Source organism: Oryzias latipes, chromosome 21 (assembly GCF_002234675.1).
Source record: "Oryzias latipes chromosome 21, ASM223467v1".
NCBI classification, from domain to species: Eukaryota; Metazoa; Chordata; class Actinopteri; order Beloniformes; family Adrianichthyidae; genus Oryzias; species Oryzias latipes.
Genome location: NC_019879.2, coordinates 5,714,160 through 5,847,418, shown reverse-complemented (window position 1 = coordinate 5,847,418; position 133,259 = coordinate 5,714,160). Strand labels below are relative to the sequence as shown.

Sequence of the window (133,259 nt, the reverse complement as noted above, 5' to 3'; positions counted from 1 at the left end):
TTTGTTTCCTTGGTTGTTTGTTTCATTTACACTTGATCATTTTGCAAGAAATACAAGGAATCTGGAAAACTTCACCTCCACCGAGTCATAATGGTTGAATTTTTGGTTAAAGATGTCCTGGATCAATATTAGATAATTGAATTGGGTCATTCAAAATAAACCAAAATTTAAAGTATTTTCTAGTAGTCGTTGTGACCTTCAACGTGTTTTCATGTGGAGTGAATTGTTGATTTGATGTGGACTTCAGGGCCAATGTAGAATGCCCCTGGTGTCAGTTTGGCTAAAAAAACTTTGGCTAAAAAAAGAAGAATTACCTACAGAGTTGGCCATATTTGTCACACCTTTAGCCCTTTTTGGGAAAGCTCAAATTCAATATTTTCAAGGTTTTCAATCCCTTGGTATTGTGTGTTTTTTTTTTCCCAATAGTCTGGCCCTGAAATGTATCATAAAACACAGAAATTTACAAGAAAATAATGAAGAGTTGTTACGTCCTTATTCCTTTTAACAAATTTAAATTCTAACATGCTTTGCACAGACAGAAGATTGTGGGACTCCACCGGAAACTCTCACTAAGTATGAGCTATGATTTACAAATAAAAGTAGGTGTTGCATGAAAAGCGAGATTAAGCAGAAGCCAAAACTGCATAAGAAGCCGACTGATTTTGAAATCTCATTCAACTGGAGTCAAAAAAAGCATAAAAGAATTTATCAATTGGCAATGAAATGTCAAATTTCAAAGCTAAATCTTCAGACACAAAGTAGAAATTGATAAAAGAACTGATTACATTTTTAAGTAAGGAATTCTTTTTTTAAATAGTTATTTCTCTTTCAAATTGAGCTGCAGATATTATTTTACCTTTAAAAAGAAGCAATTTTTTGCATGTTATTGTAGCCTGTATGTTTTCTGAAAGGTAAAAAAAAAGTACTTAATCTCAATTTAAAGTAAGTTTCAAACAAACTGTAAGGATTTTGTGGTTTTGTTCTTGGTCATGTTTTTGGTTTTCTTTTTGTCAGTCACTCCCGTTTCAGGTTCATGATCCACAGCTGTCTTCAGTTCAGTTAATTCCCCTCACCCTATTTAAGTGTCTTGGTTTCTGTTCATCCTTGTCAGGTCATCTGCTATGTTGTGTCACAGTTTTGATTCTCCCCATAGTTCTGTCATGTTTCAGTTTGTTAATTAAATGTTTTATTTCCTGTCACCAATCCCGGTCTCCTGCATTTTGGGTCCTCCACCAGTTCATGACACAAACAAAGTTGCTTCTTTTTCACAGCTGCACTGCAGAAGAGTTTCACATGAAACATCATTCCAGGATCCAGGAGTATATTTAATTTGAACACAGTCTTCGTCTCTATATGCCACCCTTCCTACAACATTATCAGGCTGATCTTCTCCGGTCAGATCACAAAATAAAATGATCTGATTATGAAAGTATACTGACATGCATCCAAGTATTTGTATTTCTCAAGTAAAAAAACCTGCAAAAAACAACATAAGCTCCTCACCAATTTATTAACATATATTCAAAGGAGATGTTTGTAAAAGTCAAAACTTAACTAAAAGCAGTAATTCAAACACATAAGAATATAAATTCATTTAAATTTATTTTGATGATGAAACATATGATAAAATGATGTCAACACACACATAATTTCCAGACAAGCTGTCAGAAGTCAAAGCTCTGTCTCCTCCTCTGGTCACCAGCAGAAGCAGTCTCCAGAGTACTGAAGGCAATTAATCTCCATCACTTCCTGGATGCTGCTCACCTGACTCTCATTCACTCAATCAACCACAGCATCCTTAAGCACTGCACTGATCTGAACTCAGAGCGAGAACCAATTGGATACAGCAGAGCATTTCCTGGGAATATAAAGTTCTTTCCCGATTAACAGCCGCTTTAGTTGAGGATGTCCTGCTTTGGATTGAGTCCGGGTCTGAGCTCGATTCGTCCGCAGGGAGCTGTTTCCAAACAAACACAGAACTGTTGTTTGGGGGCACATGACATGCTGCCTTTCTTGTTGATGGAAGGGAGACATGGCCAAATCGAGATTGGATGCAAAAGCAGCTGCGGGTAGGCATAGCTATGTTGTGACTGCGAAGGCGTGGGGAGACGATGGAGGATGAGAAAGTGAGGATAGCATGGAGATGAGCTTTGGGATTGAAACAGGAAAGGAAAAGAGGGGGCAATAGTTTTGATGGAGCTGATGCTAGAAAACAAAGACGGGTAATGTCTACTGACAGTGACAAAGGGGGAGGGGATGGGTATAAAGTCATTCTGGGATTTTTTGAAGGTCAAGGGTTGGGTTCTTTGATTAAAAAGGAGAAAAGGGAGTACTGGAGGGGGTTTTTGTGATACAATTGGTCGAACAACTCCGGTTAGTACGGTTTGGGAAATGATTAGGATAATGAAGGGTATAAGAAGGGGGTTACAATATCCAGTATTAAAAAGGGGTGATGACCTGGCAATAATGGACATGGATAAAGCTAAAATATTGGCTAAAATCTTTGTGAGAAGTCAAAGAAATATTTCTCGAGCTTTAGGAAAAGGAGGACAGATGAAATTACAAGGAGTTTACATACTTTGAGTTGGATTTAGCACTACATACAGCCTTGAGTTTAACACATGTGAGTTAGGGGGTGGAAGGTGTGAAAAGAGTGGGGGGCTGCGTAGGTGCGGGGAGGGGGCTATTTTTCATTTTTGTGCTTGTTTATTTTAATTTTAATGCTTGTTTTTATATTATTTATTTTGTTTTGTTTTAATGTAAAGCAACTAAATAAAGTTTTGATTTGATTTTATTTGATTTATGTTGTTTTATCTGTAAGTTCACTCTTACCTGGTGGATTTGATACGGGAACCTGGTTGACAGGATCTTTGGATTCATTATTTTCATAAAGGGCTTCCATTAGAAGGATAGAAAGTCTAAGAACATGTGAAGCGTTTAATAGACTGATGTGTTGACTGAATAACTTTTCCTGCCAAAGTTTATCATTTATGTGGTGGAAAGTCAATGTCATGTGACAGTGATATATAGCATTTTGACAGGAAACTTGGGTGGGGTGAATCTAAGTGTGGTGACTAAAACAGAACAGAAGTTCCGCTTTTCATTTTTTTTTAACTTGACCTGTTCAACTGCTGAGCAAACAAATGGAAGCTTAATGCTTCTTGTGTTTCAATAGGGGGTTGTGAATATACAGACAAAAAGTGTATATTTTAATAAAATCCATTTATATTTTAGGCTAAACTTTATATTATTACTATTACTTATGTTTGCATACTGTTCATCTCTTATTGCGGACTGGACATAAAAATAAGAGAAAAGAAGGAGAGAGTGGGATGTTAGAGATGGGGAATAACGGTACAAGAGAAAGGGGAGAAAAAGGGGTTAAAATGTTTGAATATGATTAAGAAGTAGGAGGAGTTAGAATCACAGAGCAACAAGTTGCTGGAGATTTATCATTATTAATGTAATTGTTAGAATAATGTATATAAGTTATCTCATATTTGCTGTTTTATGCATCACCTACCTATATATAGGTGATATAATCATGTTTGCAGAAGTGTGTGTGTCCGAATCTGTTTCACAGGAAGGTGGAGGTGACACCCTTGGGAGAAAACGATTTTTTTGCGCCTTTTCAGCATTCTCCTGAGAACCTGTGTTAGCTGTGTCTAGAATGTATTGAAGGACGCTCTGTGTTAGTTTATCCGTGAGAAAAGGCTTTGCAGGTCCGGAGATGATTTAACAAAACAAAATCAGTCCTCAACAACACATCCCCGAAATTATTGGTTTCTTTGCTGTTAGAAAGTCTCAAATAGAAGGCAGAAAAAAATGAAGAATTATTCAAGACCATATTAAGGCCGGACTTTAGGGAATATATACTTAAAATTCTTCACATTTTGAAGCATTTATGATAACCTAAATTTACTGACTTCTGCTTCTTTGACCTTGTTGCAGGACTGTTCAGATTGACTCAGAAGATTTAATCACAGAGTGGGGAGGGCATTTGGGGGGGGGGGGGGGTCTTGGAGGAGGAGTCAGATAATATGGCAGGTGAGGAGGGTTGTAGAAGGTAAGGTTATGGGGGGGGGGGCTGTGGGTGCCCACAGATCTCTGGGTTGCTGGGGTTGGGTGCCGGGGCTGGCTTGCGGAGACGGGAGACGGGGCGCCGGTTGGGTGGTGGGCGGCTCATGGGTTCTCGGGGCCCTGGCTTCGTCCTTGGCCCTTGTCTTGGTGTCTGGCGCCAGGTGGCCCCCATGGCTGCCGCCTGGTACGGCTAAGTGCTCCTGTCCTGCGCCTTGCTGGGTGGGTGGGCGGTCCCCTTCTCCCCCCCTACCGGGCTGCTTGGGTCCCGATGCTGTGGGCACTCCTGGCCAGGGGGTCTCTCCTCCCCTCTCCTACCCTGGCTAGTCGGGCTGGGTAGAATCTGGTTCCCCTTATGAACACACGGTTCACTTTGGCAGCATGCATGTATCTCCACCCCCACGTGCACACTGCCAAACTGCTCCCTGTCAGCTTCATCCCTCCTCCTAGCCCACAGTGTATTGATGGAGAGATGTGTTCCGCTCATTTTCGTGTCAGAATTTCACCTTTGATGTAATATTTGTCTTTCCAACAGATCTGGTATAATTGTTACAGCTTAAAATAATAACTTATTCAAATCAGTGCTTTTATCCCCCCCCTCTCACATTCTTCCCCTCTCCCTCCCCACACACACTAAATGTAACAAATAAATAAAAAAACTATTCAACAAAAAGGGGTTTATAGAAATCTACACTCTGGTTTTCAAGTTACATAACCTCTTTTTGTGAGAGTAAAACCTGTCCAACACAAAAGGCCTTCAGCTCTAGTCTGTTTGCTCAGCTGTTGGACAGAATACATTTAAACAAAGAAAAAAAGAAAAAGAAACAACGGATGGGAGCGGACGGACGGGGCTCAGAGCACCGCCAACACCAGCTTTCCAGTGGAGGCCAGGAGTCCACGGGAACTCCATGAAGACCAGGCCGATGCTGGGCCCAGGGTTCCAGCACTCTGCACTACACCCAAGCAGTCATGGGCTGAGGTGACCCGTCGCGGCCGGAGGATCGGTGGATCCAAACCTGACACTGCCAGCACCAACCGCGGTTTGCCCCGCTGGCTGAAAACCTCACTGCGGCGTCACCGACCCGAGTGGGCTCGGACATCGGGCAGAACTCCTACCGGCTCTGCTGCTGGTGCCTGGTCTCAGCCAGGAGACGATTTACGCTACCACCTCTACAGGTCCAACGGCGTCTGCTGCTTCTGGGCCCGCTTTGCTGGAGCCTGACCGGCTTGCCCTTCTTCCTGGAGCCGCGACACTGGCTCAGCCCGGACCCTCTGCTGTTCCACTGGCGCCCGCTTATTGAATATGTCTGGAAATTTGATTTTTTTTAATTGAAATCTCCTCTTTCAATAAGTTTTTGTAGTAATGGGATTCAATTTCAATAAAACATTTTTCCAGACTCATTTGACAACAATCTTATTAGTTCTAGCTGGTTGTTTACATGTTTTAACAACATGGAGGTAGTTCACTAAACTATGTGACAATATCTCTGTTTGAGATTAACATTAAAAAAACAGAGAGAAAATCATCTGGTTGGGTCCAAACATGTGAGATGTTCAGTGAATGGCATGATGCTCCGGTTTGCATGTTCATGAGCGCTGGAAGCATGTGTCTCATTCACACTTAATGCTCGCCGCAATGCCACTCCTCCCAGACCAAATCCAATTACTGGGGACAAAGGGCCCAGCCCGGGATCAGGACTCCATCAGCTTCACTGTGCTGCGCTGCCGCCGCCGAGCTGCTGCCGCCGCCACCGCTGTTGCCGCTACCACTGCCGCCGCCGCCGCAGTCTCTAAGAACCTTGCTGGACTCGTAATCATGTCAAGGGTCTATTGGATTTATTGGATTCCAGGTGTTCAAACATGAAATTCCCAGTAAAGAAAAAGTCTGCCTGAAAAAAAACACCTTTGGGTTCACATGAAATGTTACGCCATCAAATGCTCACGCTAAATGTAAATCATGTGAACAGGAAAATAATAAAAATGGTTATTTTAATTCAGAAGTACAAAGCAATGTGGTTTAGATCACTGAAACAAACAAATCCTTTCCTCTAGTTGGCCCTTAAAAATATGAAGGTCAAGTATGATAGGAGCCTGGTGGAAAATTAAATGTGAGCCGCATGTGGCCCATGTGCTGGACTTTGGACATGCCTTTTGTAGTTTATAAAAAATACAATTTAATGAACCTATTTGTTTTTAAAAATGCTCTTTACGACAAAGAAAGAAATTCACCAAAAATTCACTGGTTCTTTTGCCATGTTCTTTTTTTTTTTCTTCTTCTGCCATGTTCAAACCATTTATGAAAATGTTAAACCTGAAGATCCTGTCTGCCAGGTCTCCATATCAAATCCACCAGGTAAGAGTGAATTCACTGATAAAACAAAATCAATTAACTTTATATTGTCTATTGTGGTTTCAGTTTTAAGTCTCCCCCTTTAGCTTCCATCAAGTCTAACAGGAGATGCAATCTGGGTGTTATTACTTTCATGGTGATGATGAGTGTTCTTCTTCTGGCTGGACTCGTCATTCTCAGCCTCCTCTGTGAGTATTTAACTTACAATAGACCAAATGTGACTGCAATAAGTTGATTTTTCTTTTCAGTTGAAGTCAGAAATGTAATTTCTTCAACCTTTTTAAATTATGGCATGTAAGACTGCATGATAATGTAGGTCTGAGCTCCAAGTGGTGACTAAAACATTCACAACATGGTTTTCCATATTTCCAATGAAATATTCATGTGAGTTGCAGGATCTCGCTCAACAACTGTGCGAGGCTACATAAAATTATTAAATTATTATTTCAAATTATAGTGATCTAACATGAATGCAAGTGAGTTTTTCTTTCTTGCCTTTTTTTTTCACATATTTACCTACTATGACTTTAATTCAGTTCATTGTTTTTAATATAGCCCAAACTTAAAACAATAGTTATTCCAATAAGCTTTATACTAGTAACTGTATAAGAACATGAAATCATAAAGAACATGAAGTAGAAGAATTTATTAGGTAATTACTAAACTAAACAGACTGAGCTAAACTGGGCATCCCTGCCTTTAGACCCTCATCATTCTCCGTAAGGAAAATTCCTAAAAATGAAACAGACTCCAGGAAAAAATAAGAAACTTCAGGGGTGTCCACATGAAGGAGGGATCCTCCCCCAGGACAGACAGGATATGTACCAGAAATGTCAGAGAATAATGATCTTATCTAACTCTGCAACTACATGTTTAACCCTTGTGCTATCCTAGGCACTTTAACATTGGGAGTTGGGTCATCTAGACCCACTAGACAGTGCGCTGAACCTTTTTTTTCAATGATTTGTGATCTTCACTGGAGTCCATGGATAACATGAAATCTTTCCACCTCTATCCACCTTTGTCATGGTAGGGAGAACACGTCAATGCAAGGGTGGGGTCATCTAAGATAGCACAAGGATTAAATGTATGCCACCAATCCTGCTCTCCTGCATTTTGGATCCTCCACCATCAGTTCCTGACATTTTAAAGCACAAATGTGTTGTTTGAAAGGAACATAGCCTCCAAGTATGTGGCTACATTGAACTTTCTGTGTTTAGTAAAGCACATTGAGGTGAATTATTGATCCTAAACTCACAGAGCTTCTGAGATTAAAAGAAGCAAAAGAAACCTTTGCATTTTTTTCTAGTGTCGTTTACACACACAAAAAAATAAAAGAATCCACAAAACGTTATTGTTTCCATTAAAAATGTATTCGGGATTTCAGAAAACTAAAACACAAGAAGCAAGTCATTGTCTAAAACAGGGATCTGCAACCTGAGGCTCCGGAGCCACATGTGGTCCTTTACTCCCCCACTGTAGCTCTATGGTTAAAGAAAAACAGCAAGCTATTAATAATAATAAAAAAGACTGTAAAGTAAAAAGTAAGCAAGTAATAAAGAAAAAAGAAAAGTCAAGTAGACTAACTCAAACATTAAATCAACCACAAACAGTTGAAGGATGGTACGTATCACTCTGCCTGGCTCCTGACTACAGTTGCTGTAACGCTCCATCAGGCGGTGCAGCTTCATAGTTTAAGTCCAACAATTTGACACATTTTTGAGCACTGCTCCTTATTACAGAAAATTAATTGGAGGTCACTATACAGCCAGAATTTGTACCAGATTATGAAGTCGATTATCTATTTTTGAACAAATTCAAGCATTTTTAACTGCACCTCATGGTTTGAAAAATACAGTAAGGGTCACTTAACTTGCTCTGATTTATTCTTGGTTAGTTAAATGTTCACATTTCTGAGCCGCTTACATTTTTTCATTGCCTTGGAAAAGTTCAAAGCTGATTTTTTTTTTTGTACGGCCAGATAAAAAAAAAATAGTATTATTTAAGTTTGTACCCTGCATCTAATATGAAGGGTTAAAACATCTTGGTTATATCTTAATAATAAATGTATAAAGATTTTTCAAACAAATAGCATTTATTCTTTTTCACAGATTAACTGCTTTGAAAACTGACATGGAACATCATTCCAGAGTCCCGGAAACTCAAAATTGGTATGTGCACAGTCTTCCACTCCACCAATATTATCAGGCTGATCAGATGCCCAGAACCTGTCAGGTCAGAGAACAAGAGAATTTAATTCAGACAATTTTGTCAGATAAGTATTTGTAGTTGTCAAAGATAGAAGGATACACATACTCACACTGACACTCACACTGTTATGAAATGGTTTTCTTTTCCTCTGCTGTGACCTCTCCTGGAGGCCCTCCCTTTCCTGAGGCCTGCTGTGAGACTCACAGGTGTATGTCATTATGATTAGGTTCCTATTTAAGGTTTGAGTTTCTGTTGTACTGTGTCGAAGCGTCTTTTTGGTCTTGCTCTTTCAATATTGCTGTTTTTGCTCTCGGCATTAAAAGCCCCTTTTTTTTGGATTTTAAATCTGAGTTTTTGTCTTTCCTGCTCTTGGGTTTTTATCCCTGGGGATCCCCGTAACATTACGCTTCGACCATGTCAAACGCAGCAGGAAGAACACATGTGAGGGACCTACCTGGTTCTTCCACCAAAGGAGAGGCAACCGCCGGTGAGGACATGTCCGACCTGGCCCGGGAGATGCGTGGATATATGACCGGCATTGCAACAGCTCCACGAGCGTCTCACAAGGCTGGAACACGTCCCTTCGTCTTCGCCCCGTCAGACCCGACAAGGTCAACCCAAGCCATTTGATGGTACTCCTGAGGACTGTCGGGCGTTTCTCACCTCCTGCCGCTTACACTTCGATTTCAATCCCAGTGAGTTTCCCTCCGAGCAGAGCAAGGTGGTGTTTGCTCTGAGTTTCCTGACCGGAAGGGCCAAGCGATGGGGGTTGGCTGAGTGGGAGTGTGGAGCCGAGATCTGCCGGTCCTTCCGAGCTTTTTCCGCCCTACTCCTCGTTGTATTCGACCATTCCACGCCTCATCGAGCTGCTGCATCCAAAATCCTACGTCTCAAGCAAGAGACTCACAGCGCCTGGGATTTCGCCGTAGAGTTCCGTACGTTGGCTGCCAGCACCCGGTGGGCGGACGAAGCCTTGGTGGATGTATTTCTTCAGGGCCCCCGACGTTGTCAAGGAAGAGCTGGCGGCGAGGGAGATTCCGGAGGATTTGGAAGAGCTGATTGATCTTGCCGTTAGTATCGACCGGAGGATGAGGGAGCGCAGCCGTGTACAGCGCAGCAACACCTGGGCTTCCGCCCACTGCCTCCGGAGGGAGTTCCCTCGCTCCCTCCCAGCACCCCACGACGGGCTTCTCGTCCTCCTCCTCCTCCTCCCCCAGAACAAATGCAGCTGGGAGGTGGTCGTCTCACCCCCGCAGAGCGACGCCGCCGCATGGGAGACGGACTTTGCTTATATTGTGGTCAATCAGGACACTTTGTACGTAACTGCCCAGGAAACACCAGGGTTCACCTGCAAAGAGGGAACTGGTGAGCTGTCAAACCTCCTTTTTTTCACCCTCACGTCCTTCTACCAAAGTCTTAGTGGCCTGTGCAGGAGCACAAGAGGAATTTGAAACTTTAATTGACTCTGGCTCTGATGGTGATTTGATTTCTCAGGAGGTGGTGAATAAACTCAGAATCCCAGTTGAACCACTGTCTCCCATCTTAGTTATTGGTGCCATCAATGGGTCTGTCATTCACAAAGTTTCATCTAGGACAGTTAACATTAGGGTCTCGGTTTCTGGAAACCACACTGAGTTTATGAGCTTTTACGTTGTGGAATCTCTCAAGCCGCAGGTTATTTTGGGGTTCCCTTGGTTGTGCAAACATACCCCCCACTTAGACTGGTCTTCTGGAAGGGTGCTGTCATGGAGCTCTTTCTGTTTGTTAAACTGTTCCTTCTCTGCCGCTGTGCGTACTCCTACGAATGTTCTCCAGCCACCAGAGCCTCCTAACTTGAGTAATGTTCCTCCTGTGTACCATGATCTCAGTGACGTGTTTTGTAAATTCCGAGCTAGGTTTCTGCCTCCCCACCGCCCGTATGACTGTGCTATAGACCTCTTGCCTGGAACCCAACCACCCAAGGGCCATATCTACCCCCTGTCTCCACCTAAACAGGTGGTTATGAACGACTACCTGCAGGAGAGTCTACAGGCAGGCATCATTAGACCATCTTCCTCTCCTGTAGGGGCTGGTTACTTCTTTGTGGGGAAGCGGGATGGGGGTCTGCAGCCCTGCATTGTTTACAGGAGTTTGAACAATATCACTATCCGAAACACTTATCCTCTCCCCCTGTTACAGACCGCTTTTGACCAGTTAAGTGGGGCCCAAGTCTTCACTAAACTGGACCTCAGAAGCCCTTACCATCTGATCCGCATAAGGGAGGGAGATGAGTGGAAGACCGCCTTTAACACTACGATCGGGCACTTCAAGTATCTGGTCATGCCTTTTGGACTCACTAACGCTCCAGCTATATTCCATTGTTTAATTATTGATGTTCTAAAGGATATGATCAACAAATTTGTCTTTATATATCTTGATGATATTCTTATCTTTTCACCAGATCTCGATTCCCATGTGCAGCACGTCCAAGCCGTCCTCAGCGCCTTCTCGAGAATCAGTTATACTGCAAGGCAGAGAAATGCGAATTCCACACCACACAAACCTGGTTCCTTGGCCATGTTGTTTCCCCAGGTAGTGTTCAGATGGACAACGGCAAGGTCAAAGCTGTTCTGAAGTGGCCCATACCCTCGGGACGTGAACAGCTCCAGCGCTTCTTGGGATTTTCCAACTTTTACAGGCGCTTTATCAGAGGCTTCAGTGGCGTTGCTGCACCCCTCCATAGGCTTACTTTGGCTAAGGTACATTTTATCTGGAATGAGGATGCCGATAAGGCATTTACTGAGCTTAAGAGACCTTTCTCTACGACCCCCATTCTGACTCAGCCTGACCCCTCCAAACAACTTATTGTGGAGGTTGATGCGCCTGAGTCTGGGGTGGGGGCTGTTTTGTCTAAGAGGGCGTCCGATAATAAAGTCCATCCCTGCAAGCTCACTCCTGCAGAGAGAAATTATGATGTAGGGAACAGAGAACTGTTGGCTGTGAAACTGGCTTTGGAGGAGTGGGGCCATTGGTTGGAGGGAGCTCCAACCAATGGCCCCACTCCTCCAAAGCCTGGTCTGGACAGACCATAAAAACTTGGAATATATCCGGACCGCCAAGCGTCTTAGTTATCGTCAAGCTAGGTGGTCTCTCTTCTTTGATCGGTTCAATTTCACACTATCCTACTGACCTGGCAGCAAGAATGTCAAGCCTGACGACCTCTCACGCCAGTTCCAACGGGAGGAGGAGTCTGAAGGGTCTGCTGTTGCCATTACTATTGTTCCCCCTCACCTTGTGTTAGGAACTACTCGCTGGACTCTGGAACACAAAGTAAAGGCATCTGTACCTGATCCTGCCTCCATACCTGCCGGCTGTCCAGCTGAGTGCCTGTTTGTGCCCCCATCATTACGCATGCTAGTTTTAAAGTGGGGACATTCTTCCCGCCTGGCTTGCCATCCTGCAGTAACCAGAACCAGTTTTCCTGTGGCTCAACGTTTTTGGTGGCCTTCTATGTCCTCCGATATTAAGACTTTTGTGGCTGCTTGCCCTGTATGTGCTAGTGTCAAGATCCCTAGGACCCCACCTGCTGGACTGCTTCACCCCCTACCTGTGCCGTCGAGACCTTGGTCTCACGTCGCCATGGACTTTATCACTGGACATCCCTACTCGAGAGGTAAGATGGTTATACTCACCATCATTGACTGTTTTTTTTCAAACTAGTGCACGCCATACCCCTACAGAAACTTCTGTCTGCCAAGGAACTTGCCATTCTTGTGTCTCGTCATCTGTTCCGATTACATGGCCTTCCTCTGAACATCACCTCTGATCATGGTCCACAATTCATTGCTGCCTTCGGGAAGGAGTTCTGCAGCCTTCTTGGGATTAAGGTTAGTCTCAGTTCAGGCTTCCATCCTCAGACCAACGGCCAGGTAAAGTGGTACAACCAGGACCTGGAGACAACTTTACGAGCCATGTGTAGCAAGAACCCCAGGACTTGGTCATCTCAGCTTCCTTGGGTATTCCCACAACACCCTCATCAATTCATCTGGTTTCTCCCCCTTTCAAGCAGCTTACGGCTATCAACCCCCTCTATTTCCCCACCAGGAACTGTTGGCCTCCTCTCTTGGTCCTGCAGCTTTCGTGAGACGCTGTCAGCGAACCTGGAGGAGATGTAGGCACGAACTCCTGCAGAACCAGGAGAGGTTCACGAGAGTGGCTAATCGTCGGCGGTCTGCGGCTCCAAAGTACAAGGTTGGGGACAAGGTTTGGCTTTCTTCTGCTGATGTCCCCTTAAAAGGAAGGTCCAAGAAGCTGCTGCCCCGCTACATTGGACCTTACTCCATCACTCAAGTAATCAACCCTGTGGCTGTGAAACTGGACCTGCCACGCTCGCTAAAGATCCACCCCGTGTTTCATGTCACTAAGATCAAGCCAGCCAGAGACTCTCCTCTTAAACCCGCTCCAGCGTCTCCTCCAGCCCCTTGTTTCGTGGATGGCGGGCGGCCCGGTTTACACCATCAAGACACTCCTCGTCTCCAGAAGAGTGGGCAGAGGAATACAGTACCTTGTGGACTGGGAGGGATACGGTCCCGCGGATCGCCAATGGGTCCCTGACCGTTTCATCGTTGACCGAGACCTGGTCATACGCTTCCATCGTGACCATCCCGGTCAACCTCGTCGTCCGTCTGGTAGCCAGACATGGGAGGGGGGGTTATGTTATGAAATGGTTTTCTTTTGCTCTGCTGTGACCTCTCCTGGAGGCCCTCCCTTTCCTGAGGCCTGCTATGAGATTCACAGGTGTATGTCATTACATTATTATTAGGTTCCTATTTAAGGTTTGAGTTTCTGTTGTACTGTGTCGAAGCGTCTTTTTGGTCTTGCTCTTTCGAGTTTGCTATTTTTGCTCTCTGCATTAAAAGCCCCTTTTTTTGGATTTTGAATCTGAGTTTTTGTCTTTCCTGCTCTTGGGTTTTTGTCCCTGGGGATCCCCGTGACACACACACTTATTGAGGAGCTTTCGTGTCGTAACATTTGTGGTTTGTTTGGGGGCAGAACCCACTGCTCCACAGTTAAATTCAGTTGTTATATTTCTTCAGATTTGTTGCTTAGTCAACCATCTATACTTGTACACAAATTTATTTTACTTTACACATTAAATAACAAAATAGACTTAATGACTTGTGCACACATTTGGTTAATTTTGTTCCAATTGTCTTGAGTATTTCTTTTCTTTTAAGTTCTCTCCGGGTCCTGTAGAGGAGACAAAGGGAGGAGCAGTACAAGTTCCTGAACATTTGGAGGTGATGGAGGAGGAAAACAAAGTTATTTTTCAGTTGGACTATTGTTTGTATTATTGAAATATGTTCAGTTTTGTTTTTTAAAGCTTTAAATGACTAGTTATTTACTTATTTAGTTCATATCTAGGTTTTGAATGTTTTTTTTTCGTAGGTCCCTCCCTATTGTGTCATTGGTATGATGAGCCAGAATAAAATCTCCCTAATGTTTGCTGTTGGGGGGTCAGTTTTGGTTCAGTTGGTTTGAGCTTTTGTTCCTGATTCTCTCAGATACATTTTTGTTAAGTTGACCTTTTTAAATTTATGCCTATGCCATTTTTGTTTAGGGTGACATAAAATCTCTTACTTGAATTTATTTTTTGTTCTGTGGCTCAGTCTGCAGAGCGGCCCCTGACAACCCTTTTAACTGGAGGAAAATGGAGCTTCCAGAGGGGGAGGACAGCTCTGAGGGCACAGGCAACGAGCCAAGTGTTGGAAACCTGGTCTCTTTCGTTTTCTCACATGAGTCAGCAGGAAGTCAGAGATGCCAGGCAAAGGGAAGAAAGTGCTCTGCAGAAAAAACGATTCAGAGCACTCCAGCACCAATTTCAACTCCTACGATTGGAAGTTCAGGCACGTACCACCTCAACACCTGAACTGGATTTACCAGAGCCTGAACTGTCTAACTGGGGACCTTTGGAGACTGCTGACACTTCTCATGTAAACCCCAGTAATGTGGCTGACAATTCAACACACCAACCATCAGGTCAGTCCCATCTGGATGAGCAAAAACTAGTGTACAAGAACTATTTGTTGTGGATGTCTGATTAATAAATGGCGTATGGTTATGTAGCACCGACCTTCCTTTAGGGTCCAAAGTCCTTTCCAGTCACAGTCACCCATGCACACACACATTCACACACTGATCCAGAGTGAACACTCACTGCAGAGTCAGAGAACTTCCATCAACCCATTTCCAGGTCCCCTCCAAGTCTCTGTCAGACAATCCAAGCCAAACATCTTGCTTTTTCAATTTAGAAATAAATTCCTGCAAAAAAAACAACATAAGTTGTTCACCACGTTGTCAACATGTTTTCAAATTAGATGTTTGAAAAAAGTTAAAACTTTACTGAAGGCAATAATTCAAACACATTAAAATTTAAATCCATTCAGGAAGAAAACATTAAAAATAAAAGATAATCAAATATACTACCATTACACTGAATTACATTACAGGTTGAAGCACTATTTATTTAATCTGAAATGTGCTTGTGTTCTGCATTTTAGATAAATGTATTTTGATCCTGAAACAACTGCCTATGATAAAATGATATCAACACACACATAATTTACAGACAAGGTTATTTCCTTTAACTTTGTTCTAAAGGTTAAAAGTGTTCTTGTTCTAGGATTCCAGGCTTACATGAGGCAGTTCTGTGATCAGCCTTCTAAGAATGATCAATTTGTATGAGTGACAGTGAGTTTAGAATTAAACCTGATTACAGAATATGACCACATTTTCTCTGTCTTCTATTTTTAATAAATGGTAAGATGACCAAACTTCTCACTGAAACTAAACCAAAACAAAAACCCTAAGTCGAATAACCACATTTAATCTAAAAGTAAAAGCTTTCAGAAATATTTAATATCAATAGCTGTTAATTAGAGAAATTTGTGGCTTTTTAAGCGGGGATTAAGTCTGGTCTGAAACCAGGTTGTTCTTTTTTAAATAGATTTATTCTGTGCTTTGATCATTTCCTGTGACATAACCTATACCCAGCTGTTTATTGGACCATTCACTTAACACACATGTTTAGAATACTCTGGTAAACAAAAAGGAGCTCCTGGTTGACTTCATAAATACATTTACATTGTAAGGCCTAATTCACAACAGGCTTTATTTCCTTGAATAATCCACTTTCTTTGGCAGAAGTTAAAACCTCACCTGATTTCTGATGTGGATAAGACAATCAAAATACTGATTCCCATTTTTTCAAATGTATGCAGTTCTAGGGAGTTGCTTCAGTCTTTTATTAGGAGTTAAATTAAATTAAGAATCTATCCAAATCCAATCACATGGATGCTTAAATGTTATTGTTGATCTTTGATGTAATCCAAAACAGACCAAAAATACAATTTCGTACATTTTCCTCTTTGCTGTTTATCACCACCAGATCAGCTTCTTTGGCTCTGCAGAACTCTCTTGCTTCATCCCAGGTCTTAGACTCTTCACGCAAGAAGTAACAAGAGGAACCAAATCTGCTCCATTTTTCAGGACATCCTGTTTTCCCTGGAACACATTGGAAATTCCAAACAAGACAAAATATTAAGACATTATTTAAAACACGCAGATTATGTTTCTTTTTATCCATCGGCGTCTGAATCTCAATGGGTTTAAAGGGTCTGTAGCGATTCATAGAAATTCACTTTCTGTTCCTCCTGATTGGTGTCAAAAATGATTTCAGCATATGTCATATATATTTTTATGCAGCAGCAACAATATGAGAATCTGGCTTGTTCTGTACTCTAACTCCAACAATAAGGAAGTGTTTGTCTTTAATTTCATTTTGGACAAATGAATACTTCTAGTTTAATTAGAAGATGTAATTAATATGCATCCATTTCTGAGACTTAAGTGTTTTAGACAAAGCATCATTATTAAACTGAAATTAAGTGTAATCAAAAAAGGTATAAATGATTTAAGGAAGAAATCAGTGAAGTCATCATATCTTTTGTTTTGTTTACTAGTTTTTTCTTTTAGAGAATCCATTGGAATGCTACATGGTATAGCTGCATCTTCACAAAGGATGCTGTTCATCGACTTAAGTTCAGCATTCAACACCATCATCCCCCAGCAGCTCACTCACAAACTGGCTCAGCTGGGGCTCAACACGCCTCTGTGTAACTGGCTGCTAGACTTCCTGACGGGGAGACCACAAGCGGTGCGAGTCGGCAGCAACACATCCAGCACCATCACGATGAACACGGGGGCTCCCCAAGGATGTGTGCTGAGCCCCCTCCTCTTTACCCTGCTGACCCACGACTGTGCACAGACACACAGCTCCAACGTTTACGTCAAGTTTGCAGATGACTCCACAGTGTCTATAATGCCAATATATGTATCATTAGCATCTTAAAAACATCCTAATAGTAATGCTTGTAAATATGTTAACTAAGTAATTTAATAAACCTTATTAGACTTATTGTACTAATAAATGTCTTACTAACACTCTAAAAATTCTATTATAATGCTTGTTAATGCATGAACAAAGCTTATTAAGGAATCTTAATATAAAGTGTTACCAATGTTTCTTCAATAATTAGAGACTGATTTGTTACATTTTTTTTCTTAATCATAGAATCAGTTATTCAATTCAGAAAACAATATTCATAGTTGCTTATAAAAATTCCTTAAGGTCCTGCTTCAATAAACGCTAACAGGTCAAATAAAACACAGATGTTCTGACTTGTGGACGTAGCTTGTTCGACCAGCTGAATTCTTTTTAGAGAAGTTTCAAAAATGACAGATTATGAAAAAAAAAGTGTGATCTATGCTGTGCTGCCTGATAATGTTACCTAATAGAGACATGTAAAGATAAAAGCACATTAGACCAAGCACAGAGCCCTGTGTTACACCATGCCTAACTGCTGCATGAGGAAGACTTATTTACATGATCAGATAAAAATGTGTTAGAACAGCTTTCAGCAGTTCCTGTTAAAGGCATTTTCTAGTATCTGCAGGAACATATTTTGACTCCTGAACACAGAAACTGTCATACTGGAACTCTTTTGTATCTTATTTAGCTATGTCTATTTATTCCCATTTCTACCTCATATTACTTTTCTTTTTACTTTTTTATTATTTATCCTTTACCTTGCTACTTTGCACGAGAGCACAAGACATCAAATCAAATTCCACTGTTCTTGGCAATAAAGCTGATTCTGAACCTTTCGTGCCCTCATCATTGATCTTAGCTCCTGTTCAGTGAGACATAATGATGGAGTTGTCTAAAATCAATGCCATAGAGGCTTCACCGTTGTCTGGATAGGGTGTACGTTTCCCTGTCTCATCGACAACGGGTTCTCCAATGTGCATGATTTACCTACAGCTGGACACCCAGGTATGGCCAGCACACAAACACTGACGTCACCTCCTTTTGGTGGCCCATGATAAAGGCTGACGTAGCTCAGTATGTAACCCAACCTGGCAAATGGCTATGTCAGAAGTAGGAGCTCGGTCTCTTCCCCTGGTCTCCGACAGGAGTTCTAGCAACTCTGCAGTTCCCAGCAACCCCACCGCACCCTTCCTGGATGTCTCACACCTGACTCCCAGTCATTCAATCAACAACAGCATACTTAAGCACTGCACTGAGTGAAGCTCAGTGCAAAGTATTGTTTGTGCCATTCTGCCTTCCTTAGCATTATATTTGGACCTCATCAGTCTCCTGACCCTCTTTCTGTCTCCATTTGCCTGCAGCCTGCCCCAAACCTCGCCCTAACTCTGATTACCCTGTCTCTCCACTGACGCTTTCATGCCTGTTTCATTCCTCTTGACTCCTGCCTGCCTGATCCTGATTTAGCTTTGTGGACTTTTAGCTGACCTAATAAATCTGTTGCTTTTAGATCCAACCGTCTGCGTGATTTTTGAGACAATCACACTGATGTAAAAGTATAAAGCAACAAAATTAGGTTTCTCTTACACCAAACTTTTTAATCCCGTCATCTGCGGTTTTATCTCTCACGTGCATGCCTTCCTGCATCTACCACATTTGGAGATCTTCACTGTAGTTTTCTATATTTAAAAACCCCTTCAATCTAATCCCCTACCAACCTTTGCATGTCTAAACAGATCTGATCTGTCACATTACAAGATATTTAAATACATTTTTTTATTCTGATTTTAAAAAGTAAACATTGAGCCTTTTAGCTGGAATAAATCATAAATTACCGTACACTTAAAGAATGTATACATGTGAGAGGAATGACTAAATCTGATTTGTTTCAAAAGCAGCTTATTTTATTTAACTGAGATATGACCCTTAGAGTCCTCGTCAACACATCCCTAAACATTATTGGCTTCTTTGCTGTGAGACTGAAGATAGTCTCAAATAGATGGCAAGAAAAATGAAGAACTATTTAAGACCATAACAAGCCTGACTTTAGGGAAAAATATATTTGTAATGCCTCAGATTTTGAAGTAATTATGACCACCGGAAATTACTGAATTCTTTGAAATTCTTTGACACCAGGGGCGGCTGTGATGCAGCAGTGTGTGAATGTGAATAGAAAAGCACTAAATAAGTACAGTGATCCCTCGCTATAACACGGTTTACTTTTCATGGTTTCGCTACTTCACGGATTTGCATCGTGCATTGTGTTCTGCATTCTGATTGGCTAAAAAGTCACTCCGCTTCTTCTCTACCTGTGCGTCAATAACGTTGCAGTTTAATATGTACACGTACGTAAATCAGCTTGCCAAATTAACATTACGTACGTGCAAATTCTCTTGCAATTTCGAGTTTCTCTAAAACCCATAGAAAAAAGAGCGCACTATATTCTATAGCGCACTATATACTTTCACTATATTCTTCTCCAGATCAAACACAGCTGCACCGCGGGCTTCAAAATAAGAAAACACTGCAGAGCGGAGTCAGGATGCAGCGGCTCAGTCTGAAGAGCAGTGAAATACACCTGAGTCACTATTTGTCCAACTGTACATTGTATTTTTTTCATAATCATTTTAAATTTTCTCCCGTTTAATCCAATTACTCGGGTCGCGGTGGGCGGGGCTAATCTCCGCAATTTGAAGTCTTCTGTTCACATCGATGATTAAAATTATTATTTGACAGTACAGAAGTTATTTGTAGAATAAAACGTTTTCCACATGGAAACTAATAAAACGTCTCATAGACAGACCCATACAAAACTGCAGGATGATTGTTTCAGGTTTTCTACATTATAACTTCCATTCATCTGTTTTCCGTTCCTGCTTGTAAGGGTTGCTGGTGCGTATCGCTGCTACTTTAGAAGGACCAAAAGTCACACCCATTTATAGTCCATTACAGACTCACCCATATTCACACCTAATAGGAATTTAGAGTCACCAATTCAGCTATGAAGCATGTTTTAGGGCCGTTGGAGGAAGCTGGAGAACCAGGAGAAAACACACACACACGCATGGAGATCATGCAAACTCCACACAGAAAGGACCAGCTGGAGCTTAACCATTTAAAATGAAAGTGCAAACCACTACATTATCATGCAGTCTTACATGCCACGATTTAAGAAAGGTTAAACAAATTACATTTCTGACTTGAATGTTAAAGAAAAGATAAACTCATTGTCACAGTTGGTTTATTGTAAGTTAAATACTTACAGAGGAGGCCAAGAATGACGAGTCCAGCCAGAAGAAGCACACTCAGCATCACCATGAATGTAATAACACGGAGATAGCATCTCCTGTTGGATCTGATGGAAGCTATAGGGGGAAAATTATAACTGAAACCTCAATAGAAAACCATAAAGTGAATTCATTTTGTTTAATCATTGAGTTAATTCTTACCTGGTGGATTTGATGCATAAACCTGGCAGACAGGATCTTTCAATTCAATATTTTCATTAATGGCTTCCATTTGTAAAATCTAAGAACGTGTGAAGTGTGTTACAGACTGACTTGTGTACTGAACAGCTTTTTATGTCTAAGGTTAATATTGAAATGATGGGAAGTCAATGTCACGTGACAGAAGTTGCATCGTGACAGGAAGCTTGGGTGAGTAAGACAAAAATTTCTATTAAGTTTAGCTTTTACTTTTTTTTCCGTCTAACTTCTAAGTGTCCAGCAGCTGAGCAAACAAATAAGAGCTGACAACCAGATTTTACTGTTACAATAGATGGTTATGAATGTATAGACACACAAACACCAACACATTCTCACCCCAACATGGTAGGGAGACCCCTCTTTGGGTGAGCCCAACTTGTTATTTTTGGACGTGCTGCTCGCCCCGATGAAATTACTTCAGTAAAGTTTCACAGATTCTGACTTCTGCCTTAATTATAATAAGAATTGTAATAATTATAATAATAATAAAAAAGAAGAAAAATAGTATTTTTCTTTCTCCTCATATTGTCAGAAAGCAGCGCTCAATGCATTGATTTCACTTAAAATGACCCATTATGTTTTTGGTATATAAAACAGAAATCAAAGTTAAATAATTGTTTTGGTTGAAGACTTAAATTAATCCACAGCGTTTTGGGATTCCATCTTCAGCACATCGAAAAACAACGAGTTGGGCTTTCCGTGATCATTGAATGGGAATATATGCGTCCATATATGTCAAAAAAAGATATGTGCAAAAAAAATATTTGTAATGTGTAAAATAATATGTGCAAAATATAAGCATGTTTACTGTGTCCATGACCCATTTTACAGCAGGGAGGTAGGTACATATTGGATTTAGAAAAGATGAAATCCTGTTGAGTCCAGTGAAATGAATGTCATGATCAAGAAACAAATCTGAAATGATTCTGGCTTTGACATGCTGTGTTATTCTGATGGAAGTAGTCATCGGATGATGGTACACAGTGGTCATAAAGGGATGGACATGGTCAGCAACAAAACTGAAGTAGGCTGTGGTGTTGGAACCATGCTGAATTGGTACGAAGAGGACTAAATTGTGTCAAGAAAATATTACACAACCACCACCAGCCTGAACTGTGGATATTGCGGTTCTCCAGCATCTCTTCAACCTGAGCCTCAGACTGGAGAGGGTGCCGCTCCTCTGGAAGACCTCCCACCTGGTCCCTGTACCGAAGAAGACATCTTCATCTCGTCCCAGAGATTTCCTTCCAGTTGCCCTCACTTCGCAGGTGATTATGGCCGGCCCTCCCTGTACGCGAAATACGCAGCCGCGTGGGGCCCCCGTCACCACCAGGGCCCCGAAGTGGCGAAAAATATAAAATTAAAAAAGACCCAGATCTGGCAACCCATTTCCGTACCAACGTGCACTCTAAATGTTGTTCAAGAGAATGTTGCCTGCACTTTGATGATCCCACCCTTCAACACACCTGAACCAATCTGGCAACCCAAATAATGACGTTACGCCACTCTTAGCAACAATTGGTCAACATCATTGCATCTGAGCTTGGCACAATGTGCATTAACGAGCGCATTTTGTTTCAATAAAGTTGGGAAAAAGAAAAAAAAACGAGCACATTTGTCACATTGATCAAAGCGACAACAAGAGAACTTCATGCTACAGAGTCTTTATCCATCAGGCGCTGAAAAAAGATGAAGAACTTAAACATCAATCACAAGGTAAGTTTGGAGGATGTTAGGGCCATATTTTTTACATTATCCAACCTTTCTGTGCAGCTGCGCGATTTACGTAAAATACTAATCGATTCGAAGCAAAGTTTGCACATAATCATGAATGACCCAGTTTGTCGTAATTTCCAGGGAAACTCGAAAATAATTCTGATACCCAAGTTTCCAAGATCATGAGGTCGGACATGACTTTCCAAAACGGCGGTGAGGTGAGACAAGTAAATAATGATGGTATGATGGTTGATAAATTTTTTAACTTACGTTATCGTATTGTTTAATTGTTTTGCTACACATATTTGGTGCGTTCTGCATTTTCTAGTTTATGTCAGTATAAAAACTGTTGTTTATCTGTTATAGCAGGCCAGGTAGTCTGACTTTCCAACAATCAGTGTGTCTTAAAATCTTGCATTGGCATGAATTATGGAGAATGAAAACTGCCAAATACAAATAGGAAATAAATGTTCTCATTTATAAATGACAAAGAAAATAAATGTACTAATTTTAAAATAATGAGCATACAAAATAATAGATAAAGAAGTGTATACATGCTTATATTTCCATTTATACTCAAATTATTGTTCTCATTCATTATTTATAAATTGGTACATTTATTTCTTATTTGTATTTTGCAGTTTTGGTTTTACATAATGATGATGTTTTGAACAGTTTCTTCTGCTCTCAAAAAGTATCAAAAAGTATTGGAGGTGGTGCAGCATCCACATCCCAAGATGTTCCTGACATCACTGAAGGTGTAATCTAAGGTTATATTAATGGCTTGTAAAGTAATTTAAAAAACAGTGTCTGTATAGCCCCTTTTTTTTATAAACAGCAGCTGAGGAATATGGAGTCCCAAGTTGTTCATAATTAAATAAATAAATATAATCTTGTGCAAATACGCAATCAACCAACAAATCTCTCAAATATATAAAAAGATCATAAAAAAAAATCTGAATCCCTGTTCCCTTCTCTACTTCTGTGCCGGTCCCAAGCCCGGTTGCTTTGAGAGGGTTGCGTCAGGAAGGGCATCCGGCCTGACGCATTCTGAAAAACCTGCACACAGATTTTAAATGAGCCATTATATTATTAGTAGTATTCTGCTATAGTGATTTTATTAGCTTTATCATTGATTATTGTATAATAATAATTCTTGTTTTTTAGCTGCAGAAGAAACTCCTGTCACCACATCTTCTGTTGAAAGGGAAAATGTTGATGCTGCTGCTGGTAAGTTCAAATCTTGCCAATATGGAACCTATGTCAAACTAACTGTTTCATTATTACTTGAAAAATAGTCACACATTTGCACACATACACACACACAAAAGTGGAGGCACTTCTTTCCAACATTCTGCTCCCACCGTCACAGCAACTGTTATGTAGATTTGATGAGACTGTTTGACTTTTCACTGTTTGCTTTTGTTGAAGTTCTGTATCTTATGTTCCAGAGGCTCCAAGAGAGACATGTATGGAAGATGAGCCTACTGTATCCAAAATTCCACCTACCTCAAATCCAATTGGTCCAGCTGAATGGCCAACCACACTCTCTGATCCAGTAAGAATGGATTTGTGGCAAAGAGGACTTTTCAGAATGAAAAAGACTGTGACTTTCCAAAACCACCCTCATTGAGCTGTTGTGTTCTTTATTTTGGATTGTTTTATTGATATTTGATTTTCTATTAAGTTGCTGTTTTTACTAAGTTGGAGTTTTGTGAATGTCATTTGTTGAGTGCCAACTGTTACATTAAAATTATATATATCTATATCCATTTGTCATTCATATTTTTTTCTTTTCACTTGTAAAATTAGTTTGGCACCACTTAATGTGCATCCAACATGCAGGAAATATACTGTATTCAAGTATTCAGCAGCAACAATAAAACATTCACAAACTGTATTAATAGAGATCTCATTTATATTACAACAGTTGCATTTTGTTGGTGCTTCTCATCAGTTAGAAAGCCCACAAATTAAATTTCGCTTAGGGCCCCTGGAAGACCAGGGCGGGCCCTGCATGTGATGAAGGTGCTGGAGTGGCTGGTGTTGGCTCAAATGAGACAATTGGTGAGCTCTTCTCTGGACCCTCTGCAGTTTGTATCGCAGCCAGAAATTCTGCGTTTATTTACTTTAATTTAGGCAATCTAGCCACAGGGGTTGCAAGCCAGTTACTTCTGTGCCGGTCCCAAGCCCAGATAAATAGAGAGGGTTGTGTCAGGAAGGGCATCCAGCGTAAAAATTGCCAAAATAACCATGCAAATCATCCACAACACCAGGTTAAACAACGACTGCCACCGATGCTGTTAACCTACAGGGTGTCGGTGGAAATGTGACTGCTGTTGGTCGAAGAAAGAGGGGAGGCAAGGGTCCGTGGCCAGAGAGAGAAGGGAAAAGGCAGTTACATAGGTTTGAGAAGAGGGACTCTTAAGGTTGGCACAATGACAGTGAAAGGCAGAGAGCTGGCAGACATGATGGAGAGAAGGAAGATAGATGTACTGTGTGTGCAGGAGACAAGGTGGAAGGGCAGCAAGGCACGTAGTATTGGAGGAGGATACAAACTGTTCTATCATAGAGTTGATAGGAAGAGAAATAGGGTAGGAGTGATTCTGAAGGGGGAGTTAGTATTTATTTATTCGTTTATTTAACAGGGACAGTGCACATTAAAAGCATCACTGCAATGCACCAGAATTAGCCCAAAGGCTATTTTTCATCTGTAGTCCCCGGACAGGTGTTAAAAATTGTCAACCTAAAAACCTAAAAACATCAATTAAGTACATTAATTAAAAATATACATTTACAATTAAAGTATCCTATAAAATACATATACTAATAAAAACATGCACATAGTGAAAACATAAAAAACAAGTATAAAAGACACAAAGGTGATAGAGGGGAGGAAGAAGGGCAGGTGTTAATCCAGTTCAATGTGAACATGTTTGCTGTGATATGAGCCAGTTTTTTAGGTTCTTTTTAAACAGAGTCTATGTGGTGATGTGTCTTATGATGTGAGGGACAGAGTTCCATTCCTGTGCTGCTGTTACGGAGAAGGCGCTCTGGCTGAAGGCACTTCTCCTCAGAGGAACGATACAGTCTTGTTGACCCGACCCTCGAGTCACTCTTTGGGAGGATCTTATTTTAACAAACTGACTGAGTGGAGGGGATGACAGACCGTAAATGATTTTATAGAATAGGCATAGTGTTGCATACTTGATGAAATTCTCCCAGCTTAACAGTTTGCGTTTTTGTAAAATGTCACAGTGATGATGTCTTATTGGTTTTCTATCCAGTACTTTAATTCTCTGTTTGTAAAGTGACTCCAGAGGTTTTAATGCTGATTTGTTTGCCTGTGACCATGTAGTGAGACAGTATGTCATGTGTGATAAAATCATTGCATGCATGAACATTGTGGCAGCTTGCAGTGACAAATTTGCCCTAATAAATCTAAAATTGGACAGGTTAGACCTCACACGGTTACAAACTTTTTGAATTTGTGATTTAAAATTGAAAGTTGTATCAATTAAAATCCCAAGTATTCAAACTTTTCAACAATGTCTATTTTCTTTCCTGCCACAAAAACATCAGCCAGTATATTTTTACGTTTTTTTTTGGGAAAAGAACATTGCAACTGTTTTGTTTACATTGAGACATAGACTTGACTGCTCCAACCATTTTGCCACATGTCCCATCATTTCAGTGAGCTTCTCTGCCACCTCAGATGTGTTATTGCCATGTGAATAAATGACAGTATCATCAGCATACATCTTAGTGAAGACATTTGAACAAACAGAGGGCAGATCAGTAAACAGTGTTCTAGAGGTGAAAAGAGTCTCAGACAGGATGATGAGCCTAAAGTTAGAAAGTGAAGGGGTGATGGTGAATGTAGTCAGTGGGTATGCGCCACAGGTTGGCTGTGAGTTAGAAGTGAAGGAGAGATTCTGGAGTAAGTTGGATGAGGTCATAGAGAGTTTTCCCAGAGGAGAGAGAGTTGTTATTGGAGCAGACTTTAATGGACATGTTGCTGAGGGCAACAGGGGTGATGAGGAGGTGATGGGCAGGTTTAGTGTGAAGGAAAGGAATCTGGAGGGACAGATGGTTTTGGACTTTGTGAAGAGGATGGAAATGGCTGTAGTCAACACTTACTTCCAGAAGAGAGAGGAACATAGAGTGACATACAGAAGTGGAGGTAGGACTACTCAGTCGGACTACATCCTATGTAGACGAGGTCATTTGAGAGAGGTTAATGACTGCAAAGTGATGGTAGGAGAGAGTGTAGCCAGACAGCACCACATGGTGGTGTGTAAGATGACTATGGAGGTCAGGAAGAAAAAGAGAGGGAAAACAGAAAAGAAGACCAAGTGGTGGAAGCTACAGTATGAAGAAACATGTGAGGAATTTAGGCAGAAGTTGAGACAGGTCCTGGGTGGTCAGGATGAGCTTCCAGATGACTGGGAAACTACAGCAGAGATTATCAGGGAAACAGGTTGGAAGGTGCTAGGTGTGTCATCTGGAAGGAGGAAAGATGGTAAAGACACTTGGTGGTGGAATGAGGAAGTACAGGAATGCGTCCAGAGGAAGAGGTTGGCTAAAAGGAAGTGGGATGTAGAAAGGACTGAGGAAGGTAGACAGGAGTCCAAGGAAGCGCAGCGTAGAGTGAAGAAAGAGGTGGCAAAGGCCAAACAGAAAGCTTACGATGAGCTATATGACAGTGTGACGGAGTGGCTCCGTCTCTCGGGCTGAGCAAACACCGTGAGCACACATACACACACACCCACACAGTTTGGTGCGCGCGTCCACGTCATTATCAAACCTTTTCGCTGTGAAACCATAGTTTCTTACAATTCAGCCTTCATTTTTACAGTTTAGACCTCGGGTGCACACTTGGCCATCAGTAGTTTTAAGCATACACATACATAGAAATGCTTACTCGCAGCAGCTCAGCAGCAGCGGCGTCTTAGCCACGTCCCCTCTGTGATGAAGGACATTATTTAATTATTGAAGGAAATATGAAATGTTTTGAGAATAACTTTCTTTACAATTTTCTATGTAGAGTGCCTAATTAGGTGGGAGTGGCAAGAGGTACATAAGAAGGCGCCTCACTCTCACAATGGCAGAGGGACTGAGAGATTGAAAGAGAGAAATGGGCAGAAGGAGTGCCATTCAAATTCAAACACAATTGAAGCTGATATGATATGAAATCAGATGAATTTATGTTGTTTTGCTTTCATCCCTGCTTTATTTTTTGTGTGTGTCTCCCAAAGACTCTATTAAAAAGGGTAAAAACCCTACGAAATCTCTCTTGGCTTGCCTACCGGTTTTTGTTTTTGTAATTTTTCTGAATTTCTTGGAAGAACCCCGCTACAGACAAGTTAGACATTCTTACAGCTTTGGAAAACGTTAAGAATGTTTGTCTTGTTTTTCCTCCTACAGAAACCATATTAAAACAAAAAATATATTTCTCTCCCCCATCTTTTTACATTTTCAAACATTTTTGAAAATGCTCCAGGGAGCCACTAGGGGAGTGCTAAAGAGCCGCATGCGGCTCCTGAGCCGTGGGTTGCCGACCCCCGGGCTATACTAATATTTGTTCAAAATAAAATATAGTCCTGTAAAATGACTCTGTTGAGGTTACATAATCCAAAATAATTCAATAAACAACAATAACATTGTTATTTACAATCCACCCATTTCCTTATAGTTAAATCTGTGTCATCACCCAGACTTATTCAAACATATTCCTTTTAGTAACTCTGCAATCTCAATATTAATACTAATATTGATCATTATTGATTGATTGATTGATCATATTGATCAATATTGATACAGATTCAAGCGCCTGCCCTTCGGATTGGTGGTTTCACAGGATATTTTTCAGAGGAAGCTTGACTCCATCTTCAACAACATCGCCAATGCACAACGAAACTTTCATAAAAGTCATGGAGCCAGCGAAAAAGAACAATATTGGTTTTAACTCTGAGAAACTGCAGTTTAAACAGAATTAGTCATCTTCTATGGACATACACTGACTGAGGATGGGCTGCAGCCCTCAGAAGAAAAACTGCAGGCTATCAAAGACATTCAAGCTCCAACTAACACTAAGGAACTCCAAACACTCCTGGGAATGGTCATGTTCCTTAACCGATTCTCAACCAAAATGGCAGAGCCGGTTGCTGCACTAAGAGAACTCAATAAAAAAATGTCCACTTCAGATGGGAACCCCATCATCAGCAAGCTCTGGATGACATCAAAAAAGAACTGTGCACAAAGCAACTGATTAGCTATTATGACTCTGACCCGAAAACAGTAACCATCCTGCATTGTGATGCCAGCACCCTGAGTCTCGGAGCCTGGATCAGACAAATTGATCATCATGGGCAAGAAACAATTGTTGGTATGGCATCGAGATGTTTTTTTTTTTTTTTACTTGCCCTGTCCAACAGCTGGGCAGACAGATGAGAGCTGAAGGCCTCTTGTGTTGGACATATTTTACTTTTACAACAGTCATGTTGTAGTTACAACAGACATACAACAGTATGTCTGGTCGGTGATGAGGTGAGTGGACACAGCTGAGATGCATCAGGAGCCAAGCAGAGAAGGAAGGGGGAAGAAAGCTGACAGAGGCACCATGACAGTACCCCCCCTCAATGACCGCCTCCGGGCGGTCCAGGACGCCGATCCTGGTGGGCCAGGTAAAAGTCTTCGATCAGGGAGGGGTCCAGGATGAGGGAGCAGGAGATCCAGGACAGCAAACCTCGCAGTCAACCAGGAACTGGTTCCCACGGCCACAGTGTCAGACATCCAATACCTGGCTAACCGTGAAGTCGGGGGCGCCGTCAATGACATGAGCAGGTGGAGGGGAAGTGGATGGCGGGCACAGAGGACTGTCCATAACAGATTTTATTTGCGAGACACAGAATGAAGGGTGTACCTTGAGAGCCGCCGGGAGTTTGAGATGGACACAGGAAGGATTGATGATCCTGTGAATCTCGTAGGGTCCAATGTACCGTGGAGCCTGTTTCCAGGAGGTGGCTTGGAGAGGGATGTTCCGTGCCCAGAGCCAGACCCTCTTTCTAGGCTGGTAAGTGGGTCCCACCACCCTGTGTCGATTGGCGATGCAGCAGTTGCTCTCCTTGGTGCGGAGGAGAGCAGCCTTGGTCTGGCGCCAGGCGCGTTAGCAAGGCTGGAGATGTTGGTGGACCGATGGCACCGCCAAATCAAATTCCTGGGACGGAAACAGAGGTGGTGAGTACCTGAGGGCAGCCTCAAACGGAGACACCCCACTGGCGGAGGAAGGATGAGCGTTGTGAGCGTACTCAACCCAAACCAGAAACTGGGACCAGTCCTTGTGATTTTGTGCCGCCAGACAACGGGGGGACGCCACCAGCTCCTGATTGGCCCTCTCGGCTTGGCCGTTAGACTGAGGATGATAGCCAGACGTGAGACTGACCAATGCTCAGAGGGCGGAGCAAAAGGCCTTCCAGACTTGCAAGACAAATTGGGGTCCCCGGTCAGATAGAATATCTGACGGGATGCCATGGTGACAGAACACAAAGTTGACCAGGGTGTTAGCGGTTTCAGTGGAGGTAGTTGAGGAAGGGGAATGAAATGAGCCATCTTAGAAAACCGGTCAATAACGGTGAAAATGACAGTGTTACCATGAGAGGGTGGCAGACCAGTGACGAAATCAACTGTGAGGTGTGACCAGGGGCAGCTAGGAGTGAGTAGTGATTGGAGTAGTCAAGCTGGAGCAGAGTTCGAAGACTTTGAGCGGGCGCAGGTGGTACAGGCCGCGATGTACTCACGAACGTCTTTCTCCTGAGAGAGCCAGTAAAACCTCTTACGGATGAGGCTGATAGTACGATGAACCCCCCCATGACAGGACACCTTGGAAGCATGCCCCCAAGAAATGACCTTGGATCTGAGGGAAGATGGGACAAACAGAGTTCCTCTAGGAAATGGTGCATGGTCGGGCTCCTCACCTTGCGCTTGCAGTACCCTGGTCTCAATATCCCATGTGAGGTTTCCCACGATGCACAATTCAGGTAGGATGGCAGAGATGGTGTGTTCAGATGGGTTATATTTGCGGGAGATAACATCGGGTTTTATGTTTCTACTGCCAGGTCTGTAAGTGTTTGAAAAATGGAAGTGGTCGAAAAACAAACACCAGCGGGCTTGACATAAGTACAGATTTTTGCCGTGCATAAATATGCCAAACACGTAAATATGCCAAAACACTATGAAGGGCTGTTCCGCCCCCTCCAGCCAATGATGCCACTCTTCAAGAACCAACTTAATTTCAAGCAACTCTCTGTTGCCGACATCGTAATTTTGTTCGGCAGGCGATAATCTGCGGGAAAAGTTGGCACAGGATTTTAATTTACCCGAGGACTCCTCCTTTAGGGAGAGGACAGCTCCCACGCCGGAGTCTGAGGCGTCCACCTCTAAAATAAATTGTCGAGAGGGGTCCGGTTGGATGAGGATGAGAGCTGAAACGAAAAGTTGCTTAAGTTTGTCAAAAGCTGCTTGGGCTCCTGGTCCCCAATGAAAAGGATGATTAGTGGAAGTGAGTTTGGTCAGAGGGGTGGCGATGCTACTATAGTTCCTGATGAAACGGCGATAGAAATTGGCGAACCCCAGAAATTGCTGTGGTTTCTTGCGGGAGTCAGGGAGTTCCCAGTTCCTGACGGAATCGATTTTTGAAGGGTCGAATGTGTCCTGCTTCAATAATATAACCCAGGAATTGAACAGAGGAGACGTGAAATTCACATTTTTCAAATTTGACATGAAGTTGGTTCTCTAACAGTCTTCCTAGAACTTGATGGACATGATTTTCGTGTTTGGTGTTTTTGGTGGTGATTTTGCGAATATATGAGAATGTCGTCCAGGTACACAAAAACAAAGTGATTGAGGTAGTCACGAAGTACATCGTTAACCAGTCTTTGAAATATAGTGGGTGCGTTAGTTAATCCAAAGGCCATAAGAGTATATTCATAGTGACTGAGTGGTGTGTTGGAAGGCTGTTTTCCACTCGTCGCCTTCCTTGATCCGTAATAGATGATAGGCGTTACCAAAATCCAGTTTAGGAAATATCTTGGCTTCTTGGATGGAATCAAAAATGGAAGAGATGAGGGGAAGTAAATACTTGTCTTTGATGGTGATTTGATTTAATTCCAGATAATCAATACAGGGGGTAATGATTTGTCCTTCTTTTCGACAAAGAAAAACCCAGCTCCCACAGGGGACAAAGATGGACGGATGTGACCCCGGGATAAAGCCTCCTGTATGTAGTTTTCCATGGAAGTTCCATGGCGCAATCATATGGCCGATGTGGTGACAAAGCACTAGCCTTGGTTTTACAAAAAACAGTTCTCAAATCATGATAGCAGGCTGGGATTTTTGACAGGGGGTGTTATCAATAGAAGTGGAAACTATGGGAACAGTGGGCTGGAGGCAGTTGGCCATACAATAGGAACTCCAGTTCAAAATCTGCCGATGTGTCCAATTTAACTGAGGATTGTGTTATCTAAGCCACGACAATCCTAAAATAATGAGAGTATGGTTAGACTTAGTAAAAAAAAATTAAATGGTTTCTCTATGATTGCCAGACGTGGGTTATGCGGGGAAGATGTTGATCCCCTAGACCAGAGGCTTCGATGGGAGGATCTAACTGTTCTGTGGGTAGAGAGAGTTTGGAGACGAGATCGAAATCTATCAGGCTTTGTTCTGCACCAGAGTCTATGAGGGTCTGAAAACTATGAACTTCAGAATTATAACAGATCTTGACAGGGGGAAAAAAAAATTAGAGTCTGTGTGACGCACAGAAACACCCGCCCGCGGCCTGCCTTCTAAAGTGGGGTTCGAGAGTTTAAATGAATCAGCCACTGACTTACTAAATGTCCATGTTTGCCACAATAGAAGCAAGAGCCCTCTTCGCGACGCTTTTGGCGTTCTTCGGCGGATAGTTTGGAGTATCCTATTTGCATAGGTTCCTCAAATGACTTGGGAGGAGGAATGATCTGAGAATGAGGGGGTGAGTTAAGAGTAGCGGAGTTGGCTATGGTTTTGTGGGATTGTTTGCGTTCATTGAGCCGCTCCCGAAGCCGGATGTCAGAATGGAGGGCAGCGGTTACAAGTTCTTCAAATGTGGTGGCTTCTAGTTGGGTACAAAGGTGATCTATAATAGGTTCATTTAAGGATTGATAAAAGACACCTTTCAGAGCTTGATCAGGCCAGCTGGCTTCTAATTTATCCTAATGTGGATGTGGAAGTCAATCATGTGATCGCTTTTCGAACGATTGCGTTGCATAAGGCCTAGCAATTTTCGGGTGGCTTCTTCCTGTTTGCGGGGATTGATCAAAAATTAACCAGAACTCGCTGATGACCTTTGTGCACCCCTTTGCCTAAATCTAGCCTGGCATTTTTCATTCCCTTTTTTATCCTCTTTTATAGCATAAACCCACCTTCCCCCCACTGTCTGTCTACCCTCTGATGGTGGTATTATTTGTTATAAAACAGCCTAGAGCAAGTCCGACAGGGATTTTTGAAGCGGTAGTATCACGTCCATTACATGAGCATTGCACGAAGCTGGCCAGTGTGTGAGGAGGAGGTTTGCAGGCCGCAAACATCAGGTTTTTCGGAGGCGGGAGCGCTGGAGCAGCGACGGCCCCGTGGGTAGAGAGGACCATGTCCTGCAGAGCAGCAGTCTTTGACAGTAGTTGAAAGGATTATTTCCCTGCCATCAAGCTAACATCCCAGTGAGACGCCCTGGTAATCTATGGGCTCTGCACAAATCTACTGGAAAGAAGGCACTGTTTTCTGTTTTTCTTTATTTTTGGAGCTGGGAATTCAGTTCAAGCCGGGAAAATAGCTGAGGCCCAAGAGATTGGCGCCATTGCTCTTGAACATTTACTGTGAGTTACTTGGCAGACCAGTCTGGAATAACAACCATCAGTCTGTCCCCCCCCCGAGAAAAAGAACTGTCCGGAATTGGCTTTTATCACCGTTTGGGCCTTTTGAGCCCCATTTGGAAAAGACTGTTATCGACGTTCTTTTGTTGGGAGTTAGCTGATCTAAGAAAATCAAGGGCTCTAATGTTTTGAGTCATTTATCCTAAATTGTTATTTGTTTCATTTTCATTTATTATTTGGTCACAAATAAGACTCTGTTTTAATTTCTTTAATTCAATTTCTTTTACAAGATTATATCAGCCTTGATCAATCAATATATTATTTGAGTTTATCCATTTTTCTTGTCGTATTTCATCGACCCTTAAGTTTTGTTTTCTTTTTTATATCAAACTGTCAAATAACTTACCTGGTGTCCTACATCTGAATCTGTTTTTCTTTTAACTTCAAAGTGGAGAGTAATAGTTTTTTTTATATACTGCAGACGGGTAACGTAAATTACCAGTAGTCCTTCTTCAAAATAAATATTTGCTGTGTTGACTTTGCAAGGAACTGAGGCCTCTGACTGGGTTTTGTAGGAGCGGGATCTGTACAAGGGAGTTTCAGGTGCACTGCAGAAATACTCTTTAGCTGACTGTCAGCAATCAATTTCTGAAGCCTGTCTTATTACATCTACTCACCATTTCAATGTTTTAAAGTCAGGCCAGAGTGACAGAACACAAGCCTTCCAAACAAAGGCACAGGAAATAAAGAGATTAACTGGTGCGGGCAGAGACCTGCCATTCTGTTTGCCGACCAGAGCAAGCTCAACACTTGTACCCCTATTAGGTAGGATTAGAAACCTTTACATATACTCATCGATCTCAACACTTTAACAAGGCATTTTAACATTGGGAGTGGGGTCATATAGACCCATAAGACAGAGCACTGAACCTTTTTCTTCAATGATTTGTGATCTTCACTGGTGTCCATGGATTACATGAAATCCTCTTTCCACTTTTATCCACCTTTGTCATGGTAGGAATGGTCATCTTGACACCATAGGATTGCACAAGGGTTAAGAACGAATACATTCAGCTCCTCCTCCGCTTATCTTTAGTGATCGGTTCTGAAGACAAGCGAGAGATTGTTTTATCTAAACATAAAAAATATAAAATTTCTCAGTGTGTGAGAAACCTGGGTGTTATTTTTGACTCTGAGATTAATTTTATTCCATAAATTAAAAATACAACAATAACAGGATTTTATCGTCTTAAAAATATTGCCAGAGTCCGCCCATTTCTCTCTCTTGCCAGCACAGAGGTGCTAACGCATGCTTTTATTTCCAGCAGATTAGATTATTGTAATGACCTGCTCTCTGGTCTTCCCTGAAGAAGGATATCGAACGTTCAACTACTGCAAAATTCAGCCGGACGCGTGCTGACGAAGACCAGAGGACAGGAACACATTACATCGATTTACATCGCTACCTTGGCTCCCTGTGCACTTCAGGATTGATTTCAAAGTTCTCTTTTATTGGTATAAACTTTTTTATGGCCTGGTCCTTTATATGTATGTGATAAGATTTTAAACCCTGAGGTCCTCTGATACAGGCCTTTTGGTTATCCCAAAAGTTAGAACTAAAACATACGGCGAGGCCATATTTAGTTTTTATGGACCTTGCCTGTGGAACAGCCTCACAGAGAGCCTCAGGGCCACAGAGACTGTTCATGTTTTTGAAGGAAGGATTAAGACCTACCGTTTTAATCTAGCTTTTAGTTGAATTTATTTGATATTTAAATCATTTATGTTCTCTTTTTACGTTTGATATATGTGTATGTATATACATTTATATATTTATTTTTTCAATGTCTTTATTCACATTTACCATTTATATCTGTCTATTAAGGTTTATTTTTGTACTTATTTGGTTATTTCTCTTCTTCATTTCATTTCTTTTACATTTTAGTTGTATCTTTTCCTAAGAGGGATCCTCCACATCAGTGACTGACCCTTCCCAGTGAACGGATCACTGCAGTGGGATCTCCCGAGTTTGGCTCTTTTGCTTAGATCTGGGGGGGTCCTGTGGTAGTGTATTCTGTGAACTTGAGTGTGGGGTTAGTGATGTGGACATATCCCCTAAACATCGTTTCCCCACTTCAGTGCAAAGCCAGATTTCTGAAGCATCATTATATCACTCTTTTTTTATCATGGTGTGTGTGTGTGTGTGTGTGGGGGGGGGGGGGGTTGTGCAGGCTTTAAACAAAATATTTGTTTGTCTTCTCCTTTTTTTTAAAAATTTGATTGTGTTTTTATGTAAAGCACTTTGAGTACACTGAGTTGTAAACGTGCTATACAAACAAATGAATAAAGTTTAATTTTATCTCACAGGATTCTAAGATGGTTGCCACCTTGTTCCTGCCACATGCAGTCTTGTTCTCCTTCGTGTTTTTACCATGGATTTTCTTGTCTTTGTTTCTGCAGTCTCTTGCCTTTTGTCCCACTTTTTCACAAATTAATAATTCTCTGTTGAAATACCTCTCTTCCTTGGCATTGTGCTTTGGTCTGGAGACTTTATATTTTGTTGTCATGACTTCATCACTTTGGGTTTTATTCTGGTATCTCAGCGTGCATTCAAAAAGTCTCAGCTGAGTTTTGAACTCTGTGAAAGGTAATTTCTCTCTTGTTTGAGTCACATGCACTGAAAATGGGTTATAATCATCTGTCAGGCCTTTTAAGACCATTGCCACCAAAAGGGGACACATTGACCACATGCTAAAGGTGGCGTTTAACACATATAGCAAACTAAGACTCTTATTTTGTTGCAGCTGCTGCATATGAAAATACCTGATTGGTGTTAAAACTATTTCCAGACACCAAGAAGTTCTGGAGAACATTAGTACCTTGTATTCAGATTTTGTAAATAAAATAAAAAACAATGACAAAATCTGTTACCCAGTTTGGGAAAGCTCAAATTCAATGTTCCCGAGGTTTTCAATCCCTTAGTATTAAGGTTTTTTTTTTTTTCTGTGACGCCCTGAATTGTATAATAAAGCACAGTAAACACAAGCGAATAATGAACAATTTTTATGTTATTTCCTTTAAAAAATTCCAACATGCTTTGCAGAGACAGAAGATTGTGGGACGCCACATGAAACTCACAAAGTATGAGCCATGATGTACAGATGAAAGTAGGTGTTGTATGACAGGTGAGATTAAGCAGAAGCCAAAACTCCGTAAGAAACCAACTGATGTTGAAATCTCATTCAACTGGAGTCAAAAAAAGCATAAAAGAATTTATTTGATTGGCTATAAAATATCAAAACAAAAAAAAAATTAACCTTCAGATACAAAGTAGATATTGAAAAAAGAACTGATTACATTTTTAATAAAAAGTAAGGAAGTAGTAGTAGTAAGGAATCATTTTTAAAAGTAGTTTCAAATTGAGCTGCAAGTATTTTTTTACCTTAGAAAAGGAATCAATTTTTTTGCAGGGTCTAGTACCCGGTATTTTTTCTGAAAGGTAAAAAAAAGATCAAAATACATCTTAATTAATTAGTAATTTTCAAACATATAAAGGTGCTTTTTTTTCACAGATCCACTGCAGAGAAGCTTCACATGACTGATCATTCCAGGATCCAGGAGTATTTCTAATTTCAACACAGTCTTCGTCCCTGTAACTATCAGGCATACCTGATTCCCAGAACCTGTCAGGTCAGAAAATAAAAGAATCCGATTTAGACAGTATATGAACATGGATCCAAGTATTTTTTTCTCAGGTAAACAATCATATTTTCCATGCAAACATAAATAGAAATGTGTGTGTGTGTGTGAGAGTGTTAATTTTGCACTTTTTGACCCCACTGCATAAATAACAATTGTAATCAAATGGCAAACGCTAAACCAACCCCCAGCCCACTCTGTGTTTTAGTAGCACTGATCCAGACTTAACACTCACTGCAGAGTCAGAGGACTTCCATCTACCCATATCCAGGTCCCCTCCTGGACTTTGTCAGTCAGTCCAATCCAAACACGTTTATCTCTGAATTCAAAAAGAAAAGTCTGCAATAAAATTTAAAAAATTGTGTTAAAAAAATAAATGTATTTTTGCTTTGACTCATAATGTTGTTCAGCAGCCTTTCAACATGTTTTATAAAAAAAAGAGACTCTCAAAATGTATAATCAAAACATAAAAAAACAAAAGAAAATTTAATAAACGATTATTATCTTAAGTTGCAACCATAAGCACAATATAAATGATACCAACAAACTAATTAATCCTTTAGAAACAAGCTTCTCTTTATCAATTTTTTATTGAAAGATTCCTGTGGCTCACAGGCTTACAGTGGGCAGTACTGTCATCAGCCTTCTAAGAAAGACCAATTTGTCAAAGTAACAATAAGTCTACAACAAATGTGTTTGATATTCTCTTCCTTCATTTTCAATTAACAGTACAATGCTAACTTGCTTGCTGTTGTCTTGTTTGTGGGATTGTTCTTAGGATTTAGATTTAAGTGACTGCTCAGATCAGATCAAAGTGGACCCTGTTGTGTGGAACTAGTTCTGTGGAGAGTCTTATTCCATGTTTGGAGTTTTGCCTCTTCCTCTTCCCCTGAGGAAGAACCTCTTAGTCCTACATTTGATTCATGCTGTAAGGATAGGCTCTGTCATTTTTTCCCTGACATTTCTGTTTTCCCTCACTAACTGTGTTTTCGATTTCCTCAATGTGGGGCTGACTGCAGTTATTACTTCCTCCTTTGTTTGGACTGACTTAGGTTGTGCTCACTTTAAAATGTATTATTGATTTTGTTGTTTAAGCTCTGCTGTTAAGATATATTTTTTTAATTTTCTTTAAAAAATCACAAAACAGACACAAACCAAACAAACAAGCACCTTTTCCTCTACAGTGTTTATCACCACCAGATCAGCTTCATTGGCTTTGCAGGACTTTCTTGCTTCATCCCAGGACTTAGACTCCAAAGAGAAGAAGTAACAAGAGGAACCAAATCCAATCCATCTTGCAGGACATTCGTGTATTCCTGGAGTACATTTGAAACGTTAAGCAATTCACAACATTACTTAAAACAGGCAGATGTAATTTCTTTTTCATCTACAGAATCTAAATTTGTACAAAAGTTCTGCAGAAATTCACAGAAAGTCACTTTCTGTTCCTCCTGCTTGGTATCAAGAAATGGTTTTATCACCTATCAGACATTTTTGTATGAAGCAGTTACAACAACATTAGAGCCTGGCCTGTTGTAACAATTAATATGGAAGTATTTGACAACTTTACCAAAGTTACACCTAAAACTTAATGCAACCCAATGTGCTAAGAGGTTTTTTCTTTACAGTGTTGGGCCTTGTTATGTCAAGGGGATCCAGATGAACAAACATAAAAAAACTGTTTCCAGGTAACCAAACAATCAATAACAAAAGCACCCAAAGTCTGGCTTATATAAAGTGTCTAATTTATTCACAAAACAAATGATAACAAACATGAACTTAATGAGGTGAAGCAAAAATGTCAGGGTGAACCAAGGCCAAAACAACAACTCATCGAATCCAGAAAGCATTGTACCTGAACTAAAAGAAAAAGGAAAACAAAGACAAACATTAACCTCTCTTGACTAACATGAACAGAGGAAAACATGTATGGCAGTTAACCCCCACGACTTCACTTTAACTTATTTCAGTCAGACAAATTGTGCAGTAAAGAAGATTTATTCCATTTTTCTTTTAGTTTGGCATAAGGCTCCGTTCAGATACATAAAGCAAAGATCTCCATAGAAAACTTTGGGTATTAATCTACCCCCCAAAACGAAAAGGAGATCAGCATGAGTTTGAAGAGAATGTGAATGTTAAGATCAGTATTATGTGTGTTTAAAACAGATGAAGTGAGTTTCGGAGGCATTCCATATTCAACAGACTTACAGGTATGACTGCTATCAATGACCCGGCACCATTGACCGTAGGGCCACTCCCGTTCGAGTACAGCACCACCAAGTGAACATACTATCTAGATAGAGGAGAAAAAGAACCAGTAAAATTCTACGTGGAGTCAATACGTCCGCAAAGACGCTGCAGGGGAACTATAAATTGAAACTGCCACGAACCAAGACCTGTAAGATGACACAAAGCTTAACATCCATAAATCTGACGCTTCTATCTGGCATACTATGATACGAGCTTAACGTCCATAAATCCGACGCTTCCATCTGGCACACTATTGGTACGAGCTTAAGTACCATCCAAATTCGAGCTCCATCTGGTATACTATAATATGAGCCTAAGTGACATCCTAAATTCGAGACTTCCACCTGACATAATATAGTATTCAAACATCCATAATCCAAGAGAGTATTTTCCTTTGTGCTGCTAAAATGTTGCTTGATTTAAGTCTGATGTGTCTTTGGAACGCGGAGGAGGGCCACCACCCCATCACTCTCAGTGCAGAGGAGTGCAGAGGACGTGGAGTGCAGTCATCGTTGCGGCACCAATTCAAGTAGTGCAGGGGCGCGATCTGCAGAACGAGTAGAGACTGGAACTTGGAAGCCAGCCAACTTTGTCAAAGGCTTTACGCCATCACCCAGAAACTGAAGTGCTGACCAGGGAGTAGGGGTCGCAGGCTTATGAAGCGATGCATAAAAGACAAAAGCAGTATCAGTCTTGGCAATGAATGTATAGATATCTTAGCAGAACTGATCAGTTTTAGAATGCTTTAGATAAAGGGAATAAAGTTGCTCTTGAACGATAAATCTGAGAAAGTGAAATCAAGTACTGAGTTTAAAGTGAAGGTTCTATTTGTGTATTCATCGCACCATAGAAGCCATCAGAAGCCCATATTCCAACAGAGAATCGACATAGTGAAACATGGAACCTATACGTAATCTTAACACCAACATTTTTATATGCACCACTGGTAAAAGAGAAACCTTTTGTCATTTCTGCAGGGACACACGTTTAGAAGGCCGTTGCCGAGCAGGCCAATGGAAGGGTATCCAAGGAGATTTGTAGATAAGGAAGTTTGACATCCCACGTAGCAATGGACTGCAGCACGGCTGGATTTGATGCCCTGTACTTGATATCAGCAGTTCTCAAATAATTGGACGGCAAGAGCACAGACTACTGAATTGGCAAAGGGGTGTCTGGATCCTGGCAAAGGAAGAACAATTTGAGATCCATGAGGGATCTTAGGTTTTAATAGTATTTTTGCCGGGCTGAACCTCATGCATTTAAAGACGGATGACAACAAGTCTTTAAATGGAGATGCTGTTAGTCGAGTGTCATCTGCTTGAAAGCAGGGCAGACTGAAGATTTGCTTGCAGACACAAAATTTAACTCTTGGAACTGAAGCTGGACAGCGTCAGTTATATTTTTTCTACGGCCAGGGATAAAATTTGCTTGTAGTATAAGGTTATTTAAACACTAAAACATGTCAACCAATGAAACATTAGACTATTTATCATTGCACGTCTTGAAACAACCTTTGTTAATAATCTTCATGGCTGTATTTTCTCAGAACACCATGATCTTTTAGTAGACCATTAGAGCTCTTGGGTTCAACATCCTAAATTTCTGGCGGCCAGACATTCATAAACCAACCATTCATCTATCCATCCATCTTCCTCCGCTTATCCGGAACCGGGTCGCGGGGGGATCAGACTGAGCAGAGATGCCCAGACTTCCCTCGCCCCAGCCACTAACCTCCAGCTCCTCTGGGGGGACCCCAAGGCGTTCCCAGGCCAGCCGAAAGATTTAGTCTCTCCAGCGTGTCCTGGGTCTTCCCCGGGGCCTCCGCCCAGTGGGACATGCCCGAAACACCTCTCCAGGGAGGCTTCCAGGAGGCATCCGGACTAGATGCCCGAGCCACCTCAACTGGCTCCTTTCGATGTGGTGGAGAAGCGGTTCTACTCCGAGCTCCCCGCAGATTGCCGAGCTTCTCACCCTATCTCTAAGGGAGCGCCCCGCCACCCTACGGAGGAAGCTCATTTCAGCCGCTTGTAATCGGGAACTCGTTCTTTCGGTCATGACCTATAGCTCATGACCCTAGGTGAGTATTGGAAGGAAGCTTGACCTGTAAATTGAGTCCTTTGCTTTCGGCTCAGCTCTCTCTTTACCACGACAAACCGATACAGCGACCGCATAACTACGGACACCGCTCCGCTCCGTCTGTCGATCTCACGCTCTGGTCTTCCCTCACTCGTGAACAAGACCCCCAGATATTTAAACTCCTCCACCTGGGGCAGGGAGACTCCACCCACCGGGGGAGGGCAGACTACCTTTCTCCGGTCAAGAACCATGGCCTCTGATTTGGCGGAGCTCCCCCTAATTCCGGCCGCTTCAAACTCAGCTGCAAACCGCCCCAATGCACGCTGGAGTTCCCGGCTCGATGAAGCCAACAGGACAACATCATCTGCAAAAAGCAGAGAGGAAACCCTGTGGTCCCCAAACCAGATCCCCTCCAGCCCCGGGCTACGCATAGAAATTCTGTCCATAAAAACTATGAACAGAACTGGTGATAAAGGGCAGCCCTGCCGGAGTCCAACGTGGACCGGGAACAGGTCTGACTTACTGCCGGCTATGCGAACCAAGCTCCTACTCCGGTCATACAGAGACCGGACAGCCCTCAGTAAGGCTCCCCGGACCCCATACTCCCAGGGGACCCTCCACAGGATACCACGGGGGACGCGGTCGAACGCCTTCTCCAAATCCACAAAACACATATGGACTGGGTAAGCGAACTCCCACAATCCCTCCAGCACCCTAGATAGGGTATAGAGCTGGTCCACTGTTCCACGACCAGGACGGAAACCGTACTGTTTTTCCTGAATCCGAGGTTCAACTATCGGACGGACTCTCCTCTCCAGTACCCTGGCATAGACTTTCCCAGGGAGTCTGAGGAATGTAATTCCCCTGTAGTTGGAACATACCCTCTGGTCCCCCTTCTTAAAGAGGGGAACCACCACCCCTGTCTGCCAGTCCAGTGGTACACTTCCCGACTGCCACGCGACGCTGCAGAGACGTGTCAGTCAAGACACTCCCAGAGCATCCAGAGACTTGAGGTACTCAGGGCGAACTTCATCCACTTCCGGGGCCTTGCCACCGAGGAGCTCGTCGACTACCTCAGTGACTTCAGCCCGGGTAATAGACAGCCCCGCCCCCAAAGTCCTCATTCTCTGCTACTTCAAAAGAAGGCGTGTCAGTGGGATTGAGGAGATCCTCGAAGTATTCCTTCCACCGCCCAACAATGTCCCCAGTCGAAGTCAACAGCCCCCCACCTGCACTGACATGGTGCCTGTTGAGAACTGCTTTCCCCTCCCGATTCTTCGGATGGTTTGCCAGGATTTCTTCAAGGCCAACCGATAGTCCTTCTCCATGGCCTCACCGAACTCCTCCCTGGCCCGAGTTTTTGCCTCCGCAACAGCCCGGGTCGCAGCTCGCTTAGACTGCCGATACCTGTTAGCTGCCTCTGGAGTCCCACAAGCCAGCCAGGCCTGGTAAGACTCTTTCTTCAGCTTGACGGCATCCCTTCCTTCCGGTATCCACCACCGGGTTCTGGGGTTACTGCCGCGACAGGCACCAGAGACCTTGCGACCACAGCTCCGAGCAGCAGCGGAGACAATGGAGGTGGAAAACATGGTCCACTCGGACTCAATGTCCCCAACCTCCCTCTGTACATGCTTGAAGTTCTCCCGGAGGTGGGAGTTAAAGACATCCCTAACGGAGGGCTCAGCCAGACGTTCCCAGCAGACCCTCACAGTACGTTTGGGTCTTCCAAGTCTTTCCGGCCTCCTTTTCTTCTGCCAGCGAATCCAACTCACCACCAGGTAGTGATCGGTGGACAGCTCCGCCCCTCTCTTCACCTGAGTGTCCAAGACACAAGGCCGAAGGTCGCCTGAAACAACTACAAAGTCTATCATGCACCTCCTGCCTAGGGTGTCCTAATGCTAAGTGTATTGATGGACACCCTTGTGCTCGAACATGGTGTTCGTTATGGAAAAACTATGACGAGCACAGAAGTCCAATAACAAAACACCACTCGGGTTCAGATCAAGGGGAGTATTCCTATCAATCACGCCCCTCCAGGTGCCACCGTCATTGCCCACGTGGCCATTGAAGTCCCCCAGGAGGACAATGGAGTCCCCTGTTGGAGCACTTTCCAGTACCCCTTCGAGGGACACCAAGAAGGCCTGGTACTCCAATATGCTGTTCGGCCCATAAGCTGAAACAACAGGTAGAGACATGTCCCCCACCCGGAGGCGGAGGGACATGACCCACCGGGGTGAACTCCAACACTTGGCGGCTGAGCTGGGGGCTCAGGAGTAAGCCCACACCAGCCCGCCGCCTCTCACCTTGAGCAACTCCAGAGTGGTAGAGAGTCCAACCCCTCTCTAAGGACTGAGTTTCAGAGCCCAAGCCATGTGTGGAGGTGAGCCCGACTATATCTAGACGATATCTCTCAACCTCTCGAACCAGCTCAGGCTCCTTCCCTCCCAGAGAGGTGACGTTCCAAGACCGGGGTTTGGGTCGCCGAGGCATCCGCCCTTGACTGCCACCCAAACCACAATGCACTGGCCCCTTTTGAGGTCTCCTACGGGTGGTGGGCCCATGGGAGAGTGGTCCCAAGTCGCTCCTTTGGGCTGTGCCCGACCGGGGCTCTTCCCATGGGCCCCGGTCACCAGGAGCTCGCCTGCGAGCCACAACTCTGGGCCTGGCTCCAGAGTGGGGCCCCGGTGATGCCAATCCGGCCGACCTAATCGGTTTCTTTGCTGTTTCCTTTCATCAGGGGTTCTGAACAGCTCTTTGTCTGGCTCGTCACCCAGGACCTGTCTGCCATGGGAGACCCTACCAGGGGCTTAAGCCCCCGACAGCTTAGCTCCTGGGATCACTCGAGCTCTCACACTCCCCCACCACATTAAGGTGGCGGTTCACGGGGGAGATTCATAAACCAGTCTTCATAAAATTCCCCCTAAAGCCAATGGAGGGCCCGATCTCAGAAAACAGGTGGAGGGAGACCGAAGACTCGAAACAGCCATCATCATGACGAAACACCACTCCAAGCATCGAGAAGGAGAGACCAGAAACGCAAAACAGAAACATTCAGAACAAGGAACACGGAGATCCGGGACTGAAATACCTAGAACGAGAAAGCAAGGTGAATGGATGACTGTGGGGAATAATGCACATGGCAAAATTCAGGTGGCCCAACAGCGACAAAACCCCCTTTTTCAAACATCCAATGTTTGAGATGCAATGACTGGGGGTAAAGGACGAGAATCAATCAGAGAGAAATCATCAAGAAGATGCAAAACGAAGGGGAGTCCATAGGATTATACAAAAAAAGAAAAACGGAGGGGCAGATGGACGCTCCCACATCAGAAGAAGTTGGACCATCAAATCCGAAGAACGGAGGGAAGACATATGACACTGAGAAAGTGAGAAGGAGAACAGTGGGCATGAAGAACTGGTGATGAACGCAGAGCTCGGGGAAATGGAAGAAGAGGGATTGGACCGCACACCTGGAACTTAAGTAGGACGCTGAACAGGTGACTTGATTAGACTGAACCATCCGCAGGGAGGACTAACCAGGTAAACGCATTGCTTGAGTTGCCTGCCTGAAATACTCTCAGGGTCGTTCACAAATCACATTAACAAACTCTGGATGGGACTCTTTCTGAATTTACACAGTATGTTGCCTGCCCCACTTGTGAAAATAATTCCCTTGATCTGCTTTATGCTAAAGCACAAGGAGCATTTGGCACCCCCTCCCCATACACACACACACACACGTTCCAAGCTGTGATGGAGAGAAGGACTTTGAATAAACTTGTATTCATCATGGATAATCCCTAGCATCCTCTCCATCCTATACTTGACGCTCAGTGGTCAAACTGACCAGTTTAAAGTTGGTTTACTTGATAGATACTCAGGACACTGGCCTGACAAAACAAAGGCTGAGATGAATGCCTATGTCCTATATTGAATCTCAGAAAACATTGAGTTAAATTTTGCAGCAATTTGGTGAAGGTCTGAAAAAAAATGATCATAAACCTGAAATTCATTGGATAGCTGATTTTTAGTAGTGTTTTTATTCAGTATTGTGTTGATAGTTTTCCAGAGGCAGGCAACATTGTTTTTATGCTGGGCTAACTTTGTATTGTAAAAGTGAACCTTTGCTCCTCTTATGATATGGTTTAACCTGTTTCTATATTTTTTGAATTCTAAGTGATTGTAGGGAGTAGGACAAGTCAGATATTTTTTATATAACTTATGCTTGGTCTTCAAGGATTTTATTATAGCTGAAGTGATCCATGGTTTTGACATCCTGGCTTGATGAAGCCAACAGGACAACATCATCTGCAAAGAGCAGAGAGGAAGTCCTGTGGTCAGCCCGTCAGGCTCCCTGGACCCCATACTCCCAGAACAACCTCCACAGGACACCATGGGGGACGCAGTCAAGTGCCTTTTCCAATTCCACAAAATACATGGACTGGATGAGCGAACTCCCACGAACCCTCCAGCGCCCTAAAGAGGGTGTACAGTTGGTCCACATGATCATGACCAGGACAGAAACCACGTCCCTCCAGGTGCCACTGTTGTTGCCCACGTGGACATTGATGTCCCTCAGGAGAACAATGTATCTTCACAAAGTAGATTTTTACTACAGGATTTTCATACTTACTCTGTTTACAGTCCATCAGCTTCTTGGTTGTTTCAATGAGGCTGGAATTCATCGTCTCAATAACATCATTCAGTTGCTCAGTCAAATTTTCTTTGCTGTCAAAGATTTCTGACAAATTTCTTACTGAATCACCATCTGAAATGAATCCAGGCCAAAAAAATCTTTATCAGTGACTTAATCACAGAATGGATGGTGAATCAAGTGCAGTTAGCTAACAGACTATTAGTTTAAAGGTGCAGAGACAAGATTGAAATTATTACCCAACAAGCTGATGTAAGGGTGTGTTCAGACTTGAAAAGTCTGTTGGTCTAGACTCCGTCCAATTTGAACCTAGTCTGTATACAGAATGCCGTCAACTTGACTATTCTTCGAACCAAAGCTTCTAAACAGAATCACATGACTAAAGATCTCTACAGTCATTGGCCAGAAAGGAAAAGGGTGGGGCTAAGAAAAACAGAAAGAATAATGGACATCCTAGGTTTTGCAGTCCATGTTTGGATAGTTCACTTTTTCAAATGTATATTTCGCTCACCAGTTTGGAACATTTGTATCAATGTTAGGTACAACAATTTTAACTTCATACTTTGGTATGGTGTAGGCATGCTGCAAGGCAGTTACTGAGGAGGGGACGACTAAGAAGGTCTGTTGATGACATATAAATTGTCTGGAAAACAGTGTGAGAAGCAATGTGTAGCGCATCAAAAATTGTTTTAATGAACCTGCTGTCAAGGTAGGGAGGGGTGGTGAGCATGAAGGACCCAAAATGCAGAGACAGGAGGCACACGGTTCCAGGGCAAAGGGGTTTATTAATGTAACAAAAAGCGCTGCAGAGCAGGGAAACAAAACTAAAACTCACTGTGGGCATAGCATGAACACATGCCAGACGGGAGTCAGGGAAGAGACGTTAATGGACCAGCACAAGAGGAAGGCAGAGACAAGACTGACAGAACTGACAAGACACAGGTGAACATGATCAGGAGAGATTGGGACTAGGGAAGTAAAACTCAAACCATGACATAACAGTTCCTTTCAAAATAAAACAGGAAACATGTTTGTTTTTTTGTCAAAAATGACAAAAAAAACAAGACGGAAAGCTTATATACTCTCCACTTTTGATCAGAATAACTCCTTTTGACACGTGCAGAATGCTCTAAAATACAGAAAACGGCCATAGAAGAGGAAATAGCGAGTTCCGTTGTAAACAAACAAAGCTGTGGCATAGATCAGTGTTTTTCAACCTCTTTTGAGCCACGGCACACTTTAACCTTGACAAAATCCAGCGGCACACCAGCATCCAAAAAGGTTTAAAAAAAGGAGAAACTCTGTATTGAGTCTGTATTGATCTACAGCTCCTCCGCAATCTCTCATGTTTTTTTGTGGTAATTGTGGCAGAAAAGCTGGAAGTTGCAGCTGTTTTTTTAAAGATGTATTAAAAGTTAAGTTAGAAGATTTAAAAACTGTTTGATGTGTGTTTGTTGTGGTTTGAAGACATTTAACAGGAAAAACTGGTGCGCTTCAACGCTGTCACTTTAACCTAATGTATTATGAGAGATGTAGTGCAAACAGCCACATAAAGGAGACAGACTTGCTTTTATGAGCTTCATTGCTTTGTTCACTTGTTTCACTGTCTGATACTGGATTCTGTGGAAAGCTACACTGCCAAAGACGAGCTTTATCTGGTATTTTGGTTGGAACTGAGCGACTTTATTAGCAGAATCGGAACACGGAAGTGAAGACTTTAACCACTTCTGAATGGTCAGACGAATGTCGTGTGATTAAGCCTCCAAAAATGATTGGTGGAGACAGTTAAAGGGGCGGGACTTTTCAGAAAACCTTTATAGCTGCAGCTAAATCCTGGTACCCTCATTCTTATCAACGTGTATTTATTGGAATCAAATAAACACAAAGAAAAAAGTCTTTTACGATCTTTTATATTCCTAACTACTCAGTGTTGTATCAGGGCCTGTTTGGATTAGCAAAGAGTTGATATCCTGGAGATGATAAATATTTTTAGATCAGTGAATGGGTAATTTCCCACAGCACTTTGACCATCTCCCACGGCACACTAGTGTGCCACGGCACACTGGTTGAAAAACACTGGCATAGATTGCTCATCATTTTTAATATATGTGGCCAGTGCTTTTTTCTTGGACGAATGGACCCGGAAGAAGGGTTAGGATTAGGCTAATACGTGTCAACAACATTTAGCCTTGGATGTACTTAAAATCCATGTGGTCAATGCCGCCATGTGCATTGCTGCACATAAATATGTAGGAAAAACATCAGTCTTTATTTTGTCTGGACACGACTGGTAACACAAGTTCATATGATTGTTTTTACGGGTTTCTCAGGACTTCGCATTTCTGCATTTCTGCATTCAAAAGCAGTTTCTGCCAGTTCACACGCTGTTCCACAGCCGCTCCTCTGCTTGGCAGCTCACTGATGGAGAGCAGCCAGACGGATTGCGGTCCGAAGCCACCTCTGCAGCAGAGCATCCTCCCTTGCCCGCAAACATGAAGCTACGAGTCCGGCTGCTCTGCTCAGAGACATGTTTCAGTTGTGCAGACCAGCTGGCCAGTCCTGTTCGCGCTCCAAAGCTTCTCTGGAGCGCCACACCGTGTACGCATGACGTAAAAGCCAGATCAGTAGTGACCCATCATAAATTGTTTACATGCACCACGATCCGATCAACGTCGGCAAAAACCAGCTATCTCGATCCGAAGGAAATTTTGACCTGAATGAGTCTGATCGGTGTATAAATGAAGATGTAAAAGTGCCAAATAGTGAAAAAAAGTGTGTTTTACACTGTGCTGCCTAACAATATTACATAATCTCTCAAACAACTTCCATCCAACACATTACACCTGTTCTGCAGCAGCTACATTGGCTATCAATCACACACCGAATTACATACAAAATACTTGCTCCATCAAATCTTTCAGATCTTGTTCATGTCGCCACACTGACTACCTCCGGACCTCACAAACATTGGCTCTGTCTCACAATTCACCAAAAAACTGAAAACTCACATTTTCCAACCTAACTATTTCCCTCCATAACTTCCTATTTCGTAGCCTATTTTATATTTATATTTATTGTGCATTCTATTGCTTTTATTCTGTTTTCACTTTTATGTACGTTGACCATGGGTTCATTGAAAGGCGCCTAAAAAATAAAATGTATTATTATTATTATTTATAATAGAGACATGTAAATACAAAAGCGGATTGGACCAAGCACAGAGCCCTGTGTTACACCACGACTATCTCTGTTGTATGAGGAAGACTCATTTACATGATCAGATAAAAATGTCTTAGTTTTTATGACCACCTAAAACAACAGAATTCTTTGACCTTGTTGCTTGACTGTCCAGATTGACTAGTTCCTCAAAATTAAACTTGTGAATCCCTCCTCATCCTAATTATGCTTTTTTTTAAAAACATTATTTAACTGTTCAAATTTATTTTTAAACTTTAAAGATGTTGTTCCTTCCACAGGTCCCTGTTGTGTTATATTGACAATAATTTAAAGGAAGACAATGAAACAAGTTAAAAAAAAAAAAATTAAAGAATCCACTTGGAAACTAATAAACATCACATAAACAGACCCATACAACACTGCAGGATGACTGTTTCAGGTTTTCTACATAATAACTTCCATTCATCTGTTTTCCATTCCTGCTTGTGAGGGTTGCTGGAGCGTATCGCTGCTGCTTTAGGAGGAGCGCGAGTTACACCCATTTTCGTAGTCCATTACAGGCTCACACATATTCACACCTAATAGAAAATCAGAGTCACCAATTCAGCTATGAAGCATGTTTTAGGGCCGTTAGAGGAAGCTGGAGAACCAGGAGAAAACCCCCACACACACATGGAGATCATGCAAACTCCACACAGAAAGCACCAGCTGGACCTTAACCATTTGAAATGAAAGTGCAAACCTCTACATCAGGGGTGTCAAACTCATTTCCACCGAGGGCCACATCAGTATAGCAGCTGTCCTCAAAGGGCCGGATATAACTTATACATGTAACTAAATGTAATGAAACATACATGTAACTACTCCTTAATGTTAAACAACTAATTTATTTATTTATTATAACTTTTGAAAGTGACAATTACAGTTGCATAGAAAACATATGTTTGCTTGTTACTCTATCATAAATCCTTTTAAATTTGATTCTGTCAGGTTAGATTATATGGACAGTGTTTAAGTCCTAATGTATAGTTGCCCAATCTGATATTTCAAGGCAGATTCCCCCTATATATATATATATAAATACACACCAATTTTTATTTTTCATTTTAAGAAATCAAAAATTTTCATGCTCTCGGGGGCCACATAAAATGACATGGAGGGCCACGTTTGGCCCCCGGGCCTTTAGTTTGACATATGTGCTCTACATTATCATGCAGTCTTACATGCCACAATTTAATAAAGGTTAAAAAAATTACATTTCTGACATGATTGTAAAATTTAAAAAAAAACTATTGTCACATTTGGTCTGTTGCAAGTTAAATACTCACAGAGGAGGCAGACAATGATGAGTCCAGCCAGAAGAAGAACACTCAGCATCACCATGAAAGTAATAACACCGAGATAGCATCTCCTGTTGGACTTGATGGAAGCTATAGGAGGAAAATTATAACTGAAACCACAATAGACAAACATAAAGTGAATTCATTTTGTTTCATCATTGAGTTCTCTCTTACCTGGTGGATTTGAGTCAGAAAATTGGCAGACAGGATCTTCAGGTTCAAAATTTTCATAAATGTCTTCCATTATAAGGATGTAAAATCTAAGAACGTGTGAAGCGTTTAACAGACTGACTTGTATACTGAACAGCTTTTTCTGTCTAAGGTTATTATTAAAGCGATGGGAAGTCAATGTCATGTGACAGTAGTTGCATTGTGACAGGAAGCTTGGGAGAGGTGAATGTGTGAAAGTGGGGTTTCAAAGAAATAACTTCTTCTAAGTTCCGCTTTTACTTTTTTTTCCGTCTAACATCTAAGTGCAGACGCTGAGCAAACAAATAAGAGCTGATGACCAGATTTTACTGCTACAATAGGTAGTTATGAATCTTCAGACACAAAGACAAACACATTCTCACCTCTACTCGTCCAATACGGACACATGGTAGGGAGCCCCCTCTGCATCACATATAGCTTGGGGTGAGCTCAACTCGTTGTTTTTTGACGTGCTGCCTGCCCCGATTAAATTACTTCAGTAAAGTTTCACAGATTTTGACGTGCTGCCTGAATAATAAGAATAAAAAGAAGAAAAGTATTTTTCTTTTTCCTGATATTGTCAGAGAGCAGTGCTCGATGTGTTACTTTTAGTTAAAATGGTCCACTTTTTTGGAATATGAAACAGAAATTAAAATCCAATTAATTTTTGGTTAAAAACTTAAATTAATCCACAGTGTTTTGGGATCTTATTTTCAGCACATCGAAAGTTGGGCTCCCCCAGAGCATTAACATGTGACACGGAGGGGGGTCCCTGCCCATGTGTACACATATGACAAGTTGGGGTGAGATTGTGTTGCCCAGACACCTGCAGGGGAGAGCAGGTCAAAGGAATCTGCCTCCCAAGCAACCCAATGTCAGCCACTTAGACCAGGGCTGGAAGGACCACCACAATGAACCACAGCACTGGATAGGTGGAGGGCTCAGGGGCACCGAGAGCATGAGGCCCACCCAGGAAACAGTTCTTTTGCCGTGCCTGGAGATCCAGTTGGGGCCTTACCCCACTGAGACATGAGCTAGAATGCACCTTGATAAATAAATCATTTTCTTCAGTCATGAAATTCACACTTGCACCCAAAAGGAAAGAAACACACTAAAATTTTGTCTGTAGAAGATTTCTTTGAAAAAACAATTCAAGTTTCAATCTGAACTGTGTAACTTTTGCTCATCAAAAACATTAGAACAGATCTTTTATAGCTGTAAACACACAAAGGTCTTCTGGTCCGATGTTCATAGTTATGTCAATCAAATATTTTTTATAATAGCCACTTGTTTTTTTTTTTACTGCTTTTCTCTACTTCATGGACAGTTTGGACTTAGAAGTTTCTGATTTGATCATGCTTGTCACTCATTCATTCATTTTCTAAACCTGTTTTGTCCCTTTCGGGGCCAAGGGGCTGCTAGAGCTCTGAAGACAGGGGACATTCTGGACAGGTGGCCAGTCCATTTAAGACTGGCCATTTAAGAGAAAATATGCATTTATTGTCACTGACCTCATGTACAATGACATTGAAACAGTCGACATATCAAAGTAAAAAAGATGAGAATGAACACAATTATAAACATGTCTGTAATGTAAAAAACATGTACAAAATAAAATAAAAATGTTTGTTATGTGTAAAATGATATGCGCAAAATATAGGCATGTTTGCTATGTGCATAAACCATTTGACAGCAGGGAGGTAGGTAAATATTGAAGTTAGAAAAGATGAAATCCTAAATAAACAAATTTACGTACAAAGGTATTTGTCAGTTTTATCTGGAGAGCCGGGAGTTTAACATAGTTATAGCTTTTGGAAAAAAACTGTTTTTAAATGTTTTTAAAATTTGTTTTATTTTTTCTGCATCTGTAGTAACTCCCAGAGGGCAGTAGATCAAACGCAGTAATCTGTTTAGTCCAGTGAACTCATTGTCATGTTCAAGAAACCAGTCTGTGATGATTCCAGCTTCATGGCATGGTGCCTTATCCTGCTGGAAGTAGCTATTGGGAGATGGTACACTGTCATCATGAAGGGATGGACATGGTCAGCAACACTACTGAAGTAGGCAGTGGTGTTGGAACCATGCTCAATTGGTACTAAGGGGCCTAAAGTGTGTCAAGAAATTATCCCCCATACCATTACACCACCACCAGCCTGAACCGTTGATACAAGGCAGGATGGATTCATCTTGTTTATGCCAAATTCTGACCCTACCATCAGAATGTTGCAGCAGAAATACAGACTTATCAGATCAGGCAATCTTTTTTCCAGTCCTCTATGCTGTGCAAACCTCAGTTGTGGCACCCGATGTTGTCTTCTGCTGCTGGATCCCATCTGCCTCAAGGTTGGACGCATTGTGCATTCAGAGATGCTATTGGTAAATGGCGTTTATTTGTATGGCACTTTTCTACCTTCCTCGAAGACCCAAAGCACTTTACAGTCACAGTCCCATTCACACACATACCTCAGTTGTAACCAGTGGTTACTTGAGTGTCTCTTACCTTTCTATCAGCTGGAACCAGTCTGGAAAATCTTCTCTAACCTCTGGGATTAACAAGAGATTTCCGTCCAGAGAACTGCCTCTTACTGGATATTACTGGGGATCATCCTTCTTACACACATGCAAGCGAAGAGACGGCTTAAGCACAATGCATTAAAAAATGCAGCAGAATCACATCTGAGTTAGGTTTGATTTCTTTTTATTAATGCAGTCTTTAAACACTATCTAAAAATCCATCAATCCACTAATAGCTGTAGTAGCTAATAGCTGCAGTGTAAACAGGGCTTCAGCCATTTTGTAAACGATGTTGAGGGGATCCGAGCCATAGCCCCGCCCATGGCCACTAAGAATCATGGGAAGTGTTAATTCCACACCATGAGTTAGGAAGCTGTGAAGAGAAGTCACTCTTAAATTATGCCCAGGTGAAATTTGAGGCACAATGATGACTCCCTAAAAATTCTGGCATCATGAACAGAGCTTGGCCATTTGGCTTCAATGTTTGTGATGAGGTGGGTGGCATCTCATATTACCTGGATAGTGGGGAACAGGAATCAGTATGAAATAAAGTTTGATAAAAACAAATAACTGTAATATATTGTTACCTGCAAATTTATGCTGTGCATTGACTCCCTATTAACATAGTCTCCTTCATTGACGGAAGGGGCTTTACTAGGAATTTGTGTTCCATCAATGCACCCAATCCCATTTGGGAACCCTGACATCTGAGGATATATAATTAGAAGCATTGGAATGATTATGACTGTAAACAGTATGGATACATTGATAAAGCAGTGCTATGCAATTGAAACTGAGACTTACAGGTAAGGTAGCAGAGGTAGCCTGTTTACAGAGGTTTGTTTGCTGGCCTCCAATGAGATTTTGGCTATGGACTGTTCAGTGCTGGAGCCGACCACTAATGGCATTGAGAATGTTCTGGTCATGACTGATATATTTAGTAAGTACACCATGGCTGTTTTTCTGACTCAAATCCACCAGGTATGAGAGAACTCAATGATAAAACAAAATGAATTCACTTTATGCCTGTTGGATGCTGGTCCGATGACAGTTGCAGGTTTCCATGTCCCGGATGGAAGTTGGAATCAAATTGTAGATCCTTGGGACAGAGCAGGCAGTGCTCTGGCACTTCTGTCGTAGTATTGCTTCTGCCGGCTTTGACACAATTGTTGTCTGTTCTGGACTGTGCAGTGAGGCGAAGGAACCGGCTGCAGCTGCTTCTCCGTAGTGGTAAAACAGAACGTAAGCAACGACTCATCAGTATCCATGAAGGCTTTGGCAGTCTGCACTGCCTTTTCAGCAAGACCGTTGCTCTGTGGGCTGCTCGTGATGTGTTCAAAGTCCCATGAATGTGCAAAGCTTTTGAACTCCTGTGAGCTGTAACAGGGTCCGTTATCACTGACGACAGTCTGTGGCACACCAAACCTGGCAAACATGGCTTTTAACTTTGTAATCACTGCGGCTGATGTAAGACTGACGATTTTCTCCACTTAACGGCTACTATGTAGTCATGGCTGTTCCACGTGAACAGGTCTGTGGCTATTGTCTGCCAAGGTTGCTCAGGAATACAATGGGATATCATTGGTTCTCTCTGGTGTGAGTGACGCCTCTCTAGACAGATGCTGTAAGATCCAACCAGTTTTTCTATTTGTTTGCCCATCCCGGGCCAGAACAGAACATCTCTCACTCTCTGCTTGGATTTTTCAATCCCCATGTGTCCGGTATGTATGCGTGACAACACCCTGAGCAAGTGAGGGGATGATTGTCTTTTCGCCCTTTAGCAAGATGCCATGTGCCTCAGATATCTTATGTCTGTGGTTCCAGTATTCAGCAACAGTGGGTGGGCACCTTTTGCGTGACTCTGGCCAACTTGATTGGATTATCTGTTTCAACCTTGACAGTTGCTCATCCTGTGCATGTGGCTCCTCTTATTTATGCAATTTTCTCTCACTCACAGGGGCATTGCTGATCACGCTGTGAATTTGGAAATCCATTCCTTCACACAATGTCTGGCTGTCACACTCGATTGGTTTCCTGGACAGCGTGTCGGCGACGGGGATGTGTTTTCCTGGCTTGTGTTGGATGTCAATATCGTACCTTTGAAGCTGCAATATCATGCGCTGGAGTCGATATGGTGCGGCAACAAGTGGTTTGCGCATTATTTATTCCAAGGGCCTGTGGTTTGACTCAACAACTACATGTCTCCTATACAGGTACTGGTGGAACCGCTTACACCACATGTATCAAACTCAAGGCCCGCGGGCGAAATGTGGCCCGCCATGTCATTTTATGTGGCCCGCCAGTAGGGCTGTGACGATGACCTCATCACCGCATCACCGCACTTTTTTTTTTGTTTGTTTTTTTGAAAGTTTTGCATATGGTGCATGATTGGAACTATAATAAACTCATTAAAACGTTCATCTTTGCTGATAATTTACGTTTTCTGCTAGTCCTGTGTTCAGACTTTCCTTCTTTCTTTCAGACTGTTCTCTCCTTCTCTCCCACCACGCCTGTCACTGTCTCTAGTCGGGAGCACGCTCTCAGTGCCTCTGCTGCACGTGGCTCCCTTTACACACGCAGGCGCGGGCTTTCAGAAGGACACATCCTCATTCTACAACAGAAGTTTCCGTCTCGCGAGGAAATATGACAAATTTACTGCGTTCTAATTATTAATTCCCATTGTATTCGTTCTTAAGTGCGCGACATGGCCGCCCGCCTATGGAGTCCTAAACTGATCATAATTGAATAAATAAATATTTAATTAAATAAATAAATATGACCTCATGCAAATACACAATAAACCAATACATCTCTCATAAATATATAAAAAGATCATGAAATTGTGAAAAACCTACACACAGATTTTAAATTAGCCTTTATATTATTCAATATATTTCATTTTGCTTTAAAAACCTGTTCATTATTTTAAAACATCATTTTAAAATATTCATTTTTAATCATGTTGAATATTATTATAATTCTGTCTTTTTTCAGAAGCTCGTATTTCAAAATCAATATTTTCCAAAGTAGCTTTGTTTTTATTTCATGTTGCTTTTTTTCACAATGGCTTATTTATTTCATGAAGAGCTTTTTCAGGAGAATGGGTCTGTCTGTCAATCAGTGAAAGTGGGCGGGATCTAAACGCTCATTGGCTCATCCATGGAAATCGACTCATATTCCTCGATACCCGCTCAGCGGTGTACCAGTCAAAGAGATTACATATTTCAGCGATATCCGCGCGGCTTTGCTGACATTAGAGATCAAATAGAGTCAAACAATCTGTCTGCTGCAGAAGATGCAAACATCGACGACTCTGTTTTTGTAGTTTGAGGGTTTGTGTGGACCAAACCACAGAGGAGCTCCGGTCGTCCACGTCTCCAAGTCCCGGTTAAAACACTCCTCATTCTTACGCCAATCACTCAGAGTCAAACTTTATTTATAAAATCAAACTTTATTTATAAAATAGCGCTTATCATGCATTTCATGCAGCTCGAAGCGCTTTAACATTAGAAACAAAAAACACACAACATTACAGTAAAAACCCAACCCACCCTACACCCTTCCCACTCCCCTCCATTAAAGCACATGACCCACGACAATGAATGTTGACTACCAATGCAAGTTAAAATAAATAAATAAATAAATGAATAAATAAATAAAAAAGCAAGCAAGCAAACAAGCAAGCAAACAAACAAACAAACAAACAAACAAACAAGGCTCGGCTCTGCTGCGAGGAAACGGCATTTGGGAATCTCTTCATACCAGGAGCCAGCCCGGCCACGGGAGCATCGCCACAGCGCCAACCCAGACCGGGACAACACCAGGGTCCACTTCACAGCCGTGAGGCTGCAAAATTAAACCCCAGCCGCCCCAGCAAAGGCAAGAACTGCAACAACAGCCACCGGGCAAGCCGGCAACCCTGGCAGAAAAGACTCCCACAAGAAACACTGGGGCTAAAATCACAATAAGATACTAAAATTATAAGATTTATTAAAAATATATATATATAAATAATAATAAATAAATAAAATAAAAAAATAAAAAAATAAATAAATAAAAAATAAATAAATAAATAAATATAAAAAAAACTGAGAATAAGATGCATAAAATGAAATGAAATATAGTATAGAATATAGCCTATAATAAAACTAATAGAATAAATTAGCAGTTAAAATCAACTAAAAGCTAAATTAAAAAGGTGGGTCTTGAGCCTCTTCTTAAAAACCTCTACAGTCTCTGCGGCCCTGAGGCCCTCCGGCAAGCCGTTCCACAGGCGAGGACCGTAATGGCAGAACGAAGCCTCACCATAAGTTTTGGTCCTCACTTTAGGAACAACTAAGAGGCCAGCACCGGAGGACCTCAGGGTCCGCGAGGGCTCATATTTTAAAAGAATATCATTTAAATAAGAAGGCCCAAGACCATAAAAACACTTATAAACCATTAAAAGAACTTTAAAATCAATCCTGAAACGCACAGGGAGCCAATGCAGCGACTTTAAAATCGGTGTAATGTGTTTCCGCCCCCTGGTCCTCGTCAGAACTCGTGCCGCTGAGTTCTGCAATAGCTGTAGATTTGAAATAGACTTTTTGGGTAAACCAGAGAGCAGGGCATTACAGTAATCTAAACGACTGAAAATAAAAGCATGCATTAGCACTTCTGTGCTGGCAAGAGAGAGGAACGGGCGGACTCTGGCAATGTTTTTAAGATGATAAAATCCTGTCTTGACGACATTTTTAATGTGTGGGATAAAATTTAGCTCAGAGTCAAAAAGTACGCCCAGGTTTCTCACACATTGAGAAGGTTTAAAATTATGAAGATGTGGTAAAATCATCTCTCTCTTGTCTTCAGAACTGATGATTAGAACTTCAGTTTTGTCCTGGTTGAGCTGTAAGAAGTTTTCTGCCATCCACAACTTTATATCTAAAATGCAGTTTAAAAGAGTGTTAACCGGTTCAAGGTCATCAGGAGACACGGCGATGTAAAGCTGTGTATCATCAGCATAGCTGTGAAAGTCAACGCCGTGTCTCCTGATGACCTCCCCAAGAGGCAACATATACAAATTAAAAAGTATTGGCCCTAAAATCGACCCTTGGGGAACCCCACAACTTATTTCGTGGATTCTTGAAGAGCACGTATCCATACTTACATAAAAGTGTCGATCTGTAAGGTAAGAGTAAAACCACTTAAGAACATTCCCAGAGAGGCCCACTAGACTCCTAAGTCTGTCTAATAAAATCTGGTGATCTATTGTATCAAAAGCGGCACTAAGATCCAGTAGCACCAGAACAGAAAGTTTCTGTGAGTCGTAGTTTAATCTAAGATCATTAACGATCTTTAAAAGAGCCGTCTCTGTACTGTGGTTTTTCCTAAAACCAGACTGATATTTTTCTAAAATTTTTTGGGCATTTAAAAACTCATGCAGTTGAGTAGCGACACTTTTTTCTATTATTTTACTTAAAAATGGTAGGTTTGATACGGGTCTATAGTTATCCAGATTTTTTGGATCTAATTGACTCTTCTTCAGAAGGGGCCTCACCACCGCCGTCTTACAGGCAGAGGGGAAGACCCCCGTCTGAAGAGAGCAGTTTACTACATTTAAAAGCTCTGACTCAAAGAATCCATAAAATGTTTTAAAAAGTGAAGTGGGAATGGGATCTAAAAGGCAGGTTGTAGTGTTTACTTGGGATAAAACTCGACCAAGCATCTCCGCATCAACCAGGACAAAACTCCCCAGTGTTTCTTCTGGTAAAAACAATGCTGGAGGTCTGGTAAGATCAGTGTATTGCATAGATGACATGTTTGATCTTATAGCTTTGATTTTACCCATGAAGTGGTCTGCAAAGTCCTCACATGCAGCATTAGATGATGGCATGGAGGACTTGTTGAAGTCTTTGTTTATTAAAATATCAATTGTTTTAAAAAGAAATTTGGGGTTGTTTTTATTTTCTGAAATGATTTTTGAAAAATAAGAGGTTCTGGCCCGTTCAACTGAGTTATTGTAGATTTTGAGTTGTTGTTTTAAAATGTCTTTATGAATGATTAAATTCGTCTTACGGTATTTCCTCTCTGCTCTCCTGCAGTTCTGCTTCAGACCCTTAATGTCGTCAGTCTTCCATGGCATTTTAGGAGTGGCTCTTATTGTTTTCGTTTTGAATGGAGCCACTGCATCTATGGAAGACTGAAGTCTGTTATTAAAATGATCAACAATAAAATCACAGGGTGCAGGTAAAATCTGAGCAGGAGTTTGCTTAAAAACATCAATAAAACTTGCAGCCACTTCAGGAGTTAAATACCGCTTCCTCACAGTTCTCACTGAGGCTTCCTGCTGGATTTCACTGGTGACACCAAAAAACACACAATAATGGTCTGATATGGCCAAATCAACAACAGAGGACACCCCAGTGGACAGACCATAGGTAATGACAAGGTCCAGGGTGTGTCCCCTGTTGTGAGTTGGCTGTGTGACATGCTGCTGAAAATCCATGCTGTTTAGAAGATTTAAAAACTCACAGGCATAGATATCATCATAATTATCAACATGCAAATTAAAATCACCAGTAATTAAAATCCTATTGTACCTAATATGAAGAGATGATAAAAATTCAGAAAATTCCTCGATAAAACAGGAAGGAGGGGTTGGTGGTCTGTATACTGTGACAGTTAGAACATGTGGGTCTGCAAACAGAAAAGCATGATGCTCAAATGAACAATATTTACTAATTAAAACATTTTCAGATGATATTGTTTTAAGAGCAATCGATGCTGTACCTCCACCTTTCTTTCCTCCCCTGATTGAAAATAAAAAGTTAAAATTAGGTGGAGAAGCCTCAGTGAGAATAGCTGGTGCATCAGAGCCAAGCCAGGTTTCAGTTAAAAACAAACAGGTTAAATCATGGTCTAAAATCAGATCATTAATGATAAAAGACTTATTTAAAAGTGATCTGACATTTAAAAGAGCCATCTTCATGGTTGTGGGTAAAATCTGATGTGTGCATGTCATGGGTTTTGTGACTGATGTGTGAATTGGTCGGAGACATGTAACATGCGATGCACGTGGATATGAATGCAAATGATTTGAATGTCTATTGGTGATGCGGACTGGTATGTGATGCTGTATGGCAGAGAATGATGAGTCAGGGGTGTGGATGTCCTGGTTCAACCGTCAGCTGGATATGGTTTTGAAAGAACGGAGGGTGAGATCAATGTTCATGCTGAGAAGACGGGAACCACTATTGTTGGGGTGTAAACCATCTGATTTAAAGAGGTATGGTCTATTGTAAAAGGTTGTGAAGTTATCAACGTATGAAATGTTTATGGAATGACAGTATGTTTTTAACCAAATGTGAAGCTGACGGACGCGTGAGAACATGATGTCTCCATAACGGGGTGCAGGTAGTGGTCCAGATATAATGCAGTTTATGTTTAACTGTTGGATGGTGTGAATCAGGTGGATGAAGTCCATTTTCAGAGTCTCTGATTGCTGCAGTTTCATGTTGTTGGTGCCTGCATGTATGATGAAAGTCTTCGCAGAGGGGTGTTTGACAGAAAGTTGGTGAGCAGAGTTTTTAATGTCATTGACGACCGCTCCAGAGAGTGAGTGTGTGTGGCACCTTCTGACCCGGACATGCCGGACAACGGAGTCTCCCACGATGAGCACGGGCTGCTGCACAGGTCCGGGTCTCCCAGCGGGGTGATGAGCAGCGGCCTCCGCTGAAGGGGGCTCAGGTGGAGAGTTGGGAGCTCCAGAGCGGTGTTTCCGGGCAGACAGTAATCCAGCATGAAGACCTGTTTTTCTTGTGGAGAGTGGATCCCCTGAAGCCGGTGAAACGCAGGATGCGGCGCGCGAGCCCCGGGGAAGCTCGTCTGAGCGTCGGGCCACCGCCTCTTTCAGCAGACGGCGGCGTTTCCCTCTCGTGCCGGGCACCAGCGAAACAGCGGAGGATCCGGGCGGCTGGGCCAGTGTCACGGCTCCAGGAAGAAGCGCGAGTTGGTCAGACTCCAGCAAAGCGGGCCCCGAAGCAGCAGACGCCGTTGGACCCGTAGAGGTGGTAGCGGGAGTCGTCGCCTGGCTGGGACCAGCAGCAGAGCCGGATGCCACGGTAGGAGTTCCGCCCGATGTCGGTCCCGGTGAGCCCGCTCGGGTCGCTGACGCCGCGGTGAGGTCTTCAGCCAGCGGGGCAAAGCGGTTGGTCAGCTTTAGGTTTTCCGAGCTGGCATTGTTGGGTTTGGACCCACAGATCCTCCGGCCGCGACGTGTCACCTCAGCCCACGACTGTTTGGGCGTAGAGCAGAGGGCTGGAGCCCTGGGCCCGGCATCGGCCTGGTCTTCATGGAGGTCCTGTGGACTCCTGGCCTCCCCTGCAGAGCTGGTGTTGGTGGTGCTCGGAGCCCCGTCCATCCGCTCCCACCCGTTGTTTTTACGGCCACAAATTTGAATGATGTTACTCTCCGTGGCGGTGGAATGGGCTTCGGCGGGAATTTCTCCAAACCATGGAAGGGTTTGAGACAGGGAGCGGTTGGTGTTAATGGAAAGCTGTAGTTGTTGGATGTACTTAGACTGGGAAGCAGATACTGATAGAATTTTTTCTATCAGAGCAGATTTTTCTCTGAGCTCCAGTCTAAGTTTCTGAACAGTTTCCTTAAGTTGGCAATGTCCTGGGTCACAGTGGTCGGGAGTGCATGAAACTCCGTCTGGACGAGCGGCAGCCATCATCATCAAGATGATCAGAGCTCACATCATGCCTTATGTCGGCTCGCAGGAAGTGAGCTTTTCTGTTTTGAGCCCCAAATTGTTTTTTTCTTTTGCCTTTCCATTTAATCCTGTCATCAGATGATCACACAATTCAAAACTCCCTCAAAGTGTGAGCTATGATGCACAAATGAAAGTAGGTGTTGCATGAAAGGTGACTTAAACAGAAGCCAAAACATGTTTTGTAAAAAACAAAAAAAGACACATTTAAAAATGTAAAACTTAATAGAAGCTAATGATTTAAACACGTTGTAATTCAAGTAGGATATCACAAAATTATTTTAAAAATTTAAAGAAAATCAAATAAACTATTATTATATTAAGTGACAGAACAAGCACAATATGGATGATATTAACAAACTAATTAATCCTTTACAAACAAGCTTCTCTCCATCAACGTTTTATTGAAAGATTCCTGTGGCTCACAGGCTTACAGTGGGCAGTACTGTGATCAGTATTCTTAGATTGATAAATTTGTCAAAGTAACAATGAGTTTACAATAAACATGTTTGATTCTCTCTTCCTCCATTTTCAACAAACAGTACAATGCTAACTTATCTTCACTAAAGCGGAAAATAAAACTTTCAGTGGAACAACCATATTTGATTGAAAAGTATATGGTTTATTTTGTGATTCCTAGTTCTGCTCAACTATCTCTCATTGAGTGGGACAATGGGACGAAAATTAGGCAGTCCTGTGCTCATGTTTCTGCTCTTGCCGATTGTCCTTCAGGTGTTTTCTTTGTCCCTAAATCTGTTTTTTCTCTGCCCTAAGACTTAATTTCTGGTGTGCACCATGTTGGCTAACATTGTAGTAGGTTTAGGGGCTGTCATCTGCACTTGGTTTTTAAAGTTAGAAGACGTTTCACCTCTTATCCAAGAGGCTTTGTCAATTCTGAAAAACTGGTCGAAGAGCTGGTATATATGCACTCATGGGGGAGGAGTCAGACCTGAAACTGGATGGTATTGTCAACTTAGACTACATAGTTTCGGGTCGTTAAGAGTCCTTTGTCCTCAGCTGGGGGTTGGGGAGCCAGTGACTCCCTCCCCAAACTGGTCTCTCTTTCAGCTGTTTGGTTTCTCCTATATACTGTTCATTGCAGTTCTCTTTGCAGTGGATAGAGTACACAACATTACTCTGTTTGTAGCTGGGAATTTTGTCCTTTGGATTAACCAGTTTGTGTCTGAGAGTATTAACTGGTTTGAGATGAACTGGGATGTTATGTTGTTTTGAAAATCCTTTTTAGTTTTTCAGACAGGCCTGCAATAATATTAGACTTCTCTCTCCTGGCCACTTTGTCCAGCTCCTCTGGGGGGACCCCAGGTGTTTCCAGGCCAGCCAACAGACATAGTCTCTCCAGCGTGTCCTGAGTCTTCCCCAGGGCCTCCACCTAGTGGAACATGCCAGGAACATCCGGACCACATGCCCGAGCTACCTCAACTGGCTCCTCCGGATGTGGTGTAGAAGAGGTTGTACTCCGAGCTCTCTGCGGGTGATCGAGCTTCTCACCCTGTCTCTAAGGGAGTACCCAGCCACCGTACAGAGGAAGCCCATTTCAGACGCTTGTATTCCGGAGCTGGTTCTTTCGGCCATGGCCCAGAGCTCATGACCCTAGGTGAGTATTGAAATAAAGGTTGACCGGTAAATTGAGAGTTTTCCTTTCTGGCTCAGCTCTCTTTTCCCAACAACAGACAGTGCATAACGGCAGATGCTGCTCCAATCTGCCTGTCACTCTCACGCTCGTATCTTCCCTCACTTGTGAACAAGACCCCAAGATCCTTAAACTCCTCTACTTGTGGCAAGAGCCCTCCACCCAGCTAGAAAGGACAAACCACCTGTCTCCGGACAAAGACTATGGCCTCGGACTTAGCGGTGCTGTCCCTCATCTCAGCTCCATCTCACTCTGCAGCAAACCGCCCCAATGCATGCTGGACATTCAGGTTCGATGAAACTATCAGGACAACATCATCCGCAAAGAGCAGATAGGAAATCCTGTGTTCCCCAAACCAGACCCCTTCTGCCCCCTTCTGCTCCAAGAAATGATGTCCATAAAGACTATGAACAGAACCAGTGATAAAGGGCAGCCTTACCGGAGTCCAACTTGCTCCGACTGCCTGCTGGCTACGCAAACCAAGCTCATGCTCCGGTTATCCCTTGTGCTATCCATGGGACTTTAACATTGGGAGTGGGGTCATCTGGACTTTACATGACAGTGCACTGAACCTCTTTTCTTCAATGGTTTGTGATCTTCATTGGTGTCCATGGATTACATGAAATCATCTCCACCTTTATCCGCCTTTGTCATGGTAGGATAACATGTCAATGTAAGGGTGGGGTCATCTGGACCCCATAAGTTAGCCCTCAGTAAGGGTACCTACACCCAGTACTCCCAGGGCACCCTCCACAGGACACCACGGAGGACGCTGTCAAACGCTTTCTCCAAATTCACTAAACACAGTCACAAAACTCCTCCAAAAGAGGGAGTACAGTTGGTATACATTTTCATGACCAGGACAGAAACCACGTCCCTGCCCATGTCGGCATAGAAAAGTGCTATATAAATAAAGATTTACTTACTTACTTAAATTGAACAACCTCAGGAGAACAATGTATCTTCACAAAGTAGACTTTTACTACAGGATTTTCACACTCTGATTAAAGTCCATCAGCTTCTTGGTTGTTTCAATGATGCTGGAATTCAGCCTGTCATTGCTGCAGATTCTTGCAAATTCAGATGCTCGGTCAGATTTTCTTTGCTGTCAGAGGTTTGTGACAAATTTCTAAATAAGTCACCATCTGAAATGAAATCAGGCCAAAAAAATCTATATCAGTGACTTGACCACAGAATGGATGGTGGAAGGAGTGCAGTTAGCTACAGTGGACAAAATTGTTGGTACCCCTCATTTAAAGAAAAAAAGTCCACAATGCTCACTGAACTGACTTGAAATGTTCAAAAATAACAATAAATTAAAATTTATTTAAAATTAAATAATCAAAATCAGCCATTACTTTTGAGTTGTTTCGCTTTCTGTTGTCCATGTTCAGTGTGGTACACACCTTTTCACCAAACAGCAATGTGACTATTTGTATTCCTTTAAATAGGCAGACTGATTGATTATGGGTTTAAAAACAGCTGTGATGTAAAATTAAGGACATACCTGAGTTAATCATGACCCCGTGGGCAATTAGTTCGCAGTCTTTTATGGAGGTACCATCATTTTTGTCCAGCCCTATTTCAATAGTTTGTTTATTTAAATAATTCTCTTAATCAACAACTCAAAAGTAATAAGTAACGGAAATGGGAAAAAACCAAAATGGTTACGCCGTTGTCCAGTTACCTAAAACAATCATTGAAGCAGCTCAGCTCAATCCTAGCATGTCAGCACAAGCAGCTGAAATTATAGCGTTAACCAGAGCAAGTGAATTAGCCAAAAGAAAATACCTTACAGTGTACACAGACAGCCAGTACGCTTTCTCCACACTTTTTTATTTTGCCAAAAAATGGGAACGCAGAGGAATGAAAACTTCCACAGGCAAACACGTCACCTACGCACAAGTTTTACTTGACCTCTCACAAGCCATAAAGCCCCATTCCATTTTCAGCACATCGAAAAACGACGAGTTTGGCTTTCCCGGATCAATAATCTGTGACTGGGAATATATGTGTCCAAATATGTCAAAAAATGATGTTTCCAAAAAAATATTTGTAATGTGTACTATAATCCCGCCGGGTCCCGCGGGACCCAACGCAAATCTCGCGGGATTGGGCGATTTAATTTGTACTGCAGGCGGGAGCGGGTGGCGAAAAAAAAACTCTGCGGGATCAGTTTTGCCATGAATATCTCATGAATATATAATAGCGGACTACGTTAGGCTGTGCGGCTGTTGGAGTCTTATGTACTGAAGCTACTTGAAGGCACCAGGTAGAGACGCCCAATGGCCACTGTCATCTAACCTGTTGTTGGGGGTGTGCAGCGCCCCGCCCCGCCTCTTAGAAATTGTGTTCTTTAAAGCCTGATACCGCGGTCGCGTATGGGCGGAGCTATCAGCTAAAGTTCTGGTCTGATCGCTATATGGAGCGATGTGTGCATCAATGCATGGTAGACACAAAGAATGTGGAGAGATCAGGTTTATTATTTTAAAGAGTTCTGCTTGATAATCATGTTTCCATGTTTGAGTTCATAGATTCATCCCAGAGAAAGTCTCTGCTTCAACTCCCGCAGTGAAAGCTGCGTCTCAATCTGACGCCGTGTTTCCATCTCTCTGACAGAGTTTAAAGCCAAAGCCCCTCCCCCGCCTCTTTACCTGCTTTTCCTCTCTACCTGTTCACCTGTTCACATCCTCTGCAGCTTAGAGTTATTTTCCCCGCGGTCCCAGTGTATTCTACACAGAGATTCCAAAATACGGTCATAGCAGGTTAACACGTTAGTCGGGACGCTCTAGCGCAGCAGAAGGATGAAAGAGCTGTCAATCTATCTGGCAACACTGCGCGGGATAAGGAAGAAGCAGAGGTTTCCTGACAGGGACATGATGTCAATGGATGAAGCAGAAAAGAACCTCAAACGAGGTTCATCATGAGACCCGCATGGTGTTCAGATCTGCGTGCCGATGCCCCACTGAGGCGCAAAAACGGGAAAAGGCTGAAGCTAAAAAAAAAAAAAAAAGTATTTTTCCGTCAGGAAAAAATTAATTCATAGATTTTCAGCTCTGTTGAACCATTAATGTTTTTCTTCCTGCAAATGACTTTGACCTGCATCTTTACCAGCTGGTTCAGCGCGCTTCAGGCCGTCTGTCTGCGCGCAGACACACGCACACTTTTTTACCGAACAGGATTTGTGAAAATATATTTAATGATTATGTTGCACATTACACAAAAGAGGAATGCATGAAAAGATGAGGCTGGAGGAGGGACATGAATCTCTTTAATAATATCAATACAAATACGTGTTTTTTTCCTGCGGGACGGGAGACGATACAAAATCAATGCATCTCTATTACTGTGCGGGAATTAATTCTCTGAGTTTTGCGGTTGCGGGCGGGAGTGGACATACATATTGCGGGTGCGGGCGGGAGTGTAACGCATACGTTGCGGGAGCGGGCGGGATTGGTCAGAAATTCGGCGGATGCGGGCGGGAGCGGGATGAAGAAAATAGACCCGCGCAGGGCTCTAATGTGCATGAACCATTTGACAGCAGGGTGGTAGGTCAATATTGAATTTAGAAAAGATGAAATCCTAAATGAAACAGATTCATTTACATACATATTCATAAATACACACACACACACAAAGGTATGTGTCCGATTTATCTGGAGAGCCGGTAGTTTAACATAGTTATAGCTTTCGGGGAAAAAAACTGTTTTTAAAAAAAAAATTAAATTTGTTTTATTTTTTTTGTTTTTTTGTTTTCCAGAGGGCATTAGGACAAACGCAGTGACCTGTTGAGACCAGTGAACTCATTGTCATGTTCAAGAAACCAGTCTGAGATGATTCCAGCTTTATGTCATGCTGTGTTATCCTGCTGGAAGTAGCCATTGGAAGATGGTACACCGTGGTCGGACGTGTTCAGCAACAATACTGAAGTAGGCTGTGGTGTTGAATCCATGCTCAAGTGGGACTAAGGGGCCCAAAGAGTCTCAAGAAAATATCCCCCACACCACTACACCACCACCACCAGCCTGAACTGTTGATACAAGGCAGGATGGATCCATGCTTTCATGTTGTTGACACCAAATTCTGACCCTACCATCTGAATGTTGCAGCAGAAATGGAGACTCATCAGATCAGGCAATATTTAATGCTAAATATATTCTGAGAAGAAAGCCAAAGCTGTTAGAAAAGCAGGTACTATTTAGAGCGACAATTTGAAAAACAAAGATTGGATTTTGTAAGAAAAATTGTAATGTTTCCATGTACAGTTTAGGAAGGGTCTTTTCATAAGGGTGTTTTACTTGAGGAGTAAAAGTACCATGTAAGTATCCAGTAGTTATACAATAACTAATAAATATAACTAATAAAATAATAAACTAATAAATATAATAAAAATTCCTGACATTTTAAAGTACCATGTAAATATCATTTAAGTATGCTGTAAGTACTGTACTGTAAAATAAAGCGTTATCCACAGTTTTAGTTTCCATGTGGCTAATAGAAGCAGAAGATTTTTATATGAGTGTAGAAGCCTTAATGCCAGAGATGGCAACTTTGCATTCAGTTTGTTATTCTATTTACCGTCAGTAGGGGGAGCCAGGGTTTTCCTCTGTTGTTCACTGGAGCGTCAAAACTAAGGACTTAACAATGGAACTGTACAGTGAGGATTGAGTGCTTTGCTTTGGTTCTGGTGATGGCCCTAGTCATGTTCTTTTTGCTGTTTTCCCTCTGTTGGTCACACCAGATTTAGTTAAAAGGTGCTGACAATTATCCAAAGCTGTCTTGGTGTGTGTTATTGTCCTCAGTGTATTTGAGTCTGGTTTTCAGTACTTGATTGTGGCCATCTGCTTTGTCAGTCTTTTGTTGCTCCCTTGGTTCTGTCATATTTAGGTATATTTATTAAATGTATGTAATGTCAGTTCCTGACATTTTAAAGCACAAATGTGTTGTTTGAAAGGAACATAGCCTGCAAATATGTGTGTACATTGAACTTCCTGTGTTTAGTAAAGCACATTGAAGTGAATTATTGATCCTAAACTCACAGAGTTTATGAGATTAAGAGAAGAAGAAACCTTTGAATTTTTTTCTGGTGTCGCTTACACACACAAAAAAAGAAAAGAATCCATAAAACGTTATTGTTTCCACTAGGAATTTATTTGGCATTTCAGCAAACTAAAACACTTGAAGCAAGTCATCGTCTAAAACAGGGATCTGCAACCTGAGGCTCCGGAGCCACATGTGGTCCTTTACTCCCCCACTGTAGCTCTATGGTTAAAAAAAAACAGCAAGCTATTAAAAAAGACTGTAAAGTAAAAAGTAAGCAAGTAGTAAAGTAAAAATCAATTAGAGTAACTCAAACATTAAGTCATTCTCAAACAGTTGAAGGATGGTACGTATCACTCTGCCTGGCTCCTGACTACAGTTGCTGTAACGCTCCATCAGGCGGTGCAGCTTCATAGTTTAAGTCCAACAATTTGACACATTTTTGAGCACTGCTCCTTATTACAGAAGATGAATTGGAGGTCAGTAAGTACAGCCAGAATTCATACCAGATTATAAAGTCGATTATCTATTTTTGAACAAATTCAATCATTTTTAAGTGGTTCATGGTTTGCCCCCCTAATGGTTTGAAAAATAAAATAAGGGTCACTTAACTTGCTCTGATTTATTCTTGGTTGGTTAAATGTTCACATTTCTGAGCTGCTGATGTCTTTTCATTGCCTTGGAAAAGTTAGAAGCTGATTTTTTGTACTGTCTGATTAAATAACATTTCTTGTTTAAGTTTGTACCCTGTATGTAATTTGAAGAGTTAAACCATCTTGGTTAGATCTTAATAATAAATGTATAAAGAATTTTCAAACAAATAGCATTTCTTCTTTTTCACAGATCCACTGCATTGCAAAGCTACATTGAACATCATTCCAGAGTCCCGGAGATTCAAAATATGCTAACATATGTCCACAGTCTTCACCTCCTTTATGATTATCAGGCTGACCAGACGCCCAGAACCTGTCAGGTCAGAGAATAAGAGAATTTAATTCAGATAACTTTGTCAAATAAGTATTTGTGGTTGTCAAAGATAGAAACAAACACTCACACACACTTCTTAACATCAGGCGCTTCAGTTATGGTACATCCTATCCAGGGGGTTGTCCTCCATGGTCTGAGGCAAGTTCAGTTTTGTTTGTTAAAGATTTAAATGATTAGTAATTTATTTCTTTAGTTGATATTCAGGTTAAATGTTTTGTTTTCGTAGTCTTCCCTATTGTGTCATTGGTCTGATCAGCCAGAATAAAATCTCCCTAATGTTTGCTGTTGGGGGGTCAGTTTTGGTTCAGTTGGTTTGAGCTTTGGTTCCTGATTCTCTCAGTTCCATTTTTGTTAAGTTGACCTTTTTAGCACAGGCAACGAGCCAAGTGTTGAAAACCTGGGGCCTCATTTATAAACGTTGCGTACGCACAAAAGAAGGCGTACGCCACTCTCTACGCAATAGCTGATAGTTATAAAAAGCAAACTTGACGGGAAAATGTGCGGTCCTTCACGAAAGCTCTGACCCAGACATACGCACAAAAACGGGTGAAATGAGAAATGGCGACACCGTCGGCAGATGGAAGAAACACGTGAAAGTGAAAATGACAATACTGCCTCTCATAAATAACATGAAGACTTCACAAAGCAAGTCTTACAATTAACAGCCTACACGAACACCCGTTTGATCGATCAGCAGTGAAACAAAAAAAATCAAACGAAAATTACAACAGAAATTCAAATGAACACATATTTGCAAAAAGAAAAGTGAAATATGTTCTGCAATATTGGCATGTTGTGCAATTCATCCTCATAAATGATATAGTTAACAGAACGAACCTGCCAAACGAGGACGAGTGGCTGGTCTCTATCTTTCGTTCTCACATGAGTCAGCAGGAAGTCAGAGATGCCAGGCAAAGGGAAGAAAATGCTCGGCATAAAAAATGATTCAGAGCACTCCAGCACCAATTTGAACTCCTACGATTGGAAGTTCAGGTACATACCACCTCAACACCTGAACTGGATTTACCAGAGCCTGAACTGTCTAACCGGGGACCTCTGGAGACTGCTGACACTTCTCATGTAAACCTCAGTAATGTGGCTGACAATTCAACACACCAACCATCAGGTCAGTCCCATCTGGATGAGCAAAAAAAATAGTCAATATGGCACCGACCTTCCTTTAAGGTCCAAAGTGCTTTCCAGTCACAGTCACCCATGCACACACACATTCACACACTGATCCAGAGTGAACACTCACTGCAGATCCAGAGAACTTCCATCAACCCATTTCCAGGTCCCCTCCAAGTCTCTGTCAGACAATCCAATCCAAAACTTTTGCTTGTTCAATTTAGAAATAAATTCCTGCAAAAAAAATAACATAAGCTGTTCACCACGTTGTCAACATATTTTCAAATGAGATGTTTGTAAAAAGTTAAAACTTAACTGAAAGCTATAATTCAAACACATTAGAATATAAATAAATTTAAGACGAAAACATTAAAAAATAAAGATCATCAAATAAACTACTGTTACACTGAATTGCGTTACAGGTCTAAACACTATTTATTTCATGTAAAATATGGCTTTGTTCTGCATTTTAGATAAATGTATTTTGATCCTGAAACAGCTGCCTATAATAAAATGATATCAACACACATAATTTACAGACAAGCTTGTTTTCTTCAACTTTGTATTAAAGGTTAAAAGTGTTCTTGTTCTAAGATTACAGGCTTACATGAGGGAGTTCTGTGATCAGCCTTCTAAGAATGATCCATTTGTATGAGTGACACTAGCCGCGGTTACATGGGCAGAATATCTTGATCGGATCAATGGTCGGGTTAAAATTCACCCGTGCACATGGGATCAGAAAACCTTTTTCCGATTAGAACAAACGTTCCCATGGCTCACACTTTCGGTTGGAATGAATCATTTGGGTATGCGCAGTAGTGTAAAATCACCCGGATGAGGAAATAGGTCCCGTTGTAAACAAACCGCTGCCACAGACAGACAGCATGTGCAGCAGCTCCGTAATACGGGACGATCTTCCAAACGTGCTTTTATTAATGTCATGAATATTATGAAGCGCCTGTTCGCCCCCGCTAGCTCCACTCTGTGAGCGGCCTGAGCTCTGTTCGAACACGGTTCCTGCTGTGTCCTGCAGCCGCTAACCCAGACCGCTCGCAGTCTGAATTCTCCCACACATAACAAAATAACAAAGGCACAAGTAAAAAAGCACCCCCCCCCAGACACAAAATTATTAATCCGGCTGCTCTGCTCACTCGGGTGCCAGTGGAGCGAGTGAGCATCGGGGGGCACGAAGCGCTCCTGCCCCGCATCTCCCTCATGAGGGGTGTAAGAGAAGGGAGAGCCATCGGGGCGAGAGCGGAGCGGCGCTTTTCACGGGGCATCCGCAGAGCAGCTGGTCGGTCCCGTATGCGCTCCAAAGCTTTCTCACAGCGAAACACCGTCTATGCATGACGTAGACCAGAGCAGTAGTGACACACGATCGGAATGACCGTTTACATGCTCCACGATCGGATAAATGATCGGTAAAACCCACCTATCTCTATCGGAAAGAAATTCTGATCCGAACGAGTCTGATCGGGGCAGAGTATTCCGAACGGCGCGTTTACATGACGCATTTTCTTTCCGATCAGGCGTTCATTCCGATTACTTTTGCCCATGTAAGCGCGGCTAGTGAATTTAGAATGAAACTGATTACAGCATATTACCACATTTTGTCTGTCCTCTATTTTTAATAAATGGTACGATGACCAAACTTCTCACTGAAACCAAACCAAAAAAAGTCGAAAAACCACATTTAATCTGAAAATATATTATTTTAGAAATATTTGACATTCATTGAGGTTCACTAGCGAAAATTGAGACTCTAGCATTTCAGCTGGCATTAGGTCTGGCCTGAAACCAGGTTACCGTATTCTTTTTAAATAGATTTTTACTTCTAGACCCAGCTGTATATTAGACCATTCACCTAACACACATGTTTAGAATACTCAGGTAAACAAAAAGGAGATCCTGGTTGACTTCATAACTACATTTACATTGTAAGGCCTAATTCACACCAGGCTTTATATCTTTGAATAATCCACTTTCTTTGGCAGAAGTTAAATTACATTAAGAATCTGTCTAAACCCAATCACATGGATGCTTAAATATTATTGCTGATTTGTAAATGTTGATGTAATCCAAAACAGACCAAAAATACAATAACGTACATTTTCCTCTTTGCTGTTCATCACCACCAGATCAGCTTCTTTGGTTCTGCAGAACTCTCTTGCTTCATCCCAGGACTTTGACTCTCCAGAGAAGAAGTAACAAGAGGAACCAAATCTGATCCATTTCTCAGGACATCCTGTTTTCCCTGGAACACATTTGAAATTGTAAACAAGACAAAATATTAACACATTATTGAAAACAAGCAGGTTTTGTTTCTTATTATCTATCGGCGTCTGGATCTGAAAGGTTCTGCAGAAATTCATAGAAATTCACTTTCTGTTCCTCCTGATTGGTGTCAAAAATGGTTTCAGCAAATGTCAGATATACTTTTATGCAACAGCAGCAACAATGTGAGAATCTGGCTGTTCTGTGCTCTAACACCAACAATAAGGAAGTGTTTGGACAAAAGAATACTTCTAGTTAAATTTGGATTGTACTTTTGTTGCAACTATTTCTGGAACTTTTCGGTTTTAGCCAAAGCATTATTATTAAACTGAAATCGAGTGTAATCATCCCAGAAAGGTATCAATGATTCAAGGAAGAAGTCAGTGAAGGCATCATGGCTTTTCTTTTGTTTACTCGTTTTTCTGACAGAGAATCCATTGGAATGTGAACATTCCAGGGACCAGTGGTTAAAAAAATAAAAATTCGTATAAACCGTGTTTACTAAACCGTGCGTACGGATCAATCAATTGTGCTTGTGCTATTGCGCAATCATGCGTGCAAACACATTGCATGAAAAAGTTTTTCTCAGGACTGTTCCTTCAAAAGCCGGCTCCACCCGTCCCAAAGCCCGGCCTGTATCTGAAGATACAAGTCTCATTGGAGACATGATTCTTCTGAGTCCGGCAACCCGCTCACACAGAACAGGCGAACAGACTGTGGTCCGAAGCCTCGTTTGTCACTGTAACAAAGCACCCCCCACAGAAAAAGCACAATTGATTAATCCGTGCGCACGGTTTAGTAATCGGTACGCACAGTTTATCCGATTTTTTTCTTTTTAACCACTGGCCCCCAGGGGGCTTCGTAGGAATACTACATGGTCTAGCTGCATCTTCACAAATGTACACTTGTAATACAGGATTTTCAGACTTACAGTCCATCAGCTTCTTGGTTGTTTCAATGAGGCTGGAATTCATCCTCTCAATGACAGCATTCAGATGCTCAATCAAATTGTCTTTGCTGTCAGAGATTTCTGACAAATGTCTTACTGAGTCACCATCTGAAATGAAATCAGTTCAAAAAAAAAACTTTATCAGTGACTTAAGCAGAATGGATGGTGGAACAAGTGCAGTTAGCTAACAGGCTATAAAGACTGAAGGTGCACAGAAAATATTAACATTATTACCCAACCTGCAGACATAGACTGTAAAAAATGGGTACATAAAGACAGATCTTCATGGAAAAAAATGAACCACAAACCAAGTTAAATTATTCTTTTCTGAACTGATATTTCTTCAATCATTAGAGATTGATTTCTTACACGAGTCTTTGAACAAAATTTTGTTTGCCCATAGTATCAGTTTAAAAAGATTTCTTAAGGTCCTGCTTCAATAAAAGCTAAAAGGTCAAATATAACACAGATCTTCCGACTTGTGGACGTAGCTTGTTCCACCAGCTGAAGACTTTTTAGAGAAGTTTCAAAACTGCCAGATAGTGAAAAAAAGTGTGATTTATGCTGTCCTGCCTGATAATGTTACCTAATACAGGCATGTAAAGACAAAAGCACATCAGACCAATCACAGAGCCCTGTGTTACACCACGACTAACTCTGCTGTATGAGGAAGACTTATTTGTATGATCAGATAAAAATGTCTTACAACATCTTTGAGCAGTTCCTGTTAAAGACGTTTTCCAGAATCTGCAGCGAAATATTTTGATCAAGTGGGTCAAATGAAGCACTAATGCTTTAGAAACATTTACAAATGTTATCTAATATTGATCGCACTGAAGTAAAAGCATAAAGCAACATAATTAGCTTTCTCTTATAGTAAAATGTTTTCATCGTGTCATCTTCTGTTTTATCTCTAATATGCCTTCCTGCTTCTTCTACCACATTTGTAGATCTTCATTGTGGTTTTTTGTATTAAAAAACCCTTCTATATAATTTCCTACCAACCTTTGCATGTCTAGATTGTTCCGATGTGTCAAATTTAAGATTTTTAAATGAATTTTTATTCCGATTTTCAAAAGTAAACATGAGCCTGCTATTTGCAATTGCACGTAAAAAATGTGTACATGAGATAAAATAACTAAATCTGGGCTGCATTGTGGTGAAGTGGTTAGCACTCTTGCCTCACAGCAAGGAGGCCCTTGTTCAAGTCTCTGCTAGGGGATCTGAACAGAACATCAATGTCAGAACATCAATGGCAGAAAAAATGAAGACCTATTCAAGACCTTAGCTGACTTTAGATAAAATTATATTTATAATTCACCTAAAATAACCAAATTTGGATTCTTTGACCTTGTTGCACAGCTGTCCAGTTGGACTGCTTCAGCAAAATGACACATATGAATCCCTCCTCTTCCTGTTTATGCTTTTTATTTTACAATTTTAATTTAAACTGTCCAAATTTATTTTAAAACGCTACAAATGTTTTTGCTTACACAGCTCCCTGTTGTATAAACACAAGAATTTAATGAAGACAATGAAAAAAGTTTTAAAAAAAACATTAAATAATCCACATGTATGGACACTAATAAACATCACATAGACAGACCCATACAACACTGCAGGATGATTGTTTCAGGTTTTCTACATTACAACTTCCATTCATCTGTTTTCTATTCCTACTTGTGAGGGTTGCTGGAGCGAATCACTGCTGCTTTAGGAGGAGTGTGAGTTACACCCAATTGTAGTCCATTACAGGCTCACACATATTCACACCTAATAGAAAATTATAGTCACCAATTCAGCTATGAAGCATGTTTTAGGGCCGTTAGAAAAAGCTGGAGAACCAGGAGAAAACCCACACACACACATGGAGATCATGCAAACTCCACAGAGAAAGGACCAGCTGGAGCTTAACCATTGAAATGAAAGTGCAAACCTCTACATTATCATGCAGTCTTACATGCCACAATTTAAGAAAGGTTAAAAAAATACATTTCTGACTTGAATACAAAAGAAAAAATAAACTCATTGTCACATTTGGTCTATTGTGAGTTAAATACTCACAGAGGAGGCAGACAATGATGAGTCCAGCCAGAAGAAGAACACTCAGCATCACCATGAAAGTAATAACACCGAGATAGCATCTCCTGTTGGACTTGATGGAAGCTATAGGAGGAGAATTAAAACTCAAACCACAATAGACAACATAAAGTGAATTCATTTTGTTTTATCAATGAGTTCACTCTTACCTGGTGGATTTGAGTCAGAAAATTTGCAGACAGGATCTTTAGATTCAAAATTTTCATAAATGGTTTCCATTATAAAGATGTAAATTCTAAGAACGTGTGAAGTGTGTAACAGACTGACTTGTATACTGAACAGCTTTTCCTGTCTAAGGTTATTAAAGTGATGGGAAGTCAATGTCATGTGACAGAAGTTGCATTGCGACAGGAACCTTGGGTGAGGTGAATGTGTGAAAGTGGAGTGAATAAAACAGAATTTCTACAAAGTTCAGCTTTTACTTTTTTACTTTTTAACTATTAACCCTCCTGTTATGTAATGTCCGTTTTAAAGTTTGAACATAGGAAAAATAGTTAAAAGTATTTTTTCAGCATGGGCTCCCACACCACTCATCACCACGTCAGACAGGAGGCCGCCCAGTCGGACAAACTGTGGCCTGTCTGTCAAGTAATCAGTGATCCAGGAGACGGTGGACACACCGACACCCATCAGCCACAGCTTATCACCCAGTAAAGTAGGCCGGATGTTGTTAAAGGCACTGGAGTATTCAAAGAAGGTGATTCTAACCATGCCTCCACCACCATCCAGGTGTGAGTGAGTTCGCTGCAGCAGATGGATGACAGCATCATCCACCCCCAGACGTGGCCGGTAGGCAAACTGCAGGGCGTCCAGATAAGGGCTCACCAACGGTCTCACTTGAGCCAACACCAGCCTCTCCAGCACCTTCATCACGTGAGAAGTGAGGGCAACTGGACGGAAATCCCCGGGGTGAGATGAAGAGGTCTTCTTGGGTACAGGGACCAGGCAGGAGGTCTTGCAGAGGAGGGGCACCCTCTCCAGTCTGAAGCTCAGGTTGAAGAGATGCTGGAGAACCGCAGACAGCTGGTGGGCACAGGTCCTCAGGGTACGAGGGCTGACGCCGTCCGGGCCGGCCGCTTTGTGCTGGTTAAGTTTCTCCAGCTGTTTCTTCACCTGGCAGGCTGTTACAGTCGACAGGGAGGGAGGGGGTGGTGGTTGGACTGGGGGAAGGGGTGGTGGACTGTGGGCCCAGTAGGTGTGGTGTATTAGAGGGGGGAGAAATTTAATTTTATTTGTATAGCCCAAATTCCCAACAAAAGTCGTCTCAATGGGCTTCGTATCAGTAATTGAAAAAGTAAAACATAAAATAAAAAGAATCATGAATACATAGAATTCAATAGGAAAATACTGAATTGAACTAACAAACTGACTAAACGGTCATCCCTTCCATAAGACCAGGAGTGTCAAACATACGGCCCGCCAGGTGGTTAAGTCCGGCCCAAACATGAAGAGAAAAAATCATAAGGATGTTTAGAAAAGAAAGCAAGTTTCTAGTCCATTCCTGTGGTGAGTTATGATTTTTTAAAGAAATAAACGAAATGCGCAATTCCGCCACTAGGGGGAGCAAAGGAGAAGCAAAACAGGTGAAACAGCATATCTCTGCATGTGCCAAAAGTGAAACCTAACAGCTCTGCGTCTGGGTAAGATATAATTTGGTTCCCTATGAGCCTTACCGTTGTTATCTTGCTATAAGGATGATCAGTAGCAACAACCTAATGACCAAAATGTTGTCAAAAAGTGAAGTGGAGTGAAGAGATTTCCAGGAGGAGTTTTTTCTTTTCCAAAAAGCTGAATGCAAAACACCCATGCATGGTATGTCATCAACAGGTCGCAGTGTTCAAAGACTACAACATTCAGCACCACTATGAGACTCACCATAAAGAAAAGTTTTACCATTTGCAGTTAAGAAAAGATTTACCAACTATTAGCTGGACTGAAAAAACAACCGTTAGCATTTACTGCAGCATTGACATCAGTGACGGAGCAGTGACAGAGACCTAATTGTAAACATATTGGTGCAAACATCCAAACCATTTTCAGATGGTGAACTTGTGCCCCAAAAAGCAGTCGACCTTTGCCAACATGAGTCTGTCAAGGATTACGATTACCGATACAACATGTCTGAGGAGACTTGGACGCCAAATGAAGGAATCCAGTCATTTATTGCATTTTCGGTCACTGTTGATGAAAGCATCGACATTACAGATATATACAGCTGTGTATATTTATTAGAGATGTTAAAGAGACCGTAACAGCTGAGTTTCTTGAGTTGATGGACACAACAACAGCCGATGACATAATCAGCTCTTAAGTTACTGCGCCAGTCGATGTTGAAGTGAACTGGTCACATGATGTCAGTCTTGTCACTGATGGCGCCCCATTAAAGGTCAGGAAGAAGGCAGATGTTGCCACAAAATTCAGGTATCAATCCAGGAAAAGACTCTTGGACATTTCATTGTGTTTTGCACACTTGAATGAAAGTAAATGTGTTGCTGCACTGGATTTGAATCCTGATATTGATGGTTGGGGGAAGTTTCAGGAGAGAAAGGGTGAAATTCTTATGTTCACAAATGTTAGCAGGTTTAATTTAGTTTAATTTTTGATGGTTTGGACATTTACATTTTAGGCACAGTGTTTCGTTTTTTTCTGTAGACCCTCTTGAGTTTATTAGCGGGATTGCTTCAGTGACAGATGTAAAATACTTAGTCTGTATAAAATTGAATAGACCAACTTTTTTTGATCCATTGGCCGCAAGTGATTAGGCTACTATGTTGGTTGAGGCATTTTTTCCAACCTAGTAAAAAAAAAAACAACAAAGCTGTAATTTTGGCTTTACGCCACTGGTCCGGCCCATTTGAGATCAGATGGGCTGAATGTGGCCCCCGAACCAAAATGAGTTTGACACCCCTGCTTTAGACCCTCTTTCACGGTAAGGAAAAACTCCTAAAAAACAAAACCGATTCCTGAAAAAACGAAGAAACCTCAGGGGTGCCCACATGAAGGAGGGATCCTCCCCCAGGACGGACAGGCGATTTACCAGAACTCATAGAGAAGAATTAAGTTATCTAACCCTACAACTACATATTTAAAGTCCAGCAGACGAGCTTCATTCAGATGGAGTTGGGGGGACGGCCGGGGGTGTGAGTCGAGCCAGAGACAGGATTTAGGTCAAGACAAGCATGACCTGTGCGAATAGTGCAAAATTAATTGGCACAAAGCACAGTGTAATGACTGGTAGCTCTTGTGCTGTGTATATGTACAGACACACATACAACTTCATATTGCAATTGCTTGTCTGTTGTATTGTGATGTTGTTTTTTTCTGGTTCACAGTGCAAGTAAAAACAAAATTTCAAGATTATGTTTCAATGTTATGTAAAACTGTTGTTTTTTTAAATGGTAGTCTTTCAAAAGTAATACAGTAATGAAAAATTAAAAAAAAGTTTTAAGATGTATATTTTTAAGAAAAACGAGTGAATTATCTAATAAATTAACCACTACCTATTAGAGGTAAGGAACACCGTTTCACTAAGTTTTTGAAAGAATAATTGGTAAAGGAGTTAGTAATGAAATATTCACACTGCTTGTTAGGATTTTTGGGTTTCAGACATTTTTTTTAGTTATTAAAACATGCACGGGGTCAAACTGACCCAGGAACATCATATCTCAACAGGAGGGTTAAGTGTCCAGCAGCTGAGCAAACAAATAAGAGCTGATGACCAGATTTGACTGTTACAATAGGAGGTTAAGGATCTTGAGACACAAAAAGACCAACACATTCTCACCCCAACTCGTAAGTGTTCTGTGGTTTTGTTTGGTTTTAATGGTTTGTGGTCATGTTCTGAGTCGCCCTCAGTAACACTGGTCCAGGTTCATCATGATCCACAGCTGTTGTCATTGTAGGTAATTGTCCTCAGCCTGTTTAACTGTCTGGTTTTTCAGGTCATTCTTGTCATCTTCTTAGTTGTGTCACCTTTTTGTATCTCCTTGGGTTTTGTCTGTTTCAGTTTGTTTATTAAATGTTTTTATTTTCTGTCTCCATGTCTGGTCTCCTGCATTTTGGGCCCCCCACCACCAGTTCCTGACTCTCATCCATATGGACACATAATAGGGAGCCCGCTTTGTGTAACTTATTATACGAGTGGCCGTGTTGCAGTGTTAGGGTGGTCAACCTCTGATCGGATCATCGGAGATGTCAAGTGTATTTGTGAACTGCGTGCTCCCACACTTGCAAAGGGACAGGACTGGACCCAGGATTTCACTCTTCCCAAGCTTTTATTAGCAACAGTAGATATTGGTGTAAGTTAAAAACAAACCTTTAAACAATCGAGACAGAACAATAAACAGGTAAGTACATTTAAATGAAACATAAGGTAAAGTAGGTAAATAAATAGAGATGAAAATTAAACCAACAATTTGTAACAAAGAAAATTAAACCAACAACTCAGTTACATTGTAGGAAACTTAAATACAATTTATCTCAACTTAAGTAGATTATTTTACCAATAATTATATCCTTTTTCAGGATAACAAGTATGTATCATTTTCAATACAAACATATGTAGGATATCGTACAACATTTAGATTAGTAAATCAAATCCTGATTCCCATTTTTTCACATTTTTACAGTTCTAGGGAGTTGCTTCAGTCTTTTAATAGGATCAAAATTGCATTAAGAATCTGTCCAAACCCAATCACATGGATGCGTAACCTTTGTGCTATCCTAGGCACTTTAACATTGGGAGTTGGGTCATCTAGACCCACTAGACAGTGCACTGAACCTTTTTTCTTCAATGATTTGTGATCTTCACTGGTGTCCATGGATTACATGAAATTTTTCCACCTTTATCCACCTTTGTCATGGTAGGGAGAACGCTTCAACGTAAGGGTGGGGTCATCTAAGATAGCACAAGGGTTAAATGTTAATGTTGATTTGTTAATGTTGATGTAATCTAAAACAGACCAAAAATACAATAACGTACATTTTCCTCTTTGGTGTTTATCACCACCAGATCAGCTTCTATGGCTCTGCAGGACTCTCTTGCTTCATCCCAGGTCTTAGACTCTCCAGAGAAGAAGTAACAAGAAGAACCAAATCTGATCCATTTCTCAGGACATCCTTTTTTCCCTGGAACACATTTGAAATTGTAAGCAAGACAAAATATTAACACATTTTTTAAAACAAGCAGAGTTTGTTTCTTATTATCTATCGGAGTCACTTTCTGTTCCTTATGATTGGTGTCAAAAATGGTTTCAGCACATGCCAGATATATTTCTATGCAGCAGCAACAATATGACAATCTGGCTTGTTCTGTGCTCTAACACCAACAATAAGGAAGTGTTTGTCTTCAATTCCTTTTGGACAAAAGAATACTTCTAGTTTAATTAGGAATGTACTTAATTTGCATCCATTTATGAGACTTGAGGGTTTTAGCCAAAGCATTATTATCAAACTGAAATTAAGTGTTATTGCAATTGATGCCCTTGTTCCCTGGTGCACCCTGGGTGCCGAAATTTAGTGGGTTTGATAGTGAACTTAAATATGTGGACTGGAAAGAGCAACTGCAGGGACTGATACCATATGTGGGGCAAACGGAGCAACTAAGGGTGGGAGTGTTAATAGGGGGCTTTGACGGGTGTAGCTCGGAGACAGATAAATGTTTTAACAGAGGATGAGCGTGACACAACCGCTAAGATTTTCAATGTATTGGATGGTGTTTACCAGCAGCGTGTTCAAGGCCCAGTGGCAGGAACACAGTTTTATGGGTGTCGACAAAAACCAGATGAACCAATGCAGGCCTTTTAAGACTAAAATAACTCTATTACAGGCTGCGGCAGCACCATCCTGATGGAGCCCCCACAGATCAGCACCTAAAAGAACAATTCCTGCTTGGCCTGGAGGAAGGACCCTTAACCAGAGCCTTGAAGGGCTATGCTCGTCGTCACCCAGACGGAACCTTTGACGCGCTCCAACAAGAGCCTAGCCTGCTGGAGGAGGAGGGCTACTGGCCCACGTGGCCAAAAGTAACATGTGGAGCTGTGGGTGGGAATGATCGTCATGCCAATACAGAGAGAGTTGACTGGAAGGCGGAGCTGAAAAAGGAAATCTTGGGGGCTGTTTTGGGCCAAGTGCAGTAAGGTAAAGAGCGGGTTATTGCCTATGCTAGCCGAAGTCTACACCCCACCGAGCGTAATGACTCCAACTACAGCTCATTTAAATTGGAACTCTTAGCATTGAAATGGGCTGTAACAGAAAGGACCCCACAAAGGACCAGACTGCCAAAACAACCATTCGTGGAATTTGGACTAACGTCATTCAAACATTTGTCTGCCCGTCCCGGTTCCATTCTGATCAGGCCCCTAATTTCGAGTCATAACTATTTAAACAGCTTTGCGACTTGTACGGGGTTAAAAAGAGTCGAACCACTCCCTCCCCAATGGGCGAGTGGAAAGGATGAATTGAACTTTACTTGACATGCATTGCACGTTGGAGATTGATCAGGGAGCAGGTGGCCAGAGTACTTGCTGGAACTAGTGCAAGCATACAATAACACCATACACAGTGCAACAGGTTTTGCCCTATCCTATTTGATGCTTGGGCGTCATCTTCGCCTTCCAGTCAATATACAGATGGGGGTGGGAAAACATGAGCACACCGGCAGCCTGACCGTTTGGGTGCACGATCATCACCAGAAATGTCAGTATGCATATGGTGTAGCACGCAAAAAAATGGTTGTGGCTGCTGACTGTTCGAAAAGAGGTTTTGATCGAGGTGCTACTGCAATGCCTTTGCTTGTAGGGGAACGTGTGTGGGTTAAGGATCGAAACCGTAAAGGGCAGAGAAAACTACATGGGGGTTGGGACCCCGAACCCTATGTTATACTCGAGGCAGTTGGTGACACAGGATTGGTTTACAGGGTGAGATCTGAACTCTGCATAGGAACTCTTTAAAACTGTGCATAAGTCCCATGTCTTCAGAACAACAAACTTTGCAACCGCCACAGGACAATACCCCAAGAGACCTGCCTGTTTATGGTTACGTCCTTACGCCAGTGCCAGAGTGTGTGGACCTACCAGAACCTGCACCCGTAAGACGTTCTGCAAGGACAAACTTTGGTGTACCACCAGCACGCTTCCGATCATGAACATGGCAGAGACTGCCAGTATTCCATGGTGGGGGGATGTAACAGGGTGAACTGTTTTTATTGTGTTTTTATTCTCTGTGACAACCGGAGGGTCCCTGAAGGCAGCAGCTCACGCTGCTAGAATTTGACACAGGTGTGCAATGGGGGCGTGCTGATAAGACACTGGATTCAAGGATCAGCTGGAAACGCAAGAGAGCAGCTCTCAACAGCGAGGAGACGGCGGGGGGTTAGACTTCCACCTGTTTACGTGGACGAGCGGAGCCACCGGAGCAGCGCCAGCCCGACAGCAAAATACCGCGCTTGGAGTGAGGCATCTCCGGGTGAAGTGGCGGTGGAAGACGTCCAGAAGGAGACACCCCTGTGGATGGATGAGCGCTGACTGGCACTGGAGGAGCAGTTGAGCCGTGGGCCAGACAGTGTTCAGAGGGGAAAGTGACGTTGGAACGCAAAGGGGTGTGGTTGTGACCTGCCCCTCTTCGAACTAAGTACCCCTCTGCTGTTTTTATCTGTTTTTTTGTGGATTACCCAAGAGACTTTTTTTATAGTCGCCAGAACCACATTTTAACAAATTCCATGCTATTTATTTTTTTACTAATTGTGTGTTTTAGTGGGTTTTATTAAGCCTGGTGTTTTAGCTTTCACACATTAACACATTTTAACATATTAGGACTTCTTGGGTTTTTCTGTTTTTACTTTATAGACAGAGGCTCCTGGCTCCAACGGATGGACAGAGCAACAGACTCCTCCAACATTGCCCCCCTCAAATAAACTAATTTTCGTACTCCCTGTTGAACTGTGGTCCTGGGTGTCCTGTCTCCAAACAAATCCAAATCTAAGAATTCTGCGAGGCTACATAATGACCCCAGAAATGGTCCTAATGATTTAAAGAAGAAATCAGTGAAGTCATCATAGCTTTTCTTTTGTTTACTCTTTTTTTCTTTTAGAAAATCCATTGGAATGCTACATGGTGTAGCTGCATCTTTACAAATGTGCATTTTTGATACAGGATTTACAGACGTACTCTGTTACAGTCCATCAGCTTCTTGGTTGTTTCAGTGAGCTGGAATTTAGCCTCTCAATAACAACATTCAGAAGGTGATGACATCGGACCTGAGCCTATCCGGAACAAACAGAGTGCCAGGGGGACAGGTAACTGAGTCGGGTTTCTCACCTTGGACCTGTAGGAGCTGGGTTTCTACGTCCCAGGTGAGGTTGCCCACAAAAAAGGAGTCCGGAATGATTGGGAGAGTGGTATTGTTGTCCGAGGTGCAAAACTTACGAGACAGGGCGTCGGGTTTGCCGTTCTTACTGCCCGGGCGGTAAGTGATGGTGAACTTGAATCTATCAAAGAAAAGGCACCAGCGTGCTTGTCTGGAGTTTAGTCTCTTTGCGGAACGTAGGTAAGCCAGATTTTTATGGTCGGTCCATACTACAAACGGTTGTTCTGCCCCCTCCAACCAGTGTCTCCACTCTTCGAGAGCCAGCTTGATGGCCAATAGTTCTCGGTTGCCGACGTCGTAGTTCCGCTCTGCAGGGTTCAGCTTCTTAGAAAAGAAGGCACATGGCTTGAGTTTGCCTGATGTAGGATCACGCTGGGACAACACGACCCCCACACCGGAGTCCGAGGCGTCAACCTCCACCGTAAACTGCTTGTGGATGTCAGGTTGGATGAGAATGGGCGCCGAGGTGAAAAGTTCCTTGAGACGAGTGAAGGCAGAGTCAGCAGCAGAGTTCCAAACGTATGGGGTCTTGACGGAAGTGAGTCGAGTGAGGGGGGCTGCGATTTGGCTGTAGTTGCGTATGAAACGCCGATAAAAATTTGAGAACCCAAGAAACTGCTGTAGTTTTTTGCGAGTTTCGGGGATACTCCACTCGGAGACTGCTTGGATTTTGGATGGGTCTGGTTTGATTTTGCCGGCCTCGAGAATATACCCTAAGAATGAGACGGAGTCAGCGTGAAATTCGCATTTTTCGGCTTTTACAAACAGTTGGTTCTCTAAAAGCCGTTCGAGAACCAACCTGACGTGGTGACGATGTTCGGTGGGACTGTTGGAATAGACCAGAATATCGTCTAGATAGATGAATACAAAACGGTTGAGATAATCACGGAGCACGTCATTAACCAGACGTTGGAAAATGGCGGGGGCATTGGTGAGGCCGAAAGGTATGACTAGGTATTCGAAATGTCCAAGGGGGGTGTTGAAAGCCGTCTTCCATTCGTCCCCCTCCCGGACCCTAACCAGATGGTAGGCGTTCCGGAGATCTAATTTAGTAAAGATGGTAGCCCCCTGGACAGAATCGAAGACAGAATTGAGGAGAGGAAGCGAGTATTTGTCCTTCACAGTTATTTGGTTGAGCTCACGATAATCAATGCAAGGTCTGAGGGACCCGTCCTTCTTTTCTACAAAGAAGAACCCGGCCCCTGCAGGGGAGGAAGAAGGTCGGATGTGCCCAAGAGAAAGGGCTTCCTGAATGTAATTCTCCATGGAGACTTTTTCTGGACCGGATAGATTGTATAACTTCCCCTTGGGGAGGGAGGCACCGTTGAGAAGTTCTATAGCACAGTCGTAGGGTCTGTGCGGCGGTAAAGCACACGCCTTGGATTTACTAAATACGGATCTTAGATCGTGGTAGCATGACGGCACCTTAGCGAGATCAATGTTTTCATTTTCGGGAAGTTTAACCGAAACGGTAGTGGGAAGGGCAGAGTGTAAACAATTCGCCATACAATAAGTACTCCAATTGGTGATCCGAGAGGTAGACCAGTTAATTTGTGGGTTATGTAATTGTAGCCAGGAATACCCTAAGATAACGGGAGTTTGAGGTGAGTCGGTAATAAAGAATTGATGGTACTCACGATGATTACCGGACGTGATTAGCTGTATGGGTTCGGTGCGAGAAGTGATTTTTGACAACAACTTTCCACCTAACCCAGCGGCTTTTACAGGAGCGGCGAGAGGTTCGACAGGTAACCCGAGTTGGCGAACCAGACCAGAGTCGATGAGGCTGTGTTCAGCTCCAGAGTCTATGAGGGCAAAACATTCATGAACTTGATTAATGCTTGGAAACTTGACAGGCATGAACAAGAAAGGCTTACTTTCAGACGGGTCCCCTCGCGACCTGTCTCTTAGCGAGGGGTTTTGGAGTTTAAACGGCTCTTGCACTGAGAAACAACATGACCAGAGTCTCCACAATAGAAACACAACCCTTCATTACGGCGCTTGAGCCTCTCCTCAGAAGAGAGCTTTGAATGTCCAAACTGCATAGGTTCTTCAGACGGCAGGTTGGAATGTTCTGCGCCGACAGATGGCCGTGGGTGGTATTGAGGAGAGTGAAGAAAGGTTTCTGAGGGCGGACGCCGGTTAACACAACTCCGTTCCGCTTGACGTTCCCGAATCCGTATGTCTGAACGGAGGGCGGCGGTAACCAGTTCCTCGAAATTGTCGGCCTCCGGTTGAGTACATAGATGGTCCTTAATCTTATCGTTCAATGATTGATAGAACACCCCCTTGAGCGCGATATGGGGCCAGCCAGCTTCGACTGCTAAGATGCGGAAGTCAATGATGTGATCACTCACCGGTCGGTTACGCTGCTTGAGGCTTAATAACCGCCGGGTGGCCTCTTCCTGCTTTCGTGGCTGATCGAATACGAGCCGAAATTCCCCGATGAACCGTTCAAAGGGGAGATGCGAGACAGGGTAAGCCGCCAGAAAGGCTTGGGCCCACTGCAGTGCCTTGCTACGGAGTGAATTGACAATAAGGGAAATTTTCCGTTGATCAGACTGATAGTACCTGGGTGACTGTTGGAAAATCAGACGACATTGTAGTAGAAATCCGCCGCAGGCCTCCACGTCGCCATGGAACGGCTCGGGCTGAGACCGGATGTTTTCAGGGTCCATGGCAGGGGCGGAAGGGGAAGCGTTGCCGTGAACCGGATGTGAAGCTGCGGTGGAAGAAGCGGATGCTTGACCAGATAAATCCAAGAGTGTTTGATTCATACCCTTGATGCGAGAAATCAGATCTTCCTGGATGGTGGTGATGCGAGTGAGTGCGCTGTACAGGAGTTCTAAGAATAATCTGTGTTGTTCTACGGCGGAGCGGAGTCCTTCTGAGTCAGCTGGGTCGGGGTAAGGGCTAGTTCGTTCTGTCATGGCTAGCAGGCTTTAGCAGACCCAGATGCTGGAACCCGGAAGGATACTCGGCAGACAGAATGGTAGGTTCAAAAGATTCTTTAATTCTGGAGGCAGAATTAATAGGGGAGAAATCCACAGGAGCTGGTTGGAGGTTCTTGTGGGCGAACACCGTGGTGCGAGGATCTTCCAGCGAGAAGCCAAGACGAGAGGCAGCGAGAGGTGAGTGCGACCGTAGGTCCAAATGACAGCGAGAGTCCTGAGAGTACAACGAACTAGCGTCGAGTACAGGTCCTGGTCCTCCTTAAGAGCCTGGATCCTGATGGCGCTGATGAGGCACAGCCGTTGTCAACAGGTGGATGAGATGACGAGGGCTCAGCCGGGGGCACCGTGACAATCAGTGACTTAAGCGGAATGGATGGAAGTACCATCACATCAGTTCTATGCTCAGGTCTCTGCACCGGCTTTTTATAGCTCAAAGAATAGCTAACAGGCCATAAGAGTAAAGGTGCACAGAAAAGATTAACATTATTATTAACATTAACATTATCATCCCAGGTCCTCCAGAGAAGAAGTAACAAGATGAACCAAATCTGAACCATTCTGCAGGACATCCTGTTTTTCTTGGAATAGATTTATAATTATATGCGTGACACAATTAACACATTACCTGAAACAAATTTTGTTTAGATTTTTTCATCTAAACAATCTGTATGTGTACTAAAGTTATGCAGATATTGACAAGAAGTCACTTTCCTTTTTTTCCTGCTTGGTGTCAGGAAATGGTTTCAACACCTATCAAATATTTTTATATGCAGCAGCTGCAACAACAACATTGAGCCTCGCCTGTTCTGTTCAATGTGGAAGAGTTTGTCATTTTTACAAAGTTTACACAGATATTTTTACATGCCAGCTCTATAGGTGATGGTTTTATGCCACATTACTGCAGTAAATAGTTTATGAATAGGCAACACCATCAAAGTATTATTCACTCCCTGACATTTTAAAGTCTGACAATGCTTGAAAGAAAACATTTTTCCTTGTTATTAATTGATATTCTACAGAATTTTGTTCATTTATAGACTGCAAGTTATCATAAAACGTATCTGGTTCATTGAAAGTCCTAAAGCCTTAGTCACAATGTGGGAGGTTTTGTGCACATGGGAAATGGGCAAACCTGTGTGTGGTGGACAAATATCTAGGTTGCAGACTGCGGACGGACATTTTTGTTTACAGACACTTAAACAACAAGGTTAACTAATGGTGAAGGAGGTAAGAGTTCGTTGTGTTGCATGGATTTTTCATTTTTTTCAACCTCCCAAATCCTGCACACTGTGCGAGGATCCTGTTGTTGCTGTTCACAGGATAAGTGAAAACTGGTTACATGATAAGTACGTGCAACAGCCTTACAAATATGTTATGATATCCTTACCACACGTGTTCGTTCATTTTTCATGTGGTGTTGATCCAAGTCTTAAGGGGAGTGCAAGATACACCAAAAACCCACATTGCAGTCACCTGTAAAGTGTTAAGCCATGAGCATGTGACTGAGGCCTAAACTTTAGTCACATGCACCTGTACAGGTTTTTTGGTTTTCCAGACCCTTAGAGGGTTGTAGACAGAAGCGGCTGCATCTCAAGAGTGCAAGTGTTTCTTGCACTCCCCTTATGGTTTGAAGGACTACCTCATGAAAGTGGAACGTATGATTGCTGTTGTTACTACAAACACACTTATGACATAAGGGAATGCTGTTGTATGCCATCCTTTACACACCCCTATAGTCATGAGTGAGGTGTGTGTACTGGCTCCTTACTGACTGCGAGCAATACTGCATGCTCAGTGTGTGCACTTGATAAGTGCCTATAAGATCAAAATTACTTGTGGACAACCTGCATGCCCTGTACAGATTTGCCCGTTGTTCACTGCAAGACAGGAGTAAGAGCATTTTTGACTAAGGCTTAGGTAGTTTCCTAGACCCCCCAGAGGACCTCAGTCTCCTCAGGAGGTGGAAGTGACTCTGATCCTTCTTATGTATCACAGGAGTGTTGTCTGAACTGTTTAGTTTATAGTACACACCTTAAACATTCACCCTATCAAAGAAGCTGGCACAGATCCTCGTACCGGACGATCCGAGCTCTTTGGGAAAATATATTCAGTAGGCAAATAATCCAAGCTGGAAAAGGTAATCCGTATGAGAAATCGCTTGCTCCTCCGCGCTTCTGCATCTCTGTCAGCTGTGCATTTCCCCCCTCCTGCGTCTCCTTACAAAAAAAATGTGTGTCGCCCTGTCACCTGGCTGTCACCTGGCAGCTGGTACCGTTCAACCAATGGGGTGACGACAAATACAACACATGACGACAAAGTTTCATTGAAATAAAACTTTTCAATAAATAACCAACTTTTCAATCTTTACGTCATGCGCTGAAACTCATCTGTAGTGGCAACCATTACAGCTTGATGAAGTTGAAAGCGAATATTCTGATCTCCTGCTACACAACAAGATTTGTATTCAAAGCATTCTGTATAAATTAGTTAAATGAAATCAAGGGTATACATTCCTGAAAAGCATTCATCGATGATTCAAGGAAGAAATAATTGAAGTCATTATAGCTTAATTTTTGTACATTTATTCATTTTCCTGTTAGGGAATCCATTTAAATGCCATGTGGTGTAGCTGTATCTTCATAAATATAAATTTTAATAGTGGTGTAACGAATAATCAGATTTATCAATTAATTGATTATATTCCTATGATCCAACCTGATCAGTCTGTCTGTAGCTGCCATTGTTATCACTATGTCTGGGGGTATTATCAGGGGGTGAATTTTGATTTACTGCCCCTGTTCACTTGCAGGTTGGGTCTTTTGTGGTGGTTTGTGTATGGAGAGGGTGGTCCTGGTATTTTTGTTGACCGCATCACTGTCTGAGGCAAGTTGTAAATCCAATCAAGTCAAATCGACCTATAACATTATAAAATTGTCTCAACATTAAACAAATTGATCATTGTTGATATTGGAAAATGCCATTTAGATTAAGACATGGTAGTTTTTTTTATAACGTAAAAACAACCAAGTGCATCACAGCTACAACACACATGGGATGCAGCAAAAAAATTACCAGTCCATCATTCCAGTCCAATGTGAGGGAAGCCTTTGAATTTAGCAAAGACATGTGACCATAGTGTGCTAGAATGTTCTAATAATGTTCCCTTTGAATTATTTTAATGTGGAAAAAACAACAGTGGGCTGAACTTCAGGAACCTAAAATGTGAATGGATTTGACGTTCATTCTTGTTTACTTGTTTGTTTGCAAACATATGTCATTTACACTTGACTATCTTGTAAGAAACAAAAGTTATCAGGAAAACTTACTGCACTATTCTGTATCCAGGTGTTCATGTCTGAGTCACACTGGTGGAATTTTTGGCTAATAATGTCCTGGATCCATTTTATGTCAGTGAATCAGATTGTTCAAAATGAACCAAAATTGAATTTGATTCAGATCAACAACCAGGAATTATGATATGAATCAAGCGTTCATAAAGCAATAGTTGAATCCCTAATGTTTAATACAGGATTTTCTGACAGCATCTCATCTGAATAACAGCTTTCAGATGTTCAGTCAAATTGTCTTTGTTGTCAGTGATTTCTGACAAATGTCTTACTGAGTCACCATCTGAAATGAAATCAGGCCAAAACAGTCATTAAGAGTCCTAACAACTACATCATGCAGCCTCCTATTCCACAACTAAGTAAAGGTTTAAAATAATTACATTCTGACTTAAATGTAAGAGAAGAAAAAAAAAGTCTTGGCACATTTTGGTATGGAATTTGATACAAAAAAGAGACTGACAATGATTATTCCAGCCAGAAGAACACTAAGCATCAGCATGAAAGCTGGGACATAAGATGGCATCTCCTGTTGGACTAAATGGAAGCTAGAAAAAAGAAATATAGCTGAAGCTAAAATAGAAAGTCATAAAGTGAATTCAGGTTGTTTTATCAGTTAGTTCAACTGTTCAGATTGACTGGTTCATCAAAATTACACTTTTGAATCCATCCTCTTCCTGTTTATACTTTCTTTAACAATTTTAATTTAAACTGTTCAAATTTATTTCAAAACTTGTTCCTTACACAGCTCCCTGTTGTGTTATATTAACTCAATAAGACGTTTAACAACGATAGAAGTTTATCGCTGCTACTTTAGGAGGAGCGCGAGTTACACCCATTTGTAGTCCATTACAGACTCACACATATTCACACTAAAGGGACAATTAGAGTCACCAATTCAGCTATGAAGCATGTTTTAGGGCCGTTAGAGGAAGCTGGAGAACCAGGAGAAAACCCACACATACACATGGAGATCATGCAAACTCCACACAGAAAGGACCAGCTGGAGCTTAACCATTTGAAATGAAAGTGCAAACCTCTACATTATCATGCAGTCTTACATGCCACAATTTAAGAAAGGTTAAAAAAAACAATTGTGACATGAATGTAGAAGAAAAAAAAACTTATTTTCACATTTGGTCCGTTGTGAGGTAAATACTCACAGAGGAGGCCAAGAATGACGAGTCCAGCCAGAAGAAGAACACTCAGCATCACCATGAAAGTAATAACACAGAGATAGAATCTCCTGTTGGACTTGATGGAAGCTATAGGGGGGAAAATTATAACTGAAACCACAATAGAAAATCATAAAGTGAATTAATTTTGTTTTATCAGTGAGTTACTCTTACCTGGTGGATTTGTTACAGAAATCTGGCAGACAGGAACTTTAGGTTCAGCATTTTCATAAATGGCTTCCATTATAAGGATGTAAAGTCTAAGAACGTGTGAAGTGTGTAACAGACTGACTTGTATACTGAACAGCTTTTCCTGTCTAAGGTTATTATTAAAGTGATGGGAAGTCAATGTCACGTGACAGTAGTTGCATTGGGACAGGAAGCTCGGGTATGGTGAATGTGTGAAAGTGGGGTGAATAAAACAGAATTTGTAAGTTCAGTTTTTACTTTTTTTTCTGTCTAACTTCTAAGTGTCCAGCAGCTGAGCAAACAAATAAGAGCTGATGACCAGATTTTATTTTTACAATAGGAGGTTATGAATCTTCAGACACACAAAGACCTGTATTACAGTACTTTTTATTTACTTTTACTCTACACCACACTATGCCACACAAAATTGGAGCTGCCACACCAGTTACCAAAAACAAACCGTTGAGAATGTCGCCTCTTTCTGAAACTCCCTGGCACCGTGTGAGTGCAGATTTTTGTGGACCATTTCCTACCCGAGAATATTTACTTGTCATTATAGATGACCAAACACGTTACCCGGTTGTTGAAATTGTGAGGTCAACCTCAGCTAACACAGTCATTCCTGTCATGGACAAAGTGTTCTTGTTGTTCGGGTTTCCTGTAGTTGTGAAAACTGATAAAGGCTCACCATTTAATGGTGACCAGTTCTCCCAGTTTGCAAGGTATCTCGGGTTTCATCATCATCGTACAACGCCACTTTGGCCCCAAGCAAGTGCTGCAGCTGAAAGATTCATGCACACGCTAGGAAAAGCCATAAGCGTGGCAAACTCACAAGGAATTCCCTGGAAACAACAGCTAAACATCTTTCTACAAAAGTGTAGAGCTACACCTCACAGCACAACTCAGAGCCCTCCTGCCGAGCTACTGTTTCAACGCCAGATGTGCACGAAGATACCCTCACTTCCTTCTTCCACAGGACATAATTTGGACTGAAGAGTGAGAGCGAGAGACAGTGCAGCTAAAGCTAAGATGAAATCTTATGCATATGTGCGTCATCATGCTACACCTCATGCTCTTGCTCCTGGTGACATTGTGCTGCACCGGCAAACCAAGCGTTGCAAGCTTACTACACCATATGACACCAGACCGTACAAAGTGAAGGATATCAAAGGATCCATGATTACAGCCACCAGAAATGAACACTCTGTGACAAGGAACTCTTCATTCTTCAAAAAGATTACCCCATGACTTCTGGAGATACCACTACATCCTGATGCTGATGCCCCAGAGCCCAGAGAGAACCCTTCCATCATCTCATCACCACGGTACCCTACAAGGAGCAACAGACATCCTCCTCCTTATTTACAGGACTATACTTAGCACACAAATACATTTGTGTTGTGTAAAGACAGCGAATGAAGATGAACAGAAAACAAAAGGTTGTTGTTTCCTGACTTAATTCACTTGTTTTTTATTTTAATCACTGACTGCATAGTCATATGTTTTGGAAGTTAATTTGTTTCATTTGCCGCTTCATAATTGGTCGTTTACTAGCACACTAACACACATGTTTAAGGTCACACGTAAAAAGAAAAGCAATGTGATGTTCACATTAGTGTGATATGTTTGGTGTGAAACTACCCCATCTAGTGGTGAGAAGAAAAACATACACTAACAGGTGTTGAACACCGTGAGGGGGTTCTAGAAGAGAGATGTAACGAGGGGTGTAAAGAAAATAAAGCCCATCCTTGGTTGCAGTCCGTTGTCCGGTTCTTTTTGAAGCATCACGGACATTACAAATATGTTCATTAAATTGTAGTTTTTCTAAACTTTACAACAGGCATGTCCAAAGTCTAGCATATGGGGCACATGCGGCTAACATTTAATTTTCCACAGGCTCCTGTCATACTCGACCTTCATATTTTCAAGGGCCTGAGAGATGAAAGGATTTGTTTGTTTCAGATATCTAAACCACATTGCTTTGTACTTCTGAATTAAAATAACTATTTGTATAATTTTCCTGTTCACATGATTTACATTTAGAAGTTTACCGTGACCATGTATATAAGGAACTAGGAGAACAACTAGATACTTAGGGGCCAGACCACAGTGGGCTTTCAAAACAATCATTAAAATCTTAAAATCTATTCTAAGACGGACTGGGAGTCAGTGCAGAGACGCTAAAACTGGAGTAATATGATCTCTCATTGTGGTTTGGTTAGGAGTCTGGCGGCAGTATTTTGGACTAACTGGAGTTCATACATGATCTGCTGTGAAAGGCATGTGTAGAATGCGTTACAATAGTCCAAACGGGAACAAATAAAGCGTGAATCACCATCTCAAGACATTTTTTAGATAGGAGGTGGATTATCCTGTATAATCTGTGTATTTGCCAGAAACAAGATTTGACCATCGCTTTGACACGTGTCTCCAAATTCAAATTTTGATTTTGATTTTGAAATGGTTTATTTCAAGCAATTAAGTAGAAATAATACACAACAGCAATATAAACATCAGTTATACATTCATACAGTAACTAATCAAACTTAGGATAATTAGACATATTAATAAATATTGCTTGAAAAGGGAGTGGGAGGAAGCAAATTTATATAATCCCACCCCGATTATACTGTAACCATTTTATTACATGATTTATCAATATCCGGTTCCCAGTTTTTATCAGACAGAATTAAAAATCATAAGATATCGATAAAGTACATGACAAAGATGAATTACTTAAGTATTACGTCAAAAATAACTATTTTAGAAATCAACATGGCAAATGCAGATCAGTCATCTGAACTATATGCAGATTATGTTACTTATAAAAGCCATTCATATGAATAAAACATAATACTATATCAGTAAAGTAGACACAACACTGTTTCAGGAATTTTCATAGCAAAAATTCCATCAAGTATCAAAAGTTAAAAACATGTGCAAAATTATGCTACATTAGGAAAGATTTTTGAATCAATTTATCAAGTTTTGGAGAAAGTGAAGTAATATCATTAAAAGTCAATCAATTTAACAATTTTCAATAAGTGATTAATCATTTGTTTTACTTTTTTAATATTTTTTTGTATTTTTTTTTTTTTTTATAATAAAGTAATGCTGTAGGGGAAGAGTAAAAAGGGTCCATAACTGTCGATTGTCCAAGGTTGGCATTTCTTCTTTTACTGATAACAGCTGATCTCCTGGGTTCAAAACAGAGTTAATAGTTCTCTTCGATGTTATGTCTGCAGACATTAGATTCAGGTCCATATCCTTCTTCAGCTGATATCAGCGACGGTGAAAGTTGAGGTCAAGTTGTCTGCAGGTCAGAACTCTGCTGTTATTCAGGTTACGTCAGACATACAGAGAAAGTGAGGAATCCACGTGTCATATTTCTTGAAATTATTTGGCTCTTTGGTTTATTACTCCATGTTGTTTCAGACGACCGTGGTCAAGCATTTCTCAAAGTCCTTCATGGTGTTCACCACCAGAACCTTGGACCGGTCCTCTGGACCGAGCGGTTTGACATAAATCCTGCAGCCTTTAACCCAAGTGTTCTCAATCTGCTTACGCTTCCTGAGAAGCCGTGCATGTTTTGAGATTTCAGCATTCCTTCTGGTCAGATGGTCGTTCAGATAAGCAGCCGAACCTTTCAGTTGTTTCCTTTGGGTCATCAAAGCTAGCTTGTGTTTGTGATTCACAAACCTGATGAGGATCGCTGGTTTATCCGTTTCCTTTCTCCTGGGGAGCAGGTGGCAGGTCTCGATGGTATTGAGATCCAGGGAAATCCCTTTAGATGTGAGAAATGAATTTATTTGCTGTTCCAAAGACACTGCACCGATCTCCGTATTGGCACTAATAGCTACGCTAGCGCTAGCATTAGCAGTGCTAGCTCGAGGCTTGATTGGTACTCCAGTGAGAATGACATTATTCATCCTTACTTGCTGTTCCACATCATCCAGTCTTTTCTCCAGAATCTCGACCTGGTTTTCTCGCTGCTCATTTTGAGCCCGAAATCTTCGGAACTCTTCCATCATATCCCAGAGTGGGGTTAGCTTAGCCGACACTTGTTCCATAAAACTTTTCAGCGTTTCTTGAATAATGTCAAGAGTCTTTTTGAGGTCTTCGTATTCCTGGGGTTTCTTCGGGGGCATGGTCAGCTCTCTTTTTTGAAAATCAACCTTTTAAGTAATTTGAAGATAGTTGTATTCGCAGAGAGGCACGCCACGCGTCCTGCCGTGTAACCCGGAACCGGAAATCATCATATCAAATCAGTATCAAAGATCCCCCCCAGATTACTGCAGTTTGTAGAAACATTCTTAGATAGAGACTCCAATTTCTGAGCCTCCCTGTTTTGGGCCTCAACTGATCCAATAATAATTACATCAGTTTTGTCCAAATTTGGCCCTGCAACAACAACGCTGCCGAGGAAAACTTTTTTTTGGTCGATGACCAAAACGGAAGTAGGCCCAAATGTTGCAAATGACGTCATTGTTTATTTTTTTAAGATTTTCTTCTTAAACGTTTGATCTGCCTTAACTTGTAACATTACCTGTGATTCGTGTGTCTGTCTGCTCTGCTGTAACACAAAGGTTTTGTTGTGTTTTGTTGTTGTATAATTAGTTCATAAATGTTAAATGAGCTGTGATTGTTATACAGCATGCTGCTTCTCCGAATGAAGAATACTATTTCAAAACATGGTATTTACTGGCTTTGCCCGGAACGTCCACCATAAGACCAGCCTGTTTCTTTCCTCCATATGTCCTGATTCTTTTTCTCTCTTCTTGTAAAAATAGAAAATAGTTTTTATTGTTAATGACATTTTTGTTGGATATCAATTAGTGGTGGGATAGAATGATTTCTTTATTGTTGTCAAATATCTCCAGATGTTCAGCTAAAATCCAAAGTGTTGTTCAGCCGAAGTGATATCAAAAACAATAAGCTGTAAACTAAATAGTGACTCAAAAACAATAATCATTACAAATTTAACAATAGAAAAAGAAACAAAACCACCATTTAACCCACTATCACACATACCTGTCCCTTCTTCTTCAAATAGGAGCAGCTTTTATCATTATTTACAGCTGTTACAGTCATAGGATAAAAACTTTTTCAGTGTTTTGGTACATCAAGTTAAAGAAATGATTCATGTCTAAAGGAATTTCTCTGGATATGTAGGCTATTTGATATGCATGCATGTCTGTCCATTTCCATTCTTTTTAATCTTTTAATTTTTGATTGTATTTATTTATTTTTGTTTTATTTTCATTTAATTAATGAACTAATATCAAATCTATGTTCAATATATCTATGTATATTAAAATGTCATTTTGTTTTTTTGAAGTTTTTATTACATCATGATCAGTGATGTCATCATTAGTCATGTCACCATATCATCTGACATCATCATCTGACATAACACTCTAACACTATGATGTCATCAGTGATGTAATTTTTGCTCATATTACCAAATCAGATTTTTCCATTTATAGACCTTCGAAAGTCAGGAAAAACAATCCTAACTTAGCAGTTAAGTGAACCTTTCACCAATAGAGACCCAAGTTTCGCACAGTGAATTTTTACGGGTTCTTTCTGAGTTATTAAAGCCAAAAGGGTTAAGACATTGATTAAAAGAAAAAAAGATGAATAACCCTAAAGGGTTCAGCCCTGAATTTACTTTAAACCAGGTTTCAGGCGCCAAACCTTTTTCTTTCCATTTTAAGTATTGCTCTTTTATCCATTCAAAGAGATCCTTTGAACTTTGGGCTTACCGCAAAGATCGCAGATTTCAGCTGCTGGCTCACTTCCGAAGAATTGACACAGCTGTGATTTCAAACCAAGGAACGGCAACATCCAAGGACAAAGTGGACACCCAGAATGTGTTCTCCTTCAGTTTTGGAAACATAGATTCAATCAATGACAAGAATTCTTCCAAACAGTGGGTGCAGCGTAAATTTAGCAAGGATCAATTACTTGCTCGTTTCCGAAAAATCAGTGAACCCGTGTACACAAAAGAAGAAAGAACAAGTGAAATGTTGAGACGAAGCTACAGAGCAAATATTCGTGACCAAATCAGTTCTTCTAAAACTGTCTGGAATTCACCTGTGGCTGATGCCTCAGCAGCTAGACCTAGAATGAGTCCCCCTTCTATTATGGATGATTTGTGTGATAGAATGGCCCTTCTAAAAATAAGTGACCCGGTTAAAAATAAGATACCAGGCAAAATCCAAGCTTCAGGGCATACACAGGGCCCTGTTCAGAAACAGGTGTTTAACCAAAGCCAGGGACACAATCAAAGAAACAACACCTATCAAAGGAAGTACCACAACCAAAGATACAACACCTATCAAAGGAAGTACCACAACCAAAGATACAACACCTATCAAAGGAAGTACCACAACCAAAGATATAACACCTATCAAAGGCAGCCATACAACCAAAGATACAACACCTATCAAAGGAGGGACCACAATCAAAGATACAACACTTATCAAAGGCAGCCATACAACCAAAGATTCAACACCTATCAAAGGAGGGACCACAATCAAAGATACATCACCTATCAAAGGAATTACCAGGTCGAAAGACAAGTCCCTATTAAAAGACATTGGCAGATCCAAAGACAGGCCACAGTGGAAAAACACAGGTCAAGGCAAAAACAAGCCCCAGCCAAAAGTCCGCACCCTGTCCAATTGCAGATCTCTTACCAAACACATACAAATTTTCAAAAACAGGCATTTATCCAAAGGGAACAAAAAACTCAAAGACAGAGTACCTTTCAAAGAAATGTTAACATTCAAAGACACAACACCTATCAAACGACCAGCGACCAGAGTCAACGACAGGCCCCCTTTCAAAGAAAGGACTTGATTAAAAGACAGGACCCTACCCACATACAGGTTCAAAGACATGCCTCCAACCTAAACCAAGCCCCCATCCAAAGAAAGGTTCTGATTCCTAACCGACGCCTAATCCAAAGAGAACCGCCAAGCCAAATTCCTGCCCCAATGCAAATAGAAGCCTCGGCCCAAAGAAATGAACCTGTCCAAAAACAGCACCCTGTTCCAGGACAGGCTTTCGTCCAAACACAGGCCTCTGTCCAAAGACAGGAACATAGTCAAAGTTGGACTAGCATTCAAAGACATGCCTCCAACCTAAACCAAGCCCCCATCCAAAGAGAAGTTCTGATTCCTAACCGACGCCTAATCCAAAGAGAACCGCCAAGCCAAATTCCTGCCCCAATGCAAATAGGAGCCTCGGCCCAAAGAAATGAACCTGTCCAAAAACAGCACCCTGTTCCAGGAGCAGCCTTCGTCCAAACACAGGCCTCTGTCCAAAGACAGGAACATAGTCAAAGTTGGACTAGCATTCAAAGACATGCCTCCAACCTAAACCAAGCCCCCATCCAAAGAAAGGTTCTGATTCCTAACCGACGCCTGATCCAAAGAGAACCGCCTAGCCAAATTCCTGCCCCAATGCAAATAGGAGCCTCGGCCAAAAGAAATGAACCTGTCCAAAAACAGCACCCTGTTCCAGAACAGGCTTTCGTCCAAACACAGGCCTCTGTCCAAAGACAGGAACATAGTCAAAGTTGGACTAGCATTCAAAGACATGCCTCCAACCTAAACCAAGCCCCCATCCAAAGAAAAGTTCTGATTCCTAAACGACGCCTGATCCAAAGACAACCGTCTAGCCAAATTTCTGCCCCAATGCAAATAGAAGCCTCAGCTTAAAGAAATGAACCTGTCCAAAAACAGCACCCTGTTCCAGGAGCGGCCTTCGTCCAAACACAGGCCTCTGTCCAAAGACAGGAACATAGTCAAAGTTGGACTACCATTCAAAGACAACAACCCCATCAAAGGCAGGACCAGATTCAAATACAAGCCGCTTGTCAAAGAAAGTCCCCAAATATAATGGAAGACTTGATCGATGAAATATCCTTTTGAAAAATAGATAAATAAATAAAATCAAAGACATGCCTCTGATCAAATGCATCTTCCAGTTCCAAGTGGGGGGTCGGTCGAAGGACAGGCCCAGATGCACAAACCCATGCAACACCTAGGTGTGAGATAGTCTTATTTATTTATTTATTTATTCATGTTTTATTTTATTTTGAAAGGGAAGGCTGCAGTAAACTAAGCCTCTACCTTGTCCCTTTCAAACATGTTTTATTTATTTATTTATTTATTTATTTATTTATTTATTTATTTATTTATTTATTTATTTATTTATTTATTTATTATAAGTGTTGTTGTTTCTATTATTAATATTGTATGTTTTATTATTATGTACTTTACTGTTCCATGTTGACAATTGTATGCCTGTTTGTAGGTTATTGTACATGCATACACACGTGTCCATTTCCATTCCTTTTATGTTCTTTTACTTTTTGATTTTATTCATGTATTTATTTTTGTTTTATTTTCAAATCAATCAATGAATTCATATCCAATCTATGTTCAATTAATATTATTACATTAGTATTATTATTGCTGTTGTTGCTATTTTACTATTGTTGGTTAAATTGTTATCATAATAAACAATAATAATAAACGCTATAATAATGGGTGGCAGCGGTTCAGGCGGTTGAGCAGGTTGTCCAACGATCGAGGGTCAACTGTCGCTTTGTCCTTGGGCAAGATACTTCACCCTCCTTGCCTCCAGTGTGGCTCCACTGGTGTGTGAATGTGTATGAATGTCCCGGTGATGGTCAGAGGGGCCGTAGGCGCGAACTTGCAGCCACGCCTCTGTCATTCCGCCCCAGGGCAGCTGTGGCTAGAACAGTGGCTACCATCACCAAGTCTGAACAAGGAGTGAAAGAATAATGGACGCTTTGAGCGTCTACAAAAGTGCAGATAAATCCAATCCATTATTATTAAACTTTATTTATATAGCACTTTTCAAAATCAATGTTACAAAGTGCTCAACAATTAACACAAGACAAAAGAGCAGGATTAAAAGGACAAAAGAAACACAGCACACACACAAAACAGTGTTAGCAGTTAAATCAATCAAATAACTCAAATAAATAATATCATAAGTTTAAATTTAAGAACCAGTAAAATCTTAAAAAGCACGCCTGTAAAGGTATGTTTTTAATAGAGATCCAAATACTGGTAGGGAATCAGCGAGCCTGATCTCTTTAAATCAAATCATATCAAACTGGATTTTTATAGCACTATTCCTATGAAAGCGTAAGACAAAGTGCTTTACATAAAAACAAAATAAATAATTAAAAAAAGGCACGAAAATTAAAGGAACCCCCTTCCTGTACCTACACCCATCCCTCCACTTCTCACACCTCCCACCCCCTAACTGATGGGGAAAAACAATGAGAAAATAAGCTGAGCACGAAAACAGAATGTTTGTTATCGGAAACCCTAAAACTAATTAGTAGGTAAAATGGATAAATAACTACAAAATTATAATTAAATTAATAAATAATATAATAAAAGTAATAAAATGAGCTGAACGCCAGGTTAAACAGATGGGTTTTGAGCCTTTCTTAAAAGCATTAATGCTCTCTGCGGCTCTCAGGTCCTCAGGCAGACTGTTCCTCAAACGGGGGCCATAGTGCTGAAAAGCGGCCTCTCCGTAGGTTTTGGTTTTTACTGGTTGAATGGTTAATAGACCAGTGCCAGAGGATCTCAGGTTCCGCGAGGGTTCATATTTTACTAAAAGATCTGACCGTTAAGACATTTAAAAACTGTTAAAAGTATCTTAAAATCAATCCTGAAGCATATGGGGAGCCAATGCAGGGATTTTAAAATTGGGGTGATGTGAGCCCGCCTCCTGGTCTTGGTAAGAACTCGTGCAGCAGAGTTCTGGAGGAGCTGAAGGTTCTTAATGTTATTTTTCAAAAGACCAGCAAGCAGGGCGTTACAGTAATCAATTTTACTGATAATAAAAGTATGCATTAGCATTTCCATATTAGCAAGAGAGAGTAGTGGGTGGCCCCTAGCTAGATTTCTAAGATGATAAAAACCAGTTTTAACCACCTGTTTTAAATGAGAGATAAAGTATAAAAAAGTATCAAAGTTCTGGGATAGTGTTCCAGAGTGTTGGGGCCAGAGTGTTATAGCAAAGGCCCTGTCTCCCTTGGTCTTGAATCTGGATCGTGGGATTGTTAAAAAGCCTTTTGCCGAAGATCTAAGATTGCGACCAGCCGTGAGCATTTGATGGTGTAACATTTCAACCTTAATGCTGCAGGTCTTTAGGTATAAAATTCCATCGTTTCAGTAATAATTTTCTTCTTCATCTCCAAACCCAATTTGAACTATTTCTTTGATTCTTTCTGTCTCCGTTGGTGGAGTAGAGGGCAGAATGGCTTTGAGCCCTCCCTCAATTTGGGCCATCCTGGCATCCATCTTCCTTTGAAATTCGTTCTTGTTCTTCAGGACCAAATGCATGATACCATCTTGAGCTTCTTGGCAGGACATCTGCAGCTTCATCCTCTCTTGCATGAACTCCGGCTTCTCCTTGTCCATGGCCATAAGCTTACCCAAGCTGCTAACTCTGTCCATCAGGTACATGCTGGACACTTCACAGTAGGTCCCTGAGATCATGTGGACCAGACTGGCGATGTTGGAGGCTTCAAAGGCCTGATTGTACAGCAAGTCTTTGGCAAAGAGCTTAGAGTTGTAGGACAGTTTCTTTGTGTCTTCAGATGTCTTCACAAAATTGTGCAGCGTGGTTCCAAGGCTGGTTTTCACAATGGTGGCCACCATCTGGAAGAAGCGGACCATCTTCTCCCACTGCTCCTTCACTCTACCCATGGCATCCATCCCTTTGACCAGCATTTTGATGGTGGTTTCAAAGTCAGTCTCTTTGATCTTGCAGTTCTGCATCTCAATCAGGATCTCAGTCAGTTCTCTTTGATTCTGCTCCATGTTCTGTACAGCCTTCTCGTACGACTCTCTGGTTTGCTTCAGTTGTTCTCGGTTTTGCTCGATGCGGAAACGAGCGTTCTCTGTTGCTCTCTGGCTGGCAGACTGACTTCCAGAGTTCTCCTGTGCTTTGAACATCATTGGGGGTTTGGGGTTCAAAGCTGGAGAACCAGACATTTTTTTGCTTTTACAGTCTAACTTTAAGGCATCTTCATACAGCTTCTTTGTGTCTTTAATCAGCTTGAGTGTCGTTTTCTTATCACATGCCTGATCTGGTGCATATATTGCCAACTGTTCACCGATGTAAATCCCTCTTTGGCAGAGACATAGAGCAGTTTCCCTTACTTTACTTCTTGGAAGATCCTCCAATTCTTCATAATTTCTTTCAAACTGTTTTTGAATCCATGTAGTATTTGCATACTTCTTCTTCTGATCATAGATCTCCTTCCAGTTGATTCCTTCTTCACTTATAAACTGTCTGAATGATGATGCGAGATTCAGAATTTGTCCTGACCTGCTCAAAATTTTCATTTCTGAAACCATGTCTACATCGTCACCTCCATCATCAAAGTTAGTCTCTGAGCCACTAGTCATTTTTTGAACTTTGACGGAGATGGATGCTGAAATTGAACTGAGCATTTTCAAAGGGGATGTCAGTCCTTCAACAAAATCCATGCCAATCATCTCCCACCCTGATGGCATGGAATCCATGGACTTCTTGTACTGTTCTTGTGTCTCTTCCAGCTCCTTTGACATGGCCTCCATTGCTTTCTTGGATCGTTCATTTAGCTCCTTTGCAGTCTGTTCTTTCAATGTATTCTCTTTAAGTTTCATCCTGACCTTCTCCAGCTCTTCTCCATGAAAGTGTTCAGCATTGATACAGGCTTCCAGCAGCTCCTGGATTATATTAATAACATCTGCATACTTCTTTTCAACGCCCTCTGCTAGCACCACACATTCGTCTGCAATGTTGCGGATGTTTTCCAGCTGGTTTGGGAGAAGAGTTTCAAGGATTTCATCATTTCCTTGAAACAGAATCTTGACTGCTGCTTTCATATAATCTGGAACAGTGAAGGTATGAATCCGGATTTGATTCATGTTCTTGTGGGCTAAATTGAATGCGTGCCAGCCTGAGTTACAGATTTGCATGAGACTAGCCCTAAAGGAGTCTGGGTACTTTATGAACTTGAACCCATCTTTTGGGGGATTCTTGTTGATGGAGAAATCAGTGATTGATGAGATGAAGACCAGCTCCCCCATGATGGCAATGGAGAGAGGAGCAGGAGCCAGGTATTCCTCCCAGTTTGCATTGGGGTGCATCAACATCTGGGTGGTGTTCCTCATCTCTGCCGCTGTGGTCAGACTCTGGGTGGTCTTTGCAATTTGGGCGTCCATTTCCTTTAAAAGCATCAAGAAAGAAGACAGATTACAAACCCGTTTCAGCTTTTTGGAGCTCTCATGACAGTGGACATGTTTTGATGTGGTGTGTTGTAGCTAATGCTCATTTAGATGATTACACATGTAATCCAGACTCAGATCTCTTTTCATTACAATAGACTGGTACACATAACAACAAATGTTGCGCCAATGCTTCAGTCTATCTCATACTCTACTTTTGGATTTGGAATTGGTTTATTATAAGAAATCAGAGCAAAAATAATACTAAAACAAGACATAAATGTTTAATATTTATGCAAGGATATATCAAACAGGATAATTTGTCATTGAAATTGGTTGGAAAATATGCATACAATCACATACACTAGTAAATAATTCAGTTATAACTCTTAATTATAAATAATCATATTAGCTCATTTGCATTTAGTTCATGATGCAATGAACAGGAAGTACTGTTTCTTATCAGAGACAGTGAATGCAATGCCTGCTCCAAGATCTAGTACACCCTAGAAGGAATGTACCTCTCTGCTTCCATCACACCAAACTCATGCCAACAGGGGAACGGTTTCTCTTCCTGCATTTGTGAAAGCCTGTTTTTTTTCTGTCTTTTCACCAAGGCAGACACGTTTCTCTGTTTATCTCCCCATATTTAAACAATATGCTTCCTTTGTCCTGTCCCTTATACCTGGGCACCAACTTCTTCTTTTTTTCAATTTTCCAAATGGCTAGCTGGACTTTAAACCAGAAGGACTTTTTTTTCCCCAAGCAAAGTAACAGACGAGCAGTGGAAACATGCTTTAGGTTGTGGACCAAACGGGGTAAACATTTATTGAACGCACTAAAGATAAACTTTTAGACCTTTAAAGCCTAACTTTTGAATATAAATATGAATAAAACAGACAGGAATGTTAATGCATAAAACTCAAAATAATGTGTCATATTTTGTTCTACATAAAAATATATTGTCAGAATTATACAAATATTAACGTGCTGTAAAACAAAACAAACAAAGCCAGGAAATATTAATAATTAGAAATAACAAATTCAAATCATTCTGTTTTCTTTGCTCTTTTTGTCATTTTGTTAGAGCTGGAGTCCCGCATCATTTTTAACAATCAGTTCATTTCTTGGTGTGTGACGTCCTGTGTCTGTCTTTGTGAAACGTGTCAGAGAAAACTTGTTATTGTGAATATCATTTTTAGGTCTTATAAAACATAAAAAACTATATCATAGAACTCATCACTGGAATTACCCCAAAAATAAAGAAGCTCAGAGCTTGAGAGCAAGGACCAGAACCACAGGGACCCAGACCCCCCAGGCTCAGATTTGATATGACCCCCAGCCTCTGAATCCCATTTTTTCTAACCCAAAAATCAACCTGAAAATGCAATGTTTCAGACTGTCGTAAGGGTGGGGCCACCTTCCCAAAAATGCTAAAGCCACTTCCTTTTGGAAGACCCATTCAAAATATTAAAGACACTTAACTAACCAATGGAATGATTTATCATTGGAGGTTGGAGAAGAGACCTTTCAGCTAATAAATTAGCTAATATCTTCATGAATATAAGTTGAATGCAAATGAGTAAATCCATGGCATATTAAAACATTCCTTAAAAATGCCCCCTCTCAACCTAATGCTCACGAGACAAGAAACATGTTTCTTCTGTTAGTTTGGCTTCTGTAGCAGGTTTTGGAGCTGTTAGGAGGAAACTTCCTGGATCGGTAGCATTAGCATTTCCACCTCAGGATCTCCAAGAGGAAGTGGAGGCGGGGCTTAGCATTGTGAGACTGTGACAGATTGCATTCTCCATTTGAAATTGGGGTTAGAAAAAGGATGACACCCAGTAGTTGACAATGCATTACATCCGGGGGAGGGTGCTTGAAAACAGCACGACAAATTACAGTGTTAAAGATTTTAGGCTACCTTAAAATGAATGTATCATTTATAATATTTTCTCTTTTGCCTTGTGGCAATGAATGAATCTTTAAAAGAAAAGAACAATTATTGTCACATTCATTTAAACGTTGATTCATTCATTTTCTTCCGTTTGTCCCTTTCGGAGTCATTGAGCTGTTGGAGCCTGTCTTATGGGCAAGGGCAGGGTACATCCTGGACAGGTCGCCAGTCTGTCGCAGGGTCACAATCACAAACCCATTGACTCTCACACTCACACCTGGGGACAATTTAGAGTTTTACAATTGACCTATGAAGCATGAATTTGGATGGTGAGAGGAAGCCGGAGACCCCGGAGAAAACTCACTCACACACGGGAAGAACATGCTAACTCCACACAGAAAGTCCCCATTGATGTTCTGTTTCAGATCCCCCAGCCGGGACTTGAACCAGGGACCTTCTTGCTGTGAGGTAAGAGCGCTAAGCACTTCACCACCGTGCAGCCTTCATTTAAACATTTTGATTTAAATTGACCATTTTAGACAAACATTTAGATTTGGATCCAACATTTAATGGCACAAATCCCTAACAAACTTGTCCATAACTAAGGATTGTACATACAGTGGTGGACAAAATTATTGGTACCCCTCGGTTAAAGAAAGAAAGTCCACAATGCTCACTGAAATGACTTGAAACGTTCAAAACTAACGACAAATTAAAATTGATCGTAAATTAAAATTAATTGAAAAGTAAATGATCAAATCATCCATTACTTTTGAGATGTTTATTAAAAAAAATTATTTAAAAAAACAAACTAATGAAATAGGGCTCGACAAAAATGATGGTACCTCCATAAAAGACTGAGAATTAATTGCCCAGGGGGTCATGAAGAACTCAGGTATGTCCTTTAATTGACATCACAGTTGTTTTCAAGCCCATAATCAGTCAGTCTGCCTATTTAAAGGGAGACAAATAGTCACATTGTTGTTTGGTGAAAATGTGTGAACCACACTGAACATGGAATACAGAAAGCGAAGGAGAGAATTGTCCCAGGACATTAGAAACAAAATTATAGACAAACATCGTAAAAATAAAGGCTATGACACCATCTCTAAGCAGCTTGAAGTTCGTTGGCACAAATTATTCAGAAGTTTAAGACCCACAGGACAGTAGCCAACCTCCCTGGACGTGGCAGGAAGAGGAACATTGATGACAAATTGAGGAGACGGATAGTTTGAACTGTATCCAAAGAGCCCAGAACAACCTCCAAAGACATTAAAGGTGAACTCCTAGATCAAGGTAAATCAGTGTCAGATCGCACCATTCGTCGTTGTTTGAGCCAGAGTGGACTTCATGGGAGACGACCAACAGGGCTCCAGACTGCCAGACTGACCAAAATTTGAATGTGTGCGACTAAATTTTACATCCAGTCGCACATGTGCGACCAGTAAATTTGCCTCCCCCACCCTCCGTATTTTTTTATACATTAAACGTGGAAGGGGCACATCAATGATCAATGAAATGATCAATGAGACGCGAGCGCACACGCACGCAGGCAGACACACACACTCGCGCACATACTCATGAAACGCGAGCACACATTTGCGTGATGCCTAGGGGGAGGGGCCTAGAGATATTCGCGCGCGTTAACATCTGTGGGAAGGAAACGGAGACAAATATCATCACAACCTGTGCGTGCATCTGAGCTATGGGTAAGCGAACTATTGATACGTTCTTCCAACCTGCAGCTAGTGTACCAGTGCCAGAGTGTACAGCAGGGGTCTCAAACTCGCGGCCCCCGCCTTAATATGAAAGTTCAATTTTAATTCGACCCGCCAGTTTGTATGAAAGACACTTTTTCATTGTCGTGCGCGGAGCTGACCAATCAATCACAGTGGGGTAAATTACTCTTGGGGGCGTGACAATGACAAGGCTTGAAAGCAGGACACCTGACCGCCCCCTCCCTCCCCGGACCACATTAAGGAGTTGCTTACTTTCCTTTAGAACGTATTTATTCGCTCGTAATTTTCTAAATACATGCAGTCAGTGCTGGACCTGGCGGCTGAACGGCGGCTCACCGCTCCTGCGGAAGTCGGGTCAGCTGAGGAGAATAAATGTCCCACACCTACATGCGTGACAGCTAACGGGGCTTGAACTTTAAATATGTGCGAGTGACAAGATTTAGTTTTAGACACTGAAAACACGTGGGGAAAATGCAACGATAGACCTGTTTAAGATGATCCAGCGACGCGCCTGGATCGTTGGGGAGACCAGGCGCGCGGGGGGGGGGGGGTGAAAGCGAATGAAGGACAACAGGAAATTGGAGTTGTCCTTACCATTCAATTTAGTTTTAATATTCCTCTCTCCCTCAGTATGATCTGTGTTATTATATATTTTATGCTTATTTTAATGTTTTGTAATGTATGAAGCCTTTTTTTAATCAATTGGTATTTTAAATTATTTTGATTGATCACTGAACTACAAAAACCATCAGGACACATGTCCCATAATGCATTGTTTTGTAGTCATCAGGGCAGCTTTCAGTCAGTGCAGTACTAAATTTCCAGCTGTGTTCGCTCAGGTTGGGACCTTGCTCCCACCCCTTTCTCGTGATATTTTTGTTTTGATTGACAGGAGATGTTGGAGCAAAAACAAAAATATACGTCACACACCAGGTGATCTGTGCAGCGTTGAGTCCACCTGGGTGATCTCAAACACGCTTTTGGTGTCACCAACATACATTTCCATCAGTTTTCTTTACTTATTTGTACTGTCATGACAGCGATGCTTTTGTCAGTTTACCTTGTTGTTGCATCTTCAAAAGTGCAGATTAAATGTGACACTGAATTTGAAACGGCACATTGTAATTTTTGCATCTATTATTAAAGTATTTATTAATAGTAATACAGTGGAAATTAGTAGATTTGGTTAGCATGTTGATTTACGGTATGGGCCCCTAAATTTTCTGGTTGTGCCCCTAAAATTTTCAGTTGGGGGCCACTGGGCTTCTAGTGAAAAAAGTTAGTCTGGAGCCCTGACCAAGAAGGACACCACTGTTGAAAGGAAATCATAAAAAAGCAAGATTGGAATTTGCAAAAATGCATGTTGACAAGCCACAAAGCTTCTGGGAAAATATCCTTTGGACAGACGAGACAAAACTGGAGCTTTTTGGTAAGGCACATCAGCTCTATGTTGGTAGACTCAAAAATGAAGCATCCAACGAAAAGAACACTGTCCCTACTGTGAAACATGGAGGAGGCTCAGTTCTGTTTTGGGGCTGCTTTGCTGCATCTGGCACAGGGTCTCTTGAAGTTGTGCAACGTATAATGAAATCAAGATTTTCAAGGCATTCTGGATAGAAATCTGCTGCCTAGTGTCAGAAAGTTTGGTCTCAGTCGCAGGTCATGGGTCTTCTAACAGGACAACGATCCAAAACACACAGCCAAAAAAACCCAAGAATGGCTAAGAGAAAAGCGTTGGACTATTCTGAAGTGGCCTCTATGAGCCCAGATCTGAATCCCATTGAACATCTGTGGAAGGAGCTGAAACATGCCATTTGGAGAAGACACCCGTCAAACCTGAGACAACTGGAGCAGTTTGCTCATAAGGAGTGGGCCAAAATAACTGTGGACAGGTGCAGAATGCTCATTGACAAATACGTACAGAAACCGTGTAATTTCAGTGATTGCCTCAAAAGGTTGTGCAACAAAAATTATGGGTACCATGTTCTTTGTCCAGACATATTTTATTAGTTTGATTTTTTAAATAATTCTGTTAACTCAAAGGTAATGGCTGATTTTGATTATTTAATTTTCAATAAATATTAATTTTTTGTTGCTTTTGAACGTTTCAAGACATTTCAGTGAGAATTGTGGACTTTCTTTAACTGAGGGGTAGCAACAATTGTCCCCCACTGTAACACCCCCCCATCCCATCTATCCTAAAACATCCTCAACCTCACCCCTCCATACCTGTGTTAAGTCCCACTCTCTTAGATCCTTCTCTTCCCTTCACCTTCCTCAGCACCATAAGGGGCGGGGCTTCAGCTGCTCTTCTTCACTGACACTCTGTAAGGTTTACCTTCAAATCTACGGTCTTAAAAACAAAAAGTGAGACTTAAAGTCCAGTTCCACTTTGACATCAGAATGAAAAAGGCTGAAATTTTATCCACAAAGAGATCCGTCTTACCGACTAACAGTCCCAGAGCTCAGTTATCCTGACGTTCCTCCAGCTGCTCTGCTCTCTCTGCCACTGTGGCGCCTTTTATTTCCAAACGGAGCGCTGAATAAGTCAGCTGCTTTACGGGAAATGGGTCAAGGGGGGCGGTGAGTGGCTAATGTTTGCTGGGCGGGTGCAAGGCCAAGCTGTTATCAGAGATACAGGTACACAAGGACACAGGGACACAAGGACAGCAGCTGCTGAGTCAGAATCCTCTAATTTACCATCAAATACTGAAACTAAGAAGTACTTTTCAAATTCAGGACTTCTTCTTGTGCAGACAGCAGAAGCCTTTCTGTGGAGTCAAAGACTTAACGTCATAAACAAAGCTCACAAAGATCAGAGTCACAGGCCTCAAGGCTGAGACCCTGGCATTCACAGACGGCAAAAACATCTAAAGAACTGCTGTTTATTTCGACAGCTTTTATGCAGAAACACATGACACTAACCTGCAGGTTTTCTTCAAAACACAGCTTTTGATTCTTCTTGACTGGAGTCTGCACAAGCTTCCATTCAACATGTATGTCCTTGTGTGTCAGAGAAATTCCCCCAGACATTAAAGATGAACAGTAAGAAACCACCCAACAGCGGAACAGCAGAGGTTAAAAGGTCATCTGGGGTGTCGTCTCATGAACCAATTCCATCCCTAAGACTAGTTTCTTGTTTAATAACACACTTGCCTCTCAGGTGGGGGGAGGACGGCAGACGGAAAAAGACCATCTACAGCAGGGGTCGGCAACCTTTTTTACTCAAAGAGCCATTTGGGAACGCCTCTAATGAAAAGAAAACACCCGGAGCCACAACCCGTTTTGACATCATTATATATATTATGCATGTATACATTATTCAAGAGTGCTCATTACGTCGATCGCGATCAACTGGTCGATCTTCAAGGACATGAGTGTAGATTGCGGGTCACAAAAGATAAAAAAAAAAGTACTTCGTAAAAATCCACCAGCCAATCAAAATCCTCACTGAGAAGTACGGGACTTGATTGACATGTAGATCACTGCAAATGCACATTGTGTTCTTTAAAGGATGATACCGTGGCCGCGTGTGGGAGGAGCTACCAGTCCTGGTCTGATCGCTGCATGGAGCGATGTGTTTGTCGATGCATGGTAGACACTGAGAATGTGGAGAGATCAGGTTTATTATTTTGAAGAGTTCTGAAAGCTGCATCTAAATCTGACGCCGTGTTTCCATCTCTCTGACAGAGTTTGAAGCCAAAGCCCCCCCCCCTCCACCTGCTTTACCTCTCTACCTGTTCACCTGTTCACATCCTCTGCAGCTGAGAGTTGTTTTCCCCGCGCTCCTCAGTGTGTCCTACACAGAGAGCGCAAAATACGGTCATCATAGGTTCACACGATAGTCGGGGCGCTTCAGCGCAGCACAAGGATGAAAGAGCCAGAAGCAGGTTATAGCGGGCATAGAGCGGGTTAAGCAAATGAATGGAAGAAGACGGCTCGCTGAAGAAATATTCAATATTGTACACATTTTATTATTAGTCTGAACTATCTGTCACGGTGCCCCCGGCTGAGCCCTCGTCATCTCATCCACCTGTTGACAACGGCTGTGCCTCATCAGCGCCATCAGGATCCAGGCTCTTAAGGAGGACCAGGACCTGTACTCGACGCTAGTTCGTTGTACTCCTCGGTGCTTCACTGGCCGCCCATGCACTATCTCGCTCTAGTCTCTTTGCCTTGTCTAATCCCCTGTCTGTCTGCCTCTCAGGACTCTCGCTGTCATTTGGACCTACGGTCGCACTCACCTCTCGCTGCCTCTCGTCTTGGCTTCTCGCTGGAAGATCCTCGGACCACGGTGTTCGCCCACAAGAACCTCCAACCAGCTCCTGTGGATTTGTCCCCTATTAATTCTGCCTCCAAAATTAAAGAATCCTTTGAACCTACCATTCTGTCTGCCGAGTATCCTTCCGGGTTCCAGCATCTGGGTCTGCTAAAGCCTGCTAGTCATGACAGAACGAACTAGCCAGAACTCCGACCCAGCTGACCCGGAAGGACTCCGCCTGGCCATATCCCAGCAAGGTATGTTGCTCTCCCGCCAAGCCGATGCTCTCTCGCAAATTTCCGCTACCCAACAGGAGTTATTTCATCGGTTGGACAACCTGACGCAAGCCCTCGCCGGTGTTACTAGCCGAACAGCTAGCACAGCCACCGCGGCCTCCCCGGTTTCCGGTGACCTTACTACCGTCATGTCCGCGTCTCTGGATGAAAACATCCGGTCACAACCCGAGCCGTTTCATGGCGACGTGGAGGCCTGCGGCGGATTTCTACTACAATGTCGTCTGATTTTCCAACAGTCACCCAGGTACTATCAGTCTGATCAACGGAAAATTTCCCTTATTGTCAATTCACTCCGTAGCAAGGCACTGCAGTGGACCCAAGCCTTTCTGGCGGCTAACCCTGTCTCGCATCTCCCCTTTGAACGGTTCATCGGAGAATTTCGGCTCGTATTCGATCAGCCACGAAAGCAGGAAGAGGCCACCCGGCGGTTATTAAGCCTCAAGCAGCGTAACCGACCGGTGAGTGATCACATCATTGACTTCCGCATCTTAGCGGTCGAAGCTGGCTGGCCCCATATCACGCTCAAGGGGGTGTTCTATCAATCATTGAACGATAAGATTAAGGACCATCTATGTACTCAACCGGAGGCCGACAATTTCGAGGAACTGGTTACCGCCGCCCTCCGTTCCGACATACGGATTCGGGAACGTCAAGCGGAACGGAGTTGTGTTAACCGGCGTCCGCCCTCAGAAACCTTTCTTCACTCTCCTCAATACCACCCACGGCCATCTGTCGGCGCAGAACATTCCAACCTGCCGTCTGAAGAACCTATGCAGATTGGACATTCAAAGCTCTCTTCTGAGGAGAGGCTCAAGCGCCGTAATGAAGGGTTGTGTTTCTATTGTGGAGACTCTGGTCATGTTGTTTCTCAGTGCAAGAGCCGTTTAAACTCCAGAACCCCTTGCTAAGAGACAGGTCGCGAGGGGACCCGTCTGAAAGTAAGCCTTTTTTGTTCATGCCTGTCAAGTTTCCAAGCATTAATCAAGTTCATGAATGTTTTGCCCTCATAGACTCTGGAGCTGAACACAGCCTCATCGACTCTGGTCTGGTTCGCCAACTCGGGTTACCTGTCGAACCTCTCGCCGCTCCTGTAAAAGCCGCTGGGTTAGGTGGAAAGTTGTTGTCAAAAATCACTTCTCGCACCGAACCCATACAGCTAATCACGTCCGGTAATCATCGTGAGTACCATCAATTCTTTATTACCGACTCTCCTCAAACTCCCGTTATCTTAGGGTATTCCTGGCTACAATTACATAACCCACAAATTAACTGGTCTACCTCTCGGATCACCAATTGGAGTACTTATTGTATGGCGAATTGTTTACACTCTGCCCTTCCCACTACCGTTTCGGTTAAACTTCCCGAAAATGAAAACATTGATCTCGCTAAGGTGCCGTCATGCTACCACGATCTAAGATCCGTATTTAGTAAATCCAAGGCGTGTGCTTTACCGCCGCACAGACCCTACGACTGTGCTATAGAACTTCTCAACGGTGCCTCCCTCCCCAAGGGGAAGTTATACAATCTATCCGGTCCAGAAAAAGTCTCCATGGAGAATTACATTCAGGAAGCCCTTTCTCTTGGGCACATCCGACCTTCTTCCTCCCCTGCAGGGGCCGGGTTCTTCTTTGTAGAAAAGAAGGACGGGTCCCTCAGACCTTGCATTGATTATCGTGAGCTCAACCAAATAACTGTGAAGGACAAATACTCGCTTCCTCTCCTCAATTCTGTCTTCGATTCTGTCCAGGGGGCTACCATCTTTACTAAATTAGATATCCGGAACGCCTACCATCTGGTTAGGGTCCGGGAGGGGGACGAATGGAAGACGGCTTTCAACACCCCCCTTGGACATTTCGAATACCTAGTCATGCCTTTCGGCCTCACCAATGCCCCCGCCATTTTCCAACGTCTGGTTAATGACGTGCTCCGTGATTATCTCAACCGTTTTGTATTCATCTATCTAGACGATATTCTGGTCTATTCCAACAGTCCCACCGAACATCGTCACCACGTCAGGTTGGTTCTCGAACGGCTTTTAGAGAACCAACTGTTTGTAAAAGCCGAAAAATGCGAATTTCACGCTGACTCCGTCTCATTCTTAGGGTACATTCTCGAGGCTGGCAAAATCAAACCAGATCCGGCCAAAATTCAAGCCGTCTCTGAGTGGAGTATCCCAGAAACTCGGAAAAAACTGCAGCAGTTTCTGGGTTTTTCTAACTTCTATCGGCAGTTCATCCGCAACTACAGCCAGATCGCCGCCCCTCTCACCCGTCTCACTTCTGTCAAGGTACCCTACGTTTGGAACTCTGCTGCTGACTCTGCCTTCACTCGTCTCAAGGAACTTTTCACCTCGGCGCCCATTCTCATCCAACCTGACATCCACAAGCAGTTTACTGTGGAGGTTGACGCCTCGGACTCCGGTGTGGGGGCCGTGTTGTCCCAGCGTGATCCTACATCAGGCAAACTCAAGCCATGTGCCTTCTTTTCTAAGAAGCTGAACCCTGCAGAGCGGAACTATGACGTCGGCAACGGAGAACTATTGGCCATCAAGCTGGCTCTCGAAGAGTGGAGACACTGGTTGGAGGGGGCAGAACAACCGTTTGTAGTATGGACCGACCATAAAAATCTGGCTTACCTACATTCCGCAAAGAGACTAAACTCCAGACAAGCACGCTGGTGCCTTTTCTTTGATAGATTCAAGTTCACCATCACTTACCGCCCGGGCAGTAAGAACGGCAAACCCGACGCCCTGTCTCGTAAGTTTTGCACCTCGGACAACAATACCACTCTCCCAATCATTCCGGACTCCTTTTTTGTGGGCAACCTCACCTGGGACGTAGAAACCCAGCTCCTACAGGTCCAAGGTGAGAAACCCGACTCAGTTACCTGTCCCCCTGGCACTCTGTTTGTTCCGGATAGGCTCAGGTCCGATGTCATCACCTGGGGTCACAGCTCCAAGGTCGCCTGCCATGGGGGCGTGCGCCGGACCCTCGCACTCCTCAGACGACGGTTTTTCTGGCCTTCCATGGACACGGATGTGCGGCAGTACATCGCCGCCTGCTCCACCTGCGCTAGAGCCAAGACCTCCAACTCGCCTCCTGCCGGCCATCTCCTGCCTCTGCCTGCGCCTCACCGACCCTGGTCCCACATTGCCATGGACTTCGTCACAGGCCTGCCACCCTCGCATGGGTTTACTGTCATACTTACCGTTGTTGACCGTTTTTCCAAAGCTGCTCAGTTCATTCCGTTGCACCAACTCCCTTCAGCTACTGAAACTGCCAACCTCCTAGTCAATCATGTTTTCCGTCATCACGGCATCCCTGCTGATATTGTGTCTGACCGCGGTCCACAGTTCACTTCACAGGTTTGGACAGCTTTCTGCTTCGCCCTCGGAGCGTCTGTCAGTCTCACCTCTGGGTACCACCCGCAATCTAATGGCCAGGCAGAGCGGGCAAATCAGGAGTTGGAGGCAACCCTCCGCTGTCTGGCGGCGCAAAATCCGGAGGACTGGTCAGATAACCTCGTCTGGGTGGAGTATGCGCATAACAACCACCCGGCCTCGGCCACGGGCATGTCCCCATTTGAGGCCTCATTGGGGTATTCTCCACCTCTGTTCCCCTCACAGGAGCTCGATCTGGCGGTACCTTCTGTCCAACTCCACCTGCAGCGCTGTCAGGACGTCTGGCGCCAGGCCAGGGCTGCCCTCCTCCGGACTGCAGAAGGTAACCGCCAGATTGCTAACCGACACCGTGTTGCCAGTCCCACCTATGTGCCAGGTCAGCAAGTGTGGCTGTCATCCAAGAACATTCCGCTCCAGGCCACGTCTCGGAAACTGGCACCACGCTTCATTGGTCCGTTCCCCGTGGAACGCGTCATCAACCCCACCTGTGTCCGTTTGAAACTCCCTGCCGCACTCAAAATCCACCCTTCGTTCCATGTCTCGCAACTCAAGCCTGTCCGTCAGAGCCCCCTTTGCCCGCCGTCCGCTTCCCCACCACCCGCCCGGCTCATCGACGGCGCCCCGGCTTACACCGCCAGCCGGGTTTTGGACATTCGGCGCCGGGGTCGTGGGTACCAATACCTGGTGGACTGGGAGGGCTATGGGCCGGAGGAGCGGTCGTGGATTCCCCGCTCGTTCATCTTGGACCCCTCCCTCATAGAGGATTTCCTCCGGGCCAACCCCGATCGCCGCCCTGTTCCGCCTGGAGGCGGTCGTTTGAGGGGAGGTACTGTCACGGTGCCCCCGGCTGAGCCCTCGTCATCTCATCCACCTGTTGACAACGGCTGTGCCTCATCAGCGCCATCAGGATCCAGGCTCTTAAGGAGGACCAGGACCTGTACTCGACGCTAGTTCGTTGTACTCCTCGGTGCTTCACTGGCCGCCCATGCACTATCTCGCTCTAGTCTCTTTGCCTTGTCTAATCCCCTGTCTGTCTGCCTCTCAGGACTCTCGCTGTCATTTGGACCTACGGTCGCACTCACCTCTCGCTGCCTCTCGTCTTGGCTTCTCGCTGGAAGATCCTCGGACCACGGTGTTCGCCCACAAGAACCTCCAACCAGCTCCTGTGGATTTGTCCCCTATTAATTCTGCCTCCAGAATTAAAGAATCCTTTGAACCTACCATTCTGTCTGCCGAGTATCCTTCCGGGTTAAGCATCTGGGTCTGCTAAAGCCTGCTAGCCATGACACTATCTTTTATTTAGAAAAATCTTTCATTTTGCTAAATCAGTCCAGTACAGAAAAAAACATCAACAAAAACTGTGTTGGGCGGTTTTTGGCTGGGTCTGGCGTTTTTCAAATGACTTTTGGGTTGGAAAACTGTGACTCCATCTGGCAACACTGGCGCAAACTCTCTGTCATCAGAGAGTTGCTCTCTGCCCCGCGGCACGTCTGCAGTTCTCACCCGATAAATACGAGCTTATTAAGGAAGCTGTGGCACGCGCTTCGTACGGAGCCAGCAGCGCCTTTAAAATGCCATGAAAAATGAACAAACTAAATAAAATTTTATTATTATAAAATACTCATTATTTTCCAAAGTCACAAGGAGCCACAACAGAAGGATGAAAGAGCCACATGTGGCTCCGGAGCCATGGGTTGCCGACCCCTGATCTAGAGAAACAGCTTGAGGAAGAATTCAAAATACCAAAACACTTAAGCAATGATGAATGTTTAAACAGTATTATTTTTCACTTTCTGCTAGAGTGAACATTCTTTCTGGATTTAAAAGCAGAGAAAACCTCATGATGGCAACGTTTTCTTAAAGACACAAGTGAAATAACCAAGAACAGAACTTGAAGATGAATAACAAACAGTGACAGCAGCATGTGAGAATGAATAACTTCAAGATTTTAGCAATGGTTTAGGTCCTGGGACGACTGGGACATAAACGTAACGTTAAAGGGGGCGCTCCACCTAGACTGAAGTTTCAAATATATAACAGTTTAGCATCATTTACACTTGTATTTTTAGAAGTCATTCAGGTTTTTATTGTAGGTTTATTTGACAAAGTGGAAGCAGAAAAAACAGTGCAGAACCCAGAGCCCCTATACCCCTCCCTCACCCATTTCCCCTAAATCAGAGGACTTCTTCAATGAGCTCGCTGGGAAAAAAAACATGTCCAAAATTCAGACCCCTCCCAGACCCATTTCCCCTAAATCAGTGGACCGCCTGGATGTTCTGGCTGAGGACAGACTGGCGCTGCAGAAGCAGAGAGAGCAGAGCAGCTCCCGGAAGGTTTCAGGTAAGACAGCTGTCTTTGGGGTTCAAACCTTTTACTTTGCATGATCAGAACTAGAAGAAAGAGTTTCTCTTGGAACATGAGAAACTTGGAACATTTTTTTTCTTCTCTCTCATATATTTCTCTAAGCTGTCATTGAAAACATTGTGTGTCTCAGGTATGAATAAATGTGGTCTAAATGAAAAGAGGAAAAACTGTTCTGTATTGACTGCAGGAGAAAAATGTTGACAGTTGAATTCCAAATAAAGTGGTTGTGGCTTTAGAAAACGTCCATGCGAATCATTAACTGCAACTAATTTAGCTTAGGAAGCAGATAAGCTTTCCTTTAGCACAGACTGACAGAGGTCTTTCCTCACTGATTTATTTGAGCAGTTTGAAGCAGAGACACATCTGCAGAGAGGAGGACCGATCAAATCATAAGGCTCAAGTAAGATGTCATTGTGGGGATTCTTTCTTTGTGTATTTATTTCTGGGTTTGAACTGTGACTTTTGTTTTAAACCTTCAGCATGGCCATGAGGACGTTTACCACGATGATAATCAAATATTTTCAAGAAACACCTTTGACCCTCGGCCTGTCACGGTTGCTTCACTATGCCAGGTAAACAAGCCTCTGAGATTTTGGCCTCAAGCAGGAGTCAACAATCATTTTGAAACTGAAAGCTACTTCATGAGTACTGAGTTAAACGAAGGGCTTTCAGTTTGAATAAAAAATGTGCTCAGTTTTCTTTTAGTTATTTATTAATAATGATTAGTGATACTCATATATGTGAAAAGATTAATCACTTTAATGATTTCTCACAATTATCAACAATGACCACAAGGCAGGAAAAAGATATCCATATTTAGCCCTTACAACATTTTCAGATGATCCCTTCAGTCACTGCATTGCGTAGGAAAAATGTCCCATTGTCACTATGTTGCACCATGTTTATCAATTATGTAATAATAAAGAAAAATCAACTTACAGATTTTTAAATCTTGTCACGTTTTGAACTGATGACCAGATCTGCAGCTTTTAAACTAAATTTTATACCATGGTCCGGGTGAATACTCGATTCTGATTGGCTGCTGGGTATGCGTTAAAATCTGATAACCGCACGGTGAAAAAAGAAGTTCCGGTCACATATCACTGCGCTAGAATAAACTTAAAACATACGTTAAAAGACGTTATTTCACAGTTTACAACAACACAGCAAAAGACATGATTGATTTCGTTGTTTCTTTTAACTTGTTCGGTGAATTTGATAATTTTGATGACTGGGATGCAGCCACAGAGAAAGAGAGACAAGAACATCAAAAGAGGGAGAGGAGACACAAGGAAGTGTCACCGGAAGAATTGAACTTTTTGGAAGATGACAAGGATGAGGTAAACACACAGCTTCGCGTCGGACGGTTCAGGCTTCCATGGCGTGCGTTAAATAGTAGTAACCGCACACTTCCTCGGCCATTAACCCTTACATAACTGGCTCAAGTAAGATGTAACTGTGGGGATTCTTTCCCAGTGTATTTATTTCTGGGTTTGAACTGTGACCTTTGTTTTAAACCTTCAGCATGGCCTTAAGGACATTTACCATGATGATGATCAAATACTTTCAAGAAACACTGTTAACCCTCGACCTGTCACGGATGCTTCACTTTGCCAGGTAAACAACCTCATTTAAACTATAGCTTCACAAACTTTGAGAGGCTTCTTTAAGGAACAATACAGATTAGATTTGAATGGAAAAGCTGTTCAAGCTGATCTTTAGCAGAAAAACGTTGGCTACTGTATATTTGGCTGATCCATGTTGAAATTATTTCATGGGTCTAGATTCATGTTTTTGTCATAGGCACAGCTTTAACGGGCACACAAAATTATGTTTCAGTTCAACCCAAAGAAGATCAGACAGACGACAGAAATATGCAAACAGTTCAGGGCTGAATGCAGAGCATCTGGCCTTTGCTCAGTGTGGGAGTGGATGGGTTACAATAAGGGGATGTGCTTATTGGTGGTAGTGTGCATCACCACACTGCATACTATGTTCATACACAGGAAAAAAAAATCTTAACACAGAAGCACAATACACATAAAAACACATGTACATCTGGTGGAGTGGTCGGCTGGAGGGGCACGCGTGGACTGCTCAGGAGGCAGCAGCGATGGGAGGTGCGCCCGTACCAGAATGTGCACAGGAGGGGAGGGGGTTAGCAAGACGACGCCAAAAGTGGGACGAGCACCAGCAGAGGGCCGTCCTCCACATTACAGCCACCTTTCACACTCTGTAGAAGTGGACATGTTTGGGAGAGCCAAGGCCAGAGCAAGCTCACCTCAATTGTTGTCATTGGTCCTTACAAAAAAGCTTTATTTACTGATGATAAGATGTCTTTATTTTTTCCAACTTAAATAGGTAAAAGATCATTTGTAGTCTATCCTTTTGTTTGTTTCTTAGTCTTTTGGCCTGTGTTGGACTTTCTGTTCTCTTCTTCTCTGCAGTTTGACACGGCGCACAGACCTGAACTCCCTGGCTCTGAGGAAGTCAGGACCTCTGCTGAGAGGTCTCCAATCCCTCAACAAGCTGTCAGAGATGCTTCTCAGTATGAACTCTGACATCGTTCTTCCTGGATGTCAGACATTTGATAACATCAGACAAGAGATCCAGGACATGAAGCAGCACCTAGAAGAGTCAGAGCAGATAGCTGTTGGAGAACTGCAGCCCCTTGATGAGGAGATTGAGAGTCTGACTGCAGAGCAAAGTTCTTTAGAGGAACAGAGGAAGAGGAGAGAAGGTGAACTAAAAGACTTGACACTCGAACTGGAATCTCTCAGGTCTTCTTTGCAGAGTTACAATGAAGCTCTGAGGACTGAGAAACGCAACCTGCAGTCTGCAGAAACAACTCTGTGCAACATGAGACGGAAAAGAGATGAAGCAGAGACAATCAGAAATGTTGGAGTTGGCTTGTTGCTTATTCCAATTGTGGGATTGATTCCTGGTAAGTAAATCCACTGAACAACATCCACCAACAGAAAGTTTAATATGGAGTATTTCAGTCTGATTAGTGTCTCTTTTTCAGGGGCAGTCATGGCTATTGTTGGTCAGATTGATGTAGACTCAGCCTCTAAACGGGTAGACATAGCTCGCAGTGAGATAGAGAGGTGTGAATCTCAGATAACGTCCTACTCCAATCAAGTGTCCCGCTATGAGGGACTCACCTCTCAAGCTCAGACCGACATCCAAGAGGCCAATAGGAGGATTCGTGAAACTAGGCTCAAACTGCAAAGCGTGTCTGTGACGCGATCAACTGTTGCAGACTTTCAGAGTAAAACTAGAAGAGCTGTCCATCAACTGGGGCTGCTGTGTGGAGTGGGGAGTGTGGCAGAGCTGCAGACCCGCCGTCTGATCCTTCTGGAGCCTGTGTTGAACGTGATGGAGGAAATGATAGTAGCTCTGGGACTGGTGAACAGAGACGACCTGCTCCACTCTAAGAACATGGAAAGGATCATGTGGGACATGAGAAACAACCAAATGAGGTTGAAGGATAAAATAGCTCTGTGTGGCAATCATTCAAATGAAGATTATTACTGAAACACTTGATACTTTCTTGAAAAAGGGGCTGATTTGGTGGATGATGTTGGTACACACAGTGTTGCAGAGATGCTAAACTGAATGGAAGAAATAGCAGCTACAGTGTGCTGAAAACCTACAGGAAACCACTGGCCTCCATCATAGCCAGCCAGGGTTACATCACTAAGTATTGAAGTGAACTTTTCTTATCCTTTTCTGCTCCATTATACAAATAAATTCTTAAGATATTGTACAATGTGATTTCTTGGATTCCATTTTTATATTCTTATACTGATGTTGACTACAGTACATGCGGAGAAACCAAGTGATCCCCTGGTTCAGGCGCTCCACTTGTCCATTGGACTGAGGGTGGTAGCCAGAGGTGAGACTCAAATTTATGCCCAGACCCTTGCACATCTTGTGCCCCACACACTAAGGGGAACTGGGGGCCACAGTCTGACACGGTGTCCTCTGGGAGACCATATTGGCGGAACATGTGTTCAATGAGTGGTTCTGCCTTTTCCAGTGCTGTGGGCAGCTTAAGCGATAGGATCAGCTGGCAACATTTAGAAAAACAATCAATAACAGAAATTATGGTGGTGTTACCTCTCGAATGGGGCAGAACTGTAATGAAGTCCACTGCAATGTGCAACCAGGGATGTCGTGGTATGGGCAGTGGATGCAGGCGGCCGGCCAGAAGCTGTCGAGGTGACTTATCCATTTGGCAGGATGCACATCGTGTTACATACTGAGCAATGTCTGCCTGTAGCGTGGGCCACCAGAAGGAACTTGCAGTTAAGGCTTGTGTGTTGGCTATGCCTGGGTCTGCTGCAGTTAAGTCATGAACAAGGTGAAGAACCCATTGCCAATGTAATTGGCATGGGTTTCAGACAACTCTGTTATTTTTGTCCAACCCAACACGAGCTAGGATAATGGATGAGTGGTGTCGTATAAGTGAGACAGTACATGAGCCTTTCCTTTCTTGTACCCTGGTTGATATGGATATTCTGGAAGTAAAATCATGAGAAAAACAGGGACTGAAAATACTGCCGTGTGTATAACCGCTTAGCTGACTTTATGTGCTCCAGGTTCTTGTGGTCGATTAGAACCAGGAAGGGTTGAGCCAACCTCTGAAAGGCGGGTTGCTTTTTAGGCTTTTTATGGCTTCGGCTGCAGAAATTAGACGATGGAGCCGTCAACTGTGCTCCAGCAACAAAGTAGCAAACCCCGCCAGGTTTGTAGGGCTAGGAACTCCTGCTGCTGGATCCATGTATGGTGAAGTATTCTGTCACCAACAACAGGCAGATGGCTGGATCCAATGCAGCAGGTTTATAAAGGCAAGGCAAGTTTATTTGTGTCGCACAATTCATACACAAAGTAATTCAAAGTGCTTCACAAAACAGGAAAATGCAAGATTTCCAGCTGCCCGCTGCTTTGAACAAGTTCGCTCCATTTACACATGCACTCTCATTCACACCCAAAAAAACCTTTTTTTTCCCATCTTTTCATCATCTTTGATGATTGTTTCTTTGAAATTAATATACAGTGATGAATTGAATATATTATTTTTGTTTGTTATTGAAATTTGTTTCGGGGATTATTTCGTATTTCATTGTTTTTACTTTACTGAATAGCTAAATTGGTAGCCTATGTCTACCATATCTACTTTATCACTATTACAACGGTTACACAAGTCAAGTGCAAAATATGAATAAAAGTATAAACACTAAATGAAACAAATATATTATTTGACAAATTTTAAAGTTTTTCTACATTTCCCTCCTGGAATCCACCTTTAAATCCTACCCCCTGTTGGGATCAGGATAATCCAGTTTTTTTGGATCAAAGTTATCCAAATCCTACTGACAAGTTTTGAACAACACAAACTGAAGGTTTGATCCAGATAAGAACTAGGATTGGATTCTGTGATCTAATCTGATTTCAGATTCCTTCTTTCCCTTTTGAACAACCCATTTTCAAGATTTGATCCAATCCGATCACCAAAATTCGATCAGCTTACCTTTGAACAACTGGCCCCTGGTGATTATACTCGGGGATTTTAACAGAGCAAACCTCAAAGTTGAAATACCCAAATACAGACAGCACGTGACTTGTCCCACCAGAGGCTCGAACATTTTGAACCACTGCTACACAACAATAAAGGACGCATATCACTCTGTTTCCCGCGCTGCCCTGGGACTTTCCGACCACTGCCTAGTCTATCTCTTCCCAACCTATAGGCAAAAGCTGACATCAGCTAAGCCCATAGTGAAGACTGTGATGAGATGGTCTGCACATACAACAACAACAAACCATGGTTAACTGCTAAACTGAGCCAACTACGTCAGGACAAACAAGAGGCCTACAGGAGTGGAGATCGGGAACGGTATAAGCAGGCCAGGAATAAGCTAACAGAGGAGATCAAGGCTGCAAAGAGGCCCTACACTGCAAAGTTGACACACCAGTTTTCTGCCAACGAGTCTTTTGCAGTTTGGAAAGGCCTGCAGACCATCACCAACTACCGGAGGCCATCCCCCCGGCCCTCAGACAGTTACCACCTGGCTGAGGAACTTAACGACTTCTACTCAAGGTTTAAAAGAACTTCACCTTCCCCCTCAGCCACCATTTCCAGCACACAGGATCTACCTGCAATCCCAACCTCCCCCACACCTGCCCCCTCATCCGCATTGATGATCTGCGAACGAGATGTGCTTCAACAGTTCCAGAAGCAGAAGATCAGGAAGGCTCCAGGACCCGATGGAGTCTCTCCCTCCTGCCTGAAAGTCTGTGCTGACCAGCTAGCTCCCATCTTCACCAGGATCTTCAACAGAGATGTGTGTGGTACTTGCTTGTCTCAAACTCTCCACCATCATTCCACTCCCCAAAAAGTCCCCAGTCACAGGACTAAATGACTACAGACCAGTCGCCCTGACCTCGGTAGTCATGAAATCTTTTGAACGACTGGTGCTGAACCACCTGAAGGTCATCACAGAGACTCTGCTAGACCCCCTGCAGTTTGCCTACAGAGGCAAGGCAAGGCAAGGCAAGTTTATTTGTATAGCACAATTCATACACAAAGTAGTTCAAGGTGCTTCACAAAACAGAAGAATGCATTAAAATCACAATACATCATAGAAATAATCAACATAAAATTTACTTTAAAAGAAAAGAAAAGAAAAAAAAATTTGAAAACTGATTTAAAAATAAAGGAAGGAAAGGAAAGAAAAGTGCAGATAGGACCTTTCAGTCATATACACGGCTAAACAGAAATGTTTTAAGTCTAGATTTGAACATGAACACAGAAGAGGCCTGTCTTACGAATTCAGGGAGGCTGTTCCAGATTTTAGCTGCAGAATATTGAAACGCTGATTCCCCTTGTTTAGTTCTGACTCTGGGAATCAATAGGAGGCCGGCCCCTGAGGTCCTCAGAGTACGAGATGGTTCATATGGCACTAACATGTCAGAGATGTACTTTGGTGCTCGGCCATGGAGAGACTTGTACACAAGCAGAGCTGCTTTGAAGTCTATTCTTTGAGGTACAGGGAGCCAGTGCAGAGACCTGAGCACAGGACTAATGTGATCATACTTCCTGGTTCTGGTCAGGACTCGAGCAGCAGCATTCTGGATGTACTGAAGCTGTTTTACAGCTCGTTTGGAGAGGCCGGTGAGCAGGCCGTTACAGTAGTCTAACCTGCTGGAGACAAATGCATGAATAAGTATCTCCAGGTCTGGCTTTGACACTATGTTTTTGATTTTGGCAATGTTTTTCAGATGGTAAAATGCCGCTGATGTTACTGACTTGATATGGCTGTTAAAGTTCAGGTCAGAGTCCATGATTACCCCTAGATTTCTGACTTGATTTGAGGGTTTAAGAGACAGAGAATGAAGGTAGCTGCTGAGACTTTCTCTTTGTTTCTGTGGGCCAAAAACAATAACTTCGGTCTTGTTTGAGTTTAGCTGGAGAAAGTTGTTCTGCATCCACGCACTGATCTGTTGGAGGCAGTGGCTGAGTGAATCCACCGGCCCATATTCACCTGTTGTCAGTGACACATAGATCTGAGTATCATCTGCATAGTTGTGATAAGATATGTTATTACTGCGTATTAACTGCCCTAGTGGCAGCATGTAGAGGTTGAACAGAAGGGGTCCCAGGATCGATCCCTGGGGCAAACCACAAGTCAAGGCCATGTAGTCTGAGACACAACTCCCAATTTCAACAAAATATTTCCTGTCTTCTAGATAAGACTTGAGCCAACTTAGGGCAGATCCAGAGATGCCAACCCAGTCTTGGAGTCTGTGCAAAAGGATCCCATGATCAACAGTATCAAAGGCAGCACTCAGGTCTAGCAGGATTAAGACAGTGACTTTGCCATCATCAGTGTTCAGGCGGATGTCGTTGGTTACCTTGATAAGAGCAGTTTCTGTGCTATGATGGGGTCTAAAACCTGACTGGAAAACATCAAATGAATTGTTTAATAAGAGAAAATCAGTGAGCTGTTGGTAGACAACTTTTTCAAGGACTTTTCCTAAAAATGGCAGATTAGAGATAGGTCTGTAATTATTCAGTACAGTGGGATCAAGACCGTTTTTCTTCAGGAGAGGTTTAATGACTGCAGTTTTTAAGGCCTCTGGAAATATTCCAGATTGAAGAGACATGTTAACTATTTGAGTAATTGATGGCAACACACTGTTCAGGACAGACTTTAGAAATCTAGTGGGTAACACATCAAGGCAGCATGTAGACGAGCTCAGACGGGTGATGGTCTCTTGGACAGTTTGGTCAGTGACAGGTACAAAGTGAGTCAGCTTAGAGTGAGTAGGTGGCCGTTCGATAGTTATATGTGTTGTGGAGTTGATGGCTTTTTTAATGCCCTGAACCTTGTCATTAAAAAATACAGCAAACTCATTACATTTAGGTGTGCAAACCAGTTCTATTGGTAGCTGGGTTGGAGGGTTAGTTAATCTGTTTACTGTTGTGAACAGGACACGAGAGTTGTTGCTGCAACTTCCAATGATTTCAGAGAAGTACCTTTCTCTTGTTCTGCATAAGATCTGGTTGTAAGCGTACAACTCCCCCTTATACATTTCATAATGAACCTGGAGTTTTGACTTGAGCCACTTTCGCTCAGCTCTGCGGCACTGTTGTTTCTGTGCCCTGACTAGATCATCGTTCCTCCAGGGAGCTTTCTGTCTATGTTTTCTCAATTTAACCTTCATAGGGGCAATGGCATCCAGAACATTCAAGATGCTAGAAGTAACAGAATTCAGCATTTCATCAACATTGGCACCAGAGGCGTTTTCAGGGTTTATCATTTCTACAAACTGTGCCCTAGTGCTCTCATTTATTTGTCTCCTTTGGACAACTGCAGGGCCAGGCGGTGGTTTGGGAGTAACAGACAGGTCAAAGAATACACAGAAATGATCAGAGAGGGCGACATCAACCACACTGACATTGTAGAGCAAACAGGTCAGGGGACGACGCAGTCAACATGGCTCTCCACTACATCCTGCACCACCTCGACTCTGCAGAGACGTATGCACGGGTCCTATTTGTGGACTTTAGCTCTGCATTTAATACCATCATCCCAGAGCTACTCCACCACTAGCTGTCCCAGCTCACCGTGGCTCTCCCCACCTGTCAGTGGATCACAAGTTTCCTCACCGACAGGAGGCAGCAGGTGAAACTGGGACGCTTCACATCCAGCACCTGGATCCTGAACACTGGCGCCCCCCAGGGGTGTGTTCTCTCCCCTCTGCTCTTCTCCCTCTACACAAACAACTGCAGATCAGGAGCCCCCTCTGTGAAACTCTTGAAGTTTGTAGACGACACAACAGTCATTGGGCTCATCCGGGACGGTGATGAGACTGCATATAGAGAAGTGGAGCGGCTAGTCCTCTGGAGTAGCCAGAACCAGCTGGAGCTGAACCCACTTAAAACAATGGAGATGACAGTGGACTTCTGGAGGAACCCCCCTACCACTCCCCCCCCCCCCCCCCCCCCCCCCCCCCCCCCCCCCACTCACAATTCTCAACAGCACTGTCCCCTCATCAGACTCACACAGGTTCCTGGGGTCCACCATCTCACGGGACCTTAAGTGGGCCGCTCACATTACCTGGTCCGGAAAAAGGCTCAGCAGAGGTTGTACTTCCTGCGACAATTTAAGAAGTTCAACCTGCCTCAGGAGCTGCTGACCATCTTCTACACGGCAATAATCCAGTCTGTCCTGACCACATCCATCACGGCCTGGTTTGGTTCAGCTACCAGACACGACAGGAACAGACTACAGAGAATCATCAGATCTGCTGAGAGGATTATTGGTTCCAGCCTCCCCCCCCATTCAGGACCTGTATCGATTCAGAGCCAGGAAGCGGGCTGGCAGGATCGTAAAAGACCCCTCGCATCCTGGTCACTGCCTTTTCAGCATCCTCCCGTCAGGGCGGCGCTTTAGAACGATGTGCACCAAAACCACTCGCCACAAAGACAGCTACTTCCCCCGAGCTGTGACTCACATGAACTCCTGACTCCAGACCACTCAAGGACACTGAACGACCACTGAAACTGCCAAACTGGAACTACTGCTGCTGCATTTTTGACTTTTTTATTTTATTTTATTTCTTTATTTAGTTATGTTTATTTATTCATAAAGTTACCTTATATCTACCTCCTTTTTATTATTTATCCTTTTGTTGTCTTACGCCTCACACTTTCAACGCCTTGCTAGTTTGCACGAGAGCACAAGCAACTGAAGACAAATTCCCTGTACATGCGCTGTACTTGACCAATAAAGCTGATTCTGATTCTGTTAGATCGGCACCACAAGGAATTGAGGGTTACCATTCCCTTTTGGGTTTAAGTGTGGGTCTTTGACCAAATGTGTTTAGTTGTTTAGCTGTTTTCCTGTGTTTTGCCCAGTTATTTGTCCTGTTATGTTTAATTCTTTCTGCTCCATGAGTGAGAGGGAGGGATAGGATGATGAAGTTATTGAGCACCCTATAGTACCATAGACTATTGTAAGAATTGAAGTTACAGTCAGAGTCATGATAATCAAGTGCATATATATATTGTAAATCCACACTGTATCACTTATTTTAATCTTATAAAAGTGAGATAATCTGCAGCCTCAAATTTATGAAATATGAGAGTTCAAGAAATAGAATAAATTAAGATGGAAAAACATTTAATTGAATTGGAGTAATATGACATTTAGTTAGATAAATATGTAAATTTGAGTTGCATAAACAAATAATGAGTTGGATAAACATAAGAAATTAGGTTGAATAAATTAAACTCAATTACTTGTTACCAATTGAACCAATTCATTTAGGTTTTATAAATTGTATATATATCATAATATATATCATATATATCATAATGTAATTGGAAATAAGATCAGAGACTCATGCATTTACTTTGTCCGTTCTTTCTATCCAAGCAGAACACTTTCTTTTGCTGACGTTGGTCAGTTTAATATTAATACATTCAATTGTGTTTAAAAGTGAGCTTATGTCTACCCTTGTATTGATCAAGTGGTATAGGTTTATATGGGATTAAGAAAGTAAGCAGTGCTAGCAAATTGTGTTTCCAAAAAGTAATTGTTACATTAATCTAATTCAATGTCCCTGATTTCATTTTCATGTAGATGCAATCCTGCAGGAATTAAAAGAACATGGCAGCAGCTAAAAATGAAGTATAAAAACATAATTCAATCAGGTCAAATTTGAGCATGTCATGGATGGAGGCTTTGTTGACAATATTTGACATATGAAACATCTACATAGCAATACATATCTAATGTTGTTTTCATTGTATATATGTAATTGACTGCAACGAAAAACGGTAACGCTCAAACAAAAACGTATGGGGAAATGACAAAAAATCGAGTCTAGGTCTCAAAATCCTCGCACGACGTAAATGTAATTCTCTATGAATTAATGCAGCCTCCTCGTTTATTGGGTCCTCCAAAAAAGGACAAGCCATTCTTGTCTCACTTGTCTCTGTGTGACGGAAATGTGGGCAATGAAGGTTAAAGCGACAAATACCGCTTCGTCTTTAAAAAGGGGAGGGGACTGGCAGGAACCTTGAGTTTAGAGAATAAAACCTGCTCCCGACCAGGTTAGGTTCACAGCATAAGTAACCATAGACACTGACTCCGAGTATAAGTTACCTCTCTTTCAGAAATGGGTTTGACTTACTCTGCTTTCTCTGGTTTAACAAACCTCCCATTCTGAAACGGAAAACCCAGGGTTTCCCTGATTTCAGGGTTAACGCACTCAGAGTTTACACTTAACCTTCTTTCTGAAACAGGCCCCAGCAAGGTTCTTAGAGTCTGCAGCAGCAGCACAGTGAAGCTGATGGAGTCCTGATCCCGGGCTGGGCTCTTTGTCCCCAGTAATTGGATTTGGTCTGGGAGGTGTGGCATTACGGCGAGCACTAAGTGTGAATGAGACACGTGCTTCCAGCGCTCATGAACATGCAAACCGGACCATCATGCCATTCAGCGAACATCTCACATGTTTGGACCCAACCAGATGATTTTCTCTCTGTTTTTTATGTTAATCCTCATTCAGAGATATTGACACGTAATTTAGTGAACTACCTCCGTGTTGTTAAAACACAACCGGCTAGAACTAATAACATTGTTGTCAAATTAGTCTGGAAAAATGTTTTATTGAAGTAGAATCACATCACTATAAAAACATATTGAAAGAGGAGATATAGATTAAAAAAATTCACATTTCCAGACATATTCATGAGTATTGTATAATTAATTATTGTCTTAATGCCCCAGATTCAGGTCCTACCCCCAAACCTTCCCCAGCCTCAAGATCCTCAGGTTCCAAACTTTCCCTCCTCTTTGGCCTCAGAACCCCCAGATTCAGGTCCTATCCCCAAACCGTCCTCAGCCTCACGATGTTCAGATTCAGAGCTTTCCTCCAGTTTGGCCTCAGAACCCCCAGATTCAAATCCTACCGCCATACTTTCTAGATCCCCAGGTTCAGTCTCTTCCAACACTTAAATAGACATGTGTCTTTTTACAAAGCAACTGTTGCTGCAACTATAACTGTACAAAACTGTCTTATACGTTAAAGATCCACTCCAATGACATGTGCTTTTTTAACATGTTCTTGTTACATTTTTCTAATGGAGGACATCTAGTAAAAAAATGAAGCTTAAAGCTGTGTTTCTTAGTACTTCTTTATTCAAATTGTTGGGAAACAGAAGCAGACAAAAAATGTGTACAGGTTTACTCCCTGCCAACAGACCCACCCACAAATCAGAGGTAAATTCCTAATGAACTCCTGCCGCTCTGCAGAAACTATACCATAGAAAATGACACAAGATTTTAGATTTTGGCTAAAAACGGCAAAATCCTATTTCCCACTGGATGTGCTTTTCAAATGGATCAAAAGATGATCAGAGTGGGATTTTAAGATACTTTAAATTGTTATATAAATTTAGTATTTTGAGTGACTCGAACATCCTATAAAAAGGTAAGTATAAGCAAGCTGTAGGTCTGAGCTCCAAGTGGTGACTAAAACATTCACAACATGGTTTTCCATATTTCCATTGAAATATTCATGTGAGTTGCAGGAAACAACTGTCAGGCTGCTCAATGTTTTTCATAAAATTATTAAATAATTATTTACAATTCTAGTGATCTAACATGAATGCAAGTGAGGTTTTTTTTTTTGCCATTTTTTCTCATGTAGTTACTTGCTATCAATTTAATTCAATTCAATATTAATAAGATAGCCCAATCTTAAAAAAATAGTCATCCAAAAAAGCTTTATACCGGTAATTGTAGAAGAACATGAAATCATGAAAGTCAGAGAATTTAATAGGTAATTGCTAAACTAAACCGACTACCAGTACGCTAAACTGGGCATCCCTTCCTTCAGAACCTCATTCTCTGCAAGGAAAAACTCCTAAAAATAAAACAGATTCAGGAAAAGAAGAAGAAACCTCAGGGGTGTCCACATGAAGGAGGGATCCTCACCCAGGACAGACAGGCAATGAACCAGAAATCTCAGAGAATATTTATCTTATCTAACCCTGCAACTACATGTTTAAATAGTCCAGCAGATGGGCTTCATCCAGATAGAGTTGGGAGACGGCTGGGGGTGCGAGAGGAGCCAGAGGTGAGGTCCACTGTCAAGTACAGGAGCACAGACGGTCCAACTGGACAACAGAATAAAAAGTTCAAATACCAAAAAGTCAGAACAAGCAATACCTCAATTTGAGGTAAATTAAATTATTCACCAATAATGCTAATTAAATGGATGCAGTTCTGCTTTCAATTAACAGAGTTAATTCATAATCCGAAAGTTAAAGACCAATTTGCAAATAGTGCTAAATGACAAGAGTTTTTGCAGAACATTGCATCTTTGTGGGGCTCATGAGAACAGAATTGTGGGTAATAATCAACATTTAAAGGGTTACTCCTGAGAGGCCACATATTGAATAGACTTTTATCCTGCTTTTCAGAATAAGATTAGCCCATGACGCGTGTGGAAATCATAGTTATGAGTTTTTAAGTAAAAAATCTTTTTGAAACATGGCAGAAATACATCTAAGATGGAGATAGGTAGTATTGAGATACACTTAAACCCTGTACTTGAATAATTAAAATAAATTTGTAATTTAATATTTAGTATTACTGCACTATGCTTACTATTTTGCTAAATATACTTTTATTACTTTAAGTGCACATCAGTGATGGCATTAATGTTTTTAGAAATGTCAACCAAAGCATATTCTATTTTATTGTCCTATATTTTATATACTATTAAATACTCTATATAAATCAAAATCTTTCATTTTTGTCCATCTGCTTACTGAAATCCCACACAAAAATGAGTTATCAGTTTACTGGTTTTTTAATTTTAATGTGGAAAAAACAACAGTGGGCTGAACTTCAGGAACCTAAAATGTGAATGAATTTGACGTTCATTCTTGTTTACTTGTTTGTTTGCAAACATATGTCATTTACACTTGACTATCTTGTAAGAAACAAAAGTAATCAGGAAAACTTACTGCACTATTCAGTATCCAGGTGTTTATGTCTGAGTCACACTGGTGGAATTTTTGGCTAATAATGTCCTGGATCCATTTTAGGTCAGTGTATCAGATTGTTCAAAATGAACCAAAATTGACTTTGATTCAGATCAACAACCAGGAATTATGATATGAATCGAACCGTTCATAAAGCAATAGTTGAATCCCTAATGTTTAATACAGGATTTTCTGACAGCATCTCATCTGAATAACAGCATTCAGATGTTCAGTCAAATTGTCTTTGTCGGTGATTTCTGACATATGTCTTACTGAATCACTATCTGAAATAAAATCAGGCCAAAACATTCATTAAGAGTCCTACCAACTACATCATGCAGCCTATTCCACAACTAAGTAAAGGTTTAAAATAATTACATTCTGACTTAAATGTAAAAGAAGAAAAAAAACTTCTTAGCACATTTTGGTGTGGAATTTAATACAAAAGAGACTGAGAATGATGATTCCAGCCAGAAAAAGAACACTAAGCATCAGCATGAAAGCAGTAACATAGAGATAGCATCTCCTGTTGGACTTAATGGAA

General features: G+C 42.2%; 5 protein-coding genes across 8 annotated transcripts; 1 reads left to right on the top strand and 4 right to left on the bottom strand.

The window, feature by feature from the left end:
* Nucleotides 1-36,155: 36,155 nt before the first annotated feature.
* Nucleotides 36,156-50,606, bottom strand: LOC110017413 (C-type lectin domain family 17, member A-like). Its single transcript, XM_023951198.1, has 6 exons — nucleotides 50,479-50,606; nucleotides 50,293-50,394; nucleotides 45,767-45,901; nucleotides 37,978-38,123; nucleotides 37,043-37,146; nucleotides 36,156-36,791 (listed from the first exon to the last, which is right to left on the bottom strand). Exons 1-6 carry the CDS (start codon nucleotides 50,546-50,548, stop codon nucleotides 36,650-36,652), a joined length of 699 nt encoding a protein of 232 aa, XP_023806966.1. The 5' UTR covers nucleotides 50,549-50,606; the 3' UTR covers nucleotides 36,156-36,649.
* Nucleotides 50,607-68,550: 17,944 nt separating this feature from the next.
* Nucleotides 68,551-76,138, bottom strand: LOC110017405 (C-type lectin domain family 4 member E-like). Of its 2 annotated transcripts, XM_020713166.2 has the most exons (7): nucleotides 76,035-76,138; nucleotides 75,850-75,951; nucleotides 73,768-73,893; nucleotides 72,671-72,816; nucleotides 70,693-70,796; nucleotides 69,376-69,413; nucleotides 68,551-68,669 (listed from the first exon to the last, which is right to left on the bottom strand). In XM_020713166.2, the coding sequence occupies exons 1-7, from the start codon at nucleotides 76,102-76,104 to the stop codon at nucleotides 68,596-68,598; spliced, it is 660 nt and encodes a 219-aa protein (XP_020568825.1). In that variant the 5' UTR covers nucleotides 76,105-76,138; the 3' UTR covers nucleotides 68,551-68,595. The 2 variants fall into 2 exon arrangements, with proteins under 2 accessions (XP_020568825.1, XP_020568824.1); XM_020713165.2 differs by having other exon boundaries at nucleotides 68,551-69,413.
* Nucleotides 76,139-80,732: 4,594 nt separating this feature from the next.
* Nucleotides 80,733-92,181, bottom strand: LOC110017441 (C-type lectin domain family 2 member L-like). Its single transcript, XM_020713307.2, has 4 exons — nucleotides 91,897-92,181; nucleotides 91,711-91,812; nucleotides 80,867-81,012; nucleotides 80,733-80,782 (listed from the first exon to the last, which is right to left on the bottom strand). The coding sequence occupies exons 1-4, from the start codon at nucleotides 91,964-91,966 to the stop codon at nucleotides 80,762-80,764; spliced, it is 339 nt and encodes a 112-aa protein (XP_020568966.1). The 5' UTR covers nucleotides 91,967-92,181; the 3' UTR covers nucleotides 80,733-80,761.
* Nucleotides 92,182-101,695: 9,514 nt separating this feature from the next.
* LOC101174644 lies at nucleotides 101,696-110,353 on the bottom strand. 2 transcript variants are annotated; one of them, XM_023950959.1, is made up of 3 exons: nucleotides 110,272-110,343; nucleotides 110,055-110,178; nucleotides 101,696-104,189 (listed from the first exon to the last, which is right to left on the bottom strand). In XM_023950959.1, exon 3 carries the CDS (start codon nucleotides 104,184-104,186, stop codon nucleotides 102,141-102,143), a length of 2,046 nt encoding a protein of 681 aa, XP_023806727.1. In that variant the 5' UTR covers nucleotides 104,187-104,189; nucleotides 110,055-110,178; nucleotides 110,272-110,343; the 3' UTR covers nucleotides 101,696-102,140. The 2 variants fall into 2 exon arrangements, with proteins under 2 accessions (XP_023806727.1, XP_023806728.1); XM_023950960.1 differs by lacking the exon at nucleotides 110,055-110,178 and having other exon boundaries at nucleotides 110,272-110,353.
* Nucleotides 110,354-118,016: 7,663 nt separating this feature from the next.
* On the top strand, nucleotides 118,017-121,915 carry LOC101163858. Of its 2 annotated transcripts, XM_023951036.1 has the most exons (6): nucleotides 118,017-118,122; nucleotides 118,492-118,546; nucleotides 118,626-118,718; nucleotides 119,671-119,763; nucleotides 120,594-121,090; nucleotides 121,172-121,915. In XM_023951036.1, the coding sequence occupies exons 3-6, from the start codon at nucleotides 118,627-118,629 to the stop codon at nucleotides 121,681-121,683; spliced, it is 1,194 nt and encodes a 397-aa protein (XP_023806804.1). In that variant the 5' UTR covers nucleotides 118,017-118,122; nucleotides 118,492-118,546; nucleotide 118,626; the 3' UTR covers nucleotides 121,684-121,915. The 2 variants fall into 2 exon arrangements, with proteins under 2 accessions (XP_023806804.1, XP_023806805.1); XM_023951037.1 differs by lacking the exon at nucleotides 119,671-119,763.
* The last annotated feature ends 11,344 nt before the right edge of the window (nucleotides 121,916-133,259 follow it).

Excerpts from the sequence above, each read along its gene's own strand:
- LOC101163858 (XM_023951036.1), top strand. The coding sequence starts at position 118,627 with ATGGCCATGAGGACGTTTACCACGATGATAATCAAATATTTTCAAGAA. Across the intron at positions 118,719-119,670 it reads CGGTTGCTTCACTATGCCAG|CATGGCCTTAAGGACATTTA; the intron begins GTAAACAAGCCT and ends TTAAACCTTCAG. Across the intron at positions 121,091-121,171 it reads AATTGTGGGATTGATTCCTG|GGGCAGTCATGGCTATTGTT; the intron begins GTAAGTAAATCC and ends TCTCTTTTTCAG.
- LOC110017405 (XM_020713165.2), bottom strand. The coding sequence starts at position 76,104 with ATGGAAACCATTTATGAAAATTTTGAATCTAAAGATCCTGTCTGCAAA. Across the intron at positions 72,817-73,767 it reads AACCAAGAAGCTGATGGACT|GGAAAACAGGATGTCCTGAG; the intron begins GTAAGTCTGAAA and ends AATGTGTTCCAG. Across the intron at positions 69,414-70,692 it reads GGAAGTTCTCTGGATCTGCA|GTTCTGGGCGTCTGGTCAGC; the intron begins GTGAGTGTTCAC and ends CTGACCTGACAG.
- LOC101174644 (XM_023950960.1), bottom strand. The coding sequence starts at position 104,186 with ATGGACGCCCAAATTGCAAAGACCACCCAGAGTCTGACCACAGCGGCA.
- LOC110017413 (XM_023951198.1), bottom strand. The coding sequence starts at position 50,548 with ATGGAAGACATTTATGAAAATTTTGAACCTGAAGATCCTGTCTGCCAA. Across the intron at positions 50,395-50,478 it reads TTCTGACTCAAATCCACCAG|CTTCCATCAAGTCCAACAGG; the intron begins GTAAGAGAGAAC and ends TTCCTCCTATAG. Across the intron at positions 37,147-37,977 it reads TAAACACTGTAGAGGAAAAG|ACTTTTCTTTTTGAATTCAG; the intron begins GTGCTTGTTTGT and ends ATTTTATTGCAG.
- LOC110017441 (XM_020713307.2), bottom strand. The coding sequence starts at position 91,966 with ATGGAAGCCATTTATGAAAATGCTGAACCTAAAGTTCCTGTCTGCCAG. Across the intron at positions 91,813-91,896 it reads TTCTGTAACAAATCCACCAG|CTTCCATCAAGTCCAACAGG; the intron begins GTAAGAGTAACT and ends TCCCCCCTATAG. Across the intron at positions 80,783-80,866 it reads TAAACACCAAAGAGGAAAAT|ATGACCCCACCCTTACGTTG; the intron begins GTACGTTATTGT and ends GTGCTATCTTAG.